This window comes from Typopeltis vanoorti, chromosome 13 (genome assembly GCF_054136105.1).
Source record: "Typopeltis vanoorti isolate ZY-2024b chromosome 13, IOZ_Tvanoo_1.0, whole genome shotgun sequence".
NCBI lineage: Eukaryota > Metazoa > Arthropoda > Arachnida > Uropygi > Thelyphonidae > Typopeltis > Typopeltis vanoorti.
This window is the reverse complement of record NC_143561.1, coordinates 89,218,629-89,362,807: the sequence shown is the minus strand read 5'-3', so window position 1 is coordinate 89,362,807 and position 144,179 is coordinate 89,218,629. Positions and strand designations below refer to the sequence as shown.

General features: G+C 35.5%; 2 protein-coding genes across 4 annotated transcripts in view; both read right to left on the bottom strand.

Moving 5' to 3' along the window:
• LOC150100348 (transforming growth factor-beta-induced protein ig-h3-like) overlaps positions 1 to 28,090 on the bottom strand; it is a 77,873-nt gene extending 49,783 nt beyond the window's left edge. Inside the window, exon 1 of the mRNA XM_090402641.1 lies at positions 27,999 to 28,090. Coding sequence (XP_090258767.1) covers positions 27,999 to 28,090 — 92 coding nt within the window. The remainder of the gene's footprint in view (positions 1 to 27,998) is intronic.
• A 7,401-nt stretch (positions 28,091 to 35,491) lies between these two features.
• On the bottom strand, positions 35,492 to 137,312 carry LOC150100347 (equilibrative nucleobase transporter 1-like). Of its 3 annotated transcripts, none has more exons than XM_090403045.1 (11): positions 136,638 to 137,312; positions 117,390 to 117,526; positions 99,173 to 99,219; positions 98,685 to 98,761; positions 95,026 to 95,118; positions 78,550 to 78,784; positions 68,277 to 68,483; positions 54,559 to 54,663; positions 45,525 to 45,720; positions 40,968 to 41,079; positions 35,492 to 35,700 (listed from the first exon to the last, which is right to left on the bottom strand). In XM_090403045.1, exons 1-11 carry the CDS (start codon positions 136,932 to 136,934, stop codon positions 35,590 to 35,592), a joined length of 1,617 nt encoding a protein of 538 aa, XP_090259171.1. In that variant the 5' UTR covers positions 136,935 to 137,312; the 3' UTR covers positions 35,492 to 35,589. The 3 variants fall into 3 exon arrangements, with proteins under 3 accessions (XP_090259171.1, XP_090259170.1, XP_090259172.1); XM_090403044.1 differs by having other exon boundaries at positions 78,541 to 78,784; positions 136,638 to 137,311; XM_090403046.1 differs by lacking the exon at positions 117,390 to 117,526 and having other exon boundaries at positions 78,541 to 78,784; positions 136,638 to 136,707.
• Between the last annotated feature and the right edge of the window lie 6,867 nt (positions 137,313 to 144,179).

Sequence of the window (144,179 nt, the reverse complement as noted above, 5' to 3'; positions counted from 1 at the left end):
AGTTGTATATTTGATCGAAAATGGTTCAACAATGCAACTTGTAGATACATATTAAGAGGATACCCCCCCCCCCTTCATTGTGGTGCAGCTGAGCTCAATTTTTCAGAGGACCTTAAGCGATGCTAGTAAGAGATGTCTTCCAAATTTAATCGAAATCAGTTGAACGATGTGACCTGTAGTGGTCACATCGAATGAAGCAACGCCCCAACAGATATAAGAAATAAGAAATAATTCTATTCTAAATTCGTCGACATCGGTTGAAAGAAGGGACCTGTTGAGGTTTCTGCAGAGGAAGCGTCTTTCTAATCCTCCTTCATTCTAGTCCAATTTACCTGAAAGAGACCTTCAGCAGTGTATGAAAGAGCTGTATTCCAAATTTAATAGAATCAGTTGAACGATATCATCTATTGTCCAACTGAATCGATCAAATCAGTTGGAAAAGGAAAATAATTTTTGTGTGTGTGGGGGGGGGGTGAATTAGATTTCACGTTTTAAATTTGAGACTGTATCCTGTTTAATATCTCTGTCTGTCGAATCATATAATAGCAATTGATTTTATTTAGCTCAGAATAAAATCAATAGATCCGATTCTGATCGTTACAGCAGATCGAATTTTGTAATGGTTCTTGTAATGAGTATTCATTAACTCGCTACAGTACTTCGTTTAATCATGGGTCTTGATTAAGAGGTCTAATTGTCTCCTTGCAGTGATATAAAACTAACAGTTTGTTCAAAACGCATACTTTAAAATCTTCTAATTTGCTAACATTATGCAGCTCACAGATATTATTTATTTGGCTCAGTATGAACAACTTTTACATGATTTTATTTATTATATGTATGCATTTATGTTACAGAGAATATCGTATACTCCCTTCACATGTATTTTAATCCCTCGGTGATGATACCCGATCGATGCAGTTTTAAAAATTTGCTATCATTCCTGCTTTAATAGAACGAGGGAAACATATAGAGGAGACTTTGCATTTAAAAATTTCCAGTATTTTCTCTCGACTGAGAATGCAAATGAGTGACGCGTATGACGTACAGTATATTTGCATATTTCTCTTTATCATTAATTAGCATCACAGAAATGATACCTGTGTATTGAATAAGTAAAAAAAAAAAAAAAGATAACTTAGGGGTGTTTGATGATTACCGTGGTATGAATGAACTCAAAGATAGAGGACAGGCATTTATTTTACGTTTCCATTTCGGTTGTTGGAGAGAGAAAAGTTCTTCATATGTACTGAGGAATTCTCGTGTAAGAATTTGATATAATTTCATTTTTCTTAAAAGACTTTTTTGCATTTATTCGTATCATTACTCATTTCCAGCCTGGTTGGAAAATCTCAGGGTTTGGGCTATAATTCACTTTAGCCCAGATGTTTGAAAATTTTTTTAAGGTAGCAGATGAATTTCATCTCCCGGCATGAGACGTCTTTTGGGTAATAGACGGATTTTATCTCCTGCGATGAGACCACCGATACTTTGCTTATTGGAGGTCTGAAAAAGCTAAGAAGTGCCATGTTTGTTTTTTCTGGGGGGGGGGGGACTCCAACTTATCTGTCTTTTAGCATACTAATTGTACGATAACTTGACAACTTTCATGAGTGGAATTTCGCATAAATATTCTATGAAATGTTTTATTTGCATTTCTCTGTTTTACTTCCATATTTTTTAATAAGTGAAATATCATAAATATTTATATTTGAGTCCTTCTCTCTCTCTCTCTCTCTCTCTCTTACAAATCTGTGTTGCATACTTTGACTAGTGGCCTCGGAAGAACTTTCTTCCGAGGAATTAGAGCTGTTATTTACTTTCTGATTTTGGCTTTATTCTCTTTTATTATTAGTATTATTATGTCCCGCTAATTCTATTTTGAGACGGTAGTATTAGCCTCCTTTCTCCTTCATCTTTCCACGATGAGGAAAATTTGTGTAGGCAAATCTAGCAATGTGTGTATGTGTGTGTGTGTGAGAGAGAGAGAGAGAGAGAGAGAGAAATGTTGCCCTTGGTATGGCGTACGTTTGCCATTGCCTAGAGTTGGCTCAGCGTATGAGGCGCTTCGCAAATATCATATCGAATATATCTCTTGTAAAATGCAAAACCAAAAAAATAATAACATGAACTGTTTTTCCTTTCTATTTTACATTAAACTAGTTATTCACCTTTTTATTTCTATGAATATTTGACAACACAATAAAAAATCATGTTATTGGAAGTGACCATTTCATTTAGTGGTTGTTTATTACACCTTTCTCTCTATCTCCCATGCATCATCGCATTAAGCTTAGAAAAGAACTAAGAAAGAAAACAGTTAAAAATTTAGGAAAATCGCTGGAAGAGGCCGTCACGCTATCCTGTACAAGTATTTTCAAGGTGGCTTTTGTGTTTTAAAGAAGGCCAGAAACCTGGAAGATATTGTTAACTTGACCTTAACATGAATTTATTTGAGGAGAGAGAAATCGATAACTAGGAATCATTCAAAAAGAGATTGTAACGTCTAATAATGCCTTTTTATATGTGCACACGTTTTCTAGAATATGTATTTAAGAAAGTGTCATTAGTTAATAACTGAAATTGAAATTTTATTAACATTGACGAAGTAGTATAAATGAAAAATATTATACAATAGATGCAACAGGTATTTAGAACAACACAAGTGATAATATTAGATAGTAAAAAAGTAAATACTACATATGTTATAAAAGTACAATTATTTTTCAAGTGGTGATATAGACACTGATAGTTAAAGAAAAGACTTAGGAATAAAGAACAGAAAATTAAAATAGACTAGAAGAAACTATACAATGTGTGTAATTAAAAACTGTAGCCATACTGGTTACTATAAAAATACAAATATAGGCAATAGTCACTAAAAAATTAAAAAGGTTTATTTTGAGTGTGTCCATGAGGGCACACGTATACATACACCATATAATTGATGCATAATACATAACATTTAGAATAATTTCCTATAATATGCATTTAAATAAAAGACAACATTATTTAGTCCCATGACAGCCTTTTTCTAAAAGTGTATCCCTGATAAACTTCATGTTACAAGAATTTTTCCTTATACTGCCTAGGTATCACTTCCACACCTGAATAACTGATCGATTATTCTAAAATAATTTATTCAAAGTGACTCATCGTTATTTCAGGTAACTGACTCCGTGCATATTTTCATTATTTAGGTACACTCTTCGTTTAGTTAATTTTGCAGTTTATTAATTACCTTTTTAAAAATATACTTATTGTTTAACTAGTGAAACCTATTTGACCAGCTTACCAAGTGTAATATCTCTGGTTGCCTAGGCATTTCGCAATTCTGTGAGGTATCTAAATACGCGGCGGTCATTCTCTGCTTTGCAGTCATCATTTCTTGTCAGATTTCTTAAATTATACAAGTATTTTAAGCACAATCTCTCTCTCTCTCTGTGCGTGTGTGTGTGTGTGTGTGTGTGTGCGCGCACGCACGCACGCGCACGCACACACACACACACACACACACACGAATCATTTTGCAACGATAGTGAATAGCCTCGCAAATAACATCTGTGCTAAATTAAGGTTACATTATTAATTTAAATAAGTGATTGTTTTTCGGCTTGATCTATGTATGTCATTTCTCTCACCATCACACCTAGCACTATTTGTTTACATAACATTTACTTTACGTTATTATTATTATCACGTAACACCTCCGTGGAGTCCATGGACTCATCGCGGGTAGACATTCCCAGCCACCAAACCGAATGACCTTCACTCTTAATCCACCCACTGTACGCTACATAATCCACCGTCTACACTAAGCCACTTGCTGCTTACTAATACACTGGATAATCCGCCACACACACACACACACCGCCATCTAACGCCTACTAATAGTTTTTATCTGTGTTGTTTGTGTGTGTGTGTGTGTGTGTGTGTGTGTGTGTGTGTGTGTGTGTGTGTGTGTGTGTGTGTGTGTGTGTGTGTGTGTGTGTGTGTGTGAGAGAGAGAGATCTTTGGTTAATTTGACTGCAATGCAGGGAGTTTTCAGGGAGAAAAAAAAAATCGTTGCTACCTCATTAGAAGATCAGCTAATTCACCTTCACTGATAAATGATGAAAAAGACCATATGAAGATTCGAATGCAGATCTTTTCTGTTAGAAGGGTATATTTTCCGTCGATGTTCCAGCTGCGCTACGAAGGCGCTTAAGTTAACGTAGACACCTCATAGTCACTCCCATACCTCATAAGGTTTTGGAAATGAAGCCTTCTGCTACAAGAAGTAGTAGGATCGCAGATGCCCTTCCCACACAGAGTTAGTAGAACAATCACAAGCATCCATGCTCGTGGCGGGATTCAAACTTGCAGCCTCTTGCTGGTGAGTGGATTCGCTAACCGCCTGTCGAAGCAGGCGGACTTTAAGTATATAAGATTAGATAATGTTACTAATTTTGCTTTGAAAAATATTACTTTGAGAAACTTCATCGTATACCTGACACATTTCTTCAGTATGACTTAAAATGATTAAGTTGAACACAATTTGATAATTTATATTAACAAGTTTTAATAATGTTTTATATGAAAAAAGAAAACTATTGTTTATCCTTACCCTTGCTTCTGTGCCATTTTCACATGCCACCAGGGAATCCGGCTACCTTCTGCCAGATTTACATGCTCACTTAAAAAAATTATCATTGCGATGGCATAAAACAAAACTCGATTTTTAGTTTCCATGTCACTGGGAGGATCAAACAGATTGATAAAATTATAAAGAGATTTGAAATCTACCTGAGCGAGAAACGCTTACTTTTTTACCAATTGCAGTTAGCTCCACATACCAATAACATATCTTCAGAGCTGTTTCTTAGTGGTTTGATCTGACCGCCACCAAGTTTTATCACCTAACGCTTCATAACAAGAACTGGGCTAATCAGACAATCTGACAGCATTGTCCCTTCCTTCAAGAAGTGGGCAGGGTTTGCCGAATGACATCACACATGACGTAACTTGTGAAATAACTGCTGACGGTTGCTTAGCTAAACTTACTAATAGAGTTTCCGGTACTTTTTTTTCTAAGTAAAGTAAAAAAAAAATAATAATAATAAAAGAAAAAATTTTATTAAGCATTCTCTCCCGGACTTGAATGACTGGAAACAGATGTGTGTCATAGGTTCATATAGTGACGATGGCGATTATTTATTACAAATAATATTTCATTTATTTCTGTATTTTATTTCATTCATTCATTTCTTTCTTCTTTTTATTTCATTTATCTCTTTCATTTATTGTAAATAAACAAACTGAAATCCGTGTTTATAGAATTGTAAAGACTATTCCGCAGAATTTCCGTACTCTGGGGAAATTATAATATGCTCCGTACTTGGAGGATAGATTGCCATTTAATAATGAATGATATACTATAACTTACATTTAAGGTTTCAAGTACGACTTTTAATGTTTGAACTTTTATGATTTCATAATCGAAACTTAGTTGTATAAAATAATAGTATTGGGAACAAAAAAATAGCAAAAGCTTTTATTGGCAATTGGAGTTGTTTCTGCGTTCCAACATAAAGCTAAAATTAAATTCTAGCTAATTATAATTTTATATATTAAAAGAGTATTAAAAAGACATATCTGGCTATGTATATTTTGAAGGAAGGGATGATATGGTATTTGGCCGGACTCTATTGAAACGAAAATGTATGATTTGAAAAATATTAAGGATGAAGAACAAATATGCGACCATAGATATATCCAAAATACGAAATGAAGTATGAATAGAATCAATAACAAAGAAGATAATGAATCAAATAGCTGTGAATTTTAAAGTTAAGAATTAACAAGCGAACCAAAAATTAAACAATTGAAAGGAACTTTTTTTATTCTTTAATTTTTAAAATAATAAAAATGAAGAACCAAAAAGAAATTAAAGAAGCAAAAGGAAAAGAATCACTATATCTATCTATCTATATATATATGGTTCATTATTTTAAATAGAAGTTTCGTGATGAATTCGAAAAAATCCTAAGATTAATACAATAATTAATTTTTTAAAAGTTTTTGCTATAGATAAGTGGTGTCGGGGACTGTAAGCATAGGTGTTGTACAGTTATGCATCACTTTCTTGCTTAAAAAACGTGCTTCTATAGATGAAATTGACAGCTCTGTGCTGTTATTGAGGAAGAATATTGAAATTTCAGGGATGAATCAAAAGAAAATGGTCAACGTAATTGAAACCTCATTTTAAAGGCATAATACCACTTCAGATTCAAATCCGAACGAATGAATGCTAATGAATGTCATGGGCTCTTCAGCTAATGGCTTCGGATGCACTGCCCCCCCCCCCTTCATTTTTTTTTTTTTTTTCGACAGATATCCTCTCTACTCCAAAGGCACTGTAAATTTTGACGTTTCGAACTCAATGTCTTCTTTAATGTGTGGGAAATGCTGTTTTACCATCAAACTATTACAAGGAATCGAACATCAAAAATAGTTATTGACATGTATTTTTCGTTTCCTGTAGAACTTGTATAGTTATTCTTTAGCGTTTCTCTAGTTGAGAATAGTTATTTCTCACCTAAAAAAATACGTTTCACTATGCTGTATATTTCTCAAATGTTCAAGAAGCTGCATTTGTTTAATTTATTCTTTGTATGAAATAACTAGACTGATTAGGAGCAGTGGCGTATTTAGGTATAGGCCGTATAGGCCCGGGCCTAGAGCGGCAAATTTTGAGGGGCGGCGGAAATTTCTGGGCTCTCATTTTTGTAATTATATTTATTTTACGAATTTACGATATAAATAGGTTATGCATGTAAATCAACATGTTCATTAAATATGGGGGAGGTCGGCATTTTCTGCGGGCCTAGGGGCGGGAAATACCCAAATACGCCACTGATTAGGAGATTGGTTGGTTTCTTTTGATTTATGGCCAAAGCAACTAAGACTGTGAGACGAGTATGCATGTCTGTAAATTGCGTGTTTTGCTGGCCGGGTTGTCTGTTTTTGAGATAAAAAAACTGCGATTTTACGAGAGGAAAATCCCTACCAATCTCTTACGAGGCCCAATAACTTGTTGGGCCTCGTAATACCCCCCCCCCCCCTCCTTCAGATGAAAAATCATTATGAAGGTTCTTCACGTCCTGAACGGGATTCGAATCCAGGTTGCGATTAAGAGACGAACAAGTTGTATATGAGTGCCTCTGTAGTCGGATAAAATGATGGAATATGAGCTGTTTGGTTGGAAAACCTTCAGCTCGATTCTCATTTCTGAAACGAGGTACTTTATCTCGAATAAAAAGACTGGTCTTCTGGTCTCATACAGCAGTGGCGAAGTTTTCCTCGAAGATAACTGGGTTTTTTTATTTCTCAGACATACTTTTTGTAAGACCTTATAGTGGTCAAACAAGAACGTCGGAACCTATAATGAGCTGCTGTAGGTGGTCTGAATGCAGGATGTTGAGTGGGAGTACGCTGAAGGATTATGTTTTACATTTATACCAGGGGATTTCAGGCAGGACATGGAATCAAGGTTTAGAGCATAGGAAACTAGAAAATGAAGAAAATTGGGAATCTGGATTAGGAAATGTAATAATAATCTGAGATAAGAATGCGCCTCGATGAAACAGACCAGGAAGCCGGAATTTCCAGTTGCGCTTTTTTCAGTAACAAGCTAACCAAAAAACAAACAAACAAAACCCAACTTCTTCTTCTTCTTCTTCTTCTCTCTCTCTCTCTCTCTTTCTTTCTCTCTCTCTCTCTCTCTCTGTGTGTGTGTGTGTGTGTGTGTGTGTGTGTGTGTGTGTGTGTGTGTGTGTGTGTGTGTGTGTGTGTGTGTGTGTGTGCGTGTGTGTGTGTGTGTCTGTCAGATTAGAATCCTACAGCCACAAAAAAAAAAAGTAAGCAAAAGCCAACTTAAGCAGAAAATTTGAAGATTCAAGAACAGTAGTTATAATTATATTATATTTTCTATTCTAATCTAATCGTCAAGCGCTGAAAATGGTGCATTTTATCGTTTTCAGCAGGTCTCCGTAGTAGGAGCAAATACTACTGATGCCTCATGTAAATGTGAAAAATGCATATTCACATGTGGTTCAGTAGGCCGATAAGGAAATAGATGAAGCCACTCTCAGCTTTGTATCGTTTGGCTTGCATCAATAGTGCCAAGTGGAATGATCTCTGTAATTTCTGCTCATCTTTTCTATGGTCAGAGCACTGATCCAAATATTTTCTTAATTGGAGTCGAAGTAATTCTTGTTGGAATTACACTTCATGCAGAAATACCACCCGTATTCAAATATTTTGTTTTCACTGAGTGAAGTAAATGTTAAAACTGCAGTGGAAAAAATGCAGCATGTCATAAATGGTTTGCGAGAAAATTTTCAATCTCAATCTCAGCCTATAAAGCTAAAGCTGGGGAAAAAAAAAGAAATTCAAATCTAAATTTGAAAGGGCCAAATGTCACCTCTTGTACACAACGTTATGCCTTTTGGTCCATTGCTCATGGCTTCTGCCTGCGAATTCCTTTACTTTTCTGATATTTTGCATGGATTTTCTCATTTCGAATGTCACAAGGTTTCGTTTTTTAAAAAGACTATTCACTAGATCACTAGTTATTTTTGTTGTCAATATCGTTGTCTTTAAAACTGTCATCACTCATAGAAATTCTTAAGCATACATTCTTAACATCAGAAGAGCAAAAAAATTACTAATCAGCTTTTTACTGAGTTTATCATGTTTTTTTTTTTTGGTTACGCCCCACAATGCTAACCAACTGAAGATAATTTCAAGTCGACTTTAGAAAATTTCCGCGTGTAATTTTATCAGTGCATACATAACTGCTTTCGAGTTGTAAGACAGTCGTAACCAATTCTTAAACATAAATACACTCGGGTCTCTTTTTATGCGGATTTGAAGTTATACGGTGCGTAACTTCAAAATTTATGTACCGTTGTACATAACGAACAGCGTGTTGCAGCACATTCTGGCGTAACGTGAGTAACGTGTAAACAGTGAGTGTCCGTGAAGTTTAATTTTGCATGTGAGTAAGTGTTTGTCTAGTCATTATGAAAGTCTACATTTTGCTAATTTTTATTTTAGAGATTTAATTTAGCCCAATGGAGAAAAAAAAGCACCAAAGAAAAGCAATTTCTTTGGAATGAAAATTGCAATTTTAGATCGCTTAGCAAAAGGAGAGGAATCTATAGCGATTGGCAAACATTTTAATTTAGGCGAATCTACTATAAGAGCAATTAAAAAGAATGAAGTCGCAATAAGAAAATCTGTCATTTCTGGCACAAAACTAAGTTCCAAATTATCATCGTTCTCAAGAGATGCTTTATTAGAAAAAATGGAACGAGCGCTCGTAATTTGGATTGAAGAATTAACTGAAAGAAGAATTCCTATTAGTAGTTATTTAATTAAACAAAAAGCTATTCGGTTTAATAAACAGATGAAGCAATTGGAGCCATCTACTTCCGCTTCCCAGGCTGATAAAGAATTTTCGGCTAGCAAAGGATAGTTAACCGGGTTTTTAAAAAGGAATGTACTTCATAACGTGAAGATTACAGGCGAGGTTGCAGCAGCAGTGAAGAAGCAGCCAAACATTTTCAAGAAAAATTAGCCAAAATTATTGAAAATGATAGATATTTTTCCGATCAAGTGTTTAACGCTGACGAAACAGGATTGTTTTGGAAGAAAATGCCTAGTCGAATTTACATCGCAAAGTCTGAGAAAAAAGCAAGTGGGTTTAAAGCAAGCAAAGATCGAGTAACGTTGTTACTTTGTAGCAATGCATCAGGAGATCGAATGTTGAAACATCTCCTAGTAAATCAATCTCTAAGACCATCTGCTCTGAAAGGCAAAGATCTAAAACAGCTACCAGTACATTGGATGGCTAATACAAAAGTCTGGGTAACAACTGCTGTATTTACGAAATGGTTCAATAATTCTTTGTACCAGAAGTGGAAACATATATGAAGCAAAAAGCTCTCGATTTTAAAGTTTTATTAATTGTTGACAATGCACTAAGTCATTCGCATTTAGAACATCCAAATGTGTAGGTAGTGTTTTTTCCACCCAATACAAGCTTTATTCAGTCATTAGATCAAGGCATAATTGCTACTTTTAAAAAATATTACGTTAAGCACACTTTTCAATTTATATTGGATAAACTAGAAAATGAATCATTAACAGTAATTGACGTTTGGAAAAAATTTTCTATTTTGGACTGCTTAAATCATGTTGCATCTGCTATCGTTGAAATAAGACCACAAACTTTAAAAGCCTGCTGGAAAGCAGCTTGGCCTGGATGTGTGGCTATGGATGTGGCTTGGCCAGGAAATTGGTGGAGAAAGTTTTGACACATTTAGCCAGAATGATGTAGACGAATTGCTTCTGGATAATGCCTTAAGTGATCATTAGATATCGATTAACTTTAGGTATCGTCGAAGATCCAGAAAACAATAGTGAAGCGGAAGAAAAACCTGTCCCTCTCACTGCAAATATAATTCGAGAAGGTCTTGAACTGTGCAATAAATTGGAAAATCATTTTCTTGTTAATGCACAAATTCTGAACGAGCCTTTAAATTCCAACATGAGGCTGAAGAACTGTATGTCTGGATATCGAGAGCTGTATAAAAAATTAGTGACATCATAATCGAAGTTTAATCACTGATTACATTGTCAGAAGAAAAAAAAATCAGCACAGAATGATGGTGAAGCTAATTCTGTTTGTGATACATACAGATCTGATGCGCTGACTATCCCTTCTGGTGATGAAAGTGATTTCGCATCAGTTCGCAAACGTTGCCGAATATTGTCTAATAGCGACGATAATTCTGATGACAAAATGTAAAAAAAAAATTTGACTTTTCGATAAAATTAAATGAATAACGCTTTAAAACAAACTTAGGCATTATTATTTTCATGAATTTTTATAAATTTTTTTATGCGATTTTAGGTTTATTTTAATTCATTGCTTCGATTTTATGCGGTTTTAGAAAAGTATGGAACGTATCCCTAATTTTTCAACGTAAGTTACGTTTTTTTTGGCGATTTTTTATATGCGGTTTTCTGTGGAACGTATCTACCCCATAAAAAGAGACCCGGCTGTATATTTTTGAACGACATAAAAAATTCTCTCACTTGACGTTTGCTAGTTACTTTTACCATTCATATTTTTATGTGATTCCCACCAATCTGTATATTTAGAACCGTAGATAAGCTAAGGATTAGATAATCCTGAAATCGTGCTTCTTTAAAAACCGCCTTTTCCACATCGTATATGTAAAGTAAGTATTCCTTGAAGGGTCCTCCTAAATTTATATAAATGAAAGTAAGGCTCTTTTGTTTTAGGCTAATTTGTACGAAACAGTTTTATATTTCATTTTATGAAACAGTTTTGGTAATTTGAATTTCATTGTATCTCATCGCGATTTTCAAGCTGCTATTTTTCTTTCTTTCTAAGTATATATTTGATCGATTTACATATCATAGTGATTTCAGTCATCTATCATTTTATGTATGCAAAGAGGTCTCGATAAATTTTAATCTCAACGTTAATGTTTGAGAGAAGAATGACTGTGCACCATAGACTTACAAAAGTCTTCTCCTCCCGTATCTTTCAGGAGATGAAGGTTTCATCAAAAGACCTCGATGTACTCTACTACTTCTTCAGGATGCAGGATTAGATGTCTGCACTGTTTTCTGTTCCGACTTTCGGAGTCTGCTAGTGAATATTAGATTCTAAGAGTTACTATATGAATGTATATAGCCAGCGCTCGACAAATTATGCAAACTCTACTTACTCCCTACTCAAAAACTTTACTCGCCCAAGAACCGGCCCCCATTTTTTAATGATATGTGCCATAAGTCAATAGAAGTCATAAAGTGATTAGTAGCGGTGCTGAATTGTTTTGTTAAAGTTAAAATTATAGTTTAGAACGTTATTTTTTAGTAAATAAAATATTTTATTTTGTCCAGGTATAGGATGAACCACCCTGGTTTGGTGGGCTGAGTAGCTACCGTACCCCCACTCCCCATCTCCAATCAACAGGCTGCAGGTTTATTGGAGACTTGAAGTGATTCGAAAAAGTTTCTTGTTTGATTTCTGGCGCAGGATTTCCGGATTATGTAAAAAATAAATAAAATTAAAAAATGACGAAAAAAAACCTTAGCCCATTCACCATACTAATATATGTTTCATAACCGTTCATGAATGGAAATGACATAAGAAAATGAATGAATTAGCTCTATAGTTAAATCTTCGTACTCATCTTTCGTCTTCCAGCGGTAACGGGTTTCAAATGTTTCACATTTACTGGCAGCATTAGAATGAACGTTACATGTAATTTTGCTCACAGAGATTGCAATTAGCTCTGACAGTTGTCTTTAAAATAAAAGCGCACGCACCACATACCGAACTTGTGGTATTTGAAATTCATGTTTTCTTTCTTTGTAAAGTAGTATATAAATTTTTAAAAAAAGTTATAAAATATTCCGTAATGAAAACATAGTGACCTCCAACATTGATAGAGACGATCGATGTTAATTATTTTTAATTCTGTTTCACGAATTTTATTTCTGCATGCTTCAGATATTTTAACAAAATATTTATATCGTTGTTTATTTTGCTGAGAAATGTTTATTATTAATTTATTTTCATAATGTCACAACATAAAGCTTAAGTTGCTTATCTCGAATGCATATCTCTTATACAAAGGCACGTAGTAAACTGAGAAACTGCTTACTATCGAAATGGATATTTGTTTCATTTCTTGCTAATGTTTACACGTTTGGAAAAATACTTGAACTAAATAAATTCCGTAAATTGGAAGTAAATATATTTAATTACAAAATCTCATGTTTATCACGCCTTTTTTTCTAAATAATTATTATTCAGAAAAAAATCTTGAACAAAATCTTCTTATCTGTATCATCTAGATCTGGCTAGTTTGCATATACAGTATTCTAAAATCTTAACACTGTGTTTAGAAGGTCTAGACTGTTAAAAGCATTAGTCAAAATATATGAGCAGCATAGCTTTGACAGAAATGCAGTTAATTTCTTATACGTAGTGATAAATGAATTTACAGTAGCATTAAATAAATTAAACGACTGAATAATTTGTTAAAATTTCATTATAGTCCTTTTGTTGTACGAAGAAGGAATTCTTTGCACAAAACACTGCTCACCGATCAGGTGAAAATATATTATCATATAGAGAATGAAAATGAAAATTGCAATCTTTTGTAAAGTGATATATCCACAGAATAATCGATTCAATTATATTCTTATTTCCGTCTCTCCATTTTGCTCTCATTTACTTTTAACATTTTAGTATGTGTAACACTTTTTTTTTAAAATAAAAATTGTTTACATCGTCTATAAAGAATACTTTGCACACGACAGCAGAGAAATCACACGATACGGAATAAGGGTATCTCCCCCCTTCATAAACCTAAGTAAATATGTACAAGCGTATAAGATAATTAAGAGGCTTTCACCCCTTGCTCACCATACTCAGTCACAGTTATATGATTTTTGTATTCATCTAAGTAAGAAAGTACCTATGAGAAGAAAAATTTACTAGTTGCATTCATGACCAACAGATGGGGCCGGAGTTTCATCTAAGCAGAATTTCGCTTCTGTAAAGCAAAAGTTAACAATTTCTGTAAAATAGTTAAAAAAACTAAAATTTTATTGGTCTCTACAAAAGCGCTGCTGGTAAATTAAAATGAGCTAATTATCTAAATATTTCAGTACCACCATAAATGGTATTCATTTATTTTAATTCTCCGTTAAATAATCAGCAAGTAGAGGTAGATAGGATCCAGAAGCAAGTGAATGATGGTGGCAGGTCTATCGAATGCACTAAAATGAAGATAGGTTGAAGAGTTGTGGATTACAGAAATTTGTTAATAGACGGAAGAGGGATGAAATGACTGAAACATATAAATTAGTGAGATATTTTTACAGACTAATAGACGAAATTTTTTAGAACAGGTGTTAGAGCGAGGGACTATCCTTGGAAATTAAGCAAGAGTGTGGTTAGTAATGTGAATTATTTGAATAGGTTATCAGAGTCTGTTCTAGGTGTCATGACTGTGAATGAATTCAAAGCAAAATGTGATGAATAGATATTGTACGAGGATGAATATTGTACGAATATTAGATAGTAGTGCTTGGCATAATGTTTAAAGCTTCTCTAGATGAGTCTACTGACTCTTCGCAGCTCCATGGAGTTGTCCGTGTAATAATAATAATAATAATAATAATTATAATTATAATAATAATTAGTATTGTGCGTGTATGTATACGTTCTTGAACCATTCTATATAGTGCTCTGCGCAAGGTCAAGGTTTAAATCTTGTTGTTGAGTGATTAGGTGTTTCTTGTTCGGAGCTTTTGAAATATATATATATACAGGGTGTTCGGGATAAATTTGACAGTTTCGTAAGGAAAAAGAAAATCTACTTTGTATCTATTAAATTTAATGAATTGACAAAAAAACATTACAGGCAGAGTTAATTACAATACTATCAACAAGATTTACTCAAAATAACCACCATTAGCATCGATCACAGCTTCAATTCTGCTTCGGAACCTCGAACAAGCTGATGCTACAGTCTCCCTGGGAAGGGCCGCAAAAACTGTTTTAATTTTATCCATTAACTGGGCTTTTGTATTACTGGAAGTGCGGTTGGTGTCTTTTTCAACTGCGCCCCATACAAAATAATCCATGGGGTTAAGGTCTGGGGAGTTTGGAGGCCAAACATTTGGACTGGTGAAGTCGTAGAAATTTTCAGACAACCATTTTTGACTTTTCCCAGAGGTGTGGCAAGGGGCCGAATCCTGCTGCCATACATACGGCCTACCATTGGCTACCCTTGTTATCCAGGGCTTGACTACAGTTAGCAACTCCACGAACAAAGCCCGAATTCCAATGCCAGGGTTCTTCAACACCTGTTCCTGCAGATTTGCGAGGAATTCTGCTGTACGAACGCAATCAGATCGTCTGCTAGGGATCTTTCTTCTTGCTACATCCTCGTAGTCACCATTGCAAGTCTCTAGTTCATGCCTGATTGTTTTTACTGTATTCAGGGAGCATTGGGCAGCAGTCGTAATATCCTTATTTTGATGGCGGGCACGAATCATCATGATACAAGTTATTCTCTTCCATGATTCAGGTGGGTTCCAGCTATCCATCCTTTCTGACATCTTGTATATGAATGAAGAAGGGTCCAAACTTTTAAATGAAGAGAAGTGTGTGTTAATACATGTAACTTACGGAAAAATATAATTAATTATAAATATGTCAAATTTATCCCGAACACCCTGTATATATACACTGGATAACTAAAACTATATTTTCTAGTTTTAGTTATCCAGCGTATGACTCCTCTCATATAAACCGACGAATTAAGATGAACGTACTTTATATAGACATTGCAAATCCTTTCTAAAGGGTGCAACACGGAAGTGACTAGCAGGACGAGATGCAATAATATTCTAACCACGCTCGTAGTAGTACCGAGGATAAGATTTATTTATCAAGGCTTAAAAACAAATAGAGTATATATACAAACATTAGATATTATGCAGGTGCGAAATATATTCATTTCTGTCAAATCGTTCTGAGAATTAGATAGTTATAACAACAGACGAAAATGTAAATAGCTTACTCTATAATAGTATTGCGTTGCCTGGATAGCTTAATTTACTCCTTCATTGGAATTTATTATCAATGATTAAGAAAATTGAGAGTTTTCTTCCTGTTTCATCTCTCATTTTTCTCTTAATATAACTTATTGGAACTGCATACGCTAGCAAAATGTTTGATTTCTAAATGATGTCCACAACAACCTCCAGCTTCATAGAAATATCTTACATTTTAATAAGGTGTGCCACCGATTTACCTTGCTTTAATTATTTAATTATTTAACCTTCCTCAATTAATTGTAAATTAATTGAGGAAGGTTAAAAACATTTTCTTTATATTACTAAAATTAAGGGGATATTAAATCCCACATAGTTTTAAAACCGAATAAGAAACTCAAAGATAGGAATCAGAGAGTTTCTTGCCGAATATAGTAAACTATAAAGTATCGGCGAACACTAGCGTTAGCAAATGCAAGTGATCCTAGTACGTAGTACAATCTCGGGCAACTCGTTGCAAAGGTGAGTAAAGTTCAGATCTCTATTCTTAGGTATTATCCATAATGTATAATGTAAAAACACATTTCCTAGGAAAAGTATGCTGTTATTACATTATGGAGGGAGGTCACCACCCAGACCGGTTTCAGCCTTTTTTGAGGCCTCATCAGTGAGTGGCTAGACCTAATACCGAAGTGTATAGCGAAAAGAACTTATATACTCTGCGAACGAGTTTTCCAAGTAGGTGCAACCATTAAGTTACTTAAGTATAAAGAGCTAATAAGCTTCATTTCGGCAATGAAAACATTACTAAAATTAAGGGGATATTAAATCCCACATAGTTTTAAAACCGAATAAGAAACTCAAAGATAGGAATCAGAGCTTAATGGTTGCACCTACTTGGAAAACTCGTTCGCAGAGTATATAAGTTCTTTTCGCTATACACTTCGGTATTAGGTCTAGCCACTCACTGATGAGGTCTCAAAAAAGGCTGAAACCGGTCTGGGTGGTGACCTCCCTCCATAATGTAATAACAGCATACTTTTCCTAGGAAATGTGTTTTTACATTATGGATAATACCTAAGAATAGCGATCTGAACTTTACTCACCTTTGCAACGAGTTGCCCGAGATTGTACTACGTATATGTGGGATTTAATATCCCCTTAATTTTAGTAATGTTTTCATTGCCGAAATGAAGCTTATTAGCTCTTTATACTTAAGTAATTTTCTTTATAGTCTAGCAAATGGTCTACTGCTTAAAAAAAACTGTATATGCAGTATATGCATGCGTGTGTAATGAAGCTAAACCATGTAAAAGTTGATGATAAATGTCTGAAATATTTAGGCGTGACAGTCAACTGTGTGCGTGTGCGTAATGAAACATTTAAAAATGAGGTCGAGGATGAACGACTCAAGTGTTTTAATATCATATCTATACTATGTAGGAGGGTCTGTGGTGTTGAGAAAACGCACACAACACATGCATTCTTACTTTTCAGTGTTATATCAATACTGAAAAAATATTCTGTGAAATATATAACAAAACTTGTTTTTAGTGTTCTTCGGATTAAGGGGTGTTTCTGTTGTTAAGAGAGTCGGAGTCATTTTTGGAATTAAAATTTGATAAAAACGATAAACTAATGTATAATAAATAAGTAATGCATTTTTTATTGCTGGAGACAGTTGTAAACAAAGCGCGTTTCGCAATGGCATTTTTATATAGCTACATCATTTATAGTCACAACAGGTGAATTCATACTCACTTTTTTCACACGTAGTGTAAACATATAATACCGTTTTGCCATTAACACCATTCAAATCGAAATCAAAATTAATGACTAAATTTTACCGGATTGAATTAAAATTCATTCAGCAATACCCAAAAAATTACAAGAAAAGGAACAGACAAAATGAAGCTGATGCGTTTATGTAATTTGCGAAATCTACCTAAAAATTAAAGGTAAGTAATTCGATTCAGTAGTGGTCATTAATAAGAGACTCTTCACAAGAAAATGGGATTAAATTGTTTTATGGTTCCTTAAGGTATGACAGCTGGTACCTCCCTCGATGAATCCCTGTCTCACTGGAGGTTTCTCTTAATAATAATAATTATTATTATTATAAATGAAATAGGCTAATATAGTTAAGTTAGTAATTTCGTACATTTATCACAAAGCATTAGTGTATTGTTACTTCAACTTACTACTCACCATAGCTGGAAAGGTAAAAAAAAATCTAAACGTTATTTTCAACCATCTCTGTTTATATATATATATACAGGGTGTTCGGGATAAATTTGACATATTTATAATTAATTATATTTTTCCGTAAGTTACATGTATTAACACACACTTCTCTTCATTTAAAAGTTTGGACCCTTCTTCATTCATATACAAGATGTCAGAAAGGATGGATAGCTGGAACCCACCTGAATCATGGAAGAGAATAACTTGTATCATGATGATTCGTGCCCGCCATCAAAATAAGGATATTACGACTGCTGCCCAATGCTCCCTGAATACAGTAAAAACAATCAGGCATGAACTAGAGACTTGCAATGGTGACTACGAGGATGTAGCAAGAAGAAAGATCCCTAGCAGACGATCTGATTGCGTTCGTACAGCAGAATTCCTCTCAAATCTGCAGGAACAGGTGTTGAAGAACCCTGGCATTGGAATTCGGGCTTTGTTCGTGGAGTTGCTAACTGTAGTCAAGCCCTGGATAACAAGGGTAGCTAATGGTAGGCCGTATGTATGGCAGCAGGATTCGGCCCCTTGCCACACCTCTGGGAAAAGTCAAAAATGGTTGTCTGAAAATTTCTACGACTTCACCAGTCCAAATGTTTGGCCTCCAAACTCCCCAGACCTTAACCCCATGGATTATTTTGTATGGGGCTCAGTTGAAAAAGACACCAATCGCACTTCCAGTAATACAAAAGCCCAGTTAATGGATAAAATTAAAACAGTTTTTGCGGCCCTTCCCAGGGAGACTGTAGCATCAGCTTGTTCGAGGTTCCGAAGTAGAATTGAAGCTGTGATCGATGCTAATGGTGGTTATTTTGAGTAAATCTTGTTGATAGTATTGTAATTAACTCTGCCTGTAATGTTTTTTTGTCAATTCATTAAATTTAATAGATACAAAGAAGATTTTCTTTTTCCTTACGAAACTGTCAAATTTATCCCGAACACCCTGTATATATATATATATATATATATATATATATATATATAGAGAGAGAGAGAGAGAGAGAGAGAGAGAGAGGCCATGGTCTTGTGTGTGTGTTAAAGATACCAAGAAATTTTATATACTTGGTTTTAATCCTTTTCCCACCTGAAATATATTCACGTCAGAGGTACTTGTATATAGAGGCTACCCAAGGTAAAAAAAAACTCTCTACATCTTTCTCTCATCCAGAGATTTTTATTAAGAAGTTCAAGCACATTTTGTCTACTTGTATATGAGATATATATGACTTCTGCATTTCTTCAGCCTTGGTATCTCTCCTGGGTTTGGCTCCCACTGAAGAGACCTCAATAAAGGTCGAAACCGGTCTGGGTAGTGGTCCGTCCAATTATGCATTGCATTATACATGCTTGAAAGGGGGGGGGTGATTTACATTATGGGATACATACTAAGGCAAGTGATATGAAATCATTAGCCTCTATATACAACTAGCTCAGACGTGAATATATTTCACTCGCGAAACTTTGTTTTGCTTTGTTATAGATATATATATATATAGAAAGTTTTTTAACTTGGGTATATTATGTATTCAAGATACCAAGTAATTTTATATAAACTTAGTTTTTAATCCTATTTCCTAAGTGGGCAAACAGACAAGTAAGTCAAGTTTGCGCCTGCACGTAGTGCAAGTCTAGGCAACTCGTGGTAAAGATGGATTAAGCTCTGATCGCTTTCCTTAGTATTTTTCCCTTAATGTAAAGCACATCCCCTTGCGGAGATGTATGATGCTATACATTAAAGGCAATGGTCACTACCCATACCGGTTTGTTGGCCGACTGGTTACTGGATACGCTAACCAGTCGGCCAACCAGGCCGGTTGTTTACGACTATTTACGCCTATTAATTTCATATTTTTAACTCTTTAACTATATGTGAGATCCTTGTTCTTGTTTCTGATTCTTATTTTTGTTCTCGATGCTTTTTAATAATTTCCTTTTGCAAAATTCCGTAAAATTCCTTGATTTTATTGTTGACAGCTGTAATTAAAACTTGTATACCGCAGTTTAAATATTTGGAAACAGTGACCTACCACAAGAAAATTGTAATAAGGAGATCGTAAAGAGAACTCGACAGACCAATGACAGACACCTTGAGCATCGCATTTGCACGCCGACAATCATCGCCTCGTGGTGAGTTAGTGAGCTAAAGTCTTCTCTGGTAGAAGAATGAGATTTGTTGCCACAAAATTTTATAGACACCCCCATATTCATCATAGTTCACTGCTGTAAGGTACGTTTAGCTTTAGAGGAATCATACGCCATACTGATTTTATGTGGCCATATTTGTGAGCATACTGTTACTGTTTCTTCTGTGGTGTGATTTTCTTTTGTTGTTGTTGTTGTAATTCTTATACATGTCCGATGTTTCTTGTTGTCTCTTCATTTCATTATTATTCTATTGTACACCACCATACCAAATTTTTTCTTTTTTTCATCGAAAAAAGAGACCCCCATAATGACTTCTACAGTATGTTGTTTACCAGTATTTATAATAACAGGAGTGATACGAGTTGTTTCTGTTCAGCTCATATGAGCGATCTGCTTTGGTTGGGAAAAACCTGTGTTGAAATCTTGTTTTGGGCAGGAAAAACTTTTATAAGGGTTTTTCAGCTGAAGGTGAGTTAACCAGTTTCATATAGAAATGGAAGGGTTTCTTGCCCTTTAAAACTGGCACGCTTTCCAAGGAATTACAATTAATAGAACAACACTAGTCTCAACCTTAGATTTATTTTACTTGAAAAGGTCTCAAGTAAATCTCACAATCTGGCTGAGCCTCCTCAGCCAGATTCTTTTCTTTTCTTTATTTTTTTAATGTGACTCCCACCAACCAAAGGCTGTGGACCTATAGTTTATTAAATACCGTGGGCCGAGATACTAAACAAAGAACTTTATCCAAACACGAGGCCTCTAGTAAGCAGGATGGTGGTCTTACACCGGCTGATGAAATTTGTCTACCACCCAAAGGCATTCACAAAACTTCACAAACAACATCACAAGAAATTTATGGGGATTCATATCAACATCCTGAACTGTTACTGAGTTGTGACTTCAGATAAAAAAGGAATCAAAAAGTTGATTTCAGCTCCATAATCATTCCGAATCGAGCACTTGTTTATGCAGAGTGTTTTAAATGTGAAAATATCCGTAATATTTATAAGTAATTTTGGAAAACAACTCACTCGCGCACATAAACATGTATATAGTTCAGCTGTGAACAAGAACATGTACTCGTTGTCAATGACAGCAGTTTCGATAAAAGATTAATCCTTTCTTTCAGTGAAAAAAATTATCGTGTTTGAAGTGTTTATCTCTGTGTTTCGTTTTTCTGAATTTTTCTCTCTGTATATTTGCACCCAGTGAAGTCCTTTGACAAAAGTACGAAATTATTACTAGTATTCTAGTTAATAGTAATAATAGTTGGTGCTGTTAATGCACTTCGGCGTTAATCAGCCATGCGAACAAGAGATCTACAAATCCCCCCCCCCCCCCACACACACACACAGAGACTAGTTTCTTGACTAAAAATAATAAATCGAGGTACTTACAGACATTCAAGCCCAGCAACCAATCCTGATTGATTGCTGGGCTTGAATTTAGGATAAGGTAGTGAAGCAAATTTAGGATAAGGTAGTGTGCATTCCATATATGTGTGTGTGTGTGTGTGTGCAAATTGAGAATTTCCTGGTTGAGGGGTGAAAAATCTACATTTCCGGGAAGAAAAATCCTGCTACATCTGTATGAGACCAATTGACTCACCTTCTGTTGTAAAGCCCTGATAAATGTTCTTCGCGTCCTAGAGAAGAAATCGAACTTAGGGACTTGGAGCTTCTTGACTATAGTCGATGTGTGTTATCCTTCCACATTTCTAGCAATAATAAGTTTCGCTTAAATCTACCAGGTGACACTTGACAGTTTAGATTTTCAAGGGCATAATAGGCAATTGTCAGGAAATAAGCAGAATGACGGTTGTCACTACTTCAAAAGGTTACCAATATATGTCACGCTTTTAAGAAAGAAATGAAGCAATTGAAGCTTTTGGATCTTCATATAATTAGTAAATAAGCAATATTTTATCTCATGTTTTATTGCGGCAATTCTTGTTGTCGGCGGTGGTGGTGGTGGTGTGTGTGGGTGTGCGCGCGCACGCGCGTAAAGGTGAAGATCGGGTCAATAATGAAACGTTAGTTATATATATATATATAATACCAGGAAACACAGTATCATCAAAGAATATTAATGTGAGAAACGTATCTTTAGAAGACAAGATTTCACTGGAGTCTATTTCTGCTAGAAGATATATTCATCGGTATGTACAAGTATTTCTTTATAAAATAATGAACGGAGTTCTGAACGTCTTGGAGAAGCTTCAAAATAAGCAGATCCGACATCAAGGCGTCTAGCGTGACGTTGCTTTTCTTTTATAGGAGAACGAGTAAAATTCTTCGCCATGTAACCTCGTTCCTCTTTAACCCCACAACACTTGTTTAGGTAGGCACACTAGGCGTGGCTTTAATATCTGTCCTTCTTGAAGGTCATTATTCAGTCGTCTGCATTTGTTTTTCAAATGTTATGAGTTGTTCAAAATGAAGACAATAGCAGTGACATAAATCTTACCGTATTGTGAGGAACTCTGTGACAAACAGATTTGCTCATCCTGTTCGAAAGATTATAACAAAGAATGAGAAAGAGAGGAAATGCCAAGCACCAAGTGTTAAAAAAAGAGAACGAATAGCAAATGAAAGACAAAAAAGAAGTGCTGACAAGTAAAATCAAAGTATGAGAAAAGTAAATGCGGCGGGCATATGTCCCGGAGGGAAAACGGGTGCTATTAGTTAAGGGAGAAAATAATTCGGCTCTTACAGCATTGAATATAGTGAGTGTCGGGAGATTACAGGTCGAGGGCCTCGCTCATCATGATAATCATGAAATTGCTCTGTGTAGGTAGTGTAATTTTTGAACAGTGAAGAAATTTTCCATTGTGTTTATATGCAAAATTGCAAAAGCGTAACCTTACAAGATTTTCCTCGTCAAGTTATACCTTTTATAAGTTTGCAAGATAGAGTATTTAAATGATATTTGATTGATTTTATATACATGGCGAAAAAAAAACCAAATTTTTTTTTTCGCCATGAGATTTTTGAGATCATTTCACTCTAAATGAAGATAGAAGGTCTCTGATTTCTGTGCGGTTCGTCATTGTAATTTGTGTATATGAAATACTGCAGTTTCCTGATATAATATGCATATTGAAGAAATTTTTCGAGAAACGTTCCCGGTCTTGCTGCATTATTATCTCAAATTATCACTTGACTTCCTTTTGTGGCTACATTTTTTTTTGGTATAACTTTTTTGCAAACTCAAAACTCCTAAGAGCATGTATTCATTGATTGTCAATATATGCTCTCCATATATTGATTGTCAATATATGCTCTCCATTTTAAGATAATTTTAGTTGAGTATCGAATATGGTCTGAAGTAACCCGAAACATCTTGAATTAAAATTGGTGTGTTCCTGCAGTTAAATGTCAGTTTTTAAATCTTTAGGAGAACGGTGTTCATTCAAGATGATTACATTTATCATAATGTATAGAAACTGTGTATTCTTTAGTAAAAGCTTTCGAATACTACTATTTTCTTCTTTTTTTTTTTCACTCCTAGAGAATAAGATATTTTCTCCTAGAAGACTTAATATAAATATCTGGAATCGGGCAAAATATTTGACAGGCTATTAAGAAAGCTTAGAAATGGAGGAAACTACTTTAAAAGGAATCAGATGATAAAAGTGACACGAAAACTGAATATGAAGATGCTCTAGATGCCTGGAGTAACTGTAACTACTTTGAAAGACTGCTAAAAGATACGCGGCAAAGATGGTCGAAAACTTTCAAGTGTAGATGTTCGACCAGAAATGCTCAAATATGGAGGTACAAAAGTTTTACAGTGGCTACACTGTATAATTTAGAAGTATTGGTCAGAGGGTCGAATTTCGGATGTTTGGAGTAGAGCTCTCATAGTACCCATCTGTGAAAAGGGAAATAAAACTAAGTGTGAGAATTATGGATGAATTTCCTTATATTTATACAAATTTCGTAATATTTATACAAATATACTTGAGAAAGGCTAAGCACAATTGTGGAACTGGGAGAAAAACAAGCTAGATTCAGGCACAAGCTGTCAGAATCACATTTTCACTTTTAAACAAATAGTTGAGAAATCATAGGAATATAAAATGGATTCTGTATTTAAGTTGTGTTAATCTGGAAATGGCATATGATAAGGTAACAAGAGAAAAGCTTTTCAAAACTCTACAATTATATGATGTCGATGGGACATCATATCAAGCAATATATAATTTATATTTGAGTTTATATATCTCCACTGTTAATGATCATCTATATGGATCACATTATAAGGTAAAGTGTCATTAAGCTGGTATCAAAATTGCAGTTATTAATCCTAGTTCTTTACTTTATTCCGGTGATGTTTTACTCCTAAATACTTAAATAAATAATGAAAATAGCCAGAATATAGAAAACTTCAACTGTAGTCTCAATGGAGAATCTATAGAACTAGTGAAACATTTCAGATATTTATGCATCATTTTAGTGAAGGCGAATTAAATATGAAAATAGACAGCAGAATTAGCAAAGCGGATATGGTAGGAAGTTAGCTGAATAAATTTATACGGAATAAGAAAGAAATTAATTTAATCACTAAATTAGCTCTATGCAAGTCAGTTCAAACCAATTTTAACTTATGGATCTGAGAGGTGGGTTAGAAATAAACCTCTAAGAAATAAACATCTAACGACATTAGCAAACATTCGTGGCTACAGTGGTATTCAGTTTAGCCTGTTGGTTATACATTACTATCGACGGTTTACTCATTTTTTTTGTAACGTTATGTTCAATTTTAGTAAAGAAAAACTTCGTAACTTAATAGCAGTGTTACAAAACATGTTATATGTACAGTAATTTGATAATATCAAATAGTTTTCATTACTACGTTATCGAGCTGGACATTCATCTTTCATTATCTTCTCGCAGTTCGATATGAAGTTTCACAATTTAAGAAGTTAGCGGCAGAACTGCTGTAGGTAGGTGTCTGATTGCAGAAAACGTTCCGCGACTGACATTGATCCATGAATGAGATTTGGAAAAGTGTTCAGACGTCAATGCAACCTATGCTAGTGCCAAAAAAATTTAAGATCACATCCTCTACTAGAAATGCTTATGTTTTCTGAGACGCGAATACCTACTAGTGCCACAATTAATTCAAATTATGTCAAAACACTGCAAAAATTGAAGACACGAGTTCAAAGAGTTCGTTTTTATAACTGAAGTTGGGCTGTTTGGAATTATAGTAGAAGAAAATAAGACTTATGCGGTCAGTGCATTTACCTCTGTTAATTGCATATTTTCAGCCGAGTTTCCTGCTTTTCCGGAATTAAAAAGAAGAGTTTCTGGAAAGAAGAAACTTTCACCTACTTGAGGCCGACTAACTCATCCTCATTTGAAGTCTGGATAAATCTATCCCACTGGTTTTAACAGGCCTTTAAGGCCCACAACCTTCCAAGCATGCTTGGATTTCGTAACCGAAATACGAGGAGAGAATGGTCACTCCTATGCCTCAAGGTATTCTTGGCTGTATCCCTGTGTGTTCAAGGGGCCGGTTTGCCTGCTTGCGGGATGAAAAACACCAGATAAACTGGCGGAAAAAACCCTACTGCCCGCGCCCAAGACCGGCTAACTTGGCTATGGCTGAGGAAGATCCTTCAGCTCCTCACGTCTCCGACGGGAATCGAACCTAGGACACTTCTTCCCCAGGCATATGGTTGCGAAGCGCAAAGCCACTAGGCTAACCGCGCGGACAGTCTGGATAAAGGTTGTCTCAAATAAACGCCTTCATTGATTGAGCTATAGAGGATCCTGTTCTGACATAAAGCATATTTTCTTTCAAAAATCAGTGCATGGCTTAACACAAGTGCACAAACGTTTGCTGAAATTCATTGCCATGGTTTTACTATTTGGATCACCCATACATCCCACGTGGCTCCATCAAAGTTCAGTCTATCTTCCGACACTGAAGGGATATTTCAGAAGACATCACCCTCTGCCAGATGACGAAGTCAAGATGTGGTTCAGTCACCAGGCTGCATGATGGACTCATTAAATCCCCTAGGCTTCCATGGAAGTGGGTTGATCGTAGGGTGATTATGTTAAGAAATAAACGTGTAAAATTGCAGAATAAAGTTCAAGGAAAGTACACATTTTTATTTCAATGAAATATGTACTTATTTAAAATATTAGGCATTAATTTACAGCATCTCATCAAATATATTTATATGAGAAAACGAAACATGTTAATTGATAAGAAAACCACGTAACACCGTCAGTTACTGAGCACTGTCCTTTTTCTTTGTGTGTGTGTGTGTGTGTGTGTGTGTGTGTGTGTGTGTGTGTGTGTGTGTGTGTGTGTGTGTGTGTGTGTGTGTGTGTGTGTGTTATTATTATTAAGAGCGACTTCCAGGGAGTCAGAAACTCATCGAAAGAGGCCACATACTACACACACACACACCAGCTATCATAGTTATTCTTTAATTCATTCACACTGCTTGCACTCACAACATCCAATGACAATCCATTCCAATCACGCACCACCCTCTGAGAGAAAAATCTAGCCCTCACACCCTTCTTGGCGGCCTTCATTCTCAGCTTCCAAGGATACCCTCTCGTCCTTTTCCCACTCTCCATAAATTTGAAAAATTTCATCAATTGAAATCCTGTGTGACCCTTTCAGAAGTTTGTAAGTCTCAATCATATCACTTCTCTTTCTCCTGTGTGCTAGTGTCTGCAGTCTACAAATTCTCAATCTGTCTTCATAATTCTACAATCCTGATATCATTTTTAAAACTCTCCTGTGTACTCTCTCCAATATATCAGAATCACAACGGAAACCAGGAGACCAGACCTGCGCATAATAGTCTAAGTGATGTCTTATCAAGGCCTTGTAAAGAGGCAAAATAACATCCTTATCTTTACATGTGAACGTTCGTTTCAGCATTGCAATTATCTTTTGAGTTGCATTTGCAATCTTTGTAACATGGCCCCTAAACTTCAATTTCTTATTTATTAACACTCTAAGATCCCTAGCCTCATCAGTTTCTTCTAGCCTAATCCCACCAATATATACGACATTGGATATCTAATAATGCCGAAGTGGATGACTTTACATTTACTGACATTGAACAGATACCCATTTTCCCATGCACACAATTCCGGCCTATTCAAATCATTCTGCAAAGACTGCATCCGATATTTCGATAGAGAACCCCTCCCTCTCCCAAACACTAACTCAACTTTAGTTGAATTTTTTATATCAATCTCACACATGAAAGGTTGCAAAAAACTATAGCACGTATGTGGGCAAAATTATCGCCGTATGTGGGCAAAAAAAAAGTACGGTGTAGGGCGCAAATCCATGACCCCGAGATGAAAAGTCTCGTGCTTACCGATTGAGCTAGCCAATAAACTTGCATATATTAGGAACGACCCATATAAGTAATACAATGAGTCGCCCTGCCTTACCACGATCCGCTCACATGACGATTTTCATTTATGATCAGTCTATTTATTGCAACACGACGCCGCATTCGCTCATACCGTCGTATGAGCGAATATCGGGACACCCTTCTAGCCAGAAAAAAATAATTCTTGAACGACTTGATATTGATTATCTTGACTTGTCTCTGCTTCGTCTATCGTTTTTCAATTTTATATTTTATCATTTTATGATCATCTTATAAATGTCGATTTGTCACAGCATTTTCATCAAGGGAAATATGTTATATAAGCATTGTTGCACAAATAAGGTGGCTTTCTTATGATGCACAATAATATTGTATACCGATACTTTTTAGCGACATGATACTACCATAAACCAACCGATGCGCAGTTTTTGTTCACTCTTAGTTTACGACGCCGCTTGTTTCTAGTGAAAAGAAGACTCATAACTTGCATTAGATACTAAGATTAAAATTATTAAATTTATGACGATGGTGTATCGAACACTGAGATTGATTGGCTACTGGTTAAACTTACCTCGCACTGCTGTTGTTACAATTGATAAAAATAAAGTTCTCGGTGAAGTGAAAAGTGCTATACCAGTTATTATTGCAATTATCCGTAACCATGACAACCGTGGCGAAATGGAAATAAAAATGGTGTAGAATTGACCAAATTAGTCTGCGTGTTTTCCTTTAAGCCAAGCTATTCAGAATAACGTTTTCGTTTGCGAAAATTATTCTAAAGTCTTCGTTTGCGTACCTGAGTAAATAAATGCTTTATTTACTTCATTTATGCACATACCTTATATTAAACCATTACACGCATCTACAAGTGAAAATAAAAGAAAGTAATTGGATAATGACGGTGGTCTGCTGTAGTCATATGTGCTTCTGATACTGCTTGGGAACTCGTATCTAGGCCTTTCCAACCAAAGGATATTAACTAATGACTGCACTACAGAGATGTTGTTTTGAAGTGATGTAAAAGTCAATCGTGAGATACAAAACTGTTTTGAAGTGAGTTTGTGCGACTGCAGTACAATTATAACATCCAAGGATGACTTCATTAAAATATGATGTTGCTGAAAAGAAATCAGTGAAACAGGAGAACTTATTTTTCTTCCGTTGTGCATCGGGTACATTCTCTCAATTAGAGGTTCCGAGTTTAAAGCACATGTAGTTTGTGTCAGAACATTACATGCTGAACTTAGCCTCGGTTTCCATGGATCACTGTGAGAAACACAATGCACAATAAATATAATTTTCAACCACTGCTGGAGTTGGACCTGCGCCGCAATTGAACACTAGGCGGCTGAAAAGCTATGGTATGATTGTGACCAAACACCACCATGCACACTTTTCCAATCAGTTGTACGTGCGTGGTGACTGTTAGGAAAGACTTAATTGCCAGTGTGTTTCCATCTGTTAGGTGTGGTAGAAATTGTGTTATCGTGTGGGATCTTACTCTTTGGATTATTATTATTATTATTAAGAGTGACCTCCAGGAAGTCAGGAACTCATTGAGGGAGGCTATACTATTCGCACCAGCTGTCATACATGTTCTTGAATTCATTCACGCTACTCACACACAACATCCAATGGCAATCCATTCCAATCAAGCAATAATCTATGGGAGAAAAATCTAGCCCTAACCTCCTTCTCCCCTTCTTGACAACATTCATTCTCAACTTCTATGGAATTCCTCTTGTCCTTTCCCCACCCTGTATAAAATGAAAAATTCCATCTACTGAAATTCTGTATAACCCTTTCAGAAGTGTGTAAGTCTCAATCATATCACCCCTCTTTCTCTTGTTTCTAGTGTCTGCAGCCTACAAATTCTCAATCTTTCTTCATAATTTGTATTCCACAATCTTAATATAATTTTTGGCACGCTCCTTTGCACTCTCTCCAACTGTATCAGAATCACCACGGAAACCAGGAGACCAGAACCGCCACAATAGGTCCAAGTGAGGTCTTATCAATGCCTTGTAAAGAGGTAAAATGACTTCCTTATCTTTACATGTCATGGTTCGTTTCAGCATTGCCATTATTCTCTGAGTTGTGTTTACAATTTTTCCTATATGATCCTTGAACTTCAACTTCCTGTCTACTAAAACTCCAAGATCCCTGGCCCCATCAGTTTCTTCAAGCATAATCCCATCAATATAATACGACATTGGATATCTAATCACACCAAAGTGCATGACTTTATATTTATTAATATTGAAATGATTAATATCCTCTTGATTTTTGTGCCTTAGAAAATGAACACAAACTAATGCTATATTATTGGTATTCTGGACAATTAAGCGTTGTATAATCTGTAGCGGCTTTATTGAAACGACTAGGATAAGTATCAGCATGATAATGCACCATGTCATACATCATATTGAAATGACTATTGTGGTTCTGTAGAAAAGACCAGGTTAAGTATCAACACGATAATGTATCAAGTATACAGGGTGTTCGGGATAAATTTGACAGTTTCGTAAGGAAAAAGAAAATCTTCTTTGTATCTATTAAATTTAATGAATTGACAAAAAAACATTACAGGCAGAGTTAATTACAATACTATCAACAAGATTTACTCAAAATAACCACCATTAGCATCGATCACAGCTTCAATTCTGCTTCGGAACCTCGAACAAGCTGATGCTACAGTCTCCCTGGGAAGGGCCGCAAAAACTGTTTTAATTTTATCCATTAACTGGGCTTTTGTATTACTGGAAGTGCGATTGGTGTCTTTTTCAACTGCGCCCCATACAAAATAATCCATGGGGTTAAGGTCTGGGGAGTTTGGAGGCCAAACATTTGGACTGGTGAAGTCGTAGAAATTTTCAGACAACCATTTTTGACTTTTCCCAGAGGTGTGGCAAGGGGCCGAATCCTGCTGCCATACATACGGCCTACCATTGGCTACCCTTGTTATCCAGGGCTTGACTACAGTTAGCAACTCCACGAACAAAGCCCGAATTCCAATGCCAGGGTTCTTCAACACCTGTTCCTGCAGATTTGCGAGGAATTCTGCTGTACGAACGCAATCAGATCGTCTGCTAGGGATCTTTCTTCTTGCTACATCCTCGTAGTCACCATTGCAAGTCTCTAGTTCATTCCTGATTGTTTTTACTGTATTCAGGGAGCATTGGGCAGCAGTCGTAATATCCTTATTTTGATGGCGGGCACGAATCATCATGATACAAGTTATTCTCTTCCATGATTCAGGTGGGTTCCAGCTATCCATCCTTTCTGACATCTTGTATATGAATGAAGAAGGGTCCAAACTTTTAAATGAAGAGAAGTGTGTGTTAATACATGTAACTTACGGAAAAATATAATTAATTATAAATATGTCAAATTTATCCCGAACACCCTGTATATACATAGTTTGAAGAAATTGAGTTTCAAAAGTTAGACTGCGGAGTACGAGTCTGAATCGGAACTATGATGTCAAAAATGGGAAGAACGTCATTGGAAAGACAATTTCTGAGTTTGCTATAGAAACTTACTGCTGTTTTGATGTGAAAATGAGCCAACATATCAGTTTCCGTTTATCAAAATTTAGTGAGATGTCTAAAAAAATTGCCATATATAATTATTCTAAGTTGATCCAATAGTGTATTGAAGTTTGTAAAAATAAGAGGGGCTGGTGAAATTCTCAGTGTGCTCAAATAATTTTATGGCATAGTGTAAATATAACTTCCGTTTCTCAATACTTAATAACTGCTGATATTCTCGTATATTATTTATTTTCCAATTTATATATATAAAACGTTCGAGACTAACCTTATCTTAGGCTCCGATTTATACTGAAAATAAGCTTATATTTTGATAAAGGCCTTAGATGAATTAATAGAAATTTTTATTTATGCATTAATGATAAGAATATATTTTAAGAGAGAGAAGTTTTTTTTACTTTAATAATATGTATCTTAATATATTATTAGTAAAATACAATTATATCGGTTTCTTTGAATCATTTTCATTGACAATAGAAATAAATTCAATAACTCTATCTTTCCTCATATATTCTCTAGGTTTTTTTTTTTTTTTTTTAATTTTATAAGTGAAGCGGAAATTAAATTTTTTTTCCGATACACATTTCCATCAAATAGCCATATTGTTTTTTTACTTCCAGTTTTAAGATGAAACGTCATAAGTATTAATTTGAAAGTAATAACATCAAATACAGCAGCGGAGAATCACATCTTGTACATTTGTTAGCAGTTGCACTGTAAAACTAACTCAGAGAAGAGAAAAATCTCGGAGATGAGAAAAAAAATGTTAAATTCGGTTCGCCTTTGTGTTCATGCTCACTAAGTATATTAATTTACTAATGCAATAGAGCACTATCGAAAGAACATAGAGCCTTAAATTGATGTGACGACAGTGCCAAGGTCTATTTTCTGAGAAGGAATTTCGAACATTAAAACACATTTGACACCTTCATATGACATATCCATTACAGCTGCAGTTTTATTCTTGATGTAAAATTTCATATCAAAGTAATAATAGCGGCTGTTTCATTGATGCAGTATAATATCAGTTAAAAAGAAGTCTCATTGTGTTTATTATTTTATATCCCGACATAAATGTCACTCAGTATATTCTTTTTAATGCATGTATTATATTTTTATCTGGTGCTGTAGGACATGCAGTACAAAGTTCAGGTAGTACGAAATGTATTTCAATTCATTTTTAAGCCTGTCATGAAGCCAGTTATTAGCTGTCACTACTTCTAAATTCCTGCGTAACAAGTTTCCGACTGACAAAATACCTTTACAGTTAACGACCCTTAAAAAAAGAGGTAAAGTCTAATTACGCTAGAGAAAAAAATTATTAAAGTGACCTGCACATAAAAATATATTCTCATGAGATGTTTTTTTTCTCTTATTTCTGATTGGACGCTTTCCTTCTAACTTTTGCTTTTACGCTCAAGTATGATGAAAAGAAAACAAATGGTAAACATGTTTGATTGATAACTAAAAAAAATCAAATTAATCTCAAAGCATTTTTACAATATGTGTATTGTTCACTAACTGCTTCATAGTATAAACTGTGTAGCTTTTCCTTCACAATTATTTTAGTCCAGGTTCACTGTGGGGGAATCCTCACCCTTTGGTTACAACCGTCTACGGCAATTCTTTTGGATGTTATGCAATCAAGAAATATCCTTTTCTGTATAAATAAGCTAAAGGATGCCTTGTCTTTACATGCGGAACTCGAAAGAGTTCCGCTTGTATTTATTACAATAAATACTTCAGCGTATCGCCTACCCCAAATGTGTGCTTAACAGCCAATTCCATTTGGGAAATCTGATCTCGTTGTAGAGTGTTTACTAACAGATGCAGTGGGGGATTCACCAGCAGCCTTGCGAGTTTTCGGAAGCTGTTTCATAAGATGCTGTGTTTATTTCACTTCTTAACTTAGGTAAAATTATCGTGAAGGAGAGAGCAGAGTCATAACATTTCACTCAGCTCCCTCTGTGACGTTCCCATTTTACTCATCACCTCGAAGTGAGTAGCATTTGGCAGTCATTAGCATCAACTGCAAACAGGCAGAGGAAGAGCATGTACTCCCGGAAACAAACGACCGTGAGAGACCCTAGGACGCCTCTAATAATGACTTAAATACTTCTTACATCACCTGATTATAGACGAATGTGCCTCGGCATCCATTAATGTTGCTTCTCTTCTAACATGTATACGAATATCATTTATATTAAGATAAAAGAAATGCAATACAATAGATTAAATATACGAAATATTTTACAACTTCTGTGTAACAGAAAAAGTTTCGATAAAATAAATTAGAATCCAGTTATATTAGAACTACTGAAAAGATTTTAAACTAGAACGACGAAAGGTTTTAAAACGCTTTGAATGCTATTTAGAAACGTTTTGCGTTCGAGTCCAAACTACGCAGGAAATTTTCTTTGGAACTAGGCGAAGGGATATATGAAAGAGAGGGAACTATTTTATTATTGCTAGATTTTATACAAAACGAAAGTCAGTGCATATCACATTCGTAAAAGTTTTGATTTCTAGGAGATTTACGAAATTACTTCATTCAAGAAATAAAATACAGCATCGAATGCCGCAAACAGTGAGAATAATGCTTTAAAAAATTATTTCGCTTGATATTACTTTTGAAATAAAAATTCTTCATACAAGAAGTGGTTTCGCTCAATACCGTAATAGCTAGCTTCTCTTCTGATAAATATATTATACTATAACTATTTCAGTATCCAAAAATATGCAAGTCTGTAGTAGTCTAGATGAATAGCTAGAGTAAAAATGTTAATCTAGACTGTAAGAGATGCTCGAATAGATGCTTATCTTTTGTAAATTTCAGATACATCCGTTCATGAAATACTATTGTCAATTTTGTAGTCCCTTCCATCAAAAGAAAAAAAAAAATCTGGAATATGATTCCCCATCTTTTACTAACGCACCCACTTCCTAGTATTCGGACAATTAATTTAAATAATAGTCTGAATCCGTTCTATTGAATAATAATTATTATTCAATAGAACGGAGACCATGCATCAATAATTCGGCCACTCTTCTCAAAACCTGTTAAAATTTGAGCAGCAATCAGCCACCACCAATTCTTACAAGGTATGCAGAAACTACACCTCATATTTATCTAGTACAGAGCGTGACACTCCCATGAAATTTTATATGCCCATGTTAGTAACAACAACGAAAAAAAAAGCTATTTTTATTTTTTACTTTATGTAGAAGCAGGAACGTAAAATTGTAAAAATTGTAAAATTGTAAAAAAAATTCTGAAAAAAAAATTTTTTCCCGAATTCTTTCCTAGGGTAAAATTAAATGCACGTGTCACTACAGATTTGTTGACTTGGCTGCATTTCCCATCCAAGCAGTTTACAGATAAAATATTTTATGCCTGACATATAAAACTTAAATAATCTCCTAGATGCAAATTGTCTCCGTGAACTATTGACCACTACAAACTCTCAAGTCTACAGTACTATACATTGTGGCTCACCTGAAGCATACCATTGTTCCATAAATCTGTTTGATAAAAATCCACCAGTATACAAATATAATAAAATGGAACATGTTCCTAGTATCAATAAGAACTACCAACAGATTCTGTTGTCTCAAAAGAAATAAAAAACAGCTCATTAAAGATTATTAATCTCAAATGCGAATCAGTTTCTAGATACTTACAAGTCTCCTGGGGTATCGGTTGAATTGTGCGTAAATCATTTACTCAATTATTAATCATCAGTAACATTTGTCCAAGTCTTTATATGTGCTGTCTATAAAAAAAGGAGAGATAAAAGGCAGTCATCAAGTTACTATCCTGTTGCTCTCATCCATACTCTTGAAAATAGTGGAACTCAATAGCCAACTTCCTACCTAGAGGCTCATCAGTTCATAAGCGATCACCACGATTTTGCCACTCTTGCTCCGCAACAGGTCTGTCTGTCTCTCTCTCTCTCTCTTTCTTTCTCCTATCTGACTTGACTCATCTTTGGACAGAAGCCATAGAAAAGTCTGGAAAAACTCGTTGCCCCTCGATATTCCCAAGGCGCGCGCGCAAACACACACACACACGCACGCACACACACACACACACACACACACACACACACACACACACACACACACACACACACACACACACACACACACACACACACACACACACACACACACACACACACACACACACACACACACACACACACACACACACACACACCTCCAGTTGCTTTCTCAAAGCGCCTTGTTTCTGCGTTGCTTTTTATCGATATTTTCATGAGCACTGCAACACTATATTCGCTACCACCATTCCTTCCCTTTCTTCTAATTCCCCTGTGCACCTTTGACTTAATATTGAGAATCATAAAAGAGGGGTTCGTTTTCATTTCACGTTTACTGCTTTTTTAGCACTAAATACTGAATATTGGATATCCTCCTGATTAATCGAAATTATGTAACACTTTAAAAATTATCATCTCTAGAATGGTTATGTCAATTAAACTAGACTGTTGACTCTAATTTAAATGTATTGATGTTTATTGACAAAATAATAGTTTAAATTACAATGATGAAATACGTGAGATATGTAAAAATCATTCTTAGGACGAAATACTAAAGTACTTCAGGTGGAGCTCTTCTTACTTCTGTAGGGACCTTTAGACATAAAAGGTGAAGAGGATTCATGAAAGAAACTCCAACTAAAATTAGCATGGTAATGCAAGCCTGCAAATAAAAGAAAACGGTATCAGTATTTGGAGAAAATTCATAGTCTCTCTCTCTCTCTCTTTCTCTCTCTCTCTCTCTCTCTCTCTCTCTCTCTCACACACACACACACACACACACACACACACACACACACACACACACACACACACACACACACACACACACACACACACACACACACACACACACACAGAGTTGCAATTTTTCTACTTTCGTGATGTAATATCTCTAATTATAACATTTGATATTTCTATCTGAGAGTGAGTTTCTTCGAAATTAGTTAGAATATTCTTTGGTAGACGTTATTAAGATTGATCGACGCTTCAATGGTCTATTGTGACATCGCAAAAGCATGTCTTAATGCACAAACCTGCCGATCAGTGATATCCAATAAATTATCCAGTAGAATTTCCCAATTTAACCCACTATTTCACATATCTTGATTCCTAGTATATAAAATCCTTTTCCATTCGCAGTTCTATAGAAGCAAGTGTGTGTTTTCTTGCATTAATTTTTTCTAACCTAAATTGTTTAATATATAAAACTGTTACATTGTTGCTGTGAAGATAGAAGAGCGGACATGTATAGTCACTGTTGTTATTTGTGTACTTATTTTTTTGTTGTTATTTGTGTATTTCTGTTATGCATGGTTTAATAATTACACTAATATTGCAGAATAATACTCAGAATATAGTGCTTTCACGTTCACAGGTGGGATACTTTTCAATGCACAATATAAGAAAATACAATAAAATAAAATAAAGATCACGACAATTCCGAATTTTCAGGATGCACAAACTCGTATGACAAACCTATTCACGATTAACATGATTGCTGAGGACGAGACTAAGTGTTAGATAATCTGGAACCCTGATTAAACTTGGCTAAATATGGTGTTTTTTTTTAAAACCAAACATACCATTACTGGTTCAAATCAAGAACCCCATCCTCCTTTAGAGCTTATACCCCTCCCGAAATAAATGCAAAAAAAAACCATCAGTGCTTTCAAAACAGAGGTCGAAAGAGCAAAAAGCAGGAAATTAGCAGCCTGTCCAAATGGCAGCGGAACCTTTTGGTCCCTCGCCAAATCAATCGGTCGTAAATTCTGCCCAACACTATTTCCACCTCTATCATACACAGATGGCGCCATTGCATCATCACCTACAGAAAAGGCCAGTCTCCTGGCCTCATACTTTGCTTCCAATGCACGCATAATTGACAATGGTAAATGTCCCCAACCATTCCAGATGCCCAACATACAATGCCCACTATATCCTTTTGCCAGAAAGAGATAAGCAAAATACTGTCCAAATTAGACACAAAAAAGTCTCCTAGCTCTGATGGCATTCCTCCAATTGTCATGAAGGTTTGCGCACCAGAACTGTCTCCTGTCCTATGTCGCTTATTTATACTGTCTTACTCCACTGGCATCTATCTCACAGCCTGGAAATTGGCCTATATTCAACCAATTCCCAAGAAGGACGACAAGTCACTGCCGTCCAACTACCGCCCCATCTCTCTCGCCTCAGTCCTGTCTAAAGTAATGGAAAAAATCATCAATTCCCAACTCCTACACTACCTGGAAGCTACCCATCTAACATACAACCGCAAGTATGGATTCCGTCGCTACCGAAAACAGGAGATCTGCTCATATATGTCACCCATCTCTGGACAAATGCCATGGAGAAGTTTGTCGAATCTCAAGCGGTTGGACTTGACATCTCCAAGGCGTTCGATCGGATCTGGCACAAGGGCTTACTCAGCAAGCTGCTATCGTTTGGTCTATCTCATGACCTCTGTAGTTGGATTGCCAGCTTTCTATCTGGACACACACTATGTGTGATAGTGGATGGCTCCTTATCATCTCACCATTCAACTAATGCCGGGGTTCCTCAAAGTTCCGTCTTCTCACCAACCGTCTTCCTACTATATATCTATGACCTTCTTCACCTTATCCCCAACCCAATACACAGTTTTGCAGACGACAGCACATTGCACTCCTCCCTTTCTTTTGATAAACCTTACTCCACACAACTCACCTCAACCTACAGAACAGCAACCACCATGCCCTCAATTCAGATCTCTAAGTCATCCTCCAGTGGGCTTCAGATAACTTAGTTTCAATGCAAATAAAACCCAGTACTGTCTCATTTCTCATAAAAAAGAACCATTTTCTCCCAGTATTATTTTTGACAGCACCCAAAATTTCAGACAGTCAGATTTCTCTTTTTGGAATTACCCTGACATCAAGCTTCTCCTTGCATAAACACATAACAACCATTGCATCCTCAGCTTCTAAAAAACTAGGATTTCTCTTTCGCTCAAGATGTTACTTCATTCCTAAACAGCTGTTAACCTTATACAAATCACATATCGGCCCAACCATCGAATACTGCTCCCACATATGGGGTGGGCCCCCCAAAATCTCCCTCAAAATGCTCCACTCAATCCAGGAGAGCAATCAGATTTTTTAATGACCCGTCTTTTACTAACTCACTCCCCCCACTTTCGCACAGACGATCGGTCTCTGCACTATGTGTTTTCTACAAATATTTCCATGGAAAATGTTTATCCGAAATAGCATCAATAATTCCTCCACTCAGTACTAAGCTCGCCTTGGAACACATGCAGCTGCTGCTCAACATACCTTCACAGGTGCAGCTTGAAACCCACAGAACAAGTTTCTTCTCCTCCTCCTTCATCCCTGCAACTGCCATAGTATGGAATAGTCTTCCCCTTGATGTGTTCCCTAAGGAATACAATACACAGTCATTCAACATACACAGTACTAATGTACTATAGATTGATTATGGGCCCAACATAAAAAAAGAAAAATAGTTAGATCAAGCATAATTTGGGTACATATCATCGTATTTCTTTCAGTTTCATGGTGACAGTGTTTTGCTCCAGTGAAGTGTATAGAATTGGATTCGCATATTCTGAAAACGTACAAACAGGCTCATGATCAGGGATCCCTTCCACCATCGAATGATGAAACATTAAAGAATTCGATAGACTTTTATAGCTAGCTTTGAAAAGTCAGTCATTATCATTTTTTCACCGATTTTTTTAAAAAATTTTGTGAGTGTACAAAAGCTTGTGTACCATTGGACTAAGTGTATTCAAAACCAGGAGGATAATGTTCGGGATGATGCATTTGTTCCTTCTGTATTGCTGTGATATTGATTTTAATAAATACATCTTTAACATCCTCATTTATATCCTCAATATATATCTGATTTTTTTTTTTTTTTTTTTCAACGAACGGTGAGCCCGATTTCGTGATGGTGGGATTTTCATCCTGCAAAACAAGCTAACGGACCAGAACATACGCAGTTAACAGAGATAAATGCATTTGGCCTCATAGCCTTAGTTACTTTGGCCATAAATTAAAACAGCTTAATCCAGCTTTAATCACTGAGCCAAGGACAACTTGCCTGTTTCGTTTGACTAAGACAGACGTGACGTAATACTTCATGTTCCTATGGCAACAGACTTAGTTGTACGGCGCTTGCACTACCACTACTTCCAAACTTTTTCCGTACGCATCCAACCACTCGTCATAAAACATTCTTACCGCGTATTCCACTAAAGATGATTATCATAACCCGGGGCGCGATGCCCATGCTTATTGTAACGTAGCTTTATAATGTACTATTTTTTTTGAACAGTGTTTCGTATTAAATCTGTGAGGTTTCACTTCATAATTTTTTTCTTGATGTAATAATAATAATAATATACATTCATATTTAATAACAAATTCTTCACAGGGTAATGACTTCTGAAAAGAGCAAAATGGCATTAAGGTCACGGTTTTGCATGAGAAACAGATGCTCAAGAAAAAAAAAGCATTCCTGATGTTAATTGTTCAGGATTCTACAAAATGATAACAGCAGTAGGTCTAAATATGACTGAAGAAGCTGAAGAATAATATCTGCCGTGTGTTGTTATCTACATGTTCGTTCGTTTTTCTCCTTCCTACTCTTTTTTAATGACTGCCAAGGTCAATAGACAGAGCTGACAAAACATCTGCATCGCGTCTGCGCCTATAATGGAAAAGCGTCACTTTTTCATTGCGTCCGAAATTGACTATCGCAATGAACATTAGAATTCTCTTTCTTTCATATCCGGTTATGTCTGAAGACAAATCACTGGAGAGCTGGTTGTGTATGGTGAGATAGTATTTTTTTTTTTTTTTTTGCATCTGCTAAAGATTTGGCACCTCTTGTAACTTGAAAATTGATTTCCTTTTCCTTTTTTTTTCTTCTTTTTTTCTGGTAAGTTGGGGATGTTACTAAAGTTCTTATCAGTGCAGAACATTCCATAATGCAATGAACGCAACTGTCACTGCTTTAGTAGAAAAAAGAAATGTCAGCGAATGAGATATATTACGTTGAAATATATTACACCACGTTACTAGATTGCTTTGTTACTGTTTCTGCGTTTGTCTTCTTTTCTAATGATGATGATTTAACAAACTACCTTTGAAACGCAAGAGATAGGTGGGCTATATATTGTTGCACTTCAATATATAGCTTAGCTGCTATAATATTACTATCTGAAAAATACTTCTAGCGAATGAACCAGAATATCAGTCACTTTTCTTCTTTTTTTTTAAGCTCTTCTATTCTAGGATGGTGTGATTCTAATGCAACCAGATTGCTATTCTTCTAGTACACCCTCTAAGTATAGGTGTGTTATAGTTTTAGATAAACGCATTCATGAGACTGATGGGCTTGCTTGTGGGAGGGAAAATCCCTAGTTACCACGAGAGAAGGAAAAAAAAACTGCTACTTCCTTACAGAATCAGCAAGCTCACTTTTAGTTGCAAGACCCTTATAAAAATTTCTCCTACCATCGGCAAGATTATAATCCGTCTCCAGTTGAAGCGGAAAGACTTGGATTCTAATTGTCTATACCCCAGCCGGTATCGACGATGTGCTAAGAACCTCTGTTGGGGTTTTTTCATCTGAAGAAGAGTTAATCCGTGTGTTATAAGGAAGTGAAGCGAGTTCTCCTTGTAGAAACTCAGGATTTTTCTTCTCGAAAACAGAACACTCGCAATTTAGACATAATATGCTTACCTCATAGCATCTCGGTTGATTCGGTCACAATTCCACTCCATCTCATATCATAGGGAGGCACCTATTACTGTTATTTAATTAATAACTGATTCATTAACAGGAAAATGTTTTCCGTGTTGCTTTGTATTATTTTTATTTGAAACACAGTTGTCATAATGATTGAATAAATGAGATGCTTACCATCAAAGAATTCCTCTCAGTCCACTCAAAGAGAGGAAACTGTAGAAGACAGATTGTAGATATAATAGTTCCTAGAAGACCCATTAACTTGTTGAAGTGCTTTTCAGGAAATCTGCAAAAGATATTAAGGACACTATTAATTTTCTGAATAATAAGCCTCGCAGCACGAGCAGTTTACAACATAATGAAACTGGTTTATAGGCAATTAATAGCTGAACTTAGAAAATAACCTTTGCTTTGTGTTTCGAGCCGACAAGGTGTAACGAACAAATTTTATCTGGGTAAAACTTAGTCCGTATGTGTATGCATATACCTATGAAGTTATCGACAGTTTTTCAATTATCAGATTAGTATGTAATTTCATTTTTCAGTCTCCGCAGTCCTTTTTTACATTCTAAAAAAAAAAAAAATTCGAAAATGTTTACAACATTTTGGAATTTTGTTTAAAGAACATACAATATGTTCTTTAATTTGGGATGAAATACCTCAAATTAAAGAAACTGAATTTTTCCATAATGTGAGGAATTCTTCCTAAGACAGAGTGCAAAATCACTTTTCGGACTGTATTCTGTATCTTGCAGATATCTGCTGGATGCACTCAGATTTTTCAGTTGTGAATTTTCTCCGATATACCTGGTATATTGAAGAATTGCAGAATTAGTTAAATTGAGAAGAATTAGGCAAATACTGATACACGTATGGCATCGATACTGGTACATAAAAATAGACTGTCTTACACAAGTTTTGGAGTTTAAGAATTGGAGTAACTGTGATAATAAATTTTAACATCTTTTTCTCCTATGTTGATTCCCCCAAAAATGATCAGTTTCCAATTTAAAATATGTCATCCCAAATTGAGAGAAGTTTCAGTCGTTGCAAGTATTGCTGACTCGAACTTGTTCAATAGTTTTATAATCCTTTGGTTTTAAAAAAAGACCGCTAATAATAATAAATAATAAATATTGTAGCGTCTGCAATGGAAAAGATGTTTTCTTCATTCGGCATTGGAATGAAATACTGATAACAAAACCGAAAGAAGAAAGATCAGTAAATATCAGAATTTTGCATAAAAATAAATGAAAATAAATAAAAAAATGCAAAAATAAAAAAAATAAACAAATCATATTGAATTCACTTCGGTCGACGAAGAGTTAACACGTGTTTATAATTCCTACACTGAGGGAGGTGACGTTTTAATTTGCTAAAAATTATGTAGTAACACTTATAATTACATTATTCTTTCCTAAGAAAGAATAATGAAACGATGCTTAATAAGCATAGAGTCTGTACAGTTGACTGGGAAAGTATATTACCCTAGTGGAAGAAGTAGCGATAATATTATAGGACTGTTACTTAAAGAGATAAGGAAAATTCAAGTATTAATAGAGGGGATTTAATATGGGCGATATTGACTTAGAGAATGAAACCGCTGATAATATAATGGACTAGTAAATTTTTGGAGCAACTTTGATAGTCATCAGTAGCAACATTGTACGCAAACCTACTAGATGATTCCCAGATTACATAATATCATCAAAGGAACTGGTGATAAATCAAAACAGTTAGCTAGATCCCCTGTGTAACAGAGATGCTTTTACCTTGGTAGGGAAATCAAGACTAAGGGAAGGACATAATTTGAAATAGATGAATATCAAGAATACTGTGATAAGAGAGTTAAGAACGTTAACATGATAAGAGAGTCCAGACCGTTAACTATCCCTTGATTTTTTTTTCCAGAACGCTGTTGGTCGGTCTTAGACTGTAGCTATGGAGTTGGTTTTCCTCCATTTGCTCCTTTGCCCCTCATAGACATGATATTGTCTGGAATACATTTACTAGTTGTTTCGACCAATCAGTAGTAGTCGAAACTTTTGTGTCGTGTATTTTCTGGCCTGTTTGATTGCATGAAAAATCCAAGCTTCGTGGGAGGGGAAAACCCACTGGCTCCATATGAGGCCGGTTAACTCACGGTAATTTGAAAAACCATTTAAAGGTTCTTCGCGTAGTGAGCGAGATTCAAAACCTCGGTTTTTCCGATAAAGAACATCGTCGTCATCGATTGGACCTTAGAGATTCCTTGCAACAGTGGGGAACAAATCAGGAATGATAATAGCATTTGCATTTCTCGCCTCTCCTTTCTCCCATATACGCTGGTATATATTTACCTCCTTATTTCAAAAGACGCCGCATAAATGTCGCGGAATCGTGGAAACCTTGGAGGTGAAGTGCAGATTTAAATTTTTTTTCTTTTTTTTTTTATTGTGAACAACAGTAATGGATAAGTTTTGGACTGGATTAAATGAAAAATATGAAGAGCGTTGGTATTAAATATTTCCGCATTTAATACCAACAAATTAAAAACAGTAAAATACAACGAATCATATTTACTGCTCTATTTTTACAAGCTGGGTGATTAGGAATGAGAAAGCATAGTATGTTACGTCTTGATACATTAGCAGAAAACATCACAAGACTTAAAAAAGCTAGCTAATGTTTTACCTTCATATCGGACATTTTGAAATCAAAGAAAAGCTGTGAAATTTTTAGTAGAAAAAGGAAAGAAATAAAATGATTCAACAGAAAGAAAGAAAAGCGCACTAAACAGAATATTTTTTTCTATTTACAAAACTCGTATCAAAGCTCTATTACCATAACAATAAAGTACAAATAAAGTAAGTATAAATTAATTAAAAATTTGAAAAGGGAGAAGACATGAATATTAGAACAACTTCTGCAAGAGGATGCCAGAACCTTTAGGGGCCTTTTTGTCTTATTTTGGCTTTATATATATATATATATATATATATATATATATATTGAAAAAGTTTCAATATATGACAAATAGAGAACTAGGACCAGATTTTTTGCGTCGAGAATGGTGAATGAGTGGATGGATAAGTCTATAATTTCGTGCTGTTTTCTTCATATTCCGATCCTTCTATTAAAACATGGTACAAGTGAGTTTTGTGTTTATCATATCAGGCGATTTTCCCCATCTCCATTTTTATTTGTCTAGTTTTGGTGTTTCTTGGTGGAGCTTTCTGTTCTGTACTAAAGAGACAAAAAAATGCACTGTGCCTAATATTGTAGAACGAAGGTACAAGAGTGCGATTAGCGAAATCTGATATATTATGCTTTTCCAAAGTTGTCCTGAGAAATTAATTGGACTAGTGTGCCATTTTCGATTATGCAGTTTTTTTTTTACTCTTCGTTTGATTCGCATATCAAGCAATGTTCTCCATCCTGTTTATTCCTTGTTTGTTGTAATAATTCAGATGCCTACTCTTCTGGAACTACACCCATATTTAATATCTGTTAAACGACAGTTTTCATTCATTCCTCGTTCTAAAATACCATATAAAGTCGGACATGCTATACGTTTTACATTGTAATACCACGGAGTGATCAACGTTCTGGTATAACAACAGGACCTGTAAGGCCACGGAGCATGTACAGGCATGCTACTGCCTAGAAATTTTATCAACTAGTGAAGCTTATCGTGTAGCAATTTAGGACTATTGGGATATTCCGTATTTACTCGAATATAACTTGCCCTCGCGTATATCTCTCACCCCTGATTTCACTTTGCGAAAAAATACATTAAAAAGTTTCTCATATACTGCAAACGAAAACAATTTAAAAATTTAAGAAATAGATAGTGAATGTTGTTGTTGTTGGCAGTTTCAGATATTTTGGAATTTGGTTGAAGAGAATCAGCATTTCAACTGAACCATCGTCGGCTTTCCTTTGTCGTTGATTCGCGCGATCTTAGACCGGGAGTAGCGATAGCGAATAGTAGATTCTTGGTAAGTGATACCCATTTTCAGTTTCTTTTTCTTTTCTTTTTTTTTTTTTTTTTAAATAATGATGATCTTATGATTCCGAAATGATAAAAGGACAAGCAATAATCAAACTGTTTGTTTTAATTACAGAAGCATTTTTCACTAATTTCAAATATATCGTGTGATGAAATTGAGCTGTCGATCGCGTAAATAATGTTCATAATTAAAATTTAAATTCCTTCATTTTATAAATAATGTGAGCAATTATAAATTATAATGAATACTGAGAATTTAATTATAAACGTCAATTTAATTTTTTTCCTGAAAAACTTTAGTTTTCGAAAATCCCCGCGTATATCTTACACCACAATTTTTTAACTTTCATTTTGGGGGTAAAAGTGCGAATAAATATGGTTGTTCGTGGCAACAATAGAGAGTACAAAGAGGTACAAAACAGCATTTATCTAAGATATTGATTTGTACTTACTTTGCAAGTATTAAAACATGCAGTGTAATTAGAACTGGTAATATTTTAACAAGCATCAATAACATATATTAAGATTAGCAATATACTGTATATATTCACAATATATATGATTCATCTATAATTAAAAGAGTATACAATATTTATATATCTAGAAACCAACATTTTCTCCCCTAACATTGTTATTCATAGCATAGTTACTGCAAATAATAAATGTTCCTATCACAAGTAAAAATTTTATTCACAAAATAAATATTCCATTAAAGTAAAAGAAAAGAGGAAAAACCTTACCTTATCCTAAGGTATGCGGGATTCACTGAATTAAGCATGGACCGAGAAAGGATATAAAAGGCGAGCGATATATAAACGACAATGACACGATGAAAGAGTTGGCAAACGAACATCACGAACACAACAGTGCATGTTAGAATTAAAGCCCAGAATCCTGCCCTTTGAAGACGGACTTTTCTGATATAAGGATCATCCACTAAATGATAAGATAACAATAAAAAATTAGCAATATTAAGCCTGCATGGTTAAAATAAAATAACAGTACTGTTTAAACTAAACATATTTGGTCGTTTTATAATTAAAATACAAACTTATGTCACAGTTAGGGTCACAGTTGCTATAGCATACGTCATAGCTGGCCTCACTACTGTCCTATAGATTTTGCCTTCCAGATTGATCGGCACCCTATTATCGCATAACACTCCAGCCATCTCCCTCCAGTTCCTCCAACCCGCTTGTATCCTGCATCCCACTTCCTTCTCAGCTCCTCCATCTTCTTCCACTGTTGAACCTAAGTATCTAAAGTCCCTCACCATCCTGATGACATTTCCTTCCAGCTCCAGATCTGTCTCCTGGCTGCCTCCCACTGTGCAACACATATACTGTGTCTTACTTTTGCTCAGTCTCATACCTCTCTCTTCCAGTACTTTTCTCCATCTTTCCAGTTTAGTTCCCGCTTCTCTTGAATCTGCACGCAGCAAGATGTCATCTGCATACAACATTGTCCAAGGCGCATCTTCTCTCACCTCCTCCGTCACCACCTCCATCACAATGTTAAACAAAAACGGACTTAATGCTGACCCTTGATGCAAGCCAACTGTTACTTGAAAACTTTCTGCCTGTCTCAGACAGAAAGTTTTCAAGTAACAGTTGTCTTCACATTTCTGTACATCTCCCGCACCAACCTGACATATTTCTCCGAAACCTTCTTCTCCCTCAGACACCTCCAGACTTCTTGCCTTGGCACTCTATCGTATGCTTTCTCCAGATCAATAAATGCCAGATGTAGCTCCCGTTGTTTCTCTCGAAACTTTTCCATCATCTGCTGTAACCCAAAGATAGCATCTGTTATTGATCTACCAGGCATGAAGCCAAATTGTTCCTTTGCCATCTCCACCTCCTTCTTCAATCTTCCATCAAGAACCCTTTCTAGGATTTTCATTGTGTGGGACATCAACTTTATTTCTCTGTATTTACGGTCCTGTGCATCCCCTTTACCCTTGTAGATGGGGACAAGAGTACTCTCCCCCCATTCCTCGGGTATATTTTCCTGTTGGCAAACTTTCATGAACAGTCCCACAGCAGGTCAATTCCCTCTTCCCGCAGTGCCTTCCATGCCTCCACTGGAATCCTGTCGGGGCCCACCGATTTTCCATTCCTCATCCTCTTCATGGCCTCCGTCACTTCCACTCTACTGATGTTCTGCACCATCCCCTCGAAGGCTGCCCATCTTCTCTGTGGGTCCTTGCATTTTCCTCATTCAAAAGTCCCTCAAAGTATATTCTCCATCTGTTTCTTATGTTCACATCCCTCCATAATACTCTTCCTTCGGCGTCTTTGATCGGCCTAACATGTAAGATGTCCTTTGCTGCTTTATTTCAACATTTCGCTAGTTGGTAAATTTTTCTCCGTCCTTCCTTTGTTTCTAATTGATCATACAGATCTTGATATGCCATGGCCTTCGCCTGTGCCACAACTCTCTTGGCTTCTTGCTTTCTCTCTCTGTACACTTCTCTGTCCTCTTCCACTCTTGACTCATCCCACTTCTGCTTTGCCTTCTTCTTAGCTGTCACTGCCACTTGTACATTATTATTCCACCATCAACCCTCCTACTGCTCTCTAATCTTTCCAGATGTCTCACCAAGCACCTCGACTGCACAGCTCAGGATTACTTTTGAATTATGTTTCCACCAATCTTGTACACTTTCCAGTCCATCCGAAATCCTCTCTAGCACCCTCTCCCTAAAACGATTCCTCACACTCTCTTCTTTTAAGCGAAACCACTTAATTGTCTTCATCCCATGGCTTCCAGAGGTTCTTATCTTCGATCTTATTTTAAAGTCTGCGCACAGCAGTCGGTGTTGCTGTGCCACTTGATCTGTTGGAATTACTTTAAAATTTGTCACAACCTTAAGATGTTTTCTTCTAGTCAAATTGTAGTCAATTTTTGAACTGTTGTTACCACTCTTAAATGTTATCAAATATTCTTCCCTTTTGTAGAAAAACGAGTTCACGATTGCCAGATCAAACGCTACTGCAAAGTCCAGAACCCTCTCTCCTTCCTGGTTCATAATTCTCACTCCGTGGCCGCCATGCACCCTTTCGCAGTCTCTATTCTGTCTCCCTATGTGTCCGTTCAAGTCTCCTTCGACAATCACCATCTCGTTTTCTTCCAGTTCCCTCATTTCTTCAACTAACACGTTCCAGAACTCATCTTTCTCATCTGCTGTACAGCCAACTTGCGGGGCATATACACATAATACGACCACCCGCTCTTCTCCAAGACCCAATTTCATTCGCATGATCCTGTCGTTCCTTCTACCCACTTCCAGTACTTCGTCCTTCATTCTGCCACACACCACAATTCCTACACCATTTCTTCCCTCGTTATTCGCTCCAGAGTAGAACAATTTATATCCATCTCCCAGTTCCTTTGCCTTTTTCCCCTTCCACCTTGTCTCCTGCACATAAAATGGCCAACTTCCTCTTCCTCATCATGTCTGCCACCTCTATTCCCCTTCCAGTCATGCTTCCAACATTCAGTGTTCCCACTCGCAACATCCTCTCCACCTGCTGGGCTCGCTTCTTTAACCGCACTCACCCTTGATGCGGTAGCCCTCGTCCACTTCTCGCAGCTGTAGGGCGATGTGGCTGCGCGTCGCTTAAGGGGTACGCCCTAGCCCTTATATCATTTTCTCTTTGACTCATATCATAGCTAGAGCTGGCAGTGAAGTTTTACGACCGGATGCCCTTCCTGACATCAACCCTCGCCATTTATCCGGGCTTGGGACCAGCACCTATTGAGGCTAGCTTGCCTCCTTCGGTGGCTGCATAAGACGAAATGACTTAGCAAGATAGGAAAGATTCACCCCTAGCCCTCGAATACTCTAATAGCACCAGGGGGAAGGAGCAAGGAGATGAGAAAGAAGGGGAGGGACCAGTCTACAGAATAATATAACAGATGTATATTACATGAAGTAAGGCATGGTCCAGCATCTGGTACCTCGGATTTGCCATGCCCGTACTCACTAAAGTGAGCCCTTGAGGTTATAATGTTATTTAAGATCATTTTATGAATTTATATATATATTTTTTATTTTATTTTATTTATTTATTTATTTATTCATTTTTTTAATTTTTACTCTTCTAATACTTAGCGATATGACATCACGCGGCGCGTTCTATGTATGAATGATCAATTGTTTGTATTCCACTTTGTTTTTTAAAACTATTCCTATGTAGCCACTGAAGATGGTCTGTAATATTCACACCGAAATATTTGGCAAATTAAACATTATTCTTGTGCTAACGTGTATATATTTCTAATCATTATGTTACTAGTTTTTATGTCTTTTCGTAAACGCCTTGAAAAAGCCAGACAGTTTGCTGGCGAAACTGGTAGTCTATAATGTAAGTTTGTTTGTAAATGCTCAGTATTAAATAAGTTTGTATTTTAAAATAACAGTACTTTATACTGAGGTCATACTGTCAAAATGCAATAAAGTTATGCTATTTAAAGCATTTCACGGTATATCAATGCAATACAATATCCATTCTAGTCTAGTAGAATTAGTTCTTTTCTCTTCTATATAATGAGTTCGTTGAATAGGTGATCAACCTATCCATTCTTCAATCGATATTATCTCTAACACTCTGTGCAACGAGTTCTTTGCGCGAGTAATTAATTTATCAATTTTTTCGAATGGTCGGATTGACTAGTCACTCTTATAATATAGAAATGGATGAATATGTAGACTAGGGGTGGCAACCGACGTTCCAAACGTGCATTTTTGGCGACTCCATAAAAGGTTGACCATACTTACATGGCATGTGGCCCATAAAATTTTATCAAGAAAAGATGTTATGGACATTTAAAGAGGACGTTATCTATTAGTCAAGCTAGATGGTTAAGTAGAGGTGCTGTGCTAAGAATATTTTTTAATTTACGTGAATAAATAGATATTTTCATGAAAGTACTGTCTCACAACTGTCGGATAAAAATGGATTATGGCTCTTGCATTTATCGTAGACATTACAACTACCTTAATGAACTTAATTTGAACCTGTAGGGCCAAGATAAATTACTATCAGAACTATTTTCTGATATAAAAGCTTTTGAAGGCAAACTATGTCTGTTGAAGAAATATATGATGGAAGAAAATCTACATAATTGCAAATCGGATGTTGAAAATCGGCATCTACAGTTGGATGGCAAACACAAAAGAAACTTTTGTTGGTATCATTGAAGATTTATAAAAACGAAATTTTCAATAAGATTTGTGTTTTTTGAACCCTTTTAATGTCGACATTGATGACCTACCAAACCGACTACTGATAGAAGTTTTGGAATTGCAACACAATGAAATATTAAAGAACAACCCATTTTCGTTAGAAAATATCCAAAAAATTTATCGATGCTTACCAAAAAAAATTGAAGGATTAATCAGTTTCACAAAGAAGATGATAGTCAAGGGGGATACAAATCCCTTGTTGTTCAACTGCCAGTAAGCAAGGATAGTGAGAGAGCTTGCTCCACCTTTGCTTCGAGTTGCCTTGGTGTTGTACTACCAAGTGATCATTTACACTTTGATTCGCCGATAGTTTTTCGGTATATATGAAACTCATAGATCCGTAGCTCTCGATCTTAGAGTTTTGCTTACTGGCAGTAGAACAACAAGGGATTTGAGTCCCGTTAATTATTATTAAGGATGCCAGAAAAATAGCCGTTTGGCTTTCAGTTTATGTTAGTATATATTTTATTTAATATACAGGTTAATTTAATTAACTTAATTAGTTCAATTTGTTTAATTGAAATTGTTCTATGTTTTGACAAGAAAAGTTTCTGATTGCGATGATATAGGAGAAATTGGCGATCCCTGCATTTTAAATGTCTCATGTCGTAAGACGAGTAAAACAAAAATGGCAACACAAAAATATATACAGTATTTGCTCTTAAATATCAGTTATATTGCACACATATATATCTTTTTATTTTAAATAATATTATACGTTTCTTTATGAAAAACAAAGAAAACTAAAATTTTCACTACTCGAATCATAGAAAGTAACATCTACCGTTGATCCGGTTCAGGCTGAAATGCATATTGTGTCATATGAAACGAACCCGCTGAACCTTCGCCTACGCACTTAGCTGCAAGGGCAAGGTAAAATTATGTCTGCATAAAAAGAAAGCCTCATTATCTCCATCATCAGCATCTCGGCTAACGCTTGGAGAATATCAAGACGTAAAACAGCATGCTTTGAGGCGTAGCTATTTGTTACGTCTCGTGCGTGGAATTGTCCAGCAAATGCTTTAACCTTAACAAGTGAACCTTTCGCCAATACTTGATGGAGTTCATTGGGTTAAGCTCATCCTGTTCTGTCAGCGGAAATAACCTTATTTATGGATGAACAGTTACGAATAATAATAAGACAGGAAATTGTTGAACCGAGAGGGTTCAGATAAGCATACAAGCCAACAAGTTGAAATTTATGAAAACCTAAGAGATGGAATTTTATTTTTGTTTTTGTTCATCCATCTGTCTGTCCATCCTTATGTAAGTTATCCTGGGATTTCATTGAAATTTAATGCATGGAATCCTCACAAAAATTTTGGGCCATTTTAATTTTTGTTTCATTCGGTCCATTTTTAGGGACAAAGAACTTGGCAAAGTAATATATTTATGGTAATAACTCGGCTCTAGCTGTATGGAATTTCATAAATTGGCATTCGAGATGTAAACAAGGAGGCTAATCGCAATGTCTGAATGGAATTTAATAAATTTGGTAATTAGGATTTTTATTATAATTTGTTGGATAATTTCAGTTTCAGCTTTAATCGGACTATTTTTACTGGCAAAATTATTCCCTTATAGTCCAGACCAAAAACAGCCGCTGTCATAAACGCACTATCTTCGGATTTTTTTTAAATAGTTCTAACATTCGATAGAGTTTGATTAGCTTAAATTTGTCACATGCAGACAGATAGACATTATGATCTCTGGCCGATAACGAGGATTATTTTTTACTTTTACAACTTCTTCACTTGTCAGCTGTTTCCTTTTATTGCGGTGTCAAGTCTTCCTATCCGACCATAGGTTGTCATCCAAATTCCTTTCCATCATGGCTTGTACTATTCCTCTTCTCCAAGTCATTCGATGTTTCAGCGTTTTCTTCTACCTGGAGGAGAAAAATCAAGTACTTTTTTGCCATCTCGTATATCCAGCATCCTTCTGACGTGACCGCATACTCTAAAGTCTTCTTCCCTTCCAATTTTCTCTCACATAAACTAGATATGCATCCGTTTTCTAATTATTTCATTTCGAATTCACCGGATCCTATAGATGCCACAACTCCTTCTTAGGCAATCCATTTCTATTACACTTAGTCTTTGTTTCTGGCGGTGGATTAATGACTATCCTCCATCTCCAATGATAACCCTCATGATACTTTTTGTTTTTTCGTGTACTTCTCAACTCCACAGAATCCTGTTTATCATACCAGATCACTTGGTTACTGAAGAATACTTGGACGAGCAGAGATAAACAAGTTATTGTTCCTCTTTATCGAGTCTTGATAAGACCTCATCTTGACTACTGGGTTTCTTCTTGATGGGAAGGAGGTAGAGAGGATCCAGAGGCGAGTGACCAAGATGATAGCTGGTCTATGGAACGAACCTTACGAGAACAGGTTGAAGATCTGTGGGTTACAGAAATCGGTTGATAAGCGGAAAAGGGATGATATGATTGAGACATTCAAATTACTGAAGGGTTTTTACAAGATTAGTTCAGAGGAAAGTTTTCAGAACAGGCCTGGTGATGGGAGAACTAGGGGCCATTCATGGAAACTGTGTAAGAGTGTAGTTAGCAAGGGTGTTAGAACTAGGTTTTTTACTTGAAGAGTGGTGAATGAGTGAAATAAGCTGCCAGAGTTTGTTGTAGGTGCCATTACTGTAAATTAATTCAAAGCAAAGTATGATAGATACTATGAGAATGCCGAATAGTTGTTCTTGATGTGATGTTTATGGCCTCCCTCGATGAGTCTAAGGACTCCTTGGAGTTTCCCGTAATAATAATAATAATTAAAATAAAACCCTAATGCTTCTCTCGATTATGCGATAATCCTTTTTACAAATGTCAGATTTATGCTACATTATCCTTAGATATTTAAAGTGCTCGGCCGATTTAGTTTTCTTACTCTTGAAATATCCAAGTCATACCCATCTTCTCCTATCACTAGATATTCTGTTTTCTGAGGATTCTCAGCAGGATTATCAACAATTGAATTCAACGCTGAATAGTTTAACGATCTTGTATATAAACAATTAAAAAGACTGCTAAATTTTTATTTGGTCAGTACAATAATTTTCATTGTCGGACCAATCGCAGGTTCGGCAAAAGAGATTTTTTTTTGTTAGTTTCATTTTTATCCCTAAAAGAATCTGAAATTACCCTTTTATTTTAAAAACAATTTGAAAACCACAATAATACTATTTTTTGTTATAACGAAAAATTATAACGAGAATTAAAAACCAGTGAGGTATCCAGAATATTCTTGATACAATTAATTGGTGAGGTCATGTGGAGATGGCAGGGGCTTTCACTCGAAAACTCGGGTTTTAAAACATCTTGTAAAAGAGAGAAACCAACCAACCAGAAGAACACACAATTAAAGATAATACACTAGTCTCATAGTTGCTTCGACCGTAATTCAAAACAATCCGATCTAACCAGTTTGCTGAGCATAGGCAATCAGGATCTCATTAAAGGGATCAATTATGACAAAACTGCTTAATTTTGTAATTAAGTTATAAAAAAAAAAAGAAAATAGACCCAGGTAATGTTGATAATGCCTATGGTGTGATTTATTTGAATTTTAGGAAAACCTTTGGTAGCGTTCCACACAAGAACCTACTGATTAAAATGTTCCAATAATACTGATACAGTATTAATGATCACTGAAAGATACGAGGACGAAATTGGTTGACAGACACCAGTAAGTAGTTTTTACAGGGGAGTCTGTAGTCTTAAAAGAGCGAAGTTGTTAGCAACGGTACCACTGGTTCAGTGGTGAGGTCTTTGTTGCTTAATATATTCATAAAATAGTTTAGGTTCAAATATTAAAAAGAAAATTCTCTCTTTGCTGATGAGGTAAAACTAGGCAGACTTGTCAGTCGTTCATATGACCAAAATTGTTGCGGGATAATCTTAAAATATTGGAAGAGTGGACACGTAAGTGGGGGTTAATATTTAATGTGATAAGAAGTATATTCAATTCTTTAACAAGATAAGATTACATGGACAGATGAACAGAATGAAGACAATGGGAGCGAAAAGAGTAATCATAATGGCAGACTTTAATTATCCAAACATTGATATGGGTAGCAGTAAAATCTCGTGAAAGGAATGAAACTGAATTTATTGAGCTGTTGCAGGACAACTTCCTCAAGCAGCATGTGACAGAAGGAACTCGAGTTAAAAGAGTATTAGATATGATTATAGTGTTAGATGGCTTTTCAGTTAAAGACGTAACTATTCTGCCTCCAGTTGGTGCCAGTAATCATGTGGTACTCACTTGGGAAATAGCTAAATTTATGAATGTTCCATTCAGAAAAGGTTGCATGCTGAATTGCAAGCAGAAAATCATGATCAACTGAAGAGTATACTAGATTCAACGCAATGGTATCAGTTGCTGGATGGAAAGAATATCAGTGCATGACCAAAATAAAAAAAATAATGCCAAAATGATTAAAGTCCATTAAGAATTTTCTTTATTTATTTTTCATTTCAAATTGCTGATAAATATGAAGTGTTACCTTGTTTAGCTCTATGGATGGCACTGTCCATTAGAAAACCAGCAAGTGGAGCCACAGCAATCGATGGCAACTGCAAAAGTCCATAGACCTCTGATAGTTTGCTAACTGCGGGAAAAATGTTAATTATTCGTATTTGTAAAATTACACATGACAATTTTTTTAACATCAGTGTGTGTGTTTATATATATATATATATATATATATATATATATATATATATATATATATATATATATATATATATATATATATATATATATATATATATGATACATTTCAAAAATTACATGGATTCTGAGTGTTTCACAAAACTCTGTACACTGTTAGTCCACCTTTGACTGCTACTATGCCACTCGCCAGACAGACTTTCCACTAAATTTTGATGAAATTTGGTAGAAAGTATGCATCTGTTTTATTTAACTTATTTAGTGTTATTTAGTCAGCATGACTATTTCTGAGCTTATTTTTCCCATCGCTTTTTTTCGTCTGTTAATGACTTCAACAATTATCAAATTTATAACAGTTCAATGGCTCTTTCAATAAAATTTGTTTTCCGAATAAAACTGCTTTACGACTTTCATATCTTGGTTATACAGTGAAACCTTAGTAAAACAACATCTCGTGAAGAATTTTTCATTCTTCACGAGATGTTGTGTCATGTCGTGTTATGGAGACTGAAATAATATTTTATCTTCATAAGTGATCATCATAATCATCATTAACAACAACTACTTCCACAGTAGCTATCAGGTTAGGCGGATCAGAGCTGTATTTCTTTCTATCTTCCCTTAGTCTTTCTTTCTTGCATCTCAGTTTTTATTTCTAAATCTTCTCTTATCTAGTCTTTCTATCTTTTTCCGTGGTCCTCCTCTTTGCCCTTTCCCTCACTTTTCATTTTATACATTCTTCTATGCATTCTTCCTGAATTCATTCTATGTCCAAACCAGAGCAAGCGTTTCCAGGCATTTCTTTGCCATTTTATAGTCTTAAATTCATTCGTAATTTCATATTTCTTATTTATTTTTCTTTGAATTTTCCAACCTTCATAAGCACGTTTTAAGTACTTCGGTTTTATTTCAGCGTATTATTCGTGTGATTTCTACATATCAATCGTATACTATTGATGAATTATTGAAAGAAATAGTACACATTATTATTAAATATTACAAGGTGTTATTTGTGAGTTTTATTGCCATATAGGATGCAAAGCTACAGGCAATGGCTGATGTGTTTTCACAGGTCTGAATTCGTACTACTTCAGATCGGTGAATTGATGACATAAGGATACAGGATTGCATTCTCCTTTTTTGTTCTGTCAACCTTTGACCCTTGAATTCACTTGATTAGCATTTATCTGTAGAAGTGATTACCCTATATCTTAATTTCGAGGGGGTGGTTGTCTTCAGCAAAACAAGTTCTGAAAAGTAGGAAAAATCAAATGACCTTGCAATCAAATATCTGATAAGAATTCCAGAAAAATAATCACAGTGTTTTGATAATTAAGATAAAGATAATTTCACACATTATTACACACTTATACATCGAGTAGTCGAGTCAAGTTCTATTCAGATGGTATTCAGCAATTTCTTCAATAATTATCAAATAAATGATATTAATCATCACCATTTGATAATGATAGTAATATTGCCAAACTTTAATTAATGATTAACATCATTGATTAACATCAGTGATATCTAAAATAGTGGACAGAAAGGTTTATACAAAAACTTTTTTTTTGCTTCGACATTGTCACATAAGTGATGGCATGTATCTTGTTTTAAAGCAATTTTTTTTGAAACGAAAAGTGGTGAACGAGTTTCGGTAGCTGAGTTGGTTTCGACGGAGGTCTTTGGTTGGCAACATCTGAGTCCGAATCGCGCTGTGATGCGAAGAACCCTTATCAGAGCTTTTCAATCAAAAGGTGAGTTAGTTGCTTTCGTATGGAGGTGGAGGATTTTCCTCCAGGAAACTCGAGTGTTTCTTTCCTCAAAACAGGCAGACTGGCCTCGTGAACCCACACACAATATACCATTGGGCATGGAATGCAACGTGAAACCAACTGCTGTAATAATTCCCTAGTAAAGCAGCGTTGCTACCCCATTAATCATTGGGTTGAGAGAAAACCTACACAAGTGACGAACGAGTTAATGGTCTTATAAAATGCACATCATTTTGAATTTGGCATATCTTTTTAAAATTATTGTATACTTCTAATGATAATGCTACGATGTGTTCAAGTTCCACACAAATTAATAATAGGTGGCTAGTTTTATTCTTTTTCAGTACACTTACCTCTACTTTTGAGTCTGTACTGTACGCGTCTGTATTCTTGTTAACAAAAAAGAGCTACTTTTTAGCTTGCAACATTAAATACAACAAATAATGTTCTTATTTAAATCCTCTGAAATATTTTTTTTTCAAAATTATGGCAGGACAGAGTAAATTTAGCTTCCCATTATTTAGTGAGAGAGAGAGAGAGAGAGAGAGCATCCACTTTTTTTGTTTTTGGAGATTTGTATTACAAGATTTTCGCCCTTTTTTATATTAATTTTCTTATTAATTTTTGATGGTGCAAAAGAAATTGTGTTGATATATAACCGGATAAAACTTATTGTTGTCCCCCCCCCCATTTAAATTACATATATTTATATCATATTGGCCCTATCATATACGTCATCGTTCCATTTTATTTAGAGTTAACGTTTAACGTTAAATAGCATTGCTTAATAGGTCCCATTATTTTTCATTATGAACTGCGTATGGATTGCGTTTTGACAGTAGATAGATTTGGTGTTAGTGTACCTATTTTTAGTAACTTTAGAATTCGCGATCGATGGCACAAGGTAGTAGTTGTGACCTGTTATTTCACAGAAGACAATCTGCAATTATTTTCGTTAATTGAAATAAATATAACCGATCGATTAATACATTAAAAATAAATAGAATTGGTTGAGTAATGTAAATGAAATAAATAAGATTTTGATTAATTAATCAGCAAATTTTCCCATAGCAAAATCAGCAATTTAGAACACACACACGCGCACGCACGCATACACACGCACACGCACACACACACAGAGCGAGAGAGAGAGAGAGAGAGACAATCAGATTAATGGAACTTGCTCCAAATTTCAATAGTCCCATTTTTCAATAAGCATTACATCAGAAAGAATACACAAAAACTTTATGTTATAGAATTCAAACTATATTTCCAGGAACGTAAATCCATTCATGACACCACAATCTATGGGAAATTAGGGTTTATTTACGACTGTCAGAGGTTCGCTAACAGTTTGAAGCGTGGTCTACTGGTTTTAAAATATCTAGTATGGGGTTAAATTTAGATTCCGAAACTTTACCTCATACTTTTAGCTGCTTGGCCATAATTCATACCAAACCAGTATGTAGGTGTTTATTTTATTTATTATTTTTTTGTTCGAGAAACATTCTTCTTGAAAAAAAACTCTCCTATAAAGAATTTTTCTGATTGACTAAATAATTAGCTCCGATAAAAGACTAAGAAAGTTCTTTACTTCGCTGGTGGTCTTTTTCAAGTAAAGTGTGACAAACTACTGTTCCATTATAACAATAATGACTGTTGCGTTAATAAAAAGGAAGAAAAAACATTATTTGTGTGCGAAGGTTTCTGTGGGTCAGTAGTTCAAGAGATAGATTCTGGTATTGAGACCACATGTTTATTAAATACGAACAGGATACGTGAAAACCCGACAAGTTTCGTAAATCGTATGACTTACATCATAAAGTAGTGTAATTCCTCATTTCGCTTTTTTTTAAAAGTAGCTTGTCACGAGACAAGCTACTTTAAGTTGTACTTGCGGAGCAATGTCGCTAATCTGTTTGTGACATTTTTGATGTATGGTAATGAAATTGCGTGATTGTGAGATTGAGATTGCGTGGTTATGAGATTGTGTGGTAACAAGCTTGGATATAGTCAGCCTCTTCACTAATGTACCGAGAAATGATACAAGTGACTCTTCTTGAAAATGTTTTTTCCACCAGATATTGTAGAACTATACAAACACTGCATGAATAATGTTTTTCACATTCCAGGACAAATTTTGGGAACAAAAGGAAGGACTAGCAATGCCCCCCCCCCCCTCTCCCCAGCTTTAGCCAACTTTAGCCAACATGGAAAACTTTGAAACTAACGCTCTAAAAAACTATCAAAAGAAACCTAACAAATGGCTACGGTATGTGGATGACATTTTTGTCATTTGGACAGGAACAACAGATGAATTAATTGTTTTTAAAGAATATCTTAACAGAATACATACAAATATAAAATTTAATTTGGAAATAGAAGAACATAAAAAATTACCTTTCCTGGATATCCTCATAGAAAAAAATGAAGAAGAAAAAAGTTTAACCTTTTCCGTTTACAGAAAATTGACAACTACAGGAAGATTTCTTAATGCAGCCTCACACCACCAAATCTTGAGAGACAGATTTTTCAAGTAAAGTGTGACAAACTACTGTTCCATTATAACAATAATGACTGTTGCGTTAATAAAAAGGAAGAAAAAACATTATTTGTGTGCGAAGGTTTCTGTGGGTCAGTAGTTCAAGAGATAGATTCTGGTATTGAGACCACATGTTTATTAAATACGAACAGGATACGTGAAAACCCGACAAGTTTCGTAAATCGTATGACTTACATCATAAAGTAGTGTATATAAAGTAGTGTATATAGCTGGATATAAGATATCCAGCACGGAAAAAAAGGCGAAATGAGGAATTACACTACTTAACACAGAACCTCACACTTAATGGATTTGAGCCAAAAACAATCAAGAAAATCCTGAACACAGCTCCCACAACCAACGTAGAAAAACAAGATTTCATGAACGAAATCTCACTGCCATATACATCAAAAATGTCATAGACAGATTAGCGACATTGCTCTGCAAGTACAACTTAAAAGTAGCTTTTCTCCCTTTAGAAAAAATATCAATATTCCTACATCCACCGAAGCCTTTGCAAATCCCATAAAAAATAAAAAAAAAACCAGGGGGTCTATCAAATCTATTGTTCTTGTGGCATTTATTACGTAAGGCCAGACGGGAAGGTCAGGAGAAATCCGTAATATAAAAAAGACGTAGAAAAAAGAAGAGAACACAAATCAGGCCTAGCTTTTAACACAACTTCCAATGGCCATAAAGTACTTTGGGAAAAAAAGATCATGTCATATATTGATAAAAATTGTTTCACAAGGAAATTCAAGGAAGCGGCAAAAATGCTTAGAATTCCTACACAGTGCAACAAAAACCAAGGTTTGATATTACACCAAGTGTGGTCGGCATTCATAAAAAAATTTAACTTCCTCAGATCTCGGACATAACACACATGAAGCACAGAACGTGACAACAAATAACAATGTTCCAACGAACATATATTAACGAATGTTTCAATTTTTTCAATGTTACAGTTAGAAACATCTAATGGACTATGAATTTAATCTTCGTTAGTTGTGTTTAACCTTTTTATACACCAATCCCCCCCTGATGATGTAAGTCGTACGACTTACAAAACTTGTCGGGTTTTCACGTATCCTGTTCGTATTTAATAAACATGTGGTCTCAATACCGGAATCTATCTCTCAAAAAACATTATTATTATTATTATTATTATTATTATTATTATTATTATTATTATACGGTATCTCCATGGAATCTCATCGTGGAGACTTAAACTAACTGTTTTGCACGCAAGTCCTACCATGCCTCTCCTTAAAGTTATTCACTGTCAGTGCACTCACAACTAATTTTGGCAATCCATTCCACTCATTCACAACTCTCCATGCAAAAAATCTGGTCTGCACATCCCTGCTCTTACACAACTCCCACGAATGGCTCCCTAGTTATCTGACTATTTGTCATATATTCAAAAATTTCCTTTGCATCAATTTTATAAATCTCCTTTAATATGCTAAAGTTTCTATCATATCCTCTCTTTTCCGCCTATCAACTAAACTTTGTAATCCACAAACCTTCAACCTGTCCTCATAGGGAGCATTTCACAAACCTGTCATCAGCTTAGTCACTCGTCTCGGAATCTTTTCTACCACCACCTGGTCCTCAAGAAACCCAGGTGACTAAATCAGTGTGAATCATGGTCTTATAAAGAGGGATAATAACTTACCTATCTTTACTTGCTAGGGTGTTTTTCAACATCCAAATAATCATTTGAGCCATTTACTAACTTTTGCAATATGCCCTCTGAAATTCAATTTTCTGTCCACCATTATCCCCTAGTCCCTAGCCTCATCAATTTCCTGCAATCAGTACCATCAGTATGATACACTGTATGCAACCTTTCCAACCTGAAGCACATAACCTTACATTTTGCAACAGTAAATTGACAATCATTAGCCTTTGCCCACAATGCCAGTTTATATAAATTACTCTATAGCAGTGGTTCCCAACCTTTTTACACTTGTGTACCTCTTTTAAACCCATTTCTATAAATTGTACCTCTTGTTTTTAAAATAGCTGTTTTTAAACACTGACATTTATTGTTCCATAACTAACGTTTTGCATTTTGTTTACTTTACTTGTTTTTCCGCCATTGCTGATTATTTTTCGTGTACCCCTGAACGGCCCAGCACGTACCCCCGGGGGGTACGCGTACCACCGGTTGGGAATCGATGCCCTGTAGGATAGCTACGTCACCTTTATCTACTAGTTCTTTTCCTTGTTTTCGCATTCTCAGCAAAGAGCTGAGAAGGTTCACTTTCCCTATATCATTGACATACAAATTAAAGAGTAGTGGCCTTAGTACAGAACCCTGAGATACTCCGCTGGTCACCCTCATTCTTCTAGATTCTGCTCCACCATATACTACCCATCTGGTGTCTGTCATCCCTCTCTCCATCCATACTGTAATACTAGCTTTATATCCATTCCCATTTGCTCCAATTTTGTAATAGTTTTCCATTTGGTATTTATTCTGTTCAAACGCCTTTGCAAAGTCCAGCAATATCATAGTGTAGCCATTTCCTTTATTCAATTCTGCTGTCACTTTATTATAAAATGTGAATAAATTACTAAGATAGGATCTATCTTTTACAAAGCCGTGCTGCCCTCTATAGAGTATCGCATCTCTATCCGCCCATTGTTGGATTTTACCTTTAACCAACTTTTCCAATATTTTATCAACCACTCCTGATATATTAATTGGTATTTCGCTACCTCTGTCTTGGAACCACCTTTATACATTGGAGCTATCTTACCTTCTTTCCACTCACCTGGACCCTGCCAGAACTGAGACTTAGATTGAGTAACTTCATCACAGCAATGCCAATTCTCTTGCATTCACGCAGTACATAGGCCGACATGCCATCCAGTCTCACTGTTGTATTTACATTCATATTTTTCAGTATACTGAACTCTTTATTTACCTCAATTTTGATATGCGTCTCTGTTACATCAGCAACTGCAAAGTCTCTGGATAATACACCTTTGCAAAATGATCACTCAGCAATTCAACTATTTCTTATCTTCTGTCACCTTCCTACCACGAGAACTGTTTAAAGTCATCCTACCTTAGCCATGTTCCCTCTTACTTGCCTCATAACGAGAAAACTCTTTTGGCTTTACTTTTACCTGCTTAGTTAATTTTCTCTCATAATCTGATTTGGCCTTTTTTACCCAACTAAGTCACCCTTCTTGCTTGCACTTTATACAGCTCATGAGCATGCTAATCACTTTTCTTTATATTCGCACCTCAGTGTTTTCTTTTTTGCAGCAAGAGCTGCAAAAAAGGATAATGTATTTTTCCTGTGTAAATTTATTTTTAATTCACTTTTGTAGATGATTAACACATTAACTATAAACCGAATTAAAGAAATATGAAATAGAACACATTCTATTGCATATTGCTCCATTGAAATTCTTGCTAAACGTATTTCAAATTCTTTATACCGAATTCTTTTTTTTTCCCCAAAGTAACATTGTACATGTTGTGTATCTATAATTGTGTATCTATAAAGAAATTAAACTTTTTTTGATTATAAAAAGATGATGAATTGGTTCATGCAATTAAGCTGATAACATGCTGTTGAAATATATTATTCGTGCAAATCAGTTTAAGGAATTTATTTGACACGTTAATGCTACTTTCTGTGAAACATGTTGTCGAATCGGTACACATTAGATATTCGGTACAAATATTATTAGATAGCATCATGAATAAAAACTTGAATGTTTTGTGTGCCATTCATCACTAAAGCCCTAAAGCCTTAAAAAAGTAAAAAAAAACCCTGCGATATTCGCACAAGTCAATAAGATGAGGTATCATAAAAGTAAAAATTAAAAAGAAAGGAAAATCTCTCTCTTTTCAAATTATTAATGACTAGTCTTGACTCTAGAAGGGGTTTGTATAATAATAATTACGATGCAAAAAAAACCTTCATTTCGATCAAGCTCCTGCATGCAAATCATTTTGTAAAAATAATAGATAAAATTCAAATCAAAATTGTTTTGGTAAAACATGCTAAATGACTGCCGCACATTTTTAAATCTGAAAAAAAAAATTCTTCAAGCTTGGTAATAAAATGAATATAATTTAAATGAACAGAAACTGTTACTTAAATGCTAAAGACAAACTAATACATAGTGGAACTTGGAAAATGAAACAGATCCCTTAAAACAAGTCATCTTTTGTAATAGTGTACCTAAATAAATAGGGAATGCAAAAGATGCCTTGTTTGTTTACATGAAGTGTAAATTTATAATCCTCTGCGACACTTTTAAGCTGATACTATATATTACACATTGATGACACAGATTTTGTCGGTTTAAGTTAGTTTTATTATTCTGTGGATCATTTTTTTATTGTATAGGATGTCATAACTTTAGATATTGTTTATATAATTTATATATTCTATTGATAAAAATGTATACTCAAAAACTAAATGAATTTTAAAGAATTAATTTAGTTTTTGAATATATTCCTAACCAGCCTGTTAGAAGAAATATGACACCATAATATTGTAAATATTTGTCACCGTTCTTGTGATCATTAATTAGAATGGAACTTTAGGTCTTTTTTCTACAGACCTAGTGTTATGTCGCGAGGACATGTAGGCACACTCTGCATTAACGTGTTAGTTATTCTATATTAAATTAATTTAATCCTGGGCAGATAAACCAAACCGTTTCTATACTTTCTTACCTTGCACTAACGAAAGCGCAAGGTACTTCTCTCCGTTTTAACTCTCTTTTCAGAAGCTATTTTCACACTAACATAATTCCAATCATGTATCCCAGTTTCGCCATTCAGCATGATGAACCTCCAAATCCAAGATAAGACACCTTCATATCTTTCTGTGTGCTTTTAAAATGTAGTTTTAATCTAATGTTTGAGCTTACTTCTCTTATATAATAGCTACTGCTTATTTATTCGTATGGGGTACCTCCCGTTCCTCATCTGTCCCGAGGAACTGGTTGAGCCCTCCTAATGAGAGATTAAGTATGTATTTAATTAGTGTAGATCTGTGTGTGTTTATGTGCCAGTTTGCCTGTTCTGAGGGAGGAAAAACCCGAGTTTCCGGGTGTAAAAATCCTCTACCTTCGTATGAAGGCTCTACTACTAATACTACTTCCTTTAATTTTATGAGCAATATTAGGCTGAATATATTCATAACTGTAAATCTTCTTTCTATTTGGTCATGATTTGTGACACGTTAATAATAATAATAGTAATAATTACAACTTTATTATTATTGCTGTTGTTGTTGTTGTTGCTGTATTTCTTGATTGTCGAATTTGAAGTGGTGTGTTGGATTTTATATGCATTGACGAAGTCCCTCCTTTCGCTGCGATGACTGCAGCAATCTTACGAGGCGTACTTTACACAAGCGTACGATAACGATCAATGAAAATTTTGGACCATTCTTCTTGTAGGCACGTATAAGGCTCGTAATGAGGTCCTGGACTGTTGTGGGGCGGACCTCACCCGACGTTCCAGTTCATCCCACAGATGTCCGTTAAGGTTGCGATCAGACCTCTATGAAGGTCAGTCAAGTGTGTTGACGTTATCCACAAACCGTTAGCAGTTAGAAACTGCCATATGACATATTTATGACATCCTCTCACAAGGGCGCGTTGTCTTGCTGAAAGGGGCAATGGTCAGTTCTGTAGAAACGCCACAAAGTACTAAGCATTACATTGTCCACAATGTTCAGATACATCTCGCAGTTCATTGCTCGTGGCACAAAAAACAGAGATCCAATGCCAAACCAGGAAAAACAGGATCATACCATCATCCCGCTGCCATTTAATTTCATAGTTGGGTTATGCACTCGGGAAAGAGAAGTTCACTGGACATTTGCTACATCCACATCTCTCCATCTGATCGGTAGAGGGTGTAGCGTCATTCGTCGCTCCATAGCACAGCTTTTCAAGTTTCCAGGTCTCACTGTAAAGCTCGTTGCACCACTGATAACAACGCTGCATGTTGGTTCGCGTGATGTGGGGCTTCCATATTGCGGTCCTACCATCGAAATTCATGTTGTGAGCCTCGATTCTGAATATTTTTGTGTATATTCGTGTTCCAGTCGATATCCGGAACTCTGCATTCAACATGTTAGCCTATGAATGGTGGTTTTTACATATTATCCTTCTTTGCTCCCTACGGTCACGTTCGGTGAGTGTGGTGGGTTGTCCACTGCGGTTGCACTTGCAGTTGACTCCTTACGCTTCCATCTCAGTATGGTATCACTGATTATTTACCTGGGATGGCCTAATTTTTCAACAATTTGCCGAACAGATAGACCTGCAACATGACATCTTCTCACAACGCGTCTTTCAAACTCCGTCAGTTTCCTTCTCGTAGCCACTTCACCCGGACACAGTTGCGGTGACTTGGGAGTCATATTCCTCCAATATATACCGGCTACAAACACGATTCGTTACATGACACGATGCACCTTGCCCATGGGGGGGGGGAGGGGGGTATCCGCTGACCTCTCTCCAAGCAGTGTATGTATATTTTTGAAACTATATGGCGGCTGCTTAATTTATGAATTTGGGAGTTGAGATGCCGTAGTGATGTAAGAATGTTATATTCCATTTCATTATAGATCCAAATTAGGCACCTTTATGCAGAGCTTATTTGATTTCCTCTCGAGCAGATCTGTTTATTAATATTGTATTCCTTTATTAAATTGGATATTTTTGTTGCTTAATGATATTGCTTTTTTTTTTTCTGCTTTTGATTTAGGATGAATCATTTTCTGAAATACACTAACTAGAATAAAATTTTACAGCATAAACAGATAAGATGAGTACTATTTTTAATGATGTTTACACTTTGATTGATTCACCTCATCCATGCGTTTAGGACTGTCATTAGAGTTCCCTAATGAGGGGTTCACGACGAATTTAATGCAGCAGGTTCGTAACTCCTTGCTGCATCTCCTAAGGGCAATGTTCATAACTGTAATCTGTGTGTTCACGGGAGGTGTTTCCTGGTGAAAAAAAAAAACTCCTTACCTCCGTATGAGACCGGCTAACTCACCTTTCGTCGAAAGAGACCATATAAAGACAATATATATTCGAATCCCCTCACGTCACTGATGGGATTCGAATCCAGGTCTTTCCGACCAAAGGGGCTTCGTCTATATCGACTAAGCTACAGAGGCTTTTACATTTACCAGCACAAAATAAATTGTTTTAAAAATAAGCAGAAATTTGATTGTTTAATTCTAAAATTCATTGCAATTAGATATTTGCTATTATTTTCATGGCTTTTCACTATAAAAAATAGCAGCAGTAATCTGTGAAATGCAGGGAGTTCCCTGTGTATTCCATTGCTAAATGGTATTCAGACTTTGTAATTATATTTTTTTAAAATCATGTATTTTTTGTTTTTTAAAAATATATTGTAAAGGATTAAAAAACTAGAATTTGCTCAAATTTGTATGGTCTAGGTCAGTGCGACTTTGTTTATCACTAGTTTCTGTTGTTTGCTTTTAGTTTTGCTCAATAGAGAGATATGCTGGCTTTAAAAAAATAATATATTTTATTTTCTACATTCTTTTCAGATTAAAGAAAGCTATGTATTTATTCTTTGTATAAGGAAAAAAATATATGTGCACTTCATGTAGTTTTATTGGAACTCAAAGAAATATATTTCATTTGAACGGTTGCTATACAATCATGTGTCACACTGGTTATAATGTTAAAATATGTCATCTATAATTAATGTTTGTAGTTCCAAAGAACTTTAGATAATTTTTTCGCAGAAAAGAATGGAATGATTATAGATAAACATTATCTTAGCTGAATTGTAGATAAACAGTAATACAGATTGAGATTCTATATCATGTAGAATTTCAGTTAAAGAAGTCACATATCTAATCAGATATGTGCAAAAAAAAACAGGTATGGGGATTAAGTTTCACTACCCGTCACTGTAGAAATGCGCAAAGCAAACATGTTGCGAAATAGGATGGAATATCATTGCAATATTATAAATAAATAGATGAAATAAGTTTTTATTATGTAAACTAAAAGAAAGTTTAGAGATCATAAGTTTTAATTCTCTAAAAACTTAAAAAAAGTTTCGTTTATCTATTTTTAATCAATAAATAGCTTTTATTATCAAGAAAAAGAAAAAACAGAGGGAAAAAAAACAGAAAACACACACACACACACACACACACACACACACACACACACACACACACACACACACGTCAAAAGACAAAATAAAATAAATATTATTATTTATCATTGACCTTCCAACAGGAGCCATAAGTCAATTCAGGGTTTAAAGACATAAATTACACAAATTGATATTTATTCTTGAATGTACACTAAATATAATTATATAATATTATATAATTATATTCAAGTGATAGATAAAATTCACCGCACTCGGTGTGAGACCGCTACTCTGTTTATTAGGAGCATGAAGTGACTTGAAATAGATTCCATGCTTGGTCTCAAGAACTCGTTTTTTTATCTTGCTCTTAGCGGATTATCTTGCTCTTAGCGCACACGTGGTACTAAAGTACAATACAATGCTTTTTGGGTTATATAATAAATATGTACCCAAGAAAAAAAAATATATAAATTCGTTTGTATAAATAATGAATAACTGAGTGCTGTAGGGTTTTGTCTTGGTTTGTAGTGTCACTATTCCATCCGTTTGCATTGCCAAACTTCTCACGGCCCCCCCTCCTCCACATATTTTGTGAATTTTTTTGCAACTCCCTCCCCCCCTTCAGTTGTATAATGTGTGCATTTATCGTCTCTGAAAATTCTACATACATAATTATTTTGATGACTTGGTTGGCCAAGTGGTTAGCGTGTCCTTTCTCCACCTAATAGGCTATGGGTCGAATCCCACTGGGCATGGTTGTTTGTGATTGTTGTTAAGTGGTAGATGAATGTCATCTTTATTGGCGCCCTGAAGTGCCTTGAAAAAAGTTCCATGTTTGGTCCCTAGAGGAAGGGTGTTCGGACTATGTAAAAAGTAAAAATGAAAACACTATATATATAATTAATAAAAATGGGGGGAAAATCGTCAACCAACCCACGATACGGCTGTGTTGTAGCTTTGCAAAATCTTTCGTGGGTGGGAGCCACATAAAAAAATGAAATATAAACGGTAGTAAAATAAAAATAATATTATGAAATAATGTTATAGTTTACTATATGAAAGTCTAAAATGCTGTAATAGTATGAACTCACCTAGACTTATATCGCTGGTGATTGTTCCAAGCCACCAGTTGAAACTTCCATTGTAAAGTATTAATGATAATGCAGATATCGATCCAGCGTACAAATGCAAGAAATAAGATGATGTCAAAAGAGATGCTCTCAGTGAAGGAATTTTATTAGTATCATTGCCCACAATAAGCTCAGTATTTGCTTCTTGAATTCCACATGTTGTTGTGCCTATGCAAGCAATACAAAAACAACAACAAAAAAAACTTTATTCATAATACAGAGTTCCCAGAAATGATCCTAAAATTGCAGCCATTAAAATTTACGAAACTGTGTTAACATTACAATGTTTTTTTGTGAAATTCAGTAAGAAAGCTCTTCAAATTTTAGTATATTTAGTGCAACTCGACATGAGCCTCACTATATTGCATTAATAGAACAGACAAGGATTCTGGTTCGAAATCTCACTCTAGAGGGATGGGAAATCAAGTTCTGCTGGGTGAACACGCATACGGGAATAGCAGGAAACGAGAGAGCGGATCAGTTGGCTAAAGAAGCAGCCAGCTAGAATCGAAAACGGCTAGAAACAAGTTACCAAAAGTACTCGAAATCTGCTATAAAAACACTTGCAGAAGGGAAAAACCTAGACATGTGTGAAGAAGAATAGAAAAATCAAAAAACGGATCAACAACAAAAGAATTCTTGTCAATCATCAGAAGCGGACTTCGGCTGAAAAAACACGCCATTTCTCCAGGTTTAACCACGCTACTAATGGGACATGGAAAACTAAGACACTACTTACACAGATTTCATATCCTGGAATCACCATCGCGCATTTGCAGTCCACACCTTCAACAGACTATTGACCACATACTTTACGACTGTCAGCTATTGGAGTCCATCCCGATGCCCCTAATACAACACGTCATCACTTCCGGAGACAAGTGGCCAGTGTCAAGACAGAGACTTATCGAAAAGTATTACATAGAATTAATTAAATTTGCCAATAAGATCAACTTCCAGTCCTTGTAATCTAACATAAATACTGATATTATGTGAATTATACTGTATAATGTTAATATATGTATACAAATACAAATACTAAATACAAATACAAATGAAAAATCAGGCATACCATAACTGGCTTAAATCAAGAACCCCATCCTCCTTCAATGCCTATACTGAAACCCGAAACAGAATCAAAGAAAATTATCAATGCTTCTAAAACAGAATTTAAACGGGCAAAAAAGCAGGAAGCTTGCAGCCTGTCCAAATGGCAGCCAACTTTCAAGCAAAAGTAAACAACTTTTGCTTGAAAGAGGCGTTATGACATATCTGTGACCTGTTGTTCATGACACTGGTAAAAGACTGTAGTCACCATTAACCAAGAAACATTTTAAACCGGTAGAAATATAAGGATGCTACCTCAACCCAAAACCACACAGCAAAGCCAAAAAATTAACACCAATGGATCAAATGGTATATTTGGAAGGGTCGTACGAAATCAGTAAGGCTGATGAGAAACATTCAACTAGAAGCTCAATGCAAAACTTAGGGTTAGTACTGGGGCAGAACACACAGTATTGATTTGCATGGAAGGGTTTTTGCACATAAAGCAAACATTAGTCATGGAAATAAACAGCACACGGATCACACAAAACATCGTTAACGACCCATAAAGAGTTGTAAGTTGGTGATATGGAGCGAAGAATCACGCTGCATCCTTTACCGATCGGACAGTCAAGTACGGGTGTGGAAGATGCTTAAGGACTTCTGACAAGTCCTGAGTCTCTAAAAGAGCGTGATATTTATCACATTACGCTTGTTAGATTTATTATTATTAGTTATCTCTTCCCTTCCCGATGATAATTTTGACTTTAGCGATATAACTTATGAAGATATCGTCTTAATATTAGTATTTGCTATTGCTTAGATTAGAAAAGATGATGTGAAGAGAACAAAATCTGTCTTTCAGGAATACCACATGGTTGCTATGGTGGTAAATAAGACTTTGGGGAGTCACCAAAAAGATCTCCTCTCTGACATTACATTTATGGAGATAATAGAAATATGGATGTTTGCTTTGGGATAAAAACATATCTGGAGCCAGAACTAGATACCAATCTTCATTATTCAAATAATAATACAATCAAATTGAGATTAATGAAGCCTTTAACTGAAAGTTTTGATTCAGTTTCTAAATGAAAGCCATAAAATTGCCTTTTACCTGAACAAGCCATTGCTTTCGACATAAATGAAGGAAAAAAAGCTTTCTTAAGACGTTGAATAAGATTATTAAACCCTAATTCTGGATATATTTAAATGAAAATTATAAATTCCCTTTTAGCTGATGTCGTTGTTTTTCATTTTACGATATATTTTTATTGCGTTTAAGGTGCTGGCATTATTAATCATGATATATTACATTTGAAGGCCTACGGTCCTTTATGATATATCAAACGTTAACTTTGAATTAGGTTTGCTTTTCAAGTAAAAGCCGGATATATTCATAAAAGATCATAGGCTATTAAATATAATATAAGCGTAGCAGAAGCAATAGAAATGCCCAATTAATAGATTGTTAGGCCGTAAACTCCGCAAGGTTCCAGAATCGCTTCGAGATATTGGTCTCTCCAGACTGTTCTGATGAATTCTGGCAGTTTCACAAGTTTTCCTAGCAGTATGTTCTGTCACGACCATCTCGTTCCACCATATGCTGAAGTCCTCAGTGATCATATCCAACAAAAAAGATATGTGGTGACTAAGCAGCTGGCGGGAGGCAGCTGGCGGGAGGAGAGGAAAGAAACTATAGAGGAAAAGTTATTACCAGGATTCTTATAACTTGCATGAACAATATGTGTCTCGTAGCACAATGTATTGTTCTGTTGGACGTAGGCACCAGTGTGCTTTGTGGACAACGATGTTCGGATGCGTTATTTAGCTCTTGATCTGATGTTACCATGTGGTCTTGAGAAGTGCCAGAAAAACTTTCCAAAACCATCACCATCACTCCATCGCTACCGTCTTGTAATGCTATGAACCAGTTATGATGATTCCATAACTTTGTGTTTTTCCTTCTGTCTATGTGAAATTGGGATTCTTCAGATCATGCCACTTCTCTTCGGTTCTCCATTATCCGATACTGATGTACTTCCATCCATTTAATACTAATAACTTAATGTTTGTTGAATGCGTATGATATCCTATTCAGAAAAGTGTATAATGCATGGTATACTAGATATTTTCTCGAAGTTTCTGGTTGTACTGCAGTCATGTGACTAATTTTTGAACCTCTAGTAGATTCTTCATCTTCCTCTTGCAATCCACCTTTTTTTTTTTTTTTACAGCTGCATACCTGATGTTGACTAGCTGTTTTATTTTTTTCACACCCTTCTCGATATGCTTGTGACATTGCTGCATATAGTAAAGTTGTTTCAAACGGAAAATAGTTGCTGAGATATACTGTCCCATATCGTTCTCGTCGTCACGACCCTTTGCCCATGATCACACAAAACTTGAACACGAAGTCTATCTCCCGAAAGAAACTTTCCACTTGTTTATAGCCGTTGACTGCGACATGTTATTATTAGTGGTGGATTCCATTTATCATGGAAAAGTTTCTAATTTATCAGCTGCTGAGCGTTGTTATGCATCATTATTCCACTTTTAATAAACTACACATCTCCGTCTTGGTGAAGATTACTGTCGTTTATAACTTTCAACATGGAATGCTGTATTACGGGTTCTGACTTTGCCTTTGAAGAAACCGTAAAGTTTGCTAGAGTATAAAGTGATTATAAAACGACGAACATACAAGATTCTTCACACATTAGGTCCTTTAAGTAGTGCGATACAAAGGCAACTTATGCTGGTGTTGTGAAGCTCCACTCATCACTAGGTTATTTTATGCTTTTGAGTTCAAAGTAAAAGATGCATATATGCACAGAAATTATATGGTCTCCGATTGAGTAATACAGAAAGATGCATAACTGTGAAGCACATTTTGATTTTGCTTGTGATCTACCCCCCCCCCCCCCCACTCCTGCATTCCAACTATCGGAACAAGTTTTCTTTAAAAAAAGGAGGGGATGGTATCCTTTTTGCATACGGAAAGCAGTTCCCCAAAATCCGCCCCGCCATCTACCATCCGAAATCGGAACTAACTTGCAATTCCATTTTTGTCCTCTAGGTACTTGTAAACGTTTCCCATAATCAGCAACCATCACATAATGAAAAATAAATGAAATAAATTTGAATGGATCTATTCCCCCCCCCCCATTCTTTAAAAACTTTCTAAGCCAAAGATATTTTATATAATTGTTTTATCAATGTACGTGTTCTTATCAGTGTTATAATAATGTGGATAACAATACATTACCATTTACACAGATAAAACGTACTTTAGTTGTCACATGTCAAAAAAAAAATCATTTTACGATAGTTAGTATTCTTTTATAACAGAATAAGCCAATTTGTCTCATCCGAGTTTGTAACCATAGTGATATAATTTTCATGTCTAAGAAACCCATTGAAACAACATTTATGAAGCAATTCATACTTAACAGTGCCTATTACAGACTCCATTATTTTAAGAGCAGGTATACAAAACTATTATTATTAATAATATTATTATTACTTTCTAATAATATTAGGTACATGAAATATCTAATGAAGAGATATTTGCGGCATTCTTGTAAGATCAGATTTAGCTTTAGAAGCTTTTCTAAATAATGAATGTTATGTAGAACAAACTACTCAAAACTATTATTTTATAATAATTTAAAGAGCTCATCTTAGAGATCTTTTATTAAACGATAAAATCTGATGGTGCATTTGCTGAATTTATTATTTTTAATATTTTAATGCATTTTCATTATTTTTGGCTGAATCGATTGAATTAGTAACGGTAAAATCTGTTTATCTGTCAGAAAAGCTTCTATTCTGAGGTTATTGCGACAGTGAACATTAAGGAAAATTGGATTCTTATTGGTGAACGTCAAGAAGAATAAAATCTACCCTTTTGAAACCCTTTGATTGATCAGTAAACCTTGTTCAAGAAATTAAATATTTACGGAAATTATAGACAAAGCAATTAAGGCTGTGAGGCATGTAATGTTAGTTAATTATGTATTCTCTGGTTGGTTTGTTTTACGGAATGAACCCCAGATATTGGGGTTTTTAATCCCGTAGTTAGCTGCTGGCTTACTTACAATGAATAATTAATCTGTTCGCTAACTGGCTAGTTTATCTTCAATTGAAAAACCCTTGTAGTGCTACTTTAAACGAGACATTCCAGTCGACGAGCATATGTCTCGTAGCCATCTAGTGCTGCTGTATTTAAGGGAGTGTGTGTGTGTGTGTGGTGGTGGTGTGTGTGTGGGGGGGGGAGAATGCGTTCGTTCTTAATGAATTGGCGCTGTGTGCCCGCGCGCGTGCATGTGTTAATTACAGCAAAAATAACTGCAGTTGCAAAAAAAATAGATGTCTGTTAACTAATTATGAAGTGGTGTTTATTATAGCTGTACCTGCTGAATACACGTCTAGATTAAAAAAAAAAAGTTTTTGAAATCAATCAAGATGGTATTTTATAAAATACCATCTGAAAAAAGCCGGCCTGGTTGGCCAAGTGGTTAGCGTATCCGCCGCTCTCCAGCAGGCTGCGGATTCGAATCCCGCCATGGGCATGGATGTTTGTGATTGTCTGTGAAAATATTAGTACTGGTGGTGTGTGGTAGATGGCGTTGGTGTAGTTTCGGTTCGTTGTGGTTGGTGGAGACAGAGTTGTAGAGCAGGTGCCCTCCCTCGATTTGTCTTTAGACTCCCTGGAGGTGTCAAGTAATAATAATAATAAAATACAAGTACGTTCAAATTACAAGCTTAAGAATAAATATCTGAATTGCAAGTATTTCAGATATTTACTCTTAAGAGGTATGCTAGTACTACATAATTAAGCTTGCCCTGCTGCTAGTTTCTTATGAAATATTTCCCCAGATCAAGAAGACCTTCCACAGCGATCACACCTGAAAACATCGATGCAGCGCATGCCATGATCTTTGATGATAGACGAATACCAGGCAAAACATTGCAAAAACGCTGGAGATATCCAAGGAACGATTTGGGGTCATTATCCACCAGCATCTGGATTATGAAATAGGTCACTGAAATAGGTCCCCTGTCATCTCAAGGAATTTTGGGTCATTTTAAGAAATCAGGTGCAAATTATTTGGCTCGTATTGTGGCTGCTGATGAAACATGGCTTCATCACTACGACCAAACAACAGACAATGGAGTGGGGCCAGACACAAGGTGAAGGAAGTTCCGAATCCAAAAGTCAGCAGCGAAGGTTCTTGCCATTGTCTTTTGGAATATGGATGGTGTAATCCTTACCAAGTACCTCCAAAACAAGATGAAACTGTTACAGAAGCAGTTTATTCAACAGCTCCGAAGGAATTGGTACTGAAGGAAAAACGTCGCGAAAAACTGAGCAGAGGCGTGTGGCTTTTGCAGTACAACCTGCCTGCTCACACTGCTCCTGAAACACAGACAATACACAACTTGGGGTTTCAGTGTCTGCCTCATCCACCCTATTCGCTGAACCAAGTCCCATCTGACTATTTCTTATTCTCAAATTTAGAGCAGCAACATATTGAAAGAAACATTTACCACAGATGAAGTCATGTCTGCAGCTGAAGACTGGTTTGTGTATCTTCGTAGAGAATATGTAGAATAATGTGTAAGTTATGTGGTTCTACCTCAATTCCTTCATGGTGATTATTACAACTTTTCAACACACCCTCGTAAACTTGTGCGTAGCTCAGCGGCTATGTTCTTCAGCTTCCGACGAAAAGTTGTGGTGCTTGCGTTGCTTCCAGAGATATTTTGGAACTCGCTCGGTAGCTAGTGTTTTAATCGAGGACAGGCGATTTTTTTCATGCCACACGTTTCAGCACTGGGTGGTCCCGCTTTGTGATTTTATATGGCCTACCAGTTCGCGATTGTGGTGTTATTACTCATAGGCTTTTCCACTTCACGGTAACATCATTCAGAGCTGATCGGGGAAGCTACAGCAAGGCAGAAAATTTCGAACTGAGTTGTTGCAAAGGTGGCATTCTATGATAGATTAAAATTCGCCGAGCTCTTCAGTATAGTCCATTTTATTGTTAATGCTTGTCTAAGGATTGCGAGACCGTGTGCTTCCTTTTATACTTTTATATGAGCCATTGTTGTAATTCATATAGTCATATCCCTACTGCGAAGGAGTTTGGGATATTTTTGGTTAGATAGCTTATTTCGGGAAGAGAATCTTAATTTTATCAATGCCAAATATAATGTAAAATAAATGCCCTCAATATTTCTGTATTTAATCAAAATACTAAAAAAAAAATGTCCATTTCCTCACACTTTCTTTCAACATAAAATACTCCAATTTCCCTACTTGTTTAGTTATTAACGGTGAATTAAATATCTGTATTAGTTTTTGATCCACCTATATCATACGTGGATTGGATCTTATCATATGCTTATCATATCCATCTGTTCATAACATCTTCAACGGAATTTTCAACATAATATGAAATCCTTATGTAAGTAGTCGTACAGCTCACAAATGCAGAAAATTATACAAAACGGAAGCTGCAATTATTTGGACATATCTACAAAATGAGCAAGGATCGGAAGATAAAGACATTGATGTTTGGTATTATGGATGGTGTAAACAGAAGAGGTAGACCATACAGAGAATGGATAGACGACATAAAGGACTGGTGTGGAATGGGGTTACAGAAACTGCGACACTGTGCACCGGACAAAGAAAGGTGGAAGAAGGCATCGGACACCAGCAGGCAGTGTGCCCATGGTTCGTGATGATGATGACAGATCACAAAAAGAAAGTTAATGAATAAAGTTGTTTTGTTGTTGTTGTTACGGTAAGGAAAGATATTATTAAACCATAGCCAACGCTTTTGTTTGTAGTTCAATAAACACAGCAATAAATTTCACTTGGTAACAATAAAAGAAGGGCCTAAACGAAACAACAAAAATCGTTTTATTTCAGATACCGTTTTTCTGCTTGATTATTAGGGAAAAAAGCATCTTTCTAAAGCAATAACGATTTGGAGAGGGGATTAATAATTTAATTTACAGCCCTTAATTTTTTCCTCCAGCAAATAAGTTTTGAATGGCTCGCAAATGTGTTACCAAATTAAAAAAAATCTGTTAGACATAATATATTTTAATGAGCTTAATTTGAAGCTTCCGGTAAAAAAAAGATTTTGATGTTAAATTTTCTGATGCTAACTTTGAAGCGAATTTAAATTTAGCGTGCGAATAAAAGCGACCACATTCTATTTGTGATATCAAAGATTTTGATTTTGAAATCTTTTGTTGCAACAGTTGATTGACTATCACAAAAAAAAAAATTACTAGCACGATTAAGCAGCTTCACTTTGTAGGTTTGTCGATTTTTCACAAGTGGTCGAATTACATCCGGGTGTTCTAACTGTTTTGCTGTTAAAATTTATAAGATTCCAGCAAATACAAATCGAAACGATATTCTGAGAAATAAATTCATCCAGGAAAGCATCTTTGAGAGCTTTATGCTGAACTCTTAGAAACCTTCATCAGCATCATGAGGACTTTCGCCAAAAAAAAAAAAAAAAAAAGCTGGTAGCACTTAATATGAGACAAGTGCTCTCGGTGATGAACTTTCTTCTAAGATGAACATATGTATCATGTTACATATTCCTTCATTGAGTTTATAAAGCTTGTTTAATAATATCAGTACTATTATAACGAAACCCTAATATCAGTAATTAGAGAAACCTGTAATAATTAGTAACACAGTTTGCTTTTCCATATTTGTCTCGAAACTGTTACATATATATTAGTTCAAGTAAAATAAAATTCCAAAACAGATGTAAGAAATTTAAACATCATCTATACTTTAGATCTTTTTAACACCTAATTATTAGTTGTTCGATTATCCGTGGGAAAGATTGTAAAAAAAATTGTACATGGGATCTAGAAACTAAACGCATGCTTTTTTTTAAGCTACTTCATGTCTCCAATAAGCCGAATGGTGGGCGGTCTGACACTAATGGCAATTTTCCATCTAAAGACAAGACATCTCAAATTCCCACAGCAATATTCGAATCAACCTACAATCGCTGGTGGGCGGGTAGAGGCATTGTCTACTCGGCCAACGGTCACCAAAGCTTTGTACCCCGACTCTAAACTAGTGCTAGTTATGGCACTCGATCGCTGTTATCTGTGTAACATGTCTGATCATTTGGCTGCAGTTCAGCATACTTCACTTTGCAAATCAGTAGGCACTTCACCGCCCAAGTAAAGCTTATCACTCAGCAATTATGGAAAAGCGATAATAGTACAGTATCAGCTCTTTCCACTTACCTTCCTCTCCATTTCTGAAGCGATAAACGGTTGTTCGTGAGGAAATATTTGTAGTATAAGCGCCGGAAACTCCAGGCGCATTATCGCAGTTATAATTTCCTGCACATGAAATCGAAAACTGTCATTGTCTCGACCACAGCTTGGGTGACAGTTTGGCGCTGTGGGAATGGCCTGAAAGTTGAACTTGCTTAATAATTAGGCTCTCCGGAATCTGTAAACAACTGTGCACGATCGAGCTGCTGTTAGGAGTTCAAGTAGAATGATTTAATTAAGTATTTTGCAATACTTTCTGATGTTCATTTTTATTTTCTTTACAGATGTTTAATGATGATAAAAATCTACACCTTTCTTAATCAGAAGTTTCTTAATTACCGGTCTAGTTGACGAAATAATAATAATAATAAAAAAAAAAAGCTCTCCAGCCAAATGCTACAGGTTCAATATCTTCCATGGGCGTGAATGTTGACGAGTGCTTTTAGATGAATTCTATCACCTGGTATGAGACCACCCTTTATTGGAGGTCCGAAGTGACTTAGAAAAAGTTCCGTGTTTAGTCTGTGAAGCAGGATTTTCGGATTTTGTGAAAAAAAACAACTTAAAAATAATACTAAAAAAGCCCATAGCCCATCTACGTTACTAATGTGCTATAGGTTTACAATCTTTCATGGCTGGGAATCACATAAAAATAAAAAATACAAATTGAGCCAAAACAGGAGTTCTAATCTATTCGATCTTAATTTAAAGGTAAACATTTAGCTGGTATAGCACCTTTTGTCGGTCCAAGTTGTTTGTTATTTGCATGGAAGAAATGCCGCAACAACAATAGCAGTAGCAGCAATAACAACAATAGTAGTGTTAAATTATGTGAGGATATACATACTAGCGTTACCCAAAAGTGGCGTTGCTGAAGTCGCTGTAAGCTGATCTCCTGAACTTTCGCTAATCTTTACACACCGCTGATCACACTCGTGTCTAATGTTGTTGTCTTCGTCCTTAGACGGGACTTCTTCCTCAGTAATAGCGTCCCTTGGCAGCAGGAAGAAAGTAGGTATAAGCATCAGGCTAGATATACCAGCCCAGACATAAAACGATGTTGTTCTTTCAATTCCATAAGATTTTGTGTACTGTAAATATAAATATAATGCTAGAATCGTATAAGATTTAAAATTGAAAATGTTTGTAACAAGGCTAATCATAATCATTAGTGGCTTTGCATAGCATTATAACAAGAGTATTTTCACTAGGTTGATAATAAATAATAGTAAAAGATAATGTAAGAACGAATACATTGGATTTATTTGGCCCTATTAATACATTTAAATTAAACCGACCATTTTCGCCTCATATACTTGTGGCTTCTTCTGAGTTAGGACTAGAATGAACAAAAAATTACAATAAAGGGGTAACATGAACCATAGCATTACTAAAATAATGAAACATGTAGGAACCGTTACAATAAGTTAAAAATAGAAAACACGTGGAGTGTGGAAGCTTGCACGGGTCAGTTATTGTTCAGTGAAGTGTGCACGATAGTTAGATGAAAAATTAGTCTGACGTGCAAAAAAATCTAATAAGTGCTTTCCAAATATCACATAGGATCATTGCTTGGTTTCTATTGATGATCTTAGTAGATTTTTTTTATGTTGCGAGCAGTGAAGTTGTCCTCTATGTAAGGCATGGGGCTCTTATTCCATTCACTATTATGATATGTGTGGGAGAAATGAAAAGCTAATCTGAAGCTGTCTTCTCTGTTCTTATTGACGTCTCCAATATGCTTTTTTTTTTGTCTGATTTCTAAAACTCAATAACAACAGAGAAGACAGTTCTGGACTAGCTTTTCATTTCTCCTACACACATCATAACATTGAATTACCTTACATAGACAACAACTAATTTTTGGTTCATCCCAATCCTAACCCAAAATAAGCCAAAGCACAGGGTGGCCATAATTAAACTTCAGAGCCTTATGTAGCTCGATCTAACAACCAGGATGTCACCAAATTTGCTAGGGAGACTCATCAAGACAAAGGAAGGAGAATTCCGCGAAAAAAAATATTAGTTCGAAAAGTCGCCCATAAGGAAATATGGCTGTACAATGTTAAAAAGCATTTAAATGGACAAATGAATAACAAAAGACTAAACTGAAATTAAAGATTACCTTTATGTGTTGCGCTCATGTTAACACAGCAATAAAATATTTAATATCAATTTAATTTAACACATTAAGTACGGTATTACAGTTACTGAGGGATAAGTGTTGTCATAAACCTCTTGCGCAACTCGAGTACATTGAGTTCACTCATACAAAAGAGGACCTGGTTCAATAACCGTTCTCGTAGACCAGAAATTGCATCCTGTGCACAACATTCTCACCAGCAGAACGTAATGTCTCAAGGAATGTTCGTCACAGTCCGTGATACATTGTCCTTTACGACTGCCAAGTTCGAGAGATCGCCACGATAGACATTGGCCTTCAGGTAATCCCACAACCGAAAGTCGCATGGAGTAATGTCAGGGGAGCGAGCTGGCCACGCAACTACAAAAAAGCGACTAATCATCTTTCTTCTGTGGAGTGATGTCGTAGAAGCTGCTGCACCAGTCGTGCAATTTGGGGAGGTTCTCCATCCTGCATAAAAATGGTCTCATCCAGCCATCATCGTTGCTGAAGTTGCAGAATGATGAAAGTGTCCAGCCTATTGCGATATTTCCGTGCGGTAATGAAACAAGTTACTGGTCCTCTCGGAGTGACATCCTCAAAAAAGAATGGCTCTAAAGGCACATTTTTATCTTTACAGTCCGTTCAGATAAAAATGCGCCTCATCTCCACACAGAATTTTCCATGGACAAACATCGTCGACTTCAATCTGACCAGAAACGTCCGAGTAAACGTCAGTCGCTAATAATCGCTAATATGATCACAATCATTGTGAAGCTCTGCTGTACGCGACTGATCTTGTATGGATAAAATGTAATAAGTGTAATAATCTAACTGCATTAGCTGACATGACGTTTACTCACGTTCTGGCGGGTTCTAAACTTACGAGGAGCGGCTGATGCATTGGATTCGTCAGGGTAAAATAACTTTATAAGTAAACGCGCGATAAGGTAAAGTGAGGCGCATATTGAACACGACTATCAATGCGAATACGTTTGTGAAGTTTTCTCTTTACTTTATAGTTCTTATGATGCCAGAAAAACTTTAGTTCAGCTTCACTTTATGCAAATTTTCAGCTACCTGGGCTATAAGAGCGCCATAATCCCCCTATCAACGACTTTTCGAACTTTTTTTTGTAGATCGAGCTACATAAAACTCTGAATAGGAGAAATTTAATTATAGCCACCCTGTATATGGGACGAAACTAGTCATTTTCATTTAATTGTATTAATACACCAAATGAAGTCCAATTTATTCCTTCTTATAATTTGATTTTACTAGCCGAAAATGTACATATTGATTGACAATTTAGCCGGCCTGGTTGGCCGAGTAGTTAGCGTACTTGGAACTTGAACTTGAGAAACATGGAACTTGAAAAAGTTCCATGTTTCACCTCTAGAGCAAGGCTTCCGGATTATGTAAAAAATAAATTAAAAAAATAAAAGTGCAAAATCTCTCTCTCTCTCACACACACACACACACACACACACATAGTGGTAGGTAGGTAGGTATTTTTATGGCAGAGTTTTCAGCTATAGTTCGATGTCCAATGTTGAAAGCCACTCTAGAGCCTCCTTTGACACTTCATGTATCTTCTGCAGCTCACAGTGGAAACGGCGAAGGGGACAGTCACTGATGATATGTTTGATAGTCTGTACGATATGCGGCAGCCACAGTAAGAGCTATTTCCCATATTCCGTTTACTCGTATGTAGGAGGTAGTCACATATGTCCCGGTTCATCCTGATTCTGTTGATAGTTGTTCATAGTAGGAAGGATGAAGCCGGGCTGGCGGCTGCAGGGGAGGAGGGTCTTTCACACGAGAACGACCTCGCACAGTACTCAGCTGCATTTACTGTACACCAGTCTGAGAAAGAAGTGCTCATACAAACATTATTGACTCCCAACTGAATATAACCATGTACACGATTACCGGGACCTTGAAATCTACCCCACCAGTGCTTTCCAACCTAGCCCCACCAAATATACGAAGAAGACAGGCTTCACTAAAAGATCTGGAGAAAATCACTTATAACAACAATGGTAACAATACTTTTGCAAGGATACTACATAGGATAGAAGGAAAAATTATGGGAAAAGGAACAAGAGGGGCAAAAAATGAAGGACATAGCTTGAAGATATAAGTTCATGGACAGGATCACATGGCTATGCAGAAACAAAAAAGGAAAGCCACCAACAGAGAGAACTGGAAGGACATGGTGCTGCACCCTCTCATTGAAGAAGCTACATGACGACGAAAGGAAAAATGGTAATTTTTTTTTTTTACGAAAAAAACAAATGTCATAGAGAGCTTCTTTTTTTCATTTCGATGTACAGCATAGTGTACGGCGCAAATACCTGTTCCAATTCTCGAGCCATTTTCGTACTCCTTTTCCATTGAAGGATCTAATTCATGGATTTTGTGTTCAAATTTCTAGTCTTTATATAGATCCGCAAAATACACTAGCGTCCATCAGTTCACATATCGTTTCCTCTTCCTTTTTATTTTCTTCTTTATAAACTCAAGAAGATTCTCTTGTGCCAACTCATAATTAGGCTATTGTAAGAGTTGTTCTACCTTTGCGGGTAGAACAATTTTGTCAGACAATCCCTTCCATTCACCACAATGTAGCATGTTAACAATTTTTCGTTTTTCTTGGTCAGCAAAAGGGATTTTCGTGGAATTATTCAAAGACTCCGGCCATAACTTTTTCCATCATGCATCGACCGAGCCCTGTTTTACTTCGTTCAGTGCTTCTTTAATAATGTTTGTGAGAATGCATTCTGTAGTATCGAATTTTTTTCCAGCTCCGCATAACTCCAATACTTCAATTGTCTTTCATTGCCTTGAAAATATGATGAAAATAGAATTTTGTGTAATGAGTTTTGAACATCCGAATTATACCTTGATTTAACGGTTGAGTGAAAGAAGTCGTGTTAGGTGGCAGAAAAAACTTCAATAATTTTATTTAGATGTTTCAGTTCTTCAGGTACAAAGTAATGCTTAAACCAATCCAGGCACAATTCTCGTGTTATCCACAATTTTTGGTTACTTTGCCAGTAGACAGGTCATTTTTTTCCCTTTAAAACTCTCGGGTTTCGGGAATGGTCAAGCATAGCGGGTTTAATCATATCGCTTGCTGCATTTGCACAAAATAAGAGTGTTACCCTATCTTTACTTGCTTTAAATCCTGACATCCGTTTATCCTCTTGGGTAACGTAGAAGCTGTTAGGCACTCTCTTCCAGTAAAGCCCCAGCTCATCTACATCAAAGACTTGTTTCGACACCTATCCCTTCTCCTCAATTAATTTGCGAACTTCTTCAGGGAAAACCGCTGCTACTTCTTGATCAGCAGAAGCTGCATCGCTAATCACCTTTAAATTTCTTAAATAAAATCTTTTAAATCCTTTATGGCAAGTTTTGTGGAACTTTCAGATGATCCTTCTTCACCATCCTCGTGATAATAGTTATAAAGAGATTCCGTTGTTTCTCTTAAAATTGTCGAATTGATTGGCAATCCTTTTTTGCATTGTTTTCCATCTACACGCACTCAGCGCTCTTTCCATTTCAGTTAATGCTTTTTCGCATATACGAGAAATAATCTTCGCATTCTTTGGTGCACTGTCCACAAAACAACTGCGATTTCCTTCTTTTTATAATTGTAGCGCACTGTAGCCTCATTAATGCCGCATATCTTCCATACGGCTGCGAAAAAATTCAGATCTTTAATCTTATCTAAAAGTTCCACTTTCTCTTTCTCTGCCAATATGAGAACTTTTTTCTCCTCTTGGTTTCACAAAAATTGTAACGTTTAGGTCCTATTTTTAGCAGATAAGAGTAAAAAAAAAAAAAGAAGCGCGCGTAAAAGATAACACGCGAACGTCACAGTAATAATCTCACAACTATTTGTAACTGACGATAAAATTCGACTAGACCAGTGTGTGTGCCAGTGCCTTACTGACGATGATACCATAAGCGCAGGTGGTGGGACTTAATAATTGAATAATTCAAACAGCGAAAAGCAAGGGATAACTGAATATATTTCTTTTTCTTACGCAATCAGAATGTTCAAATTAATAAAGATGACGGTATTTTTTAAAATAATTTTAAAAAATTCTGTTTTTATTTTGTTTTACTGCTATTCAGTTTTTTTTCCTGGTAATTATTTAAGTACGAAAAATAACATTTTATTTTGGATTATTATTATTATTATTTATTTTATTTTATTTTATTTATTACTAACTAATTATAGTTGCTTGAACCTCCGTAACTCAGTTAGTATAGACAAAGCCCTTTGGTCGGAAAGACCTGAGTTCGATTCCAGTCAGTGAAATGAGGAACCCTTATCTAGTCTCTTTCGACTAAAGGTGAGTTAGCCGATTTCATACGGAGGTAGGGGTTTTTCTCCCGGAAACTCGGGTTTTTTGTCCCCCAGAACAGGCAAACCGGTCCCGTGAACACACGCATCTACAGACATAAGATACACCGGGAGGCATAGGGCAAACCACCTTATCCTCGAGACGGCCGCGGTTGTGAAGTCTACAGCTAAAGTACCTCAATGGTTCGTGAAAAGCTTAAAACAAGACAATTATATTGTCTAACTATGCACAGACGATCCATCAGTTGCTAATGGCAGTCCGAAGTGCTATTAGAAATAATTATGGTCCGATTTACTGTAGGGCAATGGTTCTCATTCATCCCGATCATTGGCCAAACATTGCCACTATTCTTTCAATAAATAAATAAATATAACTCAAATAGCCAACCGAAAATGGATCTTGAAAGGAATAGTGATCGCTCGGTGTGAGACCACCATTCCGCTTATTGGAAGCCTGAAGTGACTTGCAAAAGTTCGGTCTCTAGAATAAGGTTCCGGACCATGCTAAATTTAATTAATTAAAAAAAGTAGCAAAATATGTTTAGCCCACCCACGGTACGAATGTACAAGTTTACAAAAAACCTTTTGTGGGTTGGTAGCTACATACAAAATGATAAAATAAAATAGTGAGGCACGAATTCTTGAACAGCAATTGAAAGGAATGTTTTTGTTGCCGGATCTAATTCGGAGTTTTCTTGACTGGCTCATTCTGGAAAGTCATAGAGAAGGTACATGATTTTTAGTTGCTGAAAAATTAACTCAACCCATATGGTAATAATTACCATATTACATAAACATATAATGTTTATGTAATAATTTATATTATATTACATAAATAATTTATGTAATATAATTAATGTAATATAAATTAATAATTTATATTACATAAACAATACGAGCAATCATTTTTATTCGCTTCACAAACTGAATGATCGAACGACCTCGGTCTGCAGTGTGCTTTGGTATATTAGCAGTCGAAAACAAACTGCAATATCACATACCTAGCAAATAATTTGAAATTAAAGGTAGCATCTCGTGAAATTTTCCACAGAAAGCTCTAGTTATGTTTACCAGGATATATTGTTTCAAACTATTCCATCAAAATCAGCATTTAATTATAAAATGTTTATAATTAAATAAATATATATTAATTAATAGTAATAACTGCAGTTATAAATATTTTTTCTAAATGTTATAGAAAGTAGGATCATGAAAATGCAGACAACTTATTTATAAAGCCAGTTGAAAATAATTTCTTTGCCCCCCCCCCCACCCCCTTAACATTCTTCTTGCTTAGTTCTTCCAATCCTATTTACGGAGAAAGATCCTTGTTTCCCCCATTATACCGCTACCATCTCATTAAGAATCACGCTTCATGGACAAAAGCAGCGTATGCTCCGGACTAAAAGTACACACGCCAGATTATTTAGACAATTTCTAACGTGTCTGTGTTCAGTGGATGTAAAAGAGGGGGAGAAATGAAAGATTCAGGGCATATACTGAAGCTAACGAAATGGTTATATTTATAGTAAACTTTATGCATTATAAATAATTTTGGTGAGTAACTAGATATTTATTATTCCCGTTCAAAATCAATAACCTGGATTGTTACTCTATTGATTTTCATCTGTTATACATCAGAAATAATAAAGCCTAAATAAGATATTTCATTTTTAGGAGCAATCACAATTTAAAAATAGCAAGTACGTTTTTCAGATGTACATTATTGTACTATCCTTTAAAAGTCTGGGTGTCTTTATAACGTTAGCGACATTCGAAACTGATTCGGCCAGTCCAGATAAACTGCTCAAAATTATATTTTAAATGTTATTAAAAAAAAAATATATATATATATATATAAGATTGATACTATATATAAAGGTTCTATTAAATTCTAGTTTCCTTTCCTTTTTTTTTTTGTTTTGTTTTTAAATAGTAATACGAAATAGTTTTTTTTTTTTTTTTCGTTAGTACTCTGAGTATATACTGTGGGAATAGCAAACCTAATGATTTCAGAACGCATACCTGAACACAACCCTTTTCATTTAGAATAGGAACGTTTTTAGTATTATAAGTTTACTACCAAATCTTTGACCCACCGATGGGCTGTGGATGAGAGTTGGCCAGCAGACCTCTGGTCCTATAGAGGGTAGTATGTGAATAACATTACAATAACGTATCAGAAGTGCTATTAACATCTATAGCGAATATTAAGATTCAACAAATGAATATAAGCTTTGCTTGGCAAAGATTTAAAGCAGCGGTACAATGTTTCTCAAACTAACCATCACGCAATCCTTTCCCTTCATTTTAATTCAAATTATTATAAGTATTTATTGTGTGTGTTTCCAAACAACCATTGGGTTGATGGGGTAGGATTGCTACCATACTAGAGGATTATTATAGAACAAGGTGGTTTACCCGTTGCCTTCCTTGTCCAGTAGTATCCTGTGTCTGTATATATGTTTGTTGATAGGGCCAATTTGCCTGTTTTGAAGGACGAAAAACCCAATTTCCTGGAGGAAACCCTCCACCTCCGTGTGAGATCGGATAACTCACCTTTGAAAAGCCCGGATAAAGGTTCCTCGTGTCATAGACAGAATTCGAAACCAGACCGTTCCAACCAAATGGCTTTGTGGAAACCAACACTAAGCTACGGAGGCTCCAAGTAGTTATTAGAATTGATTCATGAAGAGGAAATGAAACCGCATCTAAGAAATTTCCCGGATGCAGTTTCATTCCCTCTTTAAAATAAATCAATCGTAATAACTACCACAACATATTATTATTATTATTATTATTATTATTATTATTTTCGAACTCGCGTATGAGCGCATTCAAATACTCACCTCTCTCTCTCTCTCTCTCTCTCTCTCAATTTTTTACCAGTCAGAAGATAACGCTACTACGTGAAAGAGAATAAGTGTGCTTATACTGAAATAATAACGCTTCCCCCATGCCAGTACGTTTCCATTATTCTTCATTCTACTTTTATTCTCCTCCTCTCCACTAAAGTTGATGCTTTTTTATCTGTCTGTCATCCATAGCACAATCTTCGCAAATTTTTCTCTCTGATCAGAAAACGCCAAACCCATCAGAGACGCAAAGAACTTTCATAAGTGAGAGAGAGAGAGAGAGAGAGGGAAGGAGGGAGGGAGGTAGGGAGAGAGAGAGAGAGAGAGAGAGGGAAGGAGGGAGGGAGGTAGGGAGAGAGAGAGAGAGAGAGAGAGAGAGAGAGAGAGTATTAAAAAAGTATTTCGTACCTGAAAGACAGGTAAACTGGCCGAAAGCACACGCATTTAACAGCCATAATACATCTGCTTCGGCGGAATTCCAGCTATTCCAGTTCAATCAGTCTCAACAGTAATCATATAAATTCTGTAACAATTAATTTAAAGCTTCCATCTAAGAATAGCCTCTTTCTCTAAAATGTTCTTCTAATTATATGAAATACTCTTTATACAGAATTATGGTTCGTGTTTTTTTCCTCTCAAATTACGTTTATTTTTAGGACACCTAAGTTAATATAACGGAGTACAGGTAACAAGAAGAAGAGAAGTAGCCACTAATATCGTCAAAAAAAGGGAATGTAACAGTGGTAAATGACACATTCCTGAGCAAATGAAATATACATATCACATATCATATTATAGACTACTTTTCAACTTATCAAATATTATTATTATTTTTTGTTAATTTAAAACTGTTTTAAACTGTTGTTAATTTAAAAGTGTCACAAAGTAACTATTCTTGTCACGCTGAAGACAGTGATATATAATTCATCGAAATCGGCCAAGTGAAACCCAAATTTTGAATGTGCTGAAAATTGAGCAGAATTCACCGTGGTCACTAACGAGCATAGAACAAAGGATCGCCATCTTTACAGTTGTCCAAGGGAAGAAAGGTGAGCCATGAATTGCAACAAGTGCCTGAAGGAATTATCGTCCGATGGAAGTCATATAACCTGAAGGAAATGCCTTAGGAATCTTCACTTTACATGTTCCGGACTTTCAGAAACAACCTGGCAACGCAAATCCAATACCAAGCGAGAGGATGGAAATGCCTATACTGCAGAGAGAACAAAGAAACGCCGCTACCCACGACGCAACTGATTACGCCGGAAGCAGAATAGGACGATGAACTGGACAGACAAAAAATACCGATAAAAACGAGCCTTATAATTTGAGTTCCGTAAATTTATTACTAGAAAAAGGTTTAGAAAATATAAAAGCCAGCTTGGTAGATCTTGTCCAAGAACTATTTGATAAACAAATAACAAAAAATATTAGCGAATATGAAGTTTGTTAAATTTAATAATTCAAAAGTCGAAGAAGTCTTACAAACGGTAAAAGAAATTAAAACTAGCATTAACGCACTAACTGACAGGCAGCACAAATTGATAAGACACGTCGGAACTCCGTCAAGAATTTAATTCCCTGAAACTACAATACGAAGTTTTAAACCAACAACAACATAAAGAAGATCTTGTCATAAACGGTCTTCCAAAAACTGAATCCACAGAAATTCTCAGAGACGTAGTTTTAAAGTTAGGCCATGCAATTGACATCCCCCCTACAGCATAATGATATTCAGACCATAAATCGGATTCCCAGGAAGAACAAAAAAACGAGGCTTGCCACGACCCGCACCAGTAATAATCCGTCTAACAAGCAAGGATACAAGAGAAAATCTCATAAAAGCCAGCAGACTGAAAAAACCACTAATCAAGGATTTAAATGCATCGCAAGACAATACGCCAATCTTTCTATCTGAGTATTTAACACCTTTCAATCAGAATCTTTTGAACCAAGCAAGAAAAGTAAAAACAGAAAAAAAGTATCAATTTTTATGGATCAAAGACGGCAAAATACTCTTGAGAGTCACAGACTTCAAAGTCTATACAAATAAAAAGCTCGGAAGATATAGATAGGTTGCTAGAGTGAAACAAAAGACTCCAACTTAGTTCAATAAGAAGATCTCAACACAACAAAAATGAATGTGAACCATCAGATAGATGAAATTACACCAGAATACATCAGTAATTGTACTTTCGAATCTCGTGATGCATGGAAACAGCACACAGTACAAGCGAGAGGTCTCTCAATCTTGCATATTAACATCAGAAGCATCCGAAAACATAGGTTATTGTTATAGGCTTATCTGAGGAATTACACTGATATTATTGATATATTGATTCTAACAGAAGTATCCATAACTAATGACGAAGCGACTGCTTTCCAAATTCCAGGCTTCCAACAACATAGATCATGCCGCGAAACAAAAAGAGGGGATGGAATATTAATATTTATCAAACAAAAATTAATAGCAAAAGAAACGGCCTATCAGTTTGAGCATGCTCCCTTGCCTCGAAATCACTAATACCACCAATAGACAGCATCCCATAATACTAAATGCTATTTACAGGCCACCAAATCTAAACATGATAAAATTCTTGCATGAACTCAATTGCTGGCTTTTACGCCAAGAAATATGCTCAACCGAATACCTAATGATAATTGGCAACATAAACATAAATATTGCAAACGAAAACCAGAACAACACTGTACAATACCTAGACACGCTATCCATGTATAATCTAATACCAACAATAACATCATGTACTAGAGAAGAAATATTCGGAAATACTACCACTGCCTCCTGTCTAGATCATATAAACATCCGAGCACCACCAAACAGTTACACTGCATCAGTTATAAAGTGCCAAGTAGCAGACCATTACTTCACCGCTCTAAACCTGCACACCAAGACAATATCTATGCAATGTCCTACAGAAGAAAAGCGACAGAAAACAATAATAGACGAAGAAATAGTCAACCACGAAATAAGAAAAACAGACTGGGAACACCTGGCACCAGATTCAGCAGATATCTTATACAAAACATTAAACTCACACTGGAGGAAATATATAAGAAAGCTACAAAGAAAGTCAGAATTCGTTCAAAAACAACACAAAACCCTTGGATAACGCAAAACTTAATCCTAGAAATACACAGAAAGGACGCTTTATGGAAAAAATTAAAGCGATATCCAAACAATACAGCTTTAAAAACTGAGTATAAGATAACAAGGAATCGCCTTACAACACAAATCAGAAATGCAAAAAGAAGCTACTACATAGACAAACTAACCTCTGCACAAAACAACATGAAACAAACCTGGCATCTGATCAATGAGATGCTAGATTGTGTTCCCAACACCACCGTCTCCAAAACCATAAAACACAGCTTCATGAAAGACGCAAAACCTATCCAACAACTAGCAAATGACTTTAACCAATACTTTGTAGACTCCATCCAAGAACTGCACAGAAATATTCCCCCAATCACAAAACGAGACCCCCCACTTGGACCACAATCAAAACAGACATTATGGTTCCCAACCATAAAAGAAGTAGAACTTCTATCTGCAATACATCAAATCAAACCAAACAAAGGCCCAGGAATTGATGGTATAAGACCTAAAGATAGAAAACAACATGCAACTAGTTTAAGTCCAATCCTACTAAAACTAATAAATAAAATATTTAAAACAGGACAGATACCAAGTATGCTAAAGACCGCCATAATCACACCCATATGGAAACATGAAAAAAAATTTAATCAGCAATTACAGACCCACAGCAACATTACCAATTATCAATCAAATTATGGAGCAAATCATACTGAAGAAACTCACAGCATACGCAGAGACCTTTCATATTATCCCCAAAACACAATATAGTTTTCAGAAAAATAAGGGAACAACATCTCTCTTGGAAGACTTTAGAGACGTAATTAATACCGCCTTAGACAAAAACAAAATTGCCATGGTAGTCTTTATTGATCTAACTAAAGCATTCGATACACTCTCACATCAAACCTTGTTAGAAAAGCTGAGGCATGTTGGAATAGACGGGCCTCTTCACAGGTGGTTTACAAACTACCTTCAAAATAGAAAGCATATCACACGTATCGAGTCAAACCGAAGCAGAAAGCTACCAGTAACCTGTGGAGTACCACAGGGAGCTGTACCCTCCCCAACTCTATTCAACATTTACACGCACGATATTAATCAGCTACCACTCAAAAGTAAGATATTCCAATACGCAGACGATACAGCAATAATATCCATCCATAATAACGCAAGCATAGCCCAAACAAATATGCAACATGACATAAATCTGATCATAGACTGGCTCACGAAAACCTCCATACACCTAAACTTAGAAAAGACAAAATTAATGATATTCAGAAATCCACTGACTCGACCAGTTGATAACAAATATATAACCATCCAACATCCACTTTCCAACATAAAAAACACACCGAACAGCAAAACCACTACAATCATTCAGGTTGAAACAATACGATACCTTGGAATTTACTTCGATGCTGATATGAACTGGAATAGCCACATAAACCATCTACACAACAAACTCCCAACAATAAGTGGCAAACTCTCCAGGTTAAAAGACATAGTTCCCATACGCTTAAAAACACTAATATACAAAGCACTATGCCAAAATATACTAAGATACGCTATAACAACGTATGATTTTTTTTTGTGTACCCTACAAATTAAATAGATTAATGTCGCTACAGTACAAAATGATAAAACTGATTTTTTTTGGGAACAAAGAGAAAATAATGACCTTATATACATTGCAATGTCAGAACACAAAATATTGACAGCAAAACATTTATGTCACTACGCAGCTTTACTGAAACATTATTTCGATGCCAACTACAGGACAGTCAGAAATACATACCGTATAACAAGACCTCAGACAACTAATTATATCACATATAAATACAATAATCACTACGGAAAGGCCACGCGAAACTTCTACATCCCAGACATGATAAAGAAATTACCTTTTGAACACAGAAACCTTACAAACTAAAAGAGCTCTAAGGACATATATGAACAAGAAACACGCACCTAAAATACCATACAAACTTAATGAAACACAAAATATTCGTTCAGGCTTCCAGTTCAGCGACGCATCAATACATTCCAAGTCATTGTGTGTGTGTGTGTGTGTGTGTGTGTGTGTGTGTGTGTGTGTGTGTGTCAGTGGCGCACTCCGGATTTAATCTTAGAGGGGGCCGAGTACTCATAATTTAATCTTGGGGGGGGGGGAGATGAGTAGACGATTTGAGAATACACACTACGCATTGCATACGACCTATGACTAAGCATCTGCAGTGATCGCCGATACATGATACCCGTGATCTCTGGCCCGGCTCGGGCAAACAAAGTATCGCCCGAGCATTACTTCGTTTGCTTTGCGTTCACAACGTCCGTGATTCCCGAGAGCCAGAGTGTATTCCCACCTTATGCGACCGCTGATTCATAAGTACAGTAGTATAGAAACAGAAGACACAACACAACATAAATAAAAAAATAATAATAATAATAAATTTCATTAGGAAAAGATTTTTGGAAAATTTTCTAGTCTTTTTTTTTGAGGGGGGAGAAGTTCCCCTTGTCCCCCTCCCTTGGTGTGCCAATGTGCGTGCGCGCGCACGCGATTTTCTCAATCATAGATTTCGTAGCTTCCCAACACAGCAAAAAAACAATAAATAATAACCAACTGGTGTCATCCTCAGATAAGCTTACATATAAGCTTCGAGGATGAAAGCTGAGAAATTAGTTCTCATCCAAGATGTATCATATGTAACCAATTGCATGTGAAGTACGTATCACATGTAAACCAATGTATGTAATGTATGTATTATATGTAAACCAATGTATGTAATGTATGTATTATATGTAATCAAATGTATGTAATGTACGTATCACATGTAAACCAATGTATGTAATGTATGTATTATATGTAATCAAATGTATGTAATGTACGTATCACATGTAAACCAATGTATGCAATGTATGTATTATATGTAAACAAATGTATGTAATGTAAGTATCATATGTAAACAAATGTATCATATGTAATCAAATGTATGTAATGTATGTTATAACTGTAACAAAAGTATGCAATATAGAGTGATTATATCCATTGATATTGTATATATAGAGTGTAAAATTGCAAAGAAACAGCTGTAATAATCATCATTATGAATATTATAATAATATACGTTGTAAACAGTTATTGTTATTATTATTATTTAAAAAACTTTATGTATATATGTATATATATATATATATATATATATAAATTGCAAACTATAATCCAGCTAACAGAATAAAGATAAAACTGAGAAATTAAAATAAAATAAAATAAATAAATAAATAAATAAATAAATATATATATATATATATATATATATATATATATATATATATATATATATATATATATATATATTAGGGTTACCAAGTAATTTTATAAACTTGGTTATTTTACTCCTAATCCCAAGTAAGTAAACAGTTAAGTTTGCGCCTGAAACGTAGTTCAAGTCTAAAGGTGGTGCAACACCAGGGCAACTCATTGTAAAGGTGGATAAAGCTCTGATCTCTATTCTTAGTATTTTCCATAATGCAAAGCACATCTCACTAAGAGATGTATACTGCAATACATTATGGGTATAGGTAAACTTGTATAGGTAAAGTTGATAAGGCTCTGTATAGTACTAAAACCTTGGTATTTAGGGTCTAGCTACTCACTGAGGAGACCTCAAAAAAGGTTGAAACCGGTCTGGGTAGTGGCCCCACCCATAATGTATTGCAGTATACATCTCTTAGTGAGATGTGCTTTATATTATGGAAAATACTAAGAATAGTGATCAGAGCTTTATCTACCTTTACAATGAGTTGCCCTGGTGTTGCACCACCTTTAGACTTGAACTATGTTTCAGGCGCAAACTTAATTGTTTGCTTACTTGGGATTAGGAGTAAAATAACTAAGTTTATAAAATTACTTATTAACCCTAATATACATTACCCAAGGTAAAAAAACTAATTTATATATATATATATATATATATATATATATATATATATATATATATATATATATATATATATATATATATATATACAGTATATATATATATATATATATATATATGCCTCCATGGAATCAAAAGACTCATCGCGGGAGACCAAACATTGACATACTAATCATTATTCACACAATACCTGCCATACTTCCCCTTAAACTCATTCACAATCACTTCTGGCAACGCATTCCACCCATTTACACCCCTCCAAGCAAAAAAAATCTAGTCCTAACACCCTTGTTAAGCACACTCTTACACAATCTCCAGGGATAACCCCCTCGTTCTCTCCCTTCCTGCACTGGCCTTAAAAAGGTTATCAGTATCAATCCTATAAAACCCTTTTAATAATTTATATGCCTCTATCATATCTCCTCTCATACGTCTATCAACTAGTTTTTGAAGCCCACAGACCTTCAATCTATCCTCGTAGGAGACATCCCACGGGCCTGCAACAATTTTCGTAACCCGCCTCTGAATCCACTCCACCATTTCCACATCACCAAGAAATCAAGGTGACCAGATCTGTGCACAGTAGTCCAAATGAGGTCTTATTAATGCTTTATAAAGTGGGACAATCACTTCCTTATCCCTACTTGTCAGTGTGTTCTTCAATAACCATGTAATCTGATGTGAAGTTTTGGCAACCTTTGCAGTATGCCCTCGACACTTAAGTTCTCTGTCCATAATAACTCCCAACTCCCTAGCCTCATCAACTTCCTGCAGTTCAGTTCAGTTCAAATATACTTCTTGCTGTGAAGCGAAGTTGATTCACATGATTGTGTAAGCCAACTTCAGTGATCGAATTGAAGCCCCAACTTTAAAACATCAAACAAACAATGAAAGTAATTGTTAAAATGCACTACTTACCTTAAATGCTAAAAAAACAGCGGCTGAGGAACAGAATGCTCCATTGTATAAAGACATAACAGTCGTCTTTTGTTTGGGAAATAAATTAGCAATCTGAGGTAGAGAAAAAAAAACATGATATATTTGATATAATCATTCTAAATATATAGCAATCAAGTTTAAGGACTTAAGGTGCAGATAAATTATCACAGTTAACAAGATCAAGTATATATTCCTTAACAAGATGAGGACTGCAGGTATATATTTATATATTTTTCTCAAATATTGTGTTCTGACTGATAAACTACATGCATTCCCTTTTTACTTTGTCATATACTGTAGTTTATCACCCAGTATTATACGAAATGGATGTATTGGTATAAGTTTGTGAAAATGGAACATATTTTAAGAGTTTACAGACTTCTTGAGTCTTTACATATAACGTCATATTAATTAGCAATCAGTTTGCGAGCAAAACGTATTGGAACATACATAAACTGCGGCTAATAACATGAAAATGTGATAATGATATTTTATGCAGTTAGGAAGAAACCATATAAGTGATGAAAAAGATAAGAGTGCTGCAAACAGTAGTCATTCCTTTTGTCGGGCATCAGTGGACTCTCTCAAGTTCAGGACAGGTATCCATCGCTGTAGAAGTTTGTCAGAACATGAACTCCTTAGTTTAAGTTTCGATAGAAAGGTTACTTTACTACTTTTGAAGAAATATCTCAAAAAATGTTTGAATGGGGCAGTGATGACGGGACAATTGACTGCTGTAAAGCTGTGATATGGGGATGATTTACAAGACATTCCTCAAATCAGATGGATGCGTTTAATTTTAGCGGTTAATCACCAGAGTGTAACGTTAGTTATGAATGTATGTGTTCCTAGGAATGCAGACTCGAGAAAGAAGAATGCGGTAAGTAAACATTAGTTTTCAGCCTTGAATTATATGTTCTAGATGATGGGGAAGAGGCATTCTGTTAATTTGTTTTTAAGGTTTTGTCTTTTCAGAGAGAATCTAGTAACAGTTGCTCCAAAGGAAGAGGTTTAATTGCTTGTATTTACATCCATTTATTTTATGCTGTTAATATGGGTTTTCCTCAACACACTATCAGGTTGATGCCAACTTGTATAAGGAGCAAGAAGCGACAGTAAGAACAGGTGTTGGATTGACTGATTGGCTCCAAGTTGGAAAAGGAGTTAGGCAAGGATGTTTACTTTCTCCTCACTTGTTTAGTATATATGCAGAGGACATCATGCGTGAAGCATTGGATGAGCTCAGGACAGGAATTAGGATAGGGGTAGATTGATCAGTAATCTGAGGTATGCTGATGATACGTTACTGCTTTGTAATTGCATGGAAGAACTAGGACTAATTCTTGACAAAGCTAACAAGATCATTAATAACAGAGGACTTCAACTCGATTCTAGCAAGACAAAGATCATGGTTCTCAAAGGAAAAACAAACAGAGAAGCTCTTGAGAAACAAGTGTACCTTAATGGAGAAAGAATTGAGGAAGTCAGCAAGTTTGAGTACTTGGAATCCATTATTAATGTGAAGAATTGCTGTTCAGAAGATGTCAGAAAAAGATTAGGAATGGCTAAAACAACAGTCAGAGAGCTGTCTAAAATCTGGAAGGATGGATCTATCTCCATGGGAACAAAGTTGAAGATTTTTAGATGCAGTTGTTTTTCTAACAGCGACTTATGGATGCGAGACTTGGAACCTAAAGAAGTCAGATAAGAAACGGATATCTGCTTTTGAGATGTGGTGTTACAGAAGGCTGTTGAGGATACCATATACTGAAAGGTGTACAAATGAATGGGTGTTAGAAAAGATCAGTAGAACTTTAAGGCTCCTTAAGGATATTGACAGAAGAAAGTTAAAATATTTTGGACACATAGAAAGGATGGAAGGAGGACTTCTCCGAACAGTAATAGAAGGTAAAGTTCCTGGAAAAAGAGGCAGGGGTAGACCATCAATGAGATAGATGGATGGAGTGTGTGGAGTGACTGATCTTCAGAGAGTTGAGGCTTCCAGAAAAGCAAACAACAGGACTACATGGCGAAGCCTGGTGTGGAACATCACCGAGCATCGGAGTGACCATACGGCATCTGTAGATGCCCAGTGAACATAGTAATAGTAATATTTGATTTAATTTTAGCCAGTGTTTTGATTCTCGTCTTAAACAAAATTTATATATATTTTACTTTAATTCCCTGAGTTTTCATAGAAGTTAAAATCTCTTCATAAGATTTCTTCATTGTTTCTATATAAAGAAAAGTTTTGAATTTCCACGTGAATTGGCACTGATATGGAATGAATTAAAATCACAGCATTCGAATAAAATTAACCACATTCACAACGTCATTCTTCACTTATAACAAACTTGCATTAAGATTATGAGGCCAAGTATATTGTTTTTAACTGTTTTAGCTGGCTTGGGATGAAAAAGTAGATATGAGGCCGCTGACTAACTCACATTCGGTTGAAAAGTCCTTAAAAAGTTTCGCTCGTGTGTTAGACGGGATTCGAAGGTAGGTCTTTCTAACCAAAGGCACTGTTTTCCTTTCTTAGTATGAGATCAAAAAAGTTTACCCGAAATGTGTGTTTCAGAAAAACAGGTAAAATGTTTACTGCATGCAACGATTTTTAAAATATAGAGTTAAAGCTGGATAATTTTCTATTACTTTCGTTAGCGAATGCGCTTAACATTATTATATTATTTGCGACAATCAAAGAAATAAGAACGTTAATGTTAAAGGATCACACGAGTCCATTACTTGACAAACAAAATATAGTGTATTGCTCACCGAGTTTTAGATCTACTCAGTAAAATTTATAAAGTACTACATTGATAACTCTGTTGATCCAATATTTACAGTTTCAATTAAGTATTGAATTTGTATTTAGTGTAATAACTATAATTTAGTGTCTTTTTTTTTGACGGAGGTTATCGAGAAGTGCTGGAATATTCAGAATCAGATAAAATTTAACTTGCTTGTGCTGCTGTTTTAAGTTTCGATTTGGTTATTCTTGCAGCTTGAACTGCTTTTCAATTTCAAGGAACAGGTCATTTCACCTGATGAGTTACTAGAAAAATTTCTCTATCCAGTTGCTACTATTTTGGAACTATTCTACTTTATTTTCCTTACGAACACTGAACATCGATATTTATTTTATCGCAAAGATTGCAAAACGATGTTCCATCTAAATCGGCTCTTTGTCTTCATTATTAAGGAAAGAGAGTGACATACTGTACACTGATTGTTGAATCTTGAATCAGTTTCTCTGGCACGCAGCATGCTGTTGCTATCTTGCCATATCTGGTTTTGTGGGAGAATTTGAAGTGAACTTTAGCATCGCTGGCTTCGTTTTATATAGATTTCCTTAGCTTCTAAATTAACATACATACATACCCAATAATATAGTTATTAGTGATTTATTGTTTTTTTTTATTTTTATACCTCTCTTTTTCTTGTTCTTCTTTTTTTTTTTTTTCTTTCGGTGTCTACGAAGTGAATGGAAAAATATTGTTCGCATAAAGTTTTTTTTTTAATCTTATCAGCACGAAATATAATTAGAAAACAATACGGAATAAAAAGTCACAATACAGAATAGAAAATATACTTTTAAGGAATTTATTAATTTATGATTTTAAAACAGTTTTTACCTGAAAATTGACGAGTCTAAGTTGACTCCCCCCGAGTCCTAAAAGTAATGTTCCCGGAAAAATAAGATATGGGTTTTCTGAAAAAAAAAAGTAAAAAAATTAAAAAAAAAATCAGTAAATAGAATAACTATAATTTCATTTGTTATCAAAGCGCTTTAAATATAGTCTTATCAGCAGTATGTAAAAATGATGAAGAAATACAACGTCCAAAGTATCTTTATATGAAAGAATATTGTTTATCAAATTTTGTTTACTTTGTCTGTCTTCGCTCGGAAATAACGTACAGTCAGGTAAATTAAATATACAGGTGGAGCTGTGTATATAACCATTCACATTTATTTTAAGCAGACACGAATACGATTATCAAGATCATGCAGCAGAGAAGAGGTAGGATAAACATTTTCAGAAGTTTAAATTTAACAAGATTAGTTGAGTAAAAGGGAAGAAATATTTAAAACTGACGTTCAGAAAAAAAAAAAAAACTATACCTGGGCTGCATAGTCCTATCAAAACGGATCCTCCAGCAATAAACAAGCTGAAATAATAATAACAAAACATATATACAGGGTGTTCGGGATAAATTTGACATATTTATAATTAATTATATTTTTCCGTAAGTTACATGTATTAACACACACTTCTCTTCATTTAAAAGTTTGGACCCTTCTTCATTCATATACAAGATGTCAGAAAGGATGGATAGCTGGAACCCACCTGAATCATGGAAGAGAATAACTTGTATCATGATGATTCGTGCCCGCCATCAAAATAAGGATATTACGACTGCTGCCCAATGCTCCCTGAATACAGTAAAAACAATCAGGCATGAACTAGAGACTTGCAATGGTGACTACGAGGATGTAGCAAGAAGAAAGATCCCTAGCAGACGATCTGATTGCGTTCGTACAGCAGAATTCCTCGCAAATCTGCAGGAACAGGTGTTGAAGAACCCTGGCATTGGAATTCGGGCTTTGTTCGTGGAGTTGCTAACTGTAGTCAAGCCCTGGATAACAAGGGTAGCCAATGGTAGGCCGTATGTATGGCAGCAGGATTCGGCCCCTTGCCACACCTCTGGGAAAAGTCAAAAATGGTTGTCTGAAAATTTCTACGACTTCACCAGTCCAAATGTTTGGCCTCCAAACTCCCCAGACCTTAACCCCATGGATTATTTTGTATGGGGCGCAGTTGAAAAAGACACCAATCGCACTTCCAGTAATACAAAAGCCCAGTTAATGGATAAAATTAAAACAGTTTTTGCGGCCCTTCCCAGGGAGACTGTAGCATCAGCTTGTTCGAGGTTCCGAAGCAGAATTGAAGCTGCGATCGATGCTAATGGTGGTTATTTTGAGTAAATCTTGTTGATAGTATTGTAATTAACTCTGCCTGTAATGTTTTTTTGCCAATTCATTAAATTTAATAGATACAAAGAAGATTTTCTTTTTCCTTACGAAACTGTCAAATTTATCCCGAACACCCTGTATATATATATATATATATATATATATATATATATATATATATATATATATATATATATACATACACTATTTTGGTAATGTGAAGAATAAAAAAATACAAGAAATGCTAAAAATAGAAAAAAAACGTTAACCCACCTACGGTACAAATGCACTGCTACTTTAAAACCTTTCTTGGGTATGAGTCACATAAAAATGTTTAAATTGGTGTATTAGTGTTTATGTTCGTTATTTATTTCATCTGAATGATATCATCTAATATCGAATCAGGTACTTCTGAATTTTTTGTGACTTCTTCTTCTTCTTTTCAGCCATTTTCTGTCCACTGCTGGACGAAGGGCCTCTTCCAGTTCTTTCCACCTTTCACTGTTATTGGCAATAGTTGACCAATTTTCCCAACAAAATTTGACAATTCATCACTCCACCTTCTTTTAGGATGTCCTCGGCCTCGTTTCCCTTCTTTTGTTACATCACTCACACGTTAATCAAACGAAGTTCCAGAGTAAGTAAATTATCTAAATTGGCAGAAAAATTATTATTTAAAATTATCGTTTGTAAATGTATTGGACCTCTTGGTCGGCAATTCCGTATAATCAGTACCTCTCCATATTATTAGACAGCTGCTAAATAGGATTTTAATTTTGAGCTAGGTTTAGTTGGAAAGGGGGAAGTATGCAAAATGTTAAAATGTCGAACCATTTTAACTTTATTCAAGTTCTGTGAATTGTAGTTTTATACCCTGAAACAGTCCCTCATGCTCTAAATAAAAAAAAGGTGGAAATAAGGTTGAGTGCACAAGGCCAGCAGAGATGGCCAGATGGATTCATGTCAAGTGATCACTGCTGACTGCTGTACATCATTCATCTGCAACCAAAGGATGACAAGATTGCACCATCGCAACAAACTATTCTGAACTCATCTCATTCCACCATTAATTGGAAACTGTGCATAGGACATAAGAAAGGACTCATTGTTTTATATTTTAAGTTTCTGTACTATTGGTTTACTATCTCGGAGTAGGATCCATCGCATCCGGCAATGGGACATGTTCTAAGGATACATGCTTTTAATTCTTCCTTCATATGAAGTGAGCTCTGTACTTCTTATTACTCTATTCTAAACACTAAGTTGCTTCAGTTCCCAAAAAGATTATTTATGCTAAAATTTTTAAGTTCTTCGATTTTTGATATGCTTATAATCTTTGTATTTCTCCTAGCTATAAACATCTATTTCCGCCAAAAATGTTTTTATTTTGTGATTGTTCCAAGAGGATCCACACTTCAGTTTGAGAGGTGACGAATACGATAATGGGGAGGGAGGAGAATTTTAAAATTTCTGATTAGATTTCTAATGATGATTTATTAATATAATTTAACTTTTCACTCTAGATTTCTTTATTTTTGATTTTTCTCAAATTATATTTATTTCAAACTTTTAATTTTGTTAAAATAAATATAAACATATACATTCGCTGCCGCATTTTTAAGGAAGTAGTAGATGGAGTTCCTTTTTTTTGCAGTAACCATCTTTTTGAAGAAAACTCTCCTTTTTTAATTCAGAAAAGGGAATAGATATGTTTATTTTTGCTGTTTAACTGAAAATTAAAATTTTGTTTCTGGATTTTTGAAGGAGAATTATATAATTATCGTCTCTTCTTTGGATTAACTTCCGGGGATTGTCCCATTGCTCATCATTCGAATTCTAAAAGTCTGTTTGCACATCCCGTCAGCAGTAGCATATTACCAACGATTTCCTTATTTTTATATTATTTCATATTTTTATGAAGTAACGACTCTGTACTCTAATAATAACCTCCAGTAGTGAAGTCACTGATTATGTTTTTCTAATTAGTTTACGCGTTAATATTAATCGTTTATTGGGGAGGAGTTTATATAAGTTCTGAGTGGTACCTAATATTGGCTTTTTCAACTTTCTTTTATGCATCAATTAATAATTCTTCGTATTTCTAAAGTATCCCTTAAGTTATTCTTTTATTTAATTCATAAATAAAAAATATTTTATAGTGACTTCAAATGCATTCAACTGAAAAACTAGAAGTTAAATTTGTAAATCATACATATTATATCTCACCACAGCTGCTTGTAGGATTGCTGGAGTTTATGTGAAGAATCTAGCAAATGTTTTGTCTGTGTTTCGAAAGCTGTGTTACTGCTTCATCAGGGAGCTAACATGTTATTTATGTGAATTCCTCCCCCCCCCACATCCCACACATACACGAAAGGCTTTAAGAGTGTAGTGTATCATTATTAATACTTAGTCTCTTGGGCTGGGTAAGGGTCAGATAATCCGTAAACCTTGATCTGCACCCAAACATGGAACGTTTCAAGTTTACTTCAGGTTTCCAATAAGTGAGCTGGTGGTCTGAAGCCGGTAAGCTATAACATTCACATCCCATCTAATGTTATTCACAAACATCACTGTCCGAGGTAGGATTCGAATCCATAGGTTGGAAAATGGATACAATAACCACTCGGCCGAACCAGGGTGGCAATAACATGAGGATGTTTTTTATCACTGTTAGTACCTTGAATTTTTCCTCATCGAAATATATTGTGACAAGGGGGTGGGGAATGCTTATAGACAGCTGTATCACTTATTACTTTTTTCTTTTTTTTTTGTAGACTCGGTACTGATTTCGGAAGGCAACTGTAGATAATTCTACAAAATTTTGATTTACAAAACTTGGAATTGTAAATATCAGAAAGCTTTTTAATTAAATGTACAGTAACAGCATTGTTTAATAGAGTCATCATAATTTTTCATAAATTACAATTACTATGAAGGGACTCAGTTTAAAACAGATAGTCTGAAAAGTTGCAATGTTCCCTCTTTCAACATATTCATTCTGCAATATGTGTAACTTCATAATTATTTAGTCGAAATGGTCGCATGCTCTAGTTGTTTTTGATCAATATATAAACTCTCGTATATTTTATATTTTGTTGGTGTATAAGTGAACGCATGCGTTGCTTCTGTGTACATAGTCTAAAGATCACTGGTGCATGCTAACGCGTTTGTCAGATTCGTTCGTGTTCTGCAGGTATCTGATCGATCCATTGTCTAATTGTAGCATTAACAATGCATACATCTGAAAACTAGGCAATATCTAACTAAGAAAAAAAAATCTTTCAAATAAGAAAAAGAAGAAAAAAAATCTTTCAAATAAATAAAAAAAGCTTCGAATTTACGTTAATTACAGTATCGCAAGTTTTGTCTCTTGCAAGCATTCTGCGGAGAATTTTAGGTTTTAAGTACGATAAATATATTATCAGTTTTGAAACGAAATGGTCGCATTCTTTAGTTTCAACTGGAGCATGCGACCATTTCGGTGCTTTTGCAAAATTAATAACCACAGAAAGTATCCATAATGGTCGTTTTGTTGTCCATTCCTTTTTTTTAATGTTACTCCAAGCTGCTGTGGGTAGAAAACAGTTTTTTAATTAATATTTGTTGTATTTTTCATTTATTTTTACATAATCCGGAAACTCTGCGCTAGAAACCATGGAATATTTTTCGAGCCACTTCAGGTCTGCAATAAACAGAGCAGTGATCTCAGGCCTGCTTGCTGAAAAACTTATTAAATCTCAAAATAAGAATAGTGACGCATTTGTTTATTTGAGGAATGAATTTCAAAGGATAGGTGAAGCTAAAATAAAATAAGTCATTTTATTGGCCCATAAACCAAATGAAGTAGAAAAATTTGTTTGTTCAGACTTCTTTCTTGATAACGTTGTCCTTCGATCATTTAATATTATGAATGAGATGTTAGCTTGCTGTAAATCCATGGTTCGTAATACATCATTAAAGGCGCATTTTCTTGATTTAGGTGTGGATTTTTTCCTGACCAACTTTCACATTTTCTTATTGTAGTAAGCGAGGAGAATGGTTTTCTTCCTTTCTAGCTAGCCATTGCCCACTCATAGTGTGATGTACTATATGTCTCAAATTTTCGTGGATGTGATTGCTATGGGAAATGTTTTTATTAATGGAAAGGCCTCCTTCAGTAACTAAGTTGGTAACTACCGCAAAGGCTGCTGGATTGTCTCGCATAACACATAGATGTTTATATAAACTTTCTAGATAAGCTGGTATTGCCCTTTGAGTTTCTAAGGCTTATCTTCAAAACAAATGTGAGGCAAGGTCGACCTTTAAGATAAGATGTGAGGCGACAGCAGTCATCCTTTGATTTTTTTCCCGCCAGTTAACTGGTGGAAAAGACTGGGAACAAAATTCCAGTCATCGAACTTATTTAGCTTCTCACTTCTGTTCATTTTTGCATCATATCTTCTTGACGTTTATGACAGGTTTTTTCAGCTTCGCTTCGAGGTAATTGCTCGTGGCATATGGCTTTCATAGGTATTTATCACAGGTATAGTTTCATGATTTTGACTTTTTCATGTGGCACAGCAGCCTGGGTGAGTGCATGTAAAAAATGACCTCTTCGAATGTCATTTTTTACATTTTTTACTTCGAATTATTACCGTTTTTATGGAACGGACTCGTCTTACTATCAAGTCTTACTATCAAGACGACAATGTTCCATGCCACAAACCTGCAACTGTTATGGAATGGAATGAAGAGATGGGTGTTAAACGACTGTCCTGGCCTGTGCAGAGTCCCGACCTCAACCCTATCGAACATCTGTGGGACAAATTGGAATCGCGACTGAGGTCCAGAGCAGCACACGTCCTCGATTTGTCGCTGAACTCAGTGCTGCTTTGATTGAGGAATGGAAACAAATTCTACCTGATGTCTGTGGCACATTGGTGGAAATCCTCCCTCAAAGGATGCAGGAGGTGATCAACGCCAAAGGTGGATATACCCGATATTAGGTTTCGCCTGCTGGTATCAGTTGTAAATTGCTAAAGTATCCGGACAATTATTGGTAGATGGTGTATACAGGGTGGTTCAAAATTCCATGTACAAACTTTGAGGGGAGGTAGAGAACTTCAAAATCAACCATATTCACATAGGAAAGCATGACCGGAAACGCCACCCGAAAGTGATGGGGGGCGCTGTTCGCCAGAGCTCCAGATGAGCAATTGAGGCTTCCTCATTCAAGCTTTCGACACCGTACGAAGAACATGCGTCGTTTTACGAACGCTGAGATGGCAGATATGCATCTCGTTTACCATATTATATATCCAACTGCTATTGAACTGTTCAGTTACGCCTAATAAAGTTTTTTACACTACTTACTGCCTTGTGTTATTTCTGTATCTTTGTGTCCCTGTTAGTACCTTCCGGTGGCGTTTCCGGTCATGCTGTCCTATGTGAATATAGTTGATTTTGATGTTCTCTACCTCCCCTCAAAGTTTGTACGTGGAATTTTGAACCACCCTTTATAGAATACCTTACTAAATTACTGCTTCTTAATTTCTAATTATTATTATTATTATTAACTGAGACCTCCAGGGAGTCAAGGACTCATCGAGGGAGGCAATACATCACCCACATCAGCTGCCATACCTTCTCTTTAGATCATTCACACTAGATGCGCTTACCACTTTAACAAGCAAACTGTTTCACTCATTCACTTTTCCGTGAGAAAATATATAGATCTTACTCCTTTCTTAACTGCGAAAAGACTTCCATAGATGTCCCTATGTTTTCCCTCCACCTTCCATATAATGAAAAATTGCATGAAAAGACTGTAGTCTACATACTTAATTTGTTCGCATAATCAACATTCCATAATTCTGATATAATCTTTGCAACTCTTCATTGCACCCTTTCTATAGCTTCTTTATCTCTTCCAACCCAAATAGACCAAGTCTGGGTACAGTACTTCAGATGTGTTCTTATCAAAGCCTTGTAAAGAGGCAAAACGACTTATCCTTACATGTCAAGGTTCGTTTAAGCATTGCAATTATCCCCTGATTTGTATTTGAAATATTTGCTATGTAACCTTTGAACCTCAAATTTCTATCAACCATAACCCCAAGATCACTAGTCTCATCAATTTCTTGTAACACAACCCCGCTAATATAACAAGTCGTTAGAAATCTCATCACATTAAAGCGCGTAACTTTACACTTACTAACATTGAAACGAAAGTCATTATCATTTGTCCAAATTTCCGGCCCAGTCAATTTGTTAGTGCTGGATTCAGCAGCATCCCTGATTTACTTTGCTTATCTTTGTATCATCAGCAAACAATTGTTAGATCCTTCCTAATGCCGTTAATGTGTAGATTGAAAAAAGTGGTCCAAGGACTGAATCTGTGGTACACCACTGGCCAACTTAAATCTGGCAGATTCGCACCGCCGTATACCACATTTTGATACCTATCTGTCAGCCACCTACTTATCCATGCCACTATCTTATATTCCGGTCATATATTCTCAAGTTTATGTAACAGCCTTTGATGTGGTATCCTATCGAATGCTTTAGCAAAATCCAACATTATCGTAGTGTATCAATTCCCTTTATCTAACTCGGCTGTAACACCGTCATAAAATATGAGCAAATTGCTAAAACATGACCTCTCATTAGTAAACCTATGTTGTTCCTTGTAGAGTATTGCTTGTCGGTCACTCATTTCTGTATGAGAGTTCTTAACAACTTCTCTGAAATCTTCACCACTGCTCCAGAGATACTGACTGATTGGTAGTTTAGAACATGTCAGTTTTTGCAGCACCCTTGTGCAATGGCGCTATCATACATTCTTTCCATTCGCGTGGTATCGTTCCTGAGAAGAGACTCAAGTTATAGAAACATATCAAATGTCTATCCAATTTAACTGAACATTCCTTTAGCATATGTGCTGATATTCCTTTTGTCCCTATTGGCGAATTCTAATCTAAGTGTTTAAAGGACTTGATTTTACTAGCTCTTTTCTCCGAGTGTAGGCAAGCGAATAGAAAACTGAGTAATTATGTAATTAGGCAAATGTAAAGTCAATTTCTCTGTAGCCTAGTAATGTAAAATGTTTCAGTCTTCTTTTCTATGAAGCAGTTATTATTATTTTTTTATGTAGTAAGTTTGTAACGATATCAGTCGAACTACAATTGATTGATTGTCAGTGAGTTCTTAGTCAGATTAGTAGAATAGTATGCAGAATTTCCTCAGAAATATTCAATGTGCATGGTGTTGAAATTTGGTTAGCGAAATAAAAATGGAAGCAGATATGCTTTAGAAGATTAGTAAATCTTTTAGATCTGGCAGCCTTTGGATACAATTGGATAACATATCATGAACATAATATAAAAGCATATTAATTTCCATGCTGAGAATTAAAAACATTCTCCTGCAAATAAAAAAAAATACCTTACCTAAAATCAGAGATAATATTACGTTACAATAACTAGATTGTATAAACTCCCGAGATGGAACCAGGGAGGACAAAGGGGGAACTCGCTCCGGTGGAAACTTAATGGGAGCAGTAAAAACAAAACAAGAATTCAAATCATATGTCGATCGTGAAGAAAATTAGATAAAAATATGTAAAATGACAATGATAATGGTGTCGCATTGTAAGAAGATGAACATTATGGCTGTTCTTTCCATTTAGTTGCACGCTCTCATCGAATATATTTAAAATTTGACTTCTATCACCCGATGCAGTTTGAGTTTTCGTAAATCTAGGATTTAGAAAATTACTGAACAGATCTAGCGCGAAACTAGCTGGAGACCTAAACGTATTCAATTTCTGTGAAGAACTCGTAAAATACTTTTGAAAACTTTTTTATACTTGGCAGTATAAAAGAATTAAGTGCTTTCCGTCTTCGGCAGCAAATCTATAAAAATGACTTGCGAGATGCGTTCCCAAATATTTGAATTGCATTGAGAATTTACTCGAGGCTACGAACTACATACGCAAGTTGGGAGTTATGCTCGGCAAAATAAAATTGATCAAAAATTATCTACAGTTTCTGATGAGTCAGGCATGCTTATCGAACATTCAGTCATCGAAAACGAAACTGCACATAAAATAAACTATGATAAAATGCTACATTCGATGGCCGAGCAAAATTTTGAAGCGAGGACTTTTTTTTTCGCAATTTATACTTTGGCACTTTTTTCAGATCGAAAATAAATGTTTATATTATTTACACATTTTTTCTTTGCCCGAAAGTACCAAGCATTTATACTTTAAAAAAAAAAGTTACAATTTCCAAAATTTATCATAATGGCGGCAAAAATTGGTCTTTATGACCCTCAGATTTTTTTTGTATATCCGAACACTGCCTAATACTAACTAGACCAGATATAAAAATTGAGTTTGGTTGGAAAAACTCCCTATCCAGCTATAATCCGGACTTATATCGAAGTGACTGCTGATTTCTCTATATCTTTATGGACAATTTAATGTAGCTAATCCTACGTATTTCTAATTTTGTTCTCCCATTAATTTTCAGTTTACCCTACAGTGCAGCTGTGAAATTTCAACAATAATGTACCACCAAAAAAAATTATTATTATTATTATTATTATTAAGAGAGACCTCTAGGGAGTCAAGGACTCATCGAGGGAAGCCATACTATCAGCACCAGCTTCCGCACCTGTTCTTAAATTCATTCACATTACTTGCACGCACGCACGCACGCACGCACGCACGCACACACACACACACACACACACACACACACACACACACACACACACACACACACACACACACACACACACACACACACACACACACATCCGAAGGCAATCCATTTTCCAATAACGCATCATTCTATGAAAGAAAAATCTACCCCCCCACCTTTGACAGTACTCATTCTCAACTTCCAAGAATGTCCTCGCATCCTTTCTCCATCTCCATAAAATGAAAAATTCCATCTGCTGAAATCCTGTATGATCCTTTCAGAAGTTTGTAAGTCATATCCCTTTTTCTCCTGTTTGCTAGCGTATGCAGTCTACAAATGCTGTCTTCATACTCAGTATTTCACAATCCTGATATCATTATGAGAGCCTTTGCACTCTTTCTCCACTGTATCAAAATCCCCACGGAAACCACCTGTGCGCATTAGTCCAAGTGAAGTCTATCAAGACCTTTAAAGAGGCAAAATGACTTCCTTATCTTTACACGTCAAAGTTCCCTTGTGTAACTCAACGGTAACATTATTATTGAATGGAAGTTGCTTATGAAAATAATATAATTTTAATTAAAATATCCTTAGATCGTGTTCCAAATATTTTCTCGGCTTCCAAATCCGGATTCTACTTTAAGCATCTCCCACCTTAGATCCAGCTGTCCTGGATGTAGGGGAGGATTTTTTAAGTCACATGAAATGGTGAGTGAGTGCACAGCTAAAGAAAATGTGTCTTTTGTGTTATTAATCTTGGAGTTTCAAGAAGATATTCATTGCCTTAAATTAACACTTTATTTCTTAAATTGTCATCATGAAATATGTGTGCTAGATGTTTGTTATTTAAATCATGTTTGACAGACTTTTGAATAACTATTGGAAAAAAAACCTGATGTATATATATATATATATATATATATATATATATATATATATATATATATATATATGGGAATAAATTTTTAACTTGGGTATATTGTATATTAGGATAACCAAGCAATTTTATATGCTTGGTTATTTTAGCTCCTAATCCCAAGTATGCAAACAATTAAGTTTGCGCCTGAAACAAAGTTCAAGTCTAAAGATGGTACAACACCAGGGCAGCTCATTGTAAAGGTGGTTAAAGCTTTGATCACTATTCTTAGTATTTTCCCATAATGTAAAGCACATCTCACTAGAAGATGTATACTGCAATGCATTATGGGTGGGGTCACTACCCAGACCGGTTTCGACCTTTTTTGAGGTCTCCTCAGTGAGTAGCTAGACCCTAAATACCAAGGTTTTAGTAATACAAAGCCTTATCAACTTTACCTATATAAGTTGCAACAAGGTGTATTAAGTTTTAATAAAAATCTCTGGAGGAGATATTGATGGGAATAAATTTTTAACTTGGGTATATTGTATATTAGGATAACCAAGCAATTTTATATGCTTGGTTATTTTAGCTCCTAATCCTAATCCATTGCAGTATACATCTTCTAGTGAGATGTGCTTTACATTATGGGAAAATACTAAGAATAGTGATCAAAGCTTTAACCACCTTTACAATGAGCTGCCCTGGTGTTGTACCATCTTTAGACTTGAACTTTGTTTCAGGCGCAAACTTAATTGTTTGCATACTTGGGATTAGGAGCTAAAATAACCAAGCATATAAAATTGCTTGGTTATCCTAATATACAATATACCCAAGTTAAAAATTTATTCCCATCAATATCTCCTCCAGAGATTTTTATTAAAACTTAATACACCTTGTTGCAACTTATATAGGTAAAGTTGATAAGGCTTTGTATTACTAAAACCTTGGTATTTAGGGTCTAGCTACTCACTGAGGAGACCTCAAAAAAGGTCGAAACCGGTCTGGGTAGTGACCCCACCCATAATGCATTGCAGTATACATTTTCTAGTGAGATGTGCTTTACATTATGGGAAAATACTAAGAATAGTGATCAAAGCTTTAACCACCTTTACAATGAGCTGCCCTGGTGTTGTACCATCTTTAGACTTGAACTTTGTTTCAGGCGCAAACTTAATTGTTTGCATACTTGGGATTAGGAGCTAAAATAACCAAGCATATAAAATTGCTTGGTTATCCTAATATATATATATATATATATATATATATATATATATATATATATATATATATATATATACTGTATATATATATATACTGTATATATAGGGCAGTCAATCTGCATGATTTATTATGCCTTTTCTTGTCGGTTGCAATGCCAAACGAGGAGTAAAAAGCTTTATATATATATATATATATATATATATATATATATATATATATATATATACTGTATATATATATATACTGTATATATAGGGCAGTCAATCTGCATGATTTATTATGCCTTTTCTTGTCGGTTGCAATGCCAAACGAGGAGTAAAAATCCTGCTACGTCTGTATGAAAGCGGCTAACTCAAGTTCTATAGAAAAGCCTGATAAAGATTTTTTCACTTCTCGCACGGGATTTGAGTCCAACTAAAGGGTATCGTTGACTGAAACCGACTGATCTACGGAGGTTCTTCATTTATTATACTGTATATAGAAAGTAATTTAAAATTATTATCTCATTAAAATGTTAATATTATTCTGTTATATTTTATACGCATCAAATATATATACACACACACACACTATTTGATGCGTTTCATAAATTGGTGTCATAGGCAATTATATGTCACTAATCAGCGTACACTATTTTAGATAATAATATTAACTTGTTAATAATTCTGAACAGTCAAACGGGTAAGTATAAAGCTTAGACTTGAAAATGCATTATATGGAACAGCAGAGAAATAATTAGCACTGCAGTTTTGGGTAAATTCAGAGCTTTGTGTTGTTATTACATCACCCCCCCCCCCCCCGAAACTCTTTCACAAGCTCCAATGGTAATAGTGACGACAGCATTTGATTCTTTGGCTACTAATAATCATTATTTGCGAACGTTTAGTAAAATACTGTATAATGATAATGATTTACTTAGGAATGTTTATATGTGGCGTTAGTACGGTCAAAACGCACACACAATGTAAGCATACTTGGGTTAAATAAATTTCACTTCTGTGAATGTATGAGGGTGGTCTGTAAAGTTCTCGGCCTCTACCATAGATGGCAACACTATCGGCTAGAGATTTCTTTTATAAGTTGATACATCTGTCACAAGCATTGATGTGAAATTGCAAGTCATTCTGTCAAGTAGTTTGTTTTATGCAGCTGTCTGAAGCAAAAGTGTTGTCTGTATCCCTTGATATGGATAAAAGTGAGTATCATGCGGTTATAAAATTCTTTGTAAAAGAAGGTTTAACGCCAAAAGAAATTCATTCGAAGTTCATAAACGTTTATGGGCACTCTTTTCCTTCGTTTTCGCCAATTAAGAAATGGACTACCAAGTTGAAACGTGGCCGTATCAGCCTTGAAGATCATCCACGCGAAGGACGTCCAAAAAGTGTAACAACACTAGAAATCATTGATCAATGGTTTCTAGTGTTGGCCAATATGGTATTGGATGACCGGCGAGTCAAAGTGCATGAAATTGCTGAGACTATAGGCATTTCAAAAGAACGTGTAGGATATATTTTGCACGAAGAATTGCAAATGAAAAAGCTTAGCGCAAGATGGGTGCCGCGCTTGCTCACAGCCGATCAAATACGCACTCACATGAAAATCTTTGAACAGTGCTTGGAACGTTTTAACGAAAATAAAACTGATTGTGTGCGTCGATTTATTACTATAGATGAAACTTGGATTCACCATTACACACAGAATCCAAACAGCAGGCAAAACAGTGGACAGAAACCAGTTGTTAAGCGCCAAAGAAGACAAAGTCGGTTCCATCAGCAGGAAAGGTCAGCAATAAAGGAAATTAATAAACAAAATGCTAAAGGCATTTTGTTTATTAATTATCTTGAAAAGGGTAAAACAATAACCGGGGAATATTATTCCGATCTTTTAACCAGACTAGAGAAAAAATTCGCGAGAAAAGACCCGGTTGGTAGAAGAAAAAAATCATCTTTCATCAGAACAATGCACATGCACCACAAAGGTGTTTTGGCAATGGGAAAGTTAAGGGATCTGCACTGTATATTCTTGGAACATCCACCCTATTCCCCAGATTTGGCTCCCTCTGACTTCTGTCTCTTCCCAAAACTAAACCTCTTCCTTGCTAGTCAACGTTTTTCTCAAGAGGTGGTTGCAGCTGCAGAGGGGTATTTTGCAGATCTTACTGAGAACCACTACAGGGACGGTATAATAGCGCTTGAGCATCGCTGAAATAAATGTATATTTATTTCAGTGAAGTCACATACGTCACGTAACAGAGATTATGTTGAAAAATAAAAATAAATTTGAAATTATAAATTCGTTTTTTCATTGTTAGGCCGAGAACGTTTCAGACCACCCTCGTATTATACTTCTATTAAATAAACTGTATGTCTGTTTTAAATTTCCGGAGACCTACTTTCAAGCTGAAATCCTTCAATTTGAAGGCATATATATAGTAGTAGCCACTATATGAATAATACGTGTTGTTTCTAAATTACGTTCCAAACCTGAAATTACAATTTCAGGTTTTGAAAGTAATTTCATATTTCTAAAGAAATATATACAATTTAGGATAATTATGAGCGCTTTTATAAGTATTCAGATACATGTGTACTGACTTCTATAAGTATTCGGATAAATATGTACTGACTTCTATAAGTATTGGGATAAATATGTACCGGATTCTATAAGTACTCAAAACAAGAGGTATAGCAAGCCGATATACAGCTTTTGTATGAAGCTGATCGGATAAATGCATGCAAGATTTGTAATGTTTATGATATGTTCATTCTTAACTGATATGAGATTGTTAAAGCCATTTACATTTGCGCGCACTTGTTGAGAGAGAGAAACATGAGAACAAGTGGCATCGGATTGTAATAATCAGATAACCGTAATTCCTGGAGTGGATCTGGGGAGCACAGATGCAACAAGATATTTGCATGTAGATCCAAATATCTTACATAATTCTCTCCTCTTCCCTGAAAAAATAGTTAGCTGTTTTAGCAATTCACAGCACACTATTCTGGTGTGCTGTGAATGATGGAGAGAAAATGAAGAGTGATATACGGCGGATTTTGGAAGAAATCCACCGTCCATCAATATTCTACATAATTCACTATCAGCACACTATGCCATCTTTTTCAATGTACGCCATCTGTGTAGTAGGCCCTTTCAATTTCAAGTAATTCCGACACCACAATGTAGTGCTTGTCTCTTACCCCATGCAACAACGCTTACACAGCCACTCCATACAAGAGTAATTTGGCATTATAAGAGTGCCAAGTGGGACAGCCTCCGTGATTTTTATGCTTCATTCCCATCGTTGGGCTATTGTTTCCGGCCTTCCAACCCCAAACGCATCACCAAAGTAATATTTACGAGCATGTAAACATACATTCCCCACACTGCTCTGAACTGCCGTCCCCTAACCAAAAGATGTGCCAAGGCTTCACAAATAAAAAAAATCAAGCATACCACAACCAGTGGCGGCTCGTGGCTTGAAATCGTCGGGGTGCTGCAACTTTCGAAATATACATACACACGTAAGTACATTGTATACGTGTTTGGATAAAATATCACAATTATGGTAAAAATTAAAAAAAATTAAACATGAAAAATATTATTTATTATCGATAAAATTATACAGTTTGTATAATTCAAAATTACTTAAAAATAAAATCCATTCTTGTTTTGTTTCGAGCGAAAAGGTCAATAACTTTTTCCTTGATGTTTGTGTGAACTGTTGAAGAATTTGTAGTTCACTTAGTCACTACTGTCACAGAACTTAATTCTTGAGATTGCATTTCTGAGGTCATAATTGTCAATAATCCCAATAATGTTCTAAAATTAAAGACATAACAAATGTTATGTCTTTAATTGTAATGTCCAAATATTTAAAGAGACAGAGTAAAAACGATAAGCACTACGAACACTCTACTACTGGCGCAAACTGAATATAAACAACAGTGGAACTGACCTACGGACAGTGCTGCATTACGCTAATAGCTCGCATCTCACTATGACGTGCATATGCTTGAGCGTGTAGCAATATGACACTGTGGTAAACACAGTGCTACTAGCGTCCTTCCCCCCTCCTAAGTGCTACAAGATGGATTTTTATTATTTTTTATACAAAATAAGAGAATTGTATAGGATTGTTGATGATAAAATTAAATATTACAAGCAAATATAAACAAATCAATAAATATATTTATATATATCGAGAAAAATTGGATATGCTGCAGTTCCGCAGTGCCTATGCACGAGTCGCCCCTGACCACAACTGACTTACATCAAACTCCATCCCCCTTTAGTGCTTATACTCAAGCGCAAAATGACTGCAAGAAAACTATCATTGCTTCCAAAACAGAGTTTAAAAGAGCAAAAGCAGGAACCTTGCAGCCTGTCCAAACGGCAGCCCGACCTTTTGATCTCTTGCCAAAGCAATTGGTCGTAACTTTTGCCGAGCACTATTCCCAGTCTCTATCATACCCAGATGGCTCTATTGCATCATCACACACAGAAAAAGTCGTTCTCCTGTCTTCCCACTTTGCTTCCAATGCATAACTGACCATGGTAAATACTCCATGGCCATTCCCGATACCCAATACACCCTATATTCTTTCGCCAGAAAGGATATAGGGAGTTGTGTGTCCAAATCAGACACACAAAAGCCTCTTGGCCGTGGTGGCATTCCTCTAATTGTCCACAATTAGAAGTCAGTTCTGGCGCACAAGGTTTGTGCACCAGAACTGACTTCTATCCTATGTCGCCTATATACTATCTTACTCCACTGTTATCTATCCCACAGCCTGGAAATTGGCCTATGTTCAATCCATTCCCAAGAAGGGTGACAAATCACTGCCATCCTGTCTCACTCACCTAAGTCATGTCTAAAGTAATGGAAAGAGAAACATCAATTCGCAACTTCTGCACTATCTCGAATACACCCAGCTAATAAAAGATCACCAGTGTGAATTCCATCGCTGATGATCAACAGGAGATCTACTCACATACGTTACCCATCTCTGGACGAATGCCATAGAGAGGTTTAGTGTATATCAAGTGGTTGCACTTGATATTTCCAAAGCTTTTGACTGGGTCTGGCACAAAGGCTTACTAAACAAAACTCCCATCACTTGGTTTGTCCCAGGATTTCTGCAGTTGAATTGCCAGCTTTCTGTCTGGACGTACACTATTGTGTGATGGTGGATAGTTTCTCAGCATTCAGCTAATGGGATTCAGATAACCTCATCAAGTTCAATGCTAGCAAATTCCAGTCCTGCCTTATTTCTCACAAAAATGAACCATTTTCTCCCATTATAACTTTTGACAACAATGAAATTTCCAGACAAGATGAGATTTCTCTTCTGGGAATCATGCTGACATCAAGCCTCTCCTGACATAAACACATAAACATCACAACCATTGCATCCTTAGCTTCTAAAAAACTAGGATTTCTCTTTCGCTTAAGGCATTACTTCACCTCTGAACAGCTGTTAACCTTATACAAATCACAAACCCATCCAGCTATTGGACTAGCATTTGGATTAGAGCTCCTTCAAAATGTTTGACTCAATACAGAAGATGACAATTAGATTGGTTAATAACCCACCTCTTACCAATTCACTCCTCCCACTTTTGCAAAGGCGTTTGGTTTCTGCAATATGTGTATTCTATAAATATTTCCATGGAAAATGTTCATCTGAAATAGCATAAATAATTCTCCCACTCAGTATCAAGCCCGTTGGATAACGTGCGGCTGCCGCCCAACATCCATTCACCGCACACCTTGAAACCCACAGAACAAGTTTATTTCCTCCTCCTTCATCCCCTGCTCTGCTATATTGTAGAACAGTCTTCTACCTTATATGTTTCTCAAGGAATACAATATACAGGCTTTTAAATCAAATATAAACAAGTTTCTCCGTTCCCAACCCACTATCCACACACGTTACCAATGTATTATATGTTGATTAACCAACCTCTTCTGTATAGGCTCAACATAAAAAATTTTTTTTTTTTTTTTTGTCTGTAAATTGCATTCGTTTTATGGCCCATTTGTCAGTGCAGGATGAAAACGCCTTGCTTCAACCGTACGAAATCAGCTAACACGTTTAACCACAAAAGTTCATATATTAAACTCCTCTCGTCATGACGAGTATCGAACTCGGGTCTTTTCTAATTGAAGGGCGCGTTGTCCATTCGTTCTAATTATGCTAGAAGTAGCCTAAGAATTTAATTAGTTTTTAATTAAATTTCAACAAGTTAAGTTAGTAATAACGTAATGCTTTAAATTAAATAATTTGATTAAGAAATCTCCTCTAAAATTAATATTTTTATGATTTGGAAAGTAGAAGAATCTTAAACAATCGGATAATTTTACGGACATCTTTCTTATTAAGTCTATGAATTTAGTCTGATTGATCAAGTGAGCTCGAAATGTAAGAAATAAAAAGGCAAAGTAAAGTGAAAAATGTACTGTCCATTTTAAGTATGGACAGAGAGAAACCATCACGATATTTATAATAAGAAAAAATAATTATTTTAGCATTCTATCAGAATTAATAAGCTTTTAATTCAAAACAATATACTATTCGTTATTCTATTTACGTACTTGGCAATCAAACGGGTAACTCTCATTCCTACATAATCTAAAACTAGGGCGATTATAAGTAGGCTTCCACCTTTTGAAAATGCTGCTAAAGTGAATGCAAGGTCAAACATATCGTCCTGAGCGGTGCATGTGTCAGCCTGAAAGGATTAAAAAAAAAATCATACATATATATATATAGCGCGCGCGCGCGCTCACACACACACACACACACACACACACACACACACACACACACACACACACACACACACACACACACACACACACACACACACACACAAGATGCTCGTAGCAGCGAGCTTTCTTTTTAAACATAGTGCGACTGTGTTTAAAAAAATACTTGATTGTTTTCAAAATAATATTGGCCATTGGCGTAGCAATTTAACTTGAACATATTCAGTTGTTTGGCCCAGATACTTATTATTTGTTATTATGCAGAGTTGGTGAAACGGGACTTCTGAAGTCCTAGTTTGCACCCGATGCCTCAAAAGTTAAAAATCATTTTTACTATCATATTAATAGGTCCCAGAATGAACCCTTCGATGATTTAGTAAATGATCGATGCAACTGTGGGATAATCCCCGTTTGTCGAAAGACTGGACTCGAGACTTTAACATTTATGGTGAATAGGACCCTTGTCCCTGTACTGGAAATAACTTTAGACATATTTTTACCACTTTTCAACTGTTTTATGGTAGCAGAGAAACTTCACTTTCATGAAGAGAGAGACCGTTATCATGTGGATAAATAAGCGGCGAGCAAAGGGAAACACCTGTAACAACAATGTAGGATACGGCAAGTCAGACTTTGCTCATCATGTCACACTTGGCACTGACAGTGTAAGAAAACTCTCTACGTGAGGATTCCATTTATTCATACTGATAATTTCTTGCTCTAGCCTTGCTACCGGCAAGAACAACTGGAACTGGGATTTGCCGGACTAGGAGACTTTTTTGTTACACTCCTAGAAGTGTGATGGTTTATAACTGAGGAATGGAATTCATTGAAATTGTCTGCTTATAGCGCTTAAAATCTGTGAATAAATTCAATGACTTGTGCATTTCGATTTGCTTCTTGAGGCCTTTGTAGCTCAGTGGAAGTGATGCTTGCATCCTCTGCGCTTGGTCGCTAGAAGTCAGACTTAAGTTCAAGTCTAGTCGCCGACTGGAGCAACTTTTTCTAAGCCTTTCTTCGACCGATTCCCGAGTTAGTCGATCTCTGGCAAGGGCAAGTGGGTTTTTTCCCTCCCGGAAACTCGGCTTTTTTTTTCATCCCGTAAACTCAAGAAAATCGAACGTAGTACCCACATTATTTCAGACAGTAACATATCTTCTTAGGGTTAGGTACCAAGAGATGGCAGCACTTGTTTGCCAGCGTCTTCATCGGTGGCTGCTATAATTAGTGATAGACATGGGCCAGCTCTCTCTGATTGGCTACTGGTGGAGACTGAACTGCCCACTCAAGCTAGATAGGATATATAGGCCTCGCCTACTCCCTATAAGGGAATAAGAGGCGTTAGCTGATTTATTTATTTTTTTCTTTACAGAATGTTACATTGTGTTACTATTAAGTTATTCATCTGTTTGAATGCATGATTGCTGTACTATATCGAGGATGGCTACTATTCCATTCATCCAATGAGACTGCGTGACCAGTGACCGGATACAGACTGTTGACGTGAGAGGTCGACGAAAAGTTATTACTACCTTTAGCATAGCGCAGTGGTTCTTAACCGGTGTTCCGCTGATGAAAGATGTCACATGACACTTCACTACGAAGTATGCCAATCCTGCTTCAAAAACTAAAGATTATTTCAAGAGATTGCTGGACATGCAAGTTAAAGAAGTAAAATATTTTGAAAAGACTTAAAATTTCCGATTAGGCACAACTTGCATCATATAAGGTAGCTGAATTAATTGGTGTAAAATTAAAACCACATGCTATAGCAGAGTCTCTTATTTTATCAGCATGTTGTGAAATAGTAAACATTATGTTTGGTGACGAAGCAAAAAGGAAATAATGAAAATTCCTCATTCGGACGATACAATAAAAAAAAATAAAATTAAAGATATGGCAGATAATATTGAGAAAACAATTACCAATAAACTTTCCAAACAACATTTTGCTTTACAAATTGACTAGTCCTCTGTTAGCGGTAAAGCTAATTAACCAGGATTCGTTCGTTTCATTAATGAAAACGAAATAGTGAATCAATTTCTATGCTGCAGAGAGCTTACCGAACTTACAACAGGACAAGATATGTTTGACACTATTACGTCATATTTAGAAAATGTTTAAATTTCATGGGAGCTGTTTGTAGGATTTTGTAGGGACGCTGCGACATCAGTGATAGGCTCTATAAAAGGATTTGTTACCCTTGCAAAGAAAATGAACCCAAATATTATATCTACGCACTGATTTTTTTTTTGTACAGAGGAATCCCTAGTTTCAAAAATATTACCAGCAACATTAAAACCTGTACTAGACCAAGTTGTAAATATGGTAAATTACATCAAGACCATTAAAAGTATGCCTTTTTTTTAAAAAAAAATCTTTGTATATATATATGGAAGCCAAGTGCGAATCTTTGCTTTTACATGCTGAAATAAGAAGGCTATCCGGAGGTAAAGTGATATTCCGAATTTTTGAAATTAAGAATGAATGATTGGCCTTTTTTCAAAATGAAGGTACAGATGCTTTTATAAAATGTCTTCAAATTACTTAAATAGCGTTAATACAAGTATCAAAGGAAAAATGAAAATATTTTGACATCTACTAACAAATTGTCAGCTTTTCAGAAAAAAGTATCTCATCAGAAAAAAAAATATAGTACATATGTTTCCTTCGCCCCATAATAAAAATGTCGACGGAATTATTTCCGTTATAACAGAACATTTAACAATATTGGAAGAAAATATTTCAAGTTATTACTTTCCTTCCATAAATACACACAATTATGACTGGATACGAAATCCATTTGGTATAGTTAATACATCGAGTTGTGAATTTTCGTTACAAGAAGAAGAACAATTAGTTAACTTGTCAACGGATCGTACTCTAAAAATGAAATAACTCTTGAGGAATTTGGGATTTTTGTCCAAGCCGAACAACCAGCTCTTCCACAAAGGCACTGAAAATTTTGCTACAGTTTTCAACATCATATTTGTGTGAGCCAATATAAAAACTAAAAAGTGTGAAAGACTTACTAAAATAGACAAAGAGATAAGGTAGCTATGTCACATATTAGACCTGATATTGCTGAAATCTGTAAACTCCAAAAAGCTGAAGTATCGCATTAAAATAAGTTCCATTTTTATTAAAGGCAAGTTTACGCATATTTTTATTGTTAGTTTTTTGACCCTAATGTTTTTGGCGTTCCCCAAATTTTTCTTATAATCAAAAGTGTTCCGTGACTTCGAAAAGATTAAGAACTACTGGCATAGCGGTTTCATGACTGACACACGCGCGCGCGCGCGCGCACGCACGCACACACACACACACACACACACACACACACACACACACACAAATCTTACTGGGCTCAAACTCATTTGTCGCATTGTAAGCAGCATTATCGTGAAGTAATTGTTGAGCTACTGCAGTGCTAGCATTTAAATTAACCCAGGCGGACACAAATCTTCCCCGCATCCAATTTCTGATACTAGCGCTAAATAGCATAAATACGTGTAAGTTTCATAATACTTTGTAGTGATCACTGAAAAAAGGACAAAGGTATCAAAGAATGTATTGAATTTTTTATGTTACTCCCACACATACCCAAAAGTTATAAATCTGTTGTGCATTATAATGCAAGGCCGACGGAAGCGAGCATGCGGGTGCCGCTACGAAGGGGCGTCGCCGCCGGGGCCCGGTTCATAAGTTAATTTTTAAGAAACAAAAGTTTCATCATAAAAACAAAAAATTCTTAGAATGATCAATATTAAAATAAATAAGGCCGAATATACAGAATAAAAATTTTAAAAAAATTGTATATTGCCGCCTCTTTGATCAGCTGGCTGTTTACAATTTTGCAGTGAGAGCAGGCTTGCGGAATATTGTGTCTACTGCAGTCTATCTAAAGTGAAACGGTGAACGGTTTTTATGCGCAGACACGAATTTTTCGTACAAAACATTTGTTGCTAGTTAACCAGTCATATGGTACTCATATCTCAGTAGGCTACTGACAGCAGCGCAGTACGGACTATTATTTCGTCTCTGTGCCGTGTTGTGTAATAATATCTTGTGGGTATAAAATAGAAATGGAATCAAAAATTTAAAAAAAACTTATCCGGTGCACAAAATCGTAAGCGTCATGCTGCGAAAGAAGCAGATATTATTAATAAATTTGTTAAAATATTAAAATATTCTGATGCAGATTGTAACCAACTCGATACATCAGAAATCAGAGTTGAAGAACCGTGCACATCATCCAGTTTGCATGAAAGTACTATTGCAACTATTGAACAAGATAACAAGACGCATGATTTAAGTGAAAAACAGTTAGGAGAAAATTTAGTTGTAGTTGACCATGAAACTAACACAGTATTAGTCTCTGTAAATTTAGAAGATCCAGGTGAATGGGGAAATATTGATGAAAAATTACGAGTTGTTTTAATTGAAATGGGGCCTGTTCAAAAGAAAAATATAATATATCCCAGAGATACATATGGTCGTAAATTTGGCGACACGTATTATAATAGAAAAATGGAAAACGGGGAGCTCGTGCCAAGAACACGGCTCATTTATTCCAAAACTTTAAATTCTGTTTTTTGCTTTTCTTGCAAACTTTTTGCACCTCCTGAATCAAGTAGTCTTGTAGAAGGTTATAACGATTGGAGAAATGTAAGTACAACTTTGCATAGACATGAGACTAGTTTAACTCACATGAAAAATTTCGGAAGGAACTTGATAATACAGTAGTATCTCGCTAATCCGAACTAATAAAAACCGTGATCGTTCGGATTAGCGAATATCACCAGAGACAACAATAACTAGCGTTTAAGACAAAAATAACCAGATTCTAATGGTACATCAATCAATTTAATTCTATATATATATATATATATATATATATATATATATATATATATATATATATATATATATATATATATATATATATATATATATATATATATATATATATATATATATATATATATATATATATATATATATATATATATATATATAATATATATATATATATAATATATATATAATATATATATATATGTATTGCTGAGGATTTTGATTTAATAAAATTGCATAGTTCAGTACATAACTTAATTTGCGTAAAAAATATCACTTTCTTGTACACAAGACAAAAACGTTTTACAAAATAACACACAAAAACCTTTTTTTTATTTCTCTGTAAAAAAAAAGTCACTGATTTTCTTTGGCTTCTTGGAAGCTAAACTTTTTTCGAATGCTTCTTCTCGTAGCTGCTTCAGCAATAAAATTTTGTGGAATGGCGCATCATTCCGCTTAGCCCATTCTCTACACATATTAAACTGTCAACTGCCTCTCCATGTTTGACTTTTTTTTTTCTTCGAGTTCCATATCGTCATTATCGTCTTCTGATTCATTCGGTATCGTCATATTTATAATTTCAACAGCTGATTTGATTTCGAATTCACTTTCGGTTCTACCTGTAATCCATTCCGTAGCATCTGTTTGTTTAAATTTCAACATCTGGATTTCTATTTTTAACTAAATTATGCACGTTTTGGATTTCCTCTTTTTGTATATCACCGTAGTTATCTTGGTAAATTCTAGAAGGCCACAGTTTTTTCCATGACGCTCGAACTGCTTCAGGCTCGGGGCTTCCCAAGCAGCAGCAAGTGAGAATGCTACATCATTCAAATTTATATTTTTTATTGAGTGGTAACATCATAAGTTTGGTAAATTACATTTAAAACAGGTCTTTACGATATTTTAATTTAATGGATTGTGTTATGTTCTGATCCTTTGATTGCAACAATGGAGTACAGTTTGGAGGCAAATTAATAGTACACAAAATAATAATACGTAATAAATAAAACTTTTTTTTATTTCAAACTGCAGTTCGGATTACTGGACGGTTCGGACTAAAGAGGTTCGGATTAGCGAGATACCACTGTAATTTAAAAAACAAAACTACTATTGATTGCCAGACTCAAAGCATGTATGAAAGGGAAAAGAAACATTGGACGAGTGATCATGTGATAAATTATATGAAATGAATAACGGCAATTTTTTAAAATTAGTTGAACTGTTTGCGAAGTTTGATCCCGTTATGGAAAATCATGTTGAAAGGGCCCTACAACAAAACAATAAAGTACACAATTTGAGTAAAGACATCAAAATGAAATATTGGAAACTTTAAGTAACGCAATCAGGGACACAATTTTATTATCAATTCGAAAATCTAAATATTATTCCATAATTTTAGACTGCACACCTGATGCATGTAAATCAGAACAAATGACCATTATTGTTCGCTTTGTTTCCCGTGACAATGGAATTATCAAGATCAGGGAAAACGTTTTAGGTTTTGCAAATATATCAGATTCCACAGGACGTGGTTTATGTGCAACAATAATGGAACAACTGGAAAAATGGAACATTCCCATTGAAGACATGCGAGGTCAAGGGTATGACAATGGGACAAATATGAAAGGGAAAAAATATGGTCTCCAAAATTTGCTTTTGAACAAAAAATCCTCGAGCTTTTTACGTGCCATGTGTTGCTCATACTCTAAATTTAATCATTAGCGATGCAGCCAAAGTGAATGCAGATACAATTAGTTTCTTTGCAATTATTCAAGAAATATACAATTTCTTTTCATTCTCTTACAAACGTTGGGCAATCCTTTTAAAGTTCGTAAAAAAATTAACATTGAAACAGCCATTAGAAACGCGATGGGAAAGTAAAATTAATGCAACTCGTCCTCTACGATATCAGTTAGGAGAAATTTACGATGCACTTTTTGAAATTTTAAATAATGAAAATTTTAATAAAGAAACTCAGCCCGAAGCACAAACATTATGTGTTAAAATAACTACAGATTTATTTGCTCTCTTATAACTTGGTATGATTTACTTAACAGAATAAACCCTGTGAGTAAAATGCTTCAAGACAAAAATATGAACATTACACTTGCTTTAGAATCTACCGAAAACTTAAAACTGTTCTTACAAGACTATGAATATTTTTCGATCAGATACAAATTTTAAAGATGTTCTGAAAACGGCAAAAGAACTGAGTGAAGAGGTGGATGGAGAACAAGAATTTAAAACTGGTACGGAAGTTCGACGACGAAAGAAGACATGACAATTTGACTACGAGCATCATGACGAAACGCCACAATCGCCAGTAGATACATTTAGAGTGAACGTGTTTTATACACTTCTAGACGTTGCAATGTGTTCGTTAAAAGAACGTTTTGAACAACGAAGATTTATGAAAAAATAGTGACGATTTAGAGATTCTCTTGAAAGACGGCAACAATAAAGACGTAAACGAAATAGAACTATATGACGAGTTATGTGCTTTCCGGGATATTTTTCGGAAGGATAATTTAAATATTCAAAACCATTTCGATATTATTAATTTTATAGTGTCCAATAATTTATCTTTCCCTAACTTTTCAATTGCTTTAATAATACTAATTAACCTTACCTGTTAGTGTAGCGAGCGGTTAACGTTCCTTTTCCAAGTTGAAATTGGTTAAAACCTACTTAAGAACAAGTATGCCACAAAGAAGGCTTGATAGTTTGGCGTTAATAGCTATTGAAAATGATATATGTGCGGAATTAGAAGTTAAGACCATTATTTCAATTTTATGAATATGAAATCTAAAACCCTAAAATTTTAATTTAAAAAATGTCAAGTATATTTATGTAATTTAATTTATTTTCTGTTATTCTATAAAGATGTTATTTTTTGAATACTTATATTAAATGTTCTAATTATTTCTGAATTCTTTTCTTATTTTCTCATCTATTTTGAGTTTTATTTTTCCTAAAAGATAGCTCCACTTATAAAAATTATTAAAAAATTTTTACAAGTTACTAAGAATTTAGTAACTTGTAAAATACAAGAATTTTTTAAACTTTAGTTCAAATAAATTTTAACTTTAATTAAAATTCATTTTAATTTTGTTAGCGATTTGGGTCGGTGAGAAGGCTATAATCCTTGTATCATTATATTCAACGATTAAAGTGAAGTGGCTTTATCAAAATTTGCTTTAACTTTTTAGAATTTTTTTGAATATTCGGGTTTTTAACGATTATCCTGCCTAATCAATACCCCGGTTCGTTACATTTAGCGAACCAACGTGTGGCTGTTCTGTCAAAATTTATTTAAGAAATTTCAAATCATTTAAATTTTTATTATCGTAAAAGAACCACACAAATCCGGATCGTTACAGGGGCGCTTAGATAGAAATTGCATGCGGGCGGCAAAGACCATAGCGCCGGTTCTGTGCATTAGTATACTAAGTGGAGTAAGCGTTAGATTATCTGGAAACTCTAGAGACCGCTTATCAAACTAAGTGGTGAATGATATGGTAAAACAATCACCTCGTTCGCTAGGTTTGATAACAGATAAATCCCTTTCCATTCAGCATTCAAATAGTCAACAGACCGTTTGAATGCTGTAAAAGAAATAATCTGCGTGTACGTATGGTGGGGTCAAAACATAACTTTTCACATGGTACCGTCAACTTTTTCTAATCTGTCAGTAGGATTACTAACACTGTCCACAAATGCTGTCATTGAAATGCCTTCGGTAGGTGCATTTGGACCGACAGATTCTTGATGGGTTTGCACAATGAAGTTTTAGTTTACTTGTTAGCTAAGTATCCATGGTAGCGAGATATAACTGATAAACAAAAGGAATCTATTATAGCCTTTTTATACAAATTAGTGTTCCAATAACTTATGCTATCTGGATATAAACTGTGTCGTGACGTGTTCTCTTCATGTTGTGTTCGAATCCGCCATCTTGTTACAAGTCACTTTCATAAAATAAAGGAAAACTAATTGCAAATTAATCACTGATCTAAGGGTAGAGAAATTTCTATTATACTGCGCCACTCTATCCTTAGATAAGTCTATATGAATTAGTAGGATCAATTCAAAATTAGTTAGCAGTCTTTTCATTCATTCTGGCCGAGGTATTTTATTTTCCACTTGGGATTCCCGCAAGATTCGAATTTTTGTGAACGGTGCAGTAAAAAGAATTTCAGGCAAATACAACAGTTAGGTTAACAAATAAAGCATTTAATATAGGTCATACAACACTTACATAAATTTTACTTCTAATTTTAAACATAGAAATAAGTCAAACATTAAGTCAAGTCAATTACATCAGCAAAATCTTCCAAGTCTTCACATGCACCTTCTGGGTTACAAAGTTTCTACACTTAAATAAATATAATAGAACATCCAATCTAATTAGTTTTCACACATTTTTCAGTCATGCTATAAGTTCAAAATATTACAGGATCTAATAGCTGAAAATAATCTTTCAAACAATTCCTATCTCCAACTCTCAATCACGAAGGGTTTCCACAGTTAAAGTTAACAATTCACTATGATAGACCTTACTGGAAATGGTTCCTAGAACATCTATTATGTTGTGAGTAAACTTCTGGAATTCACTTATCACACTTAAAGAATAAAAACACATTTACAAAACTTATCCGCAGTTATACTTAAAGCACTATCAATTACGCTTCAGAATTCTTGACATCAATTAGGGCACTTCAACTATCGTTATTACCACTCATAAATTAATTAAAACACTGTGAGGTTCTCTTTAGGGCAAATCGGAAATAAGCTGCAATACTAGATCAGCTGGGTTTATTCAGAATTCTTCCTTGAATGTTCAGCTTTTTACTCTATCCGATTGTAGCTTTAAATTTCCTTCTATTACTACTGCTGATTTCAATTTCAGCTAACTATAAAATTCGTTACGTTCTTGCTCACTTATAAAAATTATCCACTTAACTCCTACCCTAAGAACCTTTTATTTACTTCTACTTCTCTAGTTTATCCCCTTGCTACTTTTTACTTCCAAAATTCCGTTTCGACTCTCCTACTACGTATATATTTTCTCCTCTTATTTTGCCCACGCTCCCTTCACACGCGCTCGTTTATTTCACGCGTCTCTATGACAACCGATAAACGTAAACATTCTCGCGAATGTTACATTAGGCTATACAACTACATTCAGTTATTACATAACGTTAAACTTTCACAAAAAAGAATAAATAGAATATTTGCATTTCAATAAGTGCGTAGTTAAATTACAAATACAAGTTCTTATAATATTGACATAACAATAAATAAAATAACTTAATAATATTTAATACAGAACCTCTTTATCATTAACACTTTCTTTTGATTAAATAATTAAAAATTTGATGTAATTAAGGCAGTTATATGATATCAATTATAATTTATGTTATTTACATTAAATAATATTTACAAATATAGCTCCTGTGACGGAAAATCATGTTGGATTCTGAATCAAATAACATTTATTCTAATTTCTACATAATCAGAATCCAACAACTGATAACGATATTTAATTCGATCAATTTCAGAGATTTGGTTATTTCGCATCCTGTTGTAATTATCTGAACCTGGATCAAGCTGCGTATGGTTGGTTTGCTAAAATTTACAAAATAGTAATTTTGATACTTAATCGCGGAGAACTAAAATACACAAAAGAAGATTAATATTTTTAACAAATTAATAATGTCATTAAAGCAATTAATTATTTTTATTAAAATAGCGCATTTGCTTTACTTGTTAACTGCTTTGCTTTAATTTTGAATTTTAATTTAGTTTTCGTTATTTGTTTGCTTTAGACAAAGCAAACAATTAAGGCATCTTTAAATTCATTTACAACAAAGAGAAAAAAAAAAAACCCGTTCAACTACTTGTGTGCTTTATGTTTCAGTTTATTTATCAGCTAAGTGATTAAGTATAGCTTTTGTGCATGTTTAAGCTTTTCTGTGATAATTCCTTTCACGGAAGTCGAGAAACTTATAGCATATTTAGTACTGCGGCTGATCTAAGAATTAAGTGATTTTATATCCCTGCTTTAGAAACTAAATTCATCTGGGGACCATTTCAGTTCTCCAATAAGTAGGGTGGTGATCTCAATATCGGAAGATGAAAAACTTGCCCTCTACTAGCATTCCGGAATTTGAACAGGAGCTTCTTGATTGCAAATTGGAAATGCCATCCATATAGCCTCTCAAATGCTTAATCTAATTATATTTAGTGACAGTAGTTGGGTGAATCTTCCCGCCTTTCCACCGACTTGAAAAAAAGTACCACGAGAACGAAGTTCGGAATTAACTTATCCTTGACCGAATCTGTTATACGAATAATCTTACCCGAATGCGATTGTCATTAAAATCTTCTTGTTTTGAATAACAACGTATTGTTATTTTGTCCAGTTTGAATTTTAGTTCGGTAGAGTTGAGGAATTGTTCTTTTTTGGTGCGAACCCTACCCACGAAAGGCTGTAAACTTATATGTTTAGTACTATGGCTCCAATGCCACATCAAACTTCCAGTAAGCAGAGTGGTGGTCTCACATCAGAAGACGAAACCATATCCATGTGCTCGATGTCGGTTTATATTGGTGAGAAGAAAACCAAAGAACCCGAGATGAAACTAACGCAACCATACTCCGAGATCGACTAATTCAGTATTCTAGTTATATACAGGGACATGCCAAGGGTATTTGCCGCTCGGGTGCAAACTTTTATCAGCCACCACTAATACTGCATTGTATAATCCAAATTAGATATTAGCTACATAAAATGTCGCCTTATCAATGTTGCCGCCCGGGTGCGGTGCACCCCTTGCACCCTCGAGTTGGCGCGGCCCTAGTTATATAAATCAATAAGCGAACAGCAGGTGAACCATATATTAACTAATCACCACGACGCCAAACTGACATGTGTAACACGAGATGTTCCACATACAAGTTAACTTACATATATTCACCCTGACAGTGTATCTTCATCCTCTCATTCGGTTTCACACATCCTTTTCTGTATTTTTATTTTTATTATTTTTTTGAATTATATACACTGGTGTTCAAAATCCAAGGACGAACACTGTTTCTGAAGATCGCAACCACAAATTCAGACGAATCAGCTTGTGGCAATGTATAACCGACAATGTCGAGTAGAAAGCGGGAACACGTTCAAATTTTCGAATCGCGCGCAAAGGGGTCACGTGGTAACACTCAACAGGATAAAAGACTGCGCTAAGCGAATTGTGTTTAAACTAAACTTTTTGTGCAGGAATAAAGTTGCAAACTTGGATATCATATAATGTCTCAAACACATCATCTAGAATCTAGATGATTTCATGCGGGAAAGAATTATTGAAAAGCTTGAAGAAAGCCTCAGAATTAGTGATATTGTTAGAGAGTTTGGAATCACATATCCAGGCTCCAGGCAGCATTTCAAATCAATGGAATGTGTTCCATACGAGGTCGCCATAAGTAGTGTTCCATAAGGCCACTTCTTATGGAATATGTTCCATAAGAAGTCGCCCTCACTCTACCACGGAGCATGAAGACAGATTTTTAGTTATAACAGCAAAATGTAATTTACGCGCCACGGCAGATCAGACTACGCAAGTCTGATCCATTCAGACTTGCGTAGTCTACGATAAGTTGTGGATTTATCCACAACTTATCGTAGAGCACGTTTTAGTGATCCATAAAAATTGAAGAAGACACCAATGGGTTCATGCACTCTCTACAGATGAGAGTCGTTTTGGTCTTTCCTCCCATTCTAGATCTTGATCTGGCGTGAAAGTAGTACTCCTTACCATCGCGAGAATGTTCTTGAAAGGGATGCCATATGTCGGTGCAGGGATGATTGTATGGGGAGGGATTATGCTTAATGGACGCACCGAGCTAGAAGTGCTGGAAAAGGGGACTGTGACTCGTGAACGATAAATAGCAACGAAGTTCTTGAACGTCATGTTCGATTTTTCCATGGTGTTGTAGTCGAAGATTTCATTTTCATGGATGACAATGCCACACCACATCGTACACGAGCAGTGGAGATACTTCTGGAGACCAAGGATATTAATCGAATCGAGCGGCCAGCACGCTCCCCAGATCTCAGCCCCATAGAACACGTTTGAGACGCTAATATGGGGACGCATTTCTGCTTCAAATTCACCTCCAGAAAACAAGGCCTTATCGCACATATTCCATACTGAAATGTCTCTCTGCATGATTTTCTGTAAGCACTGTTCATTCCTTAATTTTCGTAAATTTGTAACTTTTGCCAAAAAAAAAAAAAAAAAAGTATTGCAATTTAAAGTTGTACGAAATACATTTTAAAATACATTTTTTGTATAATATAATTTATTAGTATGCTGGCAATAAATCTGTGTCCACATTTGGCTGTAGTCGTGAAAATTTTGCATATACAGGTAGAAATGTAGTTCGTCCTTAGCTTTTGGACACCAGTGTATTTATGAAGAAATATATGGTATTATCGTTATGTTCAACAGTACTAAATTAGATCATCATTATGCATACATTTTAATCACCTTCTCTCGCAGCGATAACAATTACATAAATCTTTCCTTATACAAGGTACATAAATTCACAGTTTTGAAACCCATTGCTGAAGACAGTTCAACATATATTAAACCTTAATAGTAAAATAGAGCTTCCGTAGCTCGGTCAGTATAGACGAAGCCCTTTGGATGGAAACACCTGGGTTCGATTCTGTCAGTGACGTGAGGAATCTTTATCTGGTCTCTTTCGACTAAAGGTGAGTTGGCCAGTCTCATACGGAGGTAGAGGGTTCCTCCCCTATTGGAAACTCCGGCTTTTCGTCCCCAAGAACAGGCAAACCGGTCCCGTGAACACACACGCATTACACTCAGAAATACTGCCCTTAGAGGGATGCAGCAAGGAGTAGCGACTGGACTGTATTAATTAGTTGTAATCCTCCTCGGTAGGGGGATAACCAGCAGGGAACGGTGAGTAGAAAAGAGCAGTAACTAGTCTTTTTAGCGCCCTTGCAAAATTCGCAACTAAGCGCCGCTTTTATAGTGTGACAATTTCGATAACATAAAATATCCTGCCATTCGTACCTTTCTAACACCTGCGCTCTTGGCAGCTGTCCCAGTGCCGAAGCGTTCGTACGCCTCTCTGGATAACATCAACAAATTACAGGTAATCAACTGATTCGCACAACTATCAGGATACCATCCGTTAGTCTTCCCTGATTTTCTTAATATCCATTTTAAAATCTCAGTTAATAGAACTGAGAGCCGTCATTTCTTACTGAAGCCTTACATAAGGCGGCCATAACATTCTTTATCTTATGCTTTAATTACGCTTATAGTGTGCTGCAATTTATCAATATAATTGCCGAACTTTGATTTCTTTTTAATCAAAATACTCAAAATATCTTTGTGCCAAATCGCACCTACCAATAGTTGCATTTTTCACATTCGATGTTTATCACCATTATATATATATACATATATATATATATATATATATGGTAAAGATATCCATTTATTTTAAACCTGGTTTTTACTCCATTAAATAATGCGGTAAAAACCAGGTTTAAAATAAATTGGAATCTTTAACATATATTATACCCAAGGTGTGTGTGTGTGTGTGTGTGTGTGTGTGTGTGTGTGTGTGTGTGTGTGTGTGTGTGTGTGTGTGTGTGTGTGTGCGTGCGTGCGTGCGTGTGAAAGAATGATCATTAACTCGGTTAACATACATTTTAAAAAGAATTGAATGACTAGAACCGAGATTTAAGTAAAAAGGTTTTAATATAAAAACACGACTAGTTTTTCGGCTTGTAACAGCTTTCGTCAGGTGACATTATAAAAGAAAGAAAAAAGAAAAAACACTAAAACACTGAAGCTTAAATAAACTATGAACATCACAGAGAGTCTCTATACATAATTGACATTAAATCGTTGTAGTTGTATTTAAATCTGTTCTTTCGTTTGTTGTATTGTTGGGAAAGTACGTGCTAGTAGCATCTCGTGAACGCCAGTACATGATTACAGCTGAATGACTATCTGGGAGGTTGTAGCTCAAGTTATTATTTAGATGAACAGGATTGAAGATGATTTCCCTAGATTCCAGGATTTTTCTCTCTAGTTCATCATTGCAACGGCAGATGTTAGTAGATTTTTCCCAGCAGACTTTGTGACTTTGGTTTTCATCATTAGAATTAGCCGAGAAAAGGATATGACTTGATAATGCACTCGCTCGCTGTCTCTTGTAAGTAATGTCTCTCATGTGTTCTTCCATACGCATTTCGACAGATTTGTCTGTCTGCCTGAAATAAGGAATATCGCAGTCACATAATATTTTATATACACCAGGGTATTTGAGTTGATGATGACAAGGTTTTGGGTGGCTAATTAAGGAACGGATCTTTGGAAGTGGAGTGAACAAGGTTCTGATATTGTATTTTCTTAGAACTTTTGCTAATTTGTGTGAAACTGTACTTATGTAAGGAATAGATATATTTCCTTTGAATCTACTTGTTTCTTCTGAATGATGTCTAGGAGGATTAAGAAGGAATCTTTCAATGATTCTCTTGGAATATCCATTAACTTTGAAAGAAGTTTTGAGATGGTTTATTTTTGTAAGAATTTCATTTGGGTTATCCAGAAGAGAACGGGCTCTATGTCCCAAGGTGGAAATTATTCCAAGCTTATGAGGAGGGAAGTGATGGGACTGACTATGCAGATATCTGTTGGTATGTGTGGGCTTTCTATATATCGATATTTTGAGTTTACCAGTAGAGCGGGTCAGTTTAACATCAAGAAATGGCAGGGAATTATCCGTTTCAAGCTCGGCAGTAAACTTAATACTATGATGTCGGCTATTGAGATGTTCTAGGAAAACCATAAGTCGTGTCCATGGCTTCAAATAATGAAGACATCATCTACATAGCGTTTCCAAACTTCAGGTGTTAAAAGAAAGGAAGAGATAGGCTTGGTTTCAAAATCCTCTAAGTAAATGTTTCCAAGTACAGGGGATAAAGGATTACCCATAGCCAGTCCATGATTTTGCTTGTATATAGTATCTTGAGATCTGAAGTAACCGTACTTGATGCAATGTGTAAGCAAGGCTAACATTTCTTTTGGATAACTGGTCCTTAAGTAATGTTAGGACTTCATCTGTTGAGACATTAGAGAACAGAGAAGTTCTGTTCAAGCTAGCCATGATTTCATCTTCATTAACTTATATCCTTGATGTATGTAACAAAATCTGTAGTGTTCTTGATAAAGGATGGTGACTTGCCTGAAAAACGTTTGAGGTATTTGGCAAGATATTTTGAAAGGTTGTACGTCGGAAAATTGATACCTTCTACAATGGGGCGTAGTGAGGTGTTCTCTTTATGGATTTTAGGAACACCATATATACGAGGAATTAACGGATGGAGAGAGCGTAGAGATAAGCGAACGTTTCGGGATAATTCAGTGGTTGTTTTTAATAAGTTATTTGTACGATTTTGATCTCGAGTATTGAGTAGGTATCATCTTATAGTAATTCCAGCATTTTATTCTGGTAATCTTCAGTGTTGAGGATGGCTGTTGCATTGCCTTTATCCGCAGGAAGGATAATTATATCTCTGTTGTTTCTTAAACTTTTAATAGCTTTGCATTCTGTTAAAGTAATGTTATCTGAAGGTGGTTTTGCGTTATTGATAATAAAGATTGATTCAATACGTAGAAGTTTTGCATCTTGTGGAGAGAGAGAAAAGAGGTAGCTTTTTCTATTTTTGTAAGTAGTGTCTCCTTTGGTATAAATTTTGGGGAAGGAATAAAGTTTATACCTTTACTAAGGATGTTTGTTTCTTCATCTGAAAGTATATAAGAAGATTTGTTGATAACGACTTTGTCACTTTGTCAATATTGATGTGTGGTTTTGAGAAGTTCCTATTTCTATATACGAGATGCTACTAGCACGTACTTTCCCAACAATACAACAAACGAAAGAACAGATTTAAATACAACCACAACGATTTAATGTCAAATTATGTATAGAGACTCTCTATGATGGTCATAGTTTATTTAAGCTTCAGTGTTTTAGTGTTTTTTCTTTTTTCTTTCTTTTATAATATCACCTGAGGAAGGCTGTTATAAGCCGAAACTAGTCGTGTATTATCTTGAAATTTAAAGTAACCGGACCTAATGCAATGTGTAACATTACTCAAGGACAAGTTATCCAAAAAATTGTTAGCCTTGCTTACACATTGCATCAGGTCTGGTTACTTCAAATTTCAAGATAATATATACAAACAAAATCATGGACTGGCTATGGGTAATCCTTTATCCCCTGTACTCGCAAATATTTACTTAGAGGATTTTGAAACCAAGGCTATCTCTTCCTTTATTTTAACACCTAAAGTTTGGAAACGTTATGTGGATGATGTCTTCATTATTTGCAGCCAGGGACATGAATCCCTTATGGTTTTCCTCGAACATCTCAATAGCCGACATCAAAGTATTAAGTTTACTGCTGAGCTTGAAACGGATAATTCCTTGCCTTTTCTTGATGCCAAACTGACTCGCTCTTCTGGTAAACTAAAAATATCGATATATAGAAAGCCAAACATACCAACAGATATCTGCACAGTCAGTCCCATCATTTCCCTCCTCATAAGCTTGGAATAATTTCCACCTTGGGACATAGAGCCCGTTCTCTTCTTGATGACCCAAATGAACTGCTTACAGAAATAAACCATCTGAAAACTTCTTTCGAAGTTAATGGATATTCCAAGAAAATCATTGACAAATTCCTTCTTAATCCTCCTAGACATCACTCAGAAGAAACAAATAGATTCAAAGGCAATATATCTATTCCTTACATAAGTACTGTTTCACACAAATTAGCAAAAGTTCTAAGAAAATACAATATCAGAACCTTGTTCACTCCACTTCCAAAGATCCGTTCCTTAATTAGCCACCCAAAACCTTGTCATCATCAACTCAAATACCCTGGTGTATATAAAATATTATGTGACTGCGATATTCCTTATTTCAGGCAGACAGACAAATCTGTCGAAATGCGTATGGAAGAACACATGAGAGACATTACTTACAAGAGACAGCGAGCGAGTGCATTATCAAGTCATATCCTTTTCTCGGCTAATCCTAATGATGATAACCAAAGTCACAAAGTTTGCTGGGAAAAATCTACTAACACCTTCCGTTGCAGTGACGAAATAGAGAGAAAAATTGCGGAATCTAGAGAAATCATCTTCAATCCTGTTCATCTAAATAACAACTTAAGCTTCAATCTCCCAGATAGTCATTCAGCTGTAATCATGTACTGGCGTTCACGTGATGCAGCAAACACGCACTCTCTCAACAATGCAACAAAAGAAAGAACAGCTTCAAATACAACTACAACGTTTTCATGCTAATTATGTATAAAGCCTGTCTGTGTTGTTCATAGTCTTTTAACCCTCAATGTTTAGTGTTTTTATAATGTCACCTGAAGAAGGCTGTTACAAGCCGAAACTAGTGGTGTGTTTATATTAAAACATTTTTACTTAAATCTTGGTTCCAGTCATTTAATTCTTCATAAAATTATATATATATATATATATATATATATATATATATATATATATATATATATATATATATATATATATATATATATATATATATGATTAGTACTATTAACTCGGGGTTGGGATATGGTTCATTTTTCAAATTAACTGACTTAAAACCCGAGAATTATAACACAATGACATTTATTTGAAAAAATGCAACGTTTCGTCAAGAATGACTTCATCAGGCGATAAGAACATAGAAAGATATTAAAAGACACTGAAATTAACATTGACACACTCTAAAGCTATACAATTATAAAACCATAATATTCGACTGTAAATTACAGTTATTATGAGCTTGAATTACAGTTCTATATTGAACTATATATATATATATATATATATATATATATATATAAAACAATGATGAACCTCGTATAACAGTAACAGTTATTCCATTTTGACGACTTTCAAATAATACTTGCAAGTCATCTTGACACTGTCTCGTTTTATTCTCTTAATCACATTTTAAATCACAAATAATGATCACCGAAAAATATATCATTTTAAAGTAAATTATGTTTTACATTATACTTTTTTGTTATTATTTTTCTTTTTTTCCACATTTCATTTAATAATTTTTAAAATAAGACGCTTACCTGAGAGCTGTTGCTAAGAGCATTCAAGCTATCTTTAATTGCACTTCCCGATGCATATAAGACATCCGGAAAGTGTGTATGTCCCATTACTTGCGAATGATAAGCACGTTTTAATGTACTATTTCCTGACGGATGTGTATTATTTAAACATCTGTCTAAGAATACTCTGTCTACTTTTAGTACGTATACTAAATCTGCCCACCCATAAATTACTCCACTGAAGAGAAGCATTTCCAGCAGACCTGAAGCAAATATAACTCTCCGCTTTGCAGCGCTAAAATTCAACGCTGTTGCCATGCTTCTGGGACCCTCTCTCTCTCTCTCTCTCTCTTGAAAAATACTCTGAGAAATATTCTCGTATTATCTCCGGGACAAACGCATCTTAAGTATTTATCATTTGTTTACTGACTGATAAGGAATATCCTCAGCTTTGCCTTTCTTCCACAGGTGTTAAATAAATTCCACTTCTTTTGTAATTAATTTCCAGGCAGGCATGCACACGAACACATAAGCGTAGCACGTGCGACTTTTGAATTCAGTGATGTAATATCCTGATGTCATACTTCTCATGTATGCGTTTCAAAGGGAACTGTCTTTCATTTTAGTTGTGCAATCACATTGCAATAATATCTCGCTCTTCTGGAATACATATATTAAATATATCATGGTCCGAAAAGTAAAGTAACACACTTATCTAACAGCTGGAGTTGCATTCTGTAACGCAAACCTGCTTATGATCGAGAGCTACGTGTATAATGCTTCTTAAAATTACCATTGATGGCGTTGTTAGCCACTGTTAACAGGTGACGTGTTAAACTATAGTGTTAGAGAGTGCATGCAAAAAATTGACACTGCAGCGAGTGAAATTCGTCGAAAGTTCATGTCTCTTAATGGCGATAAGGAAGTTACAGGTTATTTTCGGTGTAATAAATTTCAAAAGTCGTGGACATTTGTGATGAAATAAACAGCAGGTGTGTGTGCCGTTTTTGGCAGACAGGCGCGACGAACTTCGAAAATCAAAGAAGGTTGGTTTGGCTAAGTTCATTGTGCAGAGGTTCATTTTGTTCAGAGGTTCTAAGTTCATTGTGTGTGTGTGTGTGTGTGTGTGTGTGTATACGCACGCGCTTCCATTTTCCTCCCAATAGTAAATGGTAATTTATTCCTATATGCTCCATTGCATACAATGCTTATATTACATGTAACTTACAAGTACTTAATAACATTTATATTTATATTTTTGTATCAATATTCATATTTACATTTATATTTTTATATATTCATATATTAACACCATATAATTCACACAATATCAGTAATTTATGTTAGATTACAAGCACTGGAAGTTGATCTTATTGGCAAATTTAATTAATCCTGAGTAATACTTTTCGATACGTCTCTGTTTTGATACTGGCCACTTTTCTCCGAAAGTGATGACATGTTGTATTAGGGGCATCCGAATGGAGTCCAGTAGCTGACAGTCGTAGAGTATGTGGTCAACAGTCTGGCAGCATAAGATATTAGTGGTAGTATAGCACCGGTATATATTGTTTTCAGAGCTCGTTGGCTTAATCCCCACTTAATCCTCGCCGACTTCTTAACTAGGAGGTTTACTACTTGTAAGCTTTTTTCGGCAACATATGAGATGTGCTTATGTAAGGTAAATTTTTCATCTATTATCACTCCTAGGTAATATTAACTCACTGGTTACCTCGAGAACTTCTCCGTTTAGGAAGACTGTTACAGGTTGTTTTGATTTTTTGGGTGAGATGTGGCGCACTTTAGATTTGGTGCTATTGAAGGCAACTTTTTTCTCGCTTGCCCACTCTGCAATTTTAAAAAGTTCTTCGTTGGCCGTTACTTCTAACCGTAAGCCGTCGCGTTCCCGAATCATTATCATCGGCGAAGGCTATGACTTTTGTTTCGTAGTGAAAGGAAGTCTTAAGAGCGAGTCGTACTGGATGTTCCAGAAACCTGGCCCCCAGCAAGAACCTTGCGTGCAGCCTCGTTTACTTCTTTCGCTACAGTTGTGGTTTTTAATGTCATGGTTGCTCTTCTGTCTGTAAAATATTTTTTTGTGAGATAGAGTAAGTTTTTTGGGCATTTTAAATTTGTTAACTGATTGATTATGGATGGCCACCACGCAGCCTCGAAGGCTCCTTGCACATCGAGTGAGATCAGTAGTACGTCTTTTTTTATTTTATTTTTTTTGGCTGTAGACTGTCTTCTGTGAACTCTTTAACCTCCATAATTGCGTCTACTGTGTTGGATCGAAGTCTAAATGCGTATTGATTGCTGCTTAATAGGTTTCTGGTTTCTTGAGTAGACATAGTGCATTATTCGGTTTATTAGGAGTTTTTCCAGTACCTTACCAGTAAAGTTTACGAGACTGATTGGTTTGTATTTGCTAATTTCGTCGGATGTTTTTTTTTTTCTTAGTTTGATTATAGGTATAATTTTTGAGCGGTTCAATATTGAAGGAAATCGACCTCTTTTTAGGTATTCGTTGTAAACTGTTGTTATGAATTCGGGGAATAACGCCCTTAGGACTATATCGCTGGTTATTCCGTCTTCTCCAGGAGTGTTTTTTGGATCCGTTGATCTTAATAGTGCCTCGATTTCATTAGATGTAAATAAGTCGTCGCCAGGAGTGTCTATGTCTGTTTTCAATCTTTGTCTGTAAATTTTGTGGATTTCTTCATCTGTTGATTCATCGTTATCGGGAATGAACTTCTTATCATAATAGCTGCGGTTTCTGCTAAGTTTTTAGTGTAGATGCTGTCTGTTTTCTTGATAGTTGATAATATAGGTGTTGACTTATTCTTGCTTGCTAATTTCTCTCTCTCTCTCTCTCTCTCTCTCTCTCTGTTTTTGTGAATTCCACTCGTTCTACATAATCCACTTCAATACTTTATAGTGTTGGATATTAGAATATCGATTATTTAAATTAAGGGGATATTGAATCCCACATTGTTTCAAAACCGAATAAGAAACTCAAAGATCGGAATCAAAGAGTTTCATGCCGAATATAGTAAACTATAAAAGTATCGGCGGATACTAGCATAAGCTAAAGCACGTAGTACAAACTAGGGCAACTCGTGGCAAAGGTGAGTAAAGCTCTGATCACTATTCTTAGTATTTCCCATAATGTAAAAACACATCTCCTGGGAGATGTATGATGTCTATTGGCTCTTTATTTAAGTAATTTAATGGGTGCGCCTGTTTGACAACTCGTATAGCAGAGTATATATAAGTTCTTTTCGCTATACCCTCAGTATTAATTTGGTCTACCTACTCACTGATGAGACCTCAATAAAGGTCGAAACCGGTCTGGGTAGTGACCTTCCACCATAATGTATAACATCTTACATCTCCTAGGAGATGTGTTTTTACATTATGGGAAATACTAAGAATAGTGATCAGAGCTTGCCACGAGTTGCCTTAGTTTGTACTAGTATATATCCGCCGATACTTTTATAGTTTACTATATTCGGCATGAAACTCTTTGATTGCGATCTTTGAGTTAACGTGGGATTTAATATCCCCTTAATTTAAATAATGTTACATCGCCGAAATGAAGCCTATTGGCTCTTTATTTAAGTAATTAGAATATCGATTTTCGAGAAGCTATTCTCGATAAATATATGGTTTGTAATGATTTAATATAATTAAGGAGCTGTTTTTTGCTTTAGATGATGAAACTTGATCTGACAGTATTGCTTTAACCATAAGAGATCATTTGGAATTTAGAACAATTATTATTAGACAATTCACATTTAATATAGATATCTTGATAGTAGGCAGAAGACGACACTATTAATTATTTAGAAATTTAAAAAAAATTATCTCGTGCTCAGGGATTTATAAGGAATAATAGTCCTTATTTGAGATATTTTAATAATCATATTACCGTAGTAATTTATTAATAAAAACAGAATGTTATCATGCTCAATAACCATAATTATTATAGAGTGATTATTTATAGATCTCACTGTTATATCCTTACGACCTCATACCACAATTGGATAGGTATTATGCATGACATCACTTATTACTATGTTGTCTTAATTGCTGGCATGTACATACAGTAGACTCTCAACAGTATGTTGGCTAATTTACTATGTATGGTCTTGAGTATTCCGAAAGTATTCTAATAAGAGTCCTGTGACTGTGCGCCATGTTTGGATCGTGCTTCTTTAGTTGGGGATAGAAAGTAAAAACAAAATGCAAATGACCCTTTTAAATCAACAATCAAATCATCATCCTCAAAAAAAAAATAAAAATAAATAAAAATAAATAAATAAATAATAAAAATAAATAAAAGAAAAGGGAAAAAAAGCATTTGCAACTATCATCCAAAGACCTTAATGATTACAGTAGCGTGCCCTGGAATAAATTATAAACCATTAAACCTAAAGTAAGTGCTATATCTTGGAAGCAGAGGTAAATAGAAAATCACTGATTATGCTTATTACAAATTCATATACATATCACTGCAATACAAAACTGAGCTAAAGTTCTACAAATAATCAGCCAATAAAGCCATGGGTAATACAAGAAATAATACAACATGATAAAATATGTATAAAATTAAAAAGAAAAAATCCTTATGACGGATATTGTGAGCTTCAAACACTATAAGGATAAGATAAAAGTAAATGAAAGGTATAAGAGAGAAGAAAAGAAACTCCCGACTTTTAAAAAAATGAAAATTTGAATAATGTACTGATAACACGATCATGATAACAGCAATTGTACGGATTTAATTGGAGACAGAATTTAACAGCTACTTCGCTACAGTCGGTGAAAATCTTATAAATTATACTTATATACCCTATTTGCAAATTACTTTATTCTAGCAAGTAGAGTAAAGATAGAAATATTATGTGACTTAATTAAAAAGCGATCCTTTCCGTGCCGCAATGGATATAAATATCTGCATTTGTACAATTTGTACAAGATGAGAAATATTTTGCTCGATCTTTCAGTTTATACTATTAATTATCGAAAGATTAGCACGTTGCAATAGAATTTAAGAAAGGTATGATAATACTGGTTTCATAAATAAGACGCAAAAATTATACTCATTTAGCTCGGTTTTCTCAAAAATATTCTACAAATTAATAAACATTAGACTGGAGAAGCTATTTATTTCTAAACATTTTAGTAATCACTTTGTTAATAAAAGCACTGTAGTCAATATAAATTAGAAGTAATCCTAGAAAGATTTAAAATCTGTTATGAACCAAGAGCGATCAGAAACAGTAAAAAGAAAGAAACAATTTGTAGTGCTTTCCTTCAACTGAATTATCTTTCCTTCTGTGCCTAGACTAGTTTTGTGATAATCTACTCGTATATCAGCGACTGTTATGGACCTGAATTATAAAGTAAAATTAAAATCTTCACATATGATACACTTCACTGCATGTTCGTGGATGAAATGCACGCTATGATAAATGTATATTTGTACGGGACATTTATACATACTGGTTTCACTCTAATAAACTTTAATACTTTGATTTTCTGTGCTACATAAACCAAATTTCCAAATTTATAATTTTTAAGGTGAGAATTTTAACCACTATTAAAACTATATTTTCATCCATATATGCCCACGCACTTAGAATTCTGAAAAACTTCAAATTACAACTACAGAAGAATACGATTTATTCCAAGTTTTTTTTTTTTTTTTTCTAGATGCACTGCTTGAAAGACATTTCTAAGCCAAAAGAATAGAACCAGTGACACGATACTAATATCTCTACCAAGTAAATTAATAATCATTCCATCATTAAATGTAGGATTTATACAAGGAGCTGCAAATACATTAAATCTGTACCACTGTATGCCATGGACGAGATTACTACTGATCCCGTCTGTGGTAATCAGCAGGTAACCGTCAGACGGAAATACTTAAAAAAAAAAAAAAAAAAATCAGCTAACGCCTTTTTATTCCCGTATATACGGGAGTAGGCGAGGCCATTTAGCCCTATCTAACTTTTGGAGACTGAGTGGGCAGTTCAATCTCCACTGGTACCCAATCAGAGACAGATGGCCCAAGGCTATCACTAATTAAGCAGTACGCAGTGAAGAGAGACGGCTCAAATGTGCCGCCATCTCGTGGTCTCTAACCCTAACACAATATATTTAATGTCTGAAATTAATGTGGGTTCTACGGTCGATTTTCTTGAGTTTACAGGACGAAAAACCCGAGTTTCCGGGAGGAAAAACCTGCTTGCCCGTGCCAGAGATCGACTAACTCGGGAACCGGTCGAAAAAAGGCTTAGAAAAATTTCCTCTAGTCGCCGACTAGACTCGAAACCAAGACTTCCTTCGTGCGGCCTAGCGCGGTGGTGTGCAAACGCCACATCCACTGAGCTACACAGGCTCTCGGAAATACTTACTTCCTGTTGAACTGTGCAATTCTGAAAGGAAAAAAAGTTAACAAATAATAATAATAATAACAACTACAAAAACACCGTTGGCCTCAAAAAGCATTACTAGTCCCATTTTCCCTTACGTATAAGCTCAATAGCCTGTCACGACCAAGTAACTTAGTTCCGCTGAAACTACATAATGTATTGTAGCTGTAAACGGCACGTGTTCTTCGGACTTGCGGGACGAAAAATTCGAGTTTTCGGGAAGGAAAAAATCCTGCGATCTTCTTAGACTGGCAAACTTTATCAGGATTTTAACTGAAAAGTCCTGATAAAGGTTCTTCGCTTTCTAGACCTTCCTTACAGAGGCTCTCTTTGATAGTCTCCGATAATAGGAAACGGAACTAATAATAAAGTAATATAAGAACTTGATAGAGAAGTGCTTGAACTTCGGTAACAATAAGGTTTGTTCAAAATAAACTTTAGAGAAGACCCAATGTCATAGTTATGGATGAGCCATCGAGAGAGACTGTTATGGCACGTATTCATTGTTGTGTATATTTTTCATCTCGTGTTTACATATTTTGGCCACTAACACTACTTATGTGTACTGCACCTGCTTTTATGGATGTATTAGATGTTAATTGCATGTTTTTATTAATATTTTTTTAATTTTTTTATTATATTTACTCCACAAGCACGCTCGCGTGTACGCACACATACTGCAGCGGTGCGTATGAAAATCCTTCTATAAAAGCATACGTCGGGAACAGAACATCTATATGAAAGAAGTGAATGAAATGAATCTTTGTTAAGCCCACTGTTCGCTTTTGTTTAGGTCTACTGCTTTTCGACAACATCATACATTTATAGGGAGATCCACCCCCATATATAAACGAAACCAGTTTTCTAAGGTTGGATGAACACACACACACACACACACACACACACACACACACACACACACACACACACACACACACACACACACACAGAGTCAGCGGTATCTTAGTATGAGGATTGCTGCCATGAACATCATTGGGAAAGGATGGGCATTATCTCGCTGGAAATGTACATCCAATCATTCCGTGTGCTCCACTGCCCACTTAATGCTAATGACTGGAATCCCTTCGAACATTTGTGGGATCTTGTGAAATGCAGTATCCGC

Excerpts from the sequence above, each read along its gene's own strand:
- LOC150100347 (XM_090403044.1), bottom strand. The coding sequence starts at position 136,934 with ATGGCAACAGCGTTGAATTTTAGCGCTGCAAAGCGGAGAGTTATATTT. Across the intron at positions 98,762-99,172 it reads GATAGGACTATGCAGCCCAG|AAAACCCATATCTTATTTTT; the intron begins GTATAGTTTTTT and ends TTTTTTTTTCAG. Across the intron at positions 45,721-54,558 it reads CATCCATAGAGCTAAACAAG|TGGATGATCCTTATATCAGA; the intron begins GTAACACTTCAT and ends CTTATCATTTAG.